This window comes from Ovis canadensis, chromosome X (assembly GCF_042477335.2).
Source record: "Ovis canadensis isolate MfBH-ARS-UI-01 breed Bighorn chromosome X, ARS-UI_OviCan_v2, whole genome shotgun sequence".
In the NCBI taxonomy this organism is placed as follows: Eukaryota; Metazoa; Chordata; class Mammalia; order Artiodactyla; family Bovidae; genus Ovis; species Ovis canadensis.
This window is the reverse complement of record NC_091727.1, coordinates 65,344,271-65,488,449: the sequence shown is the minus strand read 5'-3', so window position 1 is coordinate 65,488,449 and position 144,179 is coordinate 65,344,271. Positions and strand designations below refer to the sequence as shown.

The window sequence follows — 144,179 nt, the reverse complement described above, 5'->3', positions numbered from 1 at the left end:
TGCTCAACAGTACTACCCACAAGAGAAATGAAAATCCAAATAACAATGAGATACTACTTCACGTCCACTAGGAAGGCTATTATATATATATAAATTTATATATTTATTTATATATATGAAACTAACAAGCATGGTTGAAAATGTGGAGAAATTAGAACCCTCATGCATTGCTGGTGGGAATGCAAAATTGTCCAGCTGCTATGGAAAACAGTTTGGCAGTTCCTCGAAAAGTTAAACATAGAATTACCATATGATCCAGAAATTCCATACCTAGGTATACACTCAAATGAATTGGAAACAGGGACTGAAACAGATACTTGTACACAAGTATTATTCACAGCATTATTCACAATAGCCAAAAGGTGGAAACAAACCAAGTGTCCATCAACAGAAGAATGGTTAGTAAGTAATATGTGATATATACATACAATGGAATATTTTTCAACCACAAAAAAAGAATGAAGTTCTGATACATGCTACAATATGGATGAATCTTGAAGACATTATGCCAAGTGAGAAGCCAGTCAAAACTGGAAAAATACTGTATGATTCCATTCATATGAAATACTTAGAGTAGTTAAATTCATAGAGTCAAAAAGTAGAATAGCGGTAACTAGGGGCTAGGGACAAGAGGAAATAGGGAGTTATTGCTGACTGGGTACAAAGTTTCTGTTTGGGTGATAAAGGGTATCAGAAATAGTAGTGATGGAAGCAAAACATTGTGAATGTAGTTAATGCTAGTCAACTATACATTTTAAATGGTTAAAACAGCAAATTTTATGTATATTTACCATGATTTAAAATACACACACACACAGCACAGCACATCATAATCACATTGTTTACAACTGGTGATAAAGAAAAAATCTTAAAAGCAGCCAGAGAAAAAAGATATGTACAGAGAAATAAAGATAAAAATGACAACAGGTTTCTTGTGAGAAATATAAACTAGATGTAAACCAGAATTCAGCAGAGCAACATCTTTAAAGTACTGAAAGAAAAAAAAATGTTGCTAACTTAAAGTTCTATGCTCAGGGGCATAGCTGAGCTCATGGGGTAGCATGAGGGCTTCCCTGGTGGCTCAGTGGTAAAGAATCTGCCTGCCAATGGAGGAGACACAGGTTCGATCCCTGATCTAGGAAGATCCCACATGCAGCGGAGCAACTTAAGTCTGAGCGCCACAACTACTGAGCCTGTGCTCTATAGCCCAGGAGTGGCAACCACTGAAGTCCAACCATCCTAGAGTTCTTGCTCCGCAACAAGAGAAGCCACAGCAATGAGAAGCCAACTCACTGCAACAATAGAGTAGCCCCTGATTACCACAACTAAAGGAAAGCCCTCAAGCAAGGAAGACCCAGCACAGCCAAAAAAAAAAAGGTGGGGGGGAGGGTAGCATGAGCCGTCCTGAGCTGGAACTGCTCTATATTTTCAAAGTGGTCGTAGTGGCACAAAACTACATGCATGAGTGGGGTAAGGAGAGGGTGGGACAAACTGAGAGAATAGCATTGACATATACACTACCACATGTAAAACAGGTAGTGGGAAATTGCTGTATAACACAGGGATCTCAGCCCTGTGCTCTGCAAGGACATAGAGGGGCTGGATGGGGGAGTGGGGAGGAAGGTTCAGAACGGAGGAGAATATATGTATACTTATGGGTGATTCACATTGTTGTACAGCAGAAACTAACACAATACTGTTAAGCAATTATACTCCAATTAAAAGATAAATTAAAAAAAGAAAGCATTGGTTTACATTTGTTAATCCCAAACTAGCAGATGCAAACTAGTTTATACAGGATGGATAAACAGCAAGTCTGTCTGTATAACACAGGGAACTATATTCAGTACCCTGCAATAAACCATAATGGAAAATAATATAAAAAAGAACATATTATGTGTATATCTGAATCACTTTGCTGTACAGCAGACATGAACAGAACATTGTAAATCAAGTATACTTCAATAAAATAAAAACAGATTGGTAACTGTAAAACACATGTGATAAAACTGCATAGAACTAAACACGCATACAAACACAAGCCCAGATGAGCATACAGAAAGCTGGTGCAGTATGATAAGGTTTATGGATCTATGTCAGTTTCCTGGTTGTGCAGTACACCATAGTTATGCAACATGTTACCACTGGGAGAAACTGCGTGAAGGGTGTTGGGATCTCTGTATTACTTTTTTTTTTTATCAACTGTCTGTGAATCTATACTTACCTAAAATTAAGAAGTTAAAAGAAAACCATATATTTATTTAAAAACAAAGAAAGGGGAAAAAATTAAGTTAAAAAAAAAAAGAAAAAAATCCCTAAATCGTACATTTACCCTCTCACCATTTCTTATGGGTCAGGAAACTGGGCACTGCTTACGTAAGTTCTACAGCTCAGGATCTCTCACAAGGCTTTGATCAAAGTGTCAGCCAGGACGGTCTTCATCTCAAGATCTACTTCACATTCACTCTGTGGTTGTTAGCAGGATTCAGTTCCTTGTTGGCTGTTGGACTGAGGGTCTCAGTTACTTGCCATTTTGGCCTCTCTGCTGGGAAGGTCACAACATGGCAGCTGGCTTCCTCAAAGTAAGCAAGCAAGACAGTGCCAGCAAGATGCAAGTCATGCCTTTTGTGTTTTAGTCCTGGAAGCAACATCCCATCACCTTTGCTGTATTCTGTTAAGTCACAAGGTCCAGGCCACACTCAAGAGGAGGGGATTATACAAACGCATGAATACCAGGAGGAGAGGATCATTGGAAGCCATCAGTGCTCCACAGTAGCCAAAGAAAATAATTTGAAGGATGGATAATAAGGTCATTTGACCCCTCAGATATAATTAAGTGCATAGTAATTGAAAGTTTTATGGTGGTCTGAAAATAAACAAGAAGATTAAACAGAATGGAATAGAGTCCAGGAGACTCAAGCAAAAAATTGGAAAATTAAATGCCTATCAATAGGTTGTTAAAAAATAATGAGGAAAACTGGAGAAATCTGAAAAAGATTAGTGGGTTGTATTACTGTCAATATCCTGGTTGTGATATCATACTAGTTTGGCAACCTATACAAGAGATCACTGTTATTTTTTACATTTACCTCAATGAAAACTTAAATTAAAAAAGAATAGCTGTGTGGCACAGCCAAAAAAAAAAAAAAGAAAAAGAATGAGGGGTGTGTATGTGTGTGGAGAGAGAGAGAGTGAGATACATTCACAATATATTAAGTGTAAAAAGAAAGTATACCTGTCAGACTTGCCAGTGGTTAGGAATCCACCCACCACTGCAGGGGACACAGGCTTGATCCCTGGTCTGGGAAGATTCCACATGCCAGGGGGCAACTAAGCCTGGGCACCACAACTACTGAAGCATGGGCTCCAGCCACAAGAGAAGCCAACACAATGAGAAGCCTGCACACTACAACTAGAGAGTAGCCCCTGCTTGCCACCCATGAATAGCAACAAAGACTCAGAGAAGCCAAAATTCAATGTATTTTTTAAAAAGTATACCTCTCATCTAACACACACACATGCACACACACAAAACTTCTAGATCCTCACATTCCCCTTGAGATATTATCTCCTTTCTCTCTTCCCCTTAATAGGAAAACTCAAGTGTCTATTACTCACTGTTGCCACTTCTCACCATCCATTCTCTCTTAAACCAACTTTAACTAGGCTTTCACTACCACTGCTGCATGGAAACGGTTCTTGTCAATAATACAGTTACCTTCATTTATTCAAATCCATTTTGCCTCAGTTCTCAGACAGCATCTTACTGGACCTCTGAGCAGCATTTTATGTAGTTGATCATGACAGTACGTCTTTGTTGTTTATCTATTTTATATATTGTATGTGGTTAGGAATCTGCTAATCTGTATCTGCTAATCTCAAACTCCTAATTTATCCCTTGCCCTCTTTCCCTTTTGGTAACTATAAATCTGCTTTCTCTGTCCGTGAGTCTATTTCTGTTTTGTGAGTAAGTTTGTTTGCATCATTTTTTTAGATTCCACATATAAGTGATATCATATGATATTCATTTTTCTCTGTCTGACCTGCATTATGTATTATGATAATCTCTAGATGACTTCCTTTTTAAAATTCTTTTCACTTGGCTTCTAGAAATTGTACTCCCACCTCCTAGTTTTCTTTTTACTTCACAGTCTGTTCCTTCTTGACTTCCTTTAATGAGTCCTCTGCATCTTCCTGGACTCTCTATTATCAGAGGACCTCAAGATTCAGTCCTTCAACCACTTCTCTTCTCTGCATTCAATTCTCAGGCATCAATCTCTCCTAACCCTATGGCTTTAAATACCATCTACATAGTGATGATTCCCAGATGCATATCTCTAGCCCCAACCACTCTCCTCAACCCCAGACTCATAGAGCCAATTTCTTATTCATCATCTCCACTCGGGTGTCTAAATGGCATCTCACTGGGGAGGGAGGCTCAAGAGGGGTGGGACTATACATGCTGTTGCTAAGTCACTTCAGTCGTATCTGATGCTGTGCAACCCCATAGACGGCAGCCCACCAGGCTCACCCATCCCTGGGATTCTCCAGGCAAGAACACTGGAGTGGGCTGCCATTTCCTTCTCCAATGCATGAAAGTGAAGTCGCTCAGTCATGTCTGACTCTTCGTGACCCCATGGACTGCAGCCTACCAGGCTCCTCCGTCCATGGGATTTTCCAGGCAAGAGTACTGGAGTGGGTTGCCATTGCCTTCTCTGGGATATATATATATATATATATAATTATGACTAAAGCACATTTTTGTATGGCAGAAAGCAACACAACACTGTAAGGCAATTATTCCCTAATGAAAAAAAGAAATAAATACAGAAGTTAGATTTAAAAATTAATGGCATCTCAACGTAATATGTCAAAGGGTATTAGTTGCTCAGTTGTGTCTGACCCCATGGATTGGGGCCCAGTAGGCTCCTCCATCCATGGGATTTTCCAGGCAAGAATACTGGAATGGGTAGCCATTCCCTTCTCCAGGGGATATTCCTGACTCAGGGATCAAACCCAGGTCTCCCTCATTGCAGGCAGACTCTTTACCATCTGAGCCACTAGAGAAGACTAATATGTCAAAAATGGAACTCTATTTTCCTCTCCAAACCTTCTTTTACTTCAGTGTTCTCCATCTCACTAAATAGGATCTCCAGCCTTCCAGTCTCTTAGGCCTGGGAGTCACTCCTGACTTCTTTCTTTCATACCTCACATCCAATCCATTAGCAAATCCTGTTGGTTCTACCTTCAGAACACATCCCTACTCTAATCCTTTCTCACCATCTCCATTACTACCAACCTCATCCAAGCTACCATCATCCCTTGCCTGGATTACTACAACTGCCTACTAACTAGTCTCCCTGCTTCTGCCATTGTCCCCTAATATTTACCACAAAGCTTAAAGTGAAAGTGAAAGTTGCTCAGTCGGGTTCGACTCTTTGCAACCCCATGGACTATACAGTCCATGGAATTCTCCAGGCCAGAATACTGGAGTGGGTAGCCTTTCCATTCTCCAGAAATCCAGGATTCCTTTCCAACCTAGGAATTGAACTGGGGTCTCCTGCACTGCAGGCAGATTCACCAACTGAGCTATCAGGGAAGCCCAAAGCCTGAGAGATCCCTTTAAAAAAATAAAATAAAAATCATGTCACTCCATGCCTAAAACCTTCTAACAGCTTCCCATGCCACATGAACTTACATAATCTGGCACCTGGAAACCTCTCTGACTTCATCCCCTTCCTCTCTCTCCCCATGTTTACACTACAGCAGACATGATGGCCTCCTTGCTGTTCTTTTAACACGCCAAGCACCTCAACTATCTCAGTGTCCTTGTACTTGCTGTTCTCTCTGCCTGGGATGATCTTCTCCCAGATATCCACATGATTTATCTTTTCAGTTCATTAAGTTCTCTGCTCAAATATCACCCTCTCAGAAAGGCCTTCCCTGAACACTCTGTCTAAAATAGCAACTCACTCCCCTCCACACACACACTCTCTCTACACCCTTACCTGACTTCAGTTTTTTCATAGTACTTATCACCACCCTCCGTATACAGTCATCCCTCGGTATTCTGGGGGAGGGGATTGATTCCAGGACACCCTCCCCAACACCAAAATCCCTGGATGCCTGAGTCTTTTAATTGCATATAACCTATGCACATCCCTCCATATATTTTAAGTCATCTCTAGGTGATTTGTAATACCTGTGTGTGTGCTCAGTCACTTCAGTCATGTCCGACTCTTTGCAACCCTTATGAACTGTAGCCTGCCAGGTTCCTCTGTCCATGGGATTCTCCAGGCAAGAATACTGGAGTGGGTTGCCATTTCTTCCTCCAGGGGAATCTTCCCAACCCAGGGATCGAGCCCACCTCTCCTTTGGCTCCTGCGTTGCAGGCAGATTCTTTACCTGCTGAGCCACCTGGGAAGCCCATTTGTAATACCTGGTACAATGAAATGCTATGTAAATAGTTGCCAGCATGTACCAAGTTCACGTATTGCTTTTGGAAACTCTAAAGTTTTCCCCTCAAATATTTTCAAGCCATGGTTGGTTAAACTGTGGATTTAACACCCGCAGATGTGGAGGGCCAAGAGTATTTGTTTACTGTCTCTCTCCCCTCAGGAAAAAGGGGATTTTATTTTATTCTGTGCTATATTCCCAGCACTGAGATTACAGCCTGGCAGAGTATTCACTCAATAAATATTTGTTGAATGAATAAATAAATTAATGATTTCTAGACTGAGTGATTTCACTTTCACTTTCATGCATTGGAGAAGAAAATGGCAAACCACTCCAGTGTTCTTGCCTGGAGAATCCCAGGGATGGGGGGAGCCTGGTGGGCTGCCGTCTATGGGGTCGCACAGGGTCGGACATGACTGAAGTAACTTAGCAGCAGCAGCAGCTCTTAGAATAGGAAGTAACTACATAATTGAATAAATGTATCTCTATACCCCAGGGCCCAGCTTAGATGGTATCAACAAACTTTTGTTGAATCAATGAAAAAAGTCTATAAACATGCTATAAGTATTTTAAAAAATCTGATGATGATCCCATTTCTCCCTCTAGTTATTACTATTATTCTCCTTCCCTTCACAGCCTTCCAATTATCATTTCTTAGCCTAAAACTTTTTAAAAATAGGTATTTTTATTTATTTGGCTGTGCCAGATTTCAGCTGCAGCACATGAGATCTTCAATCTTTTTTTCTTTTTCCACCATGTTGAGTTTATTATTCCAATGGCACTAATACAGCTGGAGGTGCTCAGTGACACTGTGCGGGTGGGGTTTCCTGCCTTCTAGCTTCTGTCCAAAGAGAACATCTACCCGCTTGTTTCTTGCCCCCTTCTGGAGGAAAATCCACTAGGGGCCATTTACCCGAATAAACCTCTTACTGCGTTTATTTTTAACTTTTTTTGACATTAAGTTTCCCTCTCAACAAAAAAGTATTGGTTGTCCCATCCCCTCACCCATCCCCACCGGCCAGATAAGTCCCTGCTCCGAGGGCACTTGTTGCCCCTGAAATCTGGGAATAAATATCGAAAGAAACAGCATCAAGTCTTATCTTTATTTTAGCATGTGGGATCTTTTTTTTTTTTTTTTTTTTTTAAGTAGCAGCATGTGGGATCTAGTTCCCTGATCAGGGATGGAAACCCAGCTTCCTGCTTTGGGAGTGTGGAGTCTTAGCCACTGGACTACCAGGGAAGTCCCAGCTTAAAATTTTTTGAAACATATCACAAATACAAAACAATATATACTCATATGATTTAATTATTTAAATCATATATATGAAGAATAATAAAATCATATATGTATGTGATTTAAAGAATAATAAAATGAATACCCATGTAACCCACCAATCAGCTTGAGAAACAGAACATTGACAGAGATTTTAAAGCCCTCTGTATGCCCTTCTGCATTGCATTCTTCTCCTTCCCTGCAAGACAGAACTGCCCTGCATGAATTTCGTTTTTCTTGATTGCTTTCTCACCTATGGTTTGGAGTTTTACATACATGGAATCATTCTGTATGAATTTTTTTGAACCTGACTTTTCTGTAGGATGTGTTTGTGGGATTTATCCATGTTGATACTGTAGCTGTAGTAGGTATTCATTTTCACCAATGTGTAGTTTTCCATTTTATGATTACACTGCAATTTATGAAGCCAAATGTCCTGCTGAGGGACATTTGAGCTGTTTCCAGCTTTTTGCTATTAAGATCACTGCTGCCATGAACACTCTTGAACTCTTGTACATGCTTTCCTGAACTTCAATGCAAGACTTTTTCTAGTGCTCATGGCCAGGAGTAGAGTTGCTGAGTCAGAAAGCATGATCATTTCAGATTTACTCAATGTCAAAATATATCCAAAGTGATTGTATTAATTTACCCTTCTGCTAGCAGGATTTTCATTGCACAACCTCCTTGACTACGGTGATATTATCAGACTTTTTAAATATTTGTCAGTCTGATGGGTATAAAATGAATCTCTTTGTGGTTAAATTTTGCATTTCGCTGATTACTGATGAACTAGTTCATCTTTTCATTGTTTGTCATTCCTTATTTTTCTGTGAAATGCTTATTCATGTCTTTTGGTCAGTTTTCTATTGTGTGGCTTGTCTTTTTCTTACTGATATATGGTAAATATACATTTCATACATCCTATATATATATACATTTTATATATTCTTTATATATATATATATTCAGAATAGTTATCCTTGAAGTTATCAATTAAGTTAGAATACTCTGTCACACCATACACAAAAATAAACTCAAAATGGCTTAGAAATTTAAATATAAGACATGACACAGACTTCCCCAGTGGTCCAGTGATTAAGACTCTGCCTTCCAAAGCAGGGGGCGTGAGTTTGATCCCTGGTTGAGGAACTAAGATCCCACATGCTGTGGGGTGCAGCCAAAAAAAAAACATGCCACCATAAAACTCCTAGAAGAGACCATAGACAAAATATTCTCTGACATAAGTCATACCAATGTTTTCTTAGATCGGTCTCCCAAGACAATAGAAATAAAAGCAAAAATACACAAATGGGACCTAATCAAACTTAAAAGCTTTTGCAGAGCAAAGGAAACCATCTACATAAAAAGATAATTCATGGAATGGGAGAAAATATTCTGCAAATGATGCAACCAACAAGGGCTTAATTTTCAAAATATACAAATAGCTCATACAACTCAATAACAACAACAACAAAATTCAATCCAAAAATGGGCAGAGGACCTAAATTGACATTTCTTCAAAGATGACATTTCTCCAACAGGCACATGAAAAGATGCTCAACATCACTAGTTATTAAGAAATGTAAGTCAAAACTACCTTGAGGTATCACCTCACACCTGTCAGAGTGGCCGTCATCAAAAAGTCTACAAATAAAATTCTGGAGAGGGTGTGGAGAAAAAGGAACCCTCTTACAATGTTGATGGGAATGTAAATTGGTGCAGTCACTATGGAAAACAATATGGAGGTTCCTTAAAAAACTAAAAATAGAGTTACCATATGATCCAGCAATCATACTCATGGGCAAATATCTGGAGAAAAGTCTAATTTGGAAAGACACCTGCACCCCAATGTTCAGAGCAGCAGTATTTACAATAGCCAAGACATGGAAGCAACCTAGATTTCCATCAACAGATAAATGAATAAAGATGCAGCATATATATATATATATGTGTGTGTATGTGTGTATGTGTGTATACACATATACACACCCAATGGAATATTACTCAGTGATTAAAAAAGAATGAAATGAAATAATGCCATTCACAGCAACATGGATGGGCCTAGAGATTATTATACTTTATGTACTAAGTCAGACAAATATCATACGATACCACATATATGTGGAATTGAAAAAAAAAAGTTTCAAATGAACTTTTTTACAAACCGGAAACAGACTGACAGACATATGGTTACCAAAGGGGAAAAGGGGCGGGGGCGAGAATAAGTTAAGATTTTGGGATTAACAGATACAAACTACTGTATATAAAATAGATAAACAACAAGGTCCTACTGTAGAGCACAGGGAACTGTGCTATATATCTTGTAATAAAGTATAATGGAAAAGAATCTAAAAAAGTACATATATATCCATTTATACATATATATTGTTATATATATATATATCCAGTTATATACATATTCAGTTATATAGAAATATTCAGTTATATATAAACTGAATCACTTTGCTGTACACCAGAAATTGAAACATTATAAACCAACTATACTTTGATTTTTAAAATAATTATGTCTTTTGATGAACAGAAGTTTGTCTTTAAAAAAAAAACAATGTTAAATATATCAAACTTTTCTTTCATGGTTTGTGCTTCCTATGTTTTGTTTAAGAAATACTTCCTCATACCAAGGTTACAGAAATATTCTCTTATATTTTCTTGTAAAAAGTTGCAAAATTTTGCCTTGTACATCTAGGTCCTTAATCCATCTAGAATTGTTTTTTGCTTGAGGTATGAGGTAGTGATATCATTTCATTTTCTTTTTCCTATATAGATAAGCAACTGTTCCAAAGCTGTTCATTGAACAGTCCATCCTTTCCCTGCTGATCTGCAATGCCACTTCTATCTTCTAGGCTCTCTTTTCTGTTCTATTGTCACATTGCTGATTCCTGTGTCAATTTCAAAATCTCTTAATTATTGCTTTATAATACATTTTGATATATGAAAGTTCAGATTTCCTCACCTTCTTTGTCTTTTTGGCTATTTTCAGTCTATTCCTCTTCCATACAAAGTTTAGAATTATTTTGTCAAGTTCTATGAAAAACCCTTATAGAATTTTGATGGAAACTGGAATCCATAAATCAATTTAGGACATCTTTACACATTTACAATATTGAATCTTCTTCTTCATGAATCTGGTGTCTATTTATTTAAGTCTTTAATATCTTTTAGTAAAATTTCATTATTTTCTTCATAAAGGTCTTAGAAACCTTTTATTTAAAATTATTCCTGGGCATCTTATTATTTTTGTTATTTTAAGTGGTATAAATATATTTTAAAATTATATTTCTGTCCAATAATTCTTTGAGTCAGTGAAAATCTAGTACTTCCTACTCGTACCACTCCAAACTGGCACTCTAACTGCCAAATTCAATGGGTGCTTTTTAGTTCTTACTTGACTTCTTTTACACATTTGCTCACTGTTTTTTGGCAATCACCTTGCTGACTCCCCTACCTTTCCTCACGCATTAAATATTGGCTCTTTTCCCCAGAGTTCTGCCTTTGGCCCTGATCTCATTTCCATCATTTCAACTGCCATCCGTAGGCTAATGGAATGTGAGGGAATTGAAACTTTCCCTTTCCTATATCAAGATGCATTATAAAGCAATAATTAAGAGATTTTGAAATTGGCACAGGAATAGGCACATGTGACGAAAGAACAGAAAAGAGAGCTGCAATTCTGGATGCATTAAGGACTTAGATGTGCAAGGCAAAATTTTCAACTTTTTACAAGAAAATATAAGAGACCATTTCTATAACCTTAGTATTGGAAAGGATTTCTTAGACAAAACATAGGAAGCACAAACCATAGAAGAAAAGTTTGACATATTTAACATTGTTAAAAGACAAACTTCTGTTCATCAAAAGACATCATTTTTAAAAATCAAAGTATAGTTGGTTTGCAATGTTGTTTTAGTTTCTGGTGTACAGCAGTGATTCAGTTATACATATAACTGAATATATATATAAACAATATATATATATATAACTGAATATATATGCATAACTGAATATATATATACTCAGATCTTTTACATTATAGTTTATTACAAGATTTTTAAAAATTAAGGTATATAGTTGTATTTCTTTTGTATTTCTTTCCAGAGTCTTTCTATACTTATTTTTTTAACAACAAAAAAAATGGTCATACTTAATTTTGTATACTGCTTGTCTCACTTGACATTGTAGCACAAATATTTTCCCACTTCCCCTGTCCATCTTGTGGCTGTATCTTAATTTAATTCGTTATTGTTGAACACTCATGGTTTCCTTTTTTTTTTTTTTACCATGCTGTGTAGCTTGTGAAATCTCAGTTTATCTCGGTTCCCCGAGCAGGGACTGAACCCAGGCCACAGCAGTAAAAGCCCAGAATCTTAACCACTAGGCCACCAGTTTTTAATATTAAAAATAGAATGCTCCAATTTTTAATATTAAAAATAGAATTTTTGAATATGCTATCTAGGTTGGTCATAACTTTTCTTCCAAGGAGTAAACGTCTTTTAATTTCATGGCTGCAGTCACCATCTGCAGTGATTTTGGAGCCCCCCAAAATAAAGTCTGACACTGTTTCCCCATCTTAAGATAATGTTTTTAAACTGGAGTTACTCGGTGCAAAGGGATGAAAATTCTTAAGGCTCATGGTGCAGTGTCAAATGGCTTTCAGCCAAATTGTACTAAGTTATACTCCCACACACAGTGTGTCAGGGCCTGCTTTATCATATCTTCATTATAACATTTTCTTTAAAGCAGTATTGTGTTCAAAAACATGGGTTTCAAAAACAGATAGTCCTGTATCCAAATCCTGGCTCTACCATTTATAAATATGTGACTTCAGAAGGTCACCTAATTATTCTGATCTTCAGTTTTCTCATCTGTAAAAATGGGTTTACTATCACCAACCCTGAGGGTTATTGTGAGGATTAAAGAAGATAATGTATTAGGTTGAAACATATTAAATCACCAACATTCAATCCTTTTGACCTACAAAAATGTTTTTTATATAGTTCAGTCTAATACATAAAATATGCCATCTGGCATATTATGTGATCAATAAATGATAGTTATTGAAGTTATTATTATGGAAATAGGATAACAAAAATGAATGGCATCCTTACTGAGCATTGCCCACCCCCTCTACCTCCCCACCCTCCCACCCCCCACACCCCGGCCTTAGAAGAAATAAGCAGAGATAAACTCCTAAAGAAAAACTTCTGGCCTTTTTGCAAAAACAACAGAGGCTCCAAGAACAAAAGGGACAATGGGAAAAAGAGGCTAAAACTAGAGGGAAAGAGTGGGGAGACCACCTACCCTTTCCCAACTGGAAATATTTCTCGTCATTTACATTCAAATGTCCTTACTTTGTGAAAGATGGGAAAATACAAATTTCCTAAATTTGAAAAAGGGAAATGAGGAAACAAACTATATAAAACAAGGAAGCTATAAACATAAAGAATACGTTTTGAGTCGATGTTTAGCTATTGCAAAACAGGGAGAAGGGAGAAATGGTGTAAGTCAATGTTTCTCAAACTTGGTCTCATAATAAGAATCACGTGGGACGCTTTAAAGCTCATTTCCAAGCCCACATCCTAGTCAAACTGAACCATACTGTGGAGGAGGGGCTGGGAAACTTGTTAAACAAGTACCCCAGGGCATTATGATAATCAGACAAGTCTAGGAAACTGCTGTACAAATACCTGTAGCTTTCAAGAAGGCAATAACAAATTCATAATTAACTCCTGGGTGAAGAATAAGGAAGTGGTTGGTGGATAGTGTAGGTAATAGGTAATACTGGTAGTAATAACACAATTAAGAGGAGTTGAAATGTAAGGAGTCTGGCAGAATTGCCTGTAGTTCTATAGCAGTTATCTCAAATTGCAATTCTCTGCTATTCCTGAATGAATCCATTTTTCTGGTAAAATAACTGGCTGTTTTATTTTTAAGGTCAGCACCTTCAGTGGACTTTCATACAAAGCAGCCTTTCCCAACTTTCCTTTTTTTTGAAAAGTAATATTCCTCTCCTTGGTCTCTGGTTTGCTATAGTTTGCATGTCCTTAATTACCATTCCTCTGCCACTCCTAAATAAACTCATATTTCTGATAAAAAAGAAAAAAGTAAGAAATCTATCACAGGTTCACAACTTCCTTGTTATTTCTCCTCCTAGGAGGTGGAACTTAATTTCCCGTCACCTTGAGTGTGAACTAGACTTAGTAACTTGCTTCTAAGGAGCAGTATGTGGGAAAGAACTAGTAATTTTATAGTGCAGAAACCTGGCAGACAGTTCTTTAACCAAGTGATTGAGGTTTTACATCACTAGTGATAAGTTATCTTGATATTCTGTGCACCACCTGGTGTGATGTGACGAGAAATGAGAAATGCACGTCACTGCTGTGGCTTTCTTCCTCCACATGCATAACAGCAGGATAATGAGAAAAATATCAGACTAACCCAAATTGAAGGCCATTTTACAAAATACTGGACCAGTACTTTTCCAAAGCATCAAGATCATAAAAGACAAGAAAAGATCAAGCAACTTTTATAGACTGAAGGAAACTAAAGAGACATAATGATTAACTGCAATGTGGTATCCTGGATTGGATCCTAGGAAAGAAAAAGGGCGTAAGTGAAAAAGCTAGTAAAATTTGAGTGGAGTCACTAGTTTGGTTAATAGAACTGTACCTATGCTAATTTCTTAGTTTTAATAAATGTACCATGCTGCTGCTGCTAAGTCGCTTCAGTCGTGTCCGACTCTGTGCGACCCCATAGATGGCAGCCCACCAGGCTTCCCCGTCCCTGGGATTCTCTAGGCAAGAATACTGGAGTGGGTTGCCATTTCCTTCTCCAATGCATGAAAGTGAAAAGTGAAAGTGAAGTCGCTCAGTCGTGTCCAACTCTTCATGACCCCATGGACTGTAGCCCACCAGGCTCCTTTGTCCATGGGATTTTCTAGGCAAGAGTACTGGAGTGGGGTGCCATCGCCTTCTCCGAAATGTACCATGGTAAGATGTTAACATTAGAAGAAATCAGGTAACGATACGGGGGGAATTCTCTTTACTATATTTGAAACTGTACTGTTAATCTAGTTATTTCAACTTAAAACTGTTGAAGAAAAAATATAATTTGTTATGTGGTACATGCTCAGTCGCTCAGCCATGTCCAACTCTTTGTGACCCCATGGACTGTAGCCCTCCAGGCTCTTCTGTCCATGGAATTTTCCAGGCAAAAATACTGGAGTAGGTTGCTATTTCCTTCTCCAGGGGATTATCCCCACCCAGGGATCAAACCCATGTCTCCTGCATTGCGGGCAGATTCTTTACCACTGAGCCACCAGGGAAACCCTTCTTACATGGTTGGTACACATTTAATGGTTTTACTATTCTTTATATCTAATATATCCATTATATTCTTTTTTTAAGTATAGTCGATTTACAATGTTGTGTTAATTTCTGCTTTACAGCAAAGTTATTCAGCTATAGAGACATATACATTCTTTTTAATATTCTTTCCCATTATGGTTTATCACGGGATACTGAATATAGTTCCCTGTGCTATAAGTAGGACCTTTTTCATCCATTCTCTGTATAATAGTTTGCACCTGCTAATCCCAAACTCTCAATCCATCTCTCCCCTACTCTCCATTATATTTTTATACATATGAACTATTTCATAATTTAAAAACCAATAAAGGAACAATGTAAGGGGTCTAAAATAAGCCATCTGTGGAAGGGATATATGAAAAATTTTTAAATAATTTTATTTGGCTGTGCTGGGTCTTCTGGATCTTTGTCGCTGTGCGGGCTTTTCTGTAGTTGCAGTGAGCAGGGGGCTACTCTAATTGCAGCATGCATGCTTCTCACTGCAGCGGCTTCTCTTGTTGCAAAGCACAGGCTTCAGCAGTTGCCTCACTGCTCAGTATCTGTGGTTCCCAGGCTCTAGAGCAACAGGCTCAGTAGTTGTGGTGCACAGGCTTAGTTGCTCCACAGCACATGGGATCTTCCCAGATCAGGGATTTAATCTGTCTCCTGCATTGGCAGGTGGATTCTCTTCTTTTCTTTCTTTCTTTTCTTTTTTCTTCTTCTTCTTCTTTTTTTTTTTTTACTACAGAGCCAGCAGGGAAGTCCAGCATATAAAAAATTTTTAATACTCCAGATTCAATAAAGTTGATTTGGGATAAGCACAGGATGGACTGTTTCTGTAGGTAAGAACCTTTTATTTTAGCAAATATACTGAGCTCCATCTGATGAAATGAGATACTAACAGAATAAAGATAGTCTGCAAGTCACCAGGTAAGACAGTCCAAGGTAGAGGCCAAAGTCATCAATACTCTCCAGCACTGTGTAGGGGGATGTTCTGGTATCAAATCCATTCCTATACAGAAGGTGTATACATGAGGTTATCACAGCTTGATCCCAGTCACTCAGATCAGCCCATGTAACAACCAGATTTGTTACCAGATTGCTTCCTGATGTGATGCAATAGGAAGCACACACCATCACTTACGAAACATCTTGTTTCTCCCTCTCCCTCGAAAATAAAAGTATTTTGAACATGAATAATTAAAGCTCCTGGTCTAACTGCCCAGGATATATTTACAGGATATACAGGGAATAGGAGATTGTTGGGGATGCAATCAGCCACACTGGAAGAAAGTGAGAGTGACTGGTTTTCTAAACAAACAAATGCCATTTTTTTTTTTAAAAAAAAAGAGGTGGAACTGTTAACATTTAGAAACAACTTAAAAGCCATGGGTTTTCCTGGTGGCTCAGTGGTAAAGAATTCGCCTGCCAATCCAGGAGACATGGCTTCAATCCCTGATCTAGGAAGATTCCACATGCCATAGAACAACTAAGCTTGTGCCCAGGGATGGCAACTACTGAAGCACACATGGCCCAGAGCCCAGGCTCCACAATAAGAGAAGCCCCTGTGATGAGAAGCCTGAGCACTGCAACAAAGAGTAACCCCAACTCATGGCAACTAGAGAAAAGCCCGTGCAGCACAGAAGACCCACAAATAAATACATTTATACATAAAAAAAGGCATGTGAGCCAAATACAAAAGAATACTGACTTCAACAAGCCAAATGTATACCTTTTTTTGGCGGCAAATGGGGACATTTGAACATAGGTGGGGTATTAGATAGTTTGGGGGGATTATTGTTATTTTTGATATATGATAAAGGTAGGGGAGTTCTTAAAGTTTTTATCCATAAGAGATGCATATTGGAAAATTTTCTGGCAAAATACAATATCTGGGATATGTTTTAAAATACTGCAGCACCTCTCCAGGGCTCCCTTGGTGGCTCAGACAGGAACAATCTGCCTGCAATACAGGAGACCTGGGTTTGATCCCTTGGTTGGGAAGATCCCCTGGAGAAGGAAATGGCAACACACTCCAGTATTCTTGCCTGGAAAATCCCATGGACAGAGGAGACTGGTGGGCTACAGTCTATGGGGTCGCAAAGAGTTGGACACGACTCAACAACTAACACAAACACACACTAAGCACCTCTCCAAGAAAAGGAGGAGGATTAAATGAAAGAAGACTGGCAAAATGTTGATAATTGTTAAAGCTAGAGGAAGGGTTCATGAGGGTTCATTATACTCCTCTTTCTACTTTTAGGTATATTAGAAAATTTCCATAGTAAAAATTTAAAGGTAAAATCCAACTTACTGCCCTGGTTCCGATTGTCTCCTCACTGAGCAATATTCTTAATACAGTATCTTCTGATGTAGACTCGTCAACTAGTAGAGAATGTACTAATTAGCAAATATGAGTACTTGCCTATTTGTTAAATTTCTCATTGCTGGTTGATAAATTAATAAATGTTTACGTATTAGTTGGATTTAAGGTTTAGACACAGCTTCTGATTGGTGAGGCAGAGACCATGGGCTGGAATGAATGCTACCAGTGGTCAGCTCACTGGGTAGCCAATTGGCCTTCCTTGAGTGGACATATTACCTCCCAACAGTTCTACATTCACTTTTTTACCAACATGTCTTGCTTTCCTACTTAAACTGAAACACTGGTAGATGGTGATTTAGGAATTGATGAACTGTAGAATTAGAACAAGGGAAGGTCCACCTCTCTTCTCCTACTCATCATTATTATTTATAATAATAAAATAAGAGTAAAGAGTTAACATATACTGAGTGTTTACTATGTGCCAGACATTATTCAAAGCACTTCACAATGTAGTTTTCATTTAATCTTTAGGATTATCCTTCTATCCTGCATTTACAAATGAGGAAACTAAGGCCCAGGCCCATTGCCTAAAGAGCCCTATGAGTTTGACTTAAGAGCACTAGAACAGGTTATCTTCATCTGAAAACAATGCTGAAGTCATCTGGTTTACTTTGCAAATCACATCCAGGAATGTCTATTATCTCAAGGCTCTGAAGCAGCATATCACAGAGACTCAGAAAGTAAGTATCTCCCTGGCAAAATGCACAAGGGTAGTATATGTTGGAGAACAGAAGAGTGAATGGAAATTCAGTTATTATTTTGTAATGAGTACTGAGGGAAGGGGACAGGGCAGTATAGCCTCAATCTATCTGTATACTGAGAGACTGTCTTTTAAGTCTTGGGCACTATCTGTGGTAGGACATGACACCTAGGGAAAGTGCCAGGCTGTCCTCTTTACACAGCTGCCACTGAATCAAAAGCAGTTTAATTGCTTGAAATTTGAATAATTAGAGGTTTGCATGGAAAAGCTTGGAATTTGTATGTTACAAAATGAAGAGCCCTTGAAACTAGAAATTAATTGACTAAACTGGTATGTAAAATGTGTATAAACTGAGTGGATGTATTACTGTGTAACTTACTTTGAAATAATAATTTAAAAAATCATCATACTTGGAGTTAAAGGGAACAACTTCTCATTTAGTTGCAATTTCTCATCTCAACTTTTTTTATTGTTTGCCTTTTATATTTATTTATTTTTGCACTTTATTGTTCAGTTATACATTTTAATATGAACACAGTCGGTTTTTAGTTTGGGTAAGTTGATCTGGTAGAGTAACCTTCACATTTTTTAAGAATTTATATTTTCTGGCAAATTCTGCCCAGTCTGATATTTACTGCTCACAGTTAGGAGAAGCCATACTTACTTGCTAACCTGAGAGTTAAATATGATAACTTATTGTTTGATTCTAAAGTAAAAAAAAATGAAATCATAAGAGAAAATGAAATGAGAAGCAAAAGTTTTAAAACCCCAAGTTTTGGGAATTCCCTGGTGGTTCAGTGGTTAGGATTCAGTGTTTTCACTGCTGCTGCCCAAGTTCAACCCCTGGCGGGGAAATTAAGATTCTGCAAGCCTCATGGCCCAGAAAAGAAAAACAACTGTAAATTTTTATTCTAAACTTGAATTTCAGAAACACATCCAGAAATTTGGAAGAAAAGCTAAAATAATATTTAAATTACAAAAGATAGTGGTGAATAAATTCTTATGCTTTTTTCATATTTGCAATACTTTGGCTTTATTATAGTACTTGGAGCTGTCTAGAGCAGGGGTCCCCAACCCTGGACCAGTAGTGGTCTGTGACCTGTTAGGAATTGGGCTGCACAGCAGGAGGTGAATGGCAGACAAGCAAGAAGAGCTTCATCTGTATTTATAGCTGCTCCCTATCGCTGACATTACTGCCTGAGCTCCGCCTCCTGTTAGATCAATGACATTAGATTCTCACAGAAGCATGAACCCTACAGTGAACTGTGCATGTGAGGGATCTAGGTTGCGTACTCCTTATAAGAATCATCCTGAAACCATCCCCCCACCCTGCCCTATTCCGTGGAAAATTTTTCTTCCATGAAACTGGTCCCTATTGCCAAAAAGGTTGGAGACCCCTAGTCTAGAGCCATCAGGTATTTGTTTTACTTTAAATATATTTATTTACTTGGCTGTGCTGGGTCTTAGTGACACATGTGGAATCTCAGTTTCCTGACCAGAGGTTGAATCCATGCCCCCTGCATTGGGAGCATGGAGTCTTAGCCACTGAACCACCAGGGAAGTCCCTTGTATTTTACTTTTATTTGACTGCGTCATTAAGAGTTGTTTATTTGAAATAAAGGAGAGTCAAGTAAACTGAAATGTTGTTTTCTGACCCTGCCAGAAAGAGAGATGAAGTCATTTCATGGTTCCGAAGCTTTCCCCTCTGTCGGTGTATATTCTCATCTAACAGTGACTCACCAAGGCACTGATTTTCAGCCAAGGGGATAATAAAACTGTAGGTGTGAGTGAAAGTAACTCTCCATGTGGGGGGAGAAGACTAACAGGGAATGGGAGTTTGAAAATGCCTCAAGTAATTCTAACAAACCCAACTCTCCAGAGTATTTCTATTTAGTCTGGAATATGACTAACTGGTATTTGCAATTTCACATTAAGATCAAGATTTCACTTTAAGTTGCTAAAATAATTTAAATTGGTCTAAATGTGTGAACTACTGTCTATTCAGAAGAGACAATAACCACAGCTAATACTTATTGGGTGTGAACCATGTGCCAGGCACTGTGCTGAGCACTTCATAAGCACTATCTCATTTAATTCTCACCACAACCTTAGGAAACTGAATGTTACTTAATTGCTAGTAAGCTGTGGAAGCCACAAATGTAAGACTGTATTTCAAACCACTGCAAACACTATTTCTAAGACACTTGGATATGAAATGTGGGATTTTGTTGAATTTTTTTTCCTTTGTAGTCCAGAAATAAATTCTACTGGAATCTGGAGTTACAGCTGGCAATTAGAAAGTTGCAGAATGAAAATGCATTGCCCCAACTTTTCTATTGTAAATTGACTATCCAGCCTATAACTAGCTTATGATTTGCAACTTAGATACTTTTGGAGAGTAAATATCATGAAATCTCAGACTACATCTCTTTTTAGTTTCTTAACCAGGAGTCTAAGAAGCACCTGATATTATATACAAAACTTATGCACACACTGCTATATTTAAAATAACTGACAAGAATCTATAGTACAGCACAATGAACTCTGCTCAATATTCTGTAATAACCTAAATAGGAAAAGAATTTGAAAAAGGATATATATATATATATATATATATGTATAACTGGATCACTATGTTAACACACCTGAAACTAACACAACACTGTTAACATATTCCAATATAAAACTTTAAAAATTCGAGACAGCAAAAGAGACACAGATGTATAGAACAGACTTTTGGACTCTGTGGGAGAGGGAGAGGGTGAGATGATTTGGGAGAATGGCATTGAAACATGTATAATATCATGTAAGAAACGAATCGCCAGTCTAGGTTCGATGCAGGATACAGGATGCTTGGGGCTGGTGCCCTGGGATGACCCAGAGAGATGGTATGGGGAGGGAGGTGGGAGTGGGGATCAGGATTGGGAACTCACGTACACCCATGGCGGATTCACATTGATGTATGGCAAAACCAATACAATATTGTAAAGTAAAATAAAGTAAAAAAAATAAATAAATAAATAAAAATTCTTTAAATAAAAAAAAAAACCTTTATGTGTATTTATATTTTTTGTGGAGGGAAAATTCAGTTTTTACCCTATTTTCAAAATTGTCCATCCTCCAAAAACTGGGTAAGATCCATTGTTTTAACCATTGTTTGATAGAAAACAATGATAAAAGGCTGAAAATTCCTTACTGATAAGAAATCAATTAGTTTTAAGTTTACATATTGAGGCCTAGGAATTTTTGTAATGTATCAGTAATATCGGAAAAGCTTTATCAAATTGTCCAAATCAGGGATTAGAGAAAGATGGGGTGGGGGGTTGGAACAAGTCTCCCTATCACTTGTTTTTTTGATTAAGTTGTGTCCAACTCTTTGTGATCCCATGGACTGTAGCCTGCCAAGCTCCTCTGTCCATAGGATTTTCCAGGCAAGAATACTGGAGTGGGTTGCCATTTCCTTCTCCAGGAGATATTCCTGACCCAGGATCAAACCCATGTCTCCTGCATTGGCAGGCGGATTCTTTACCACTGAGCCACCAGGGAAGCCCAGCTGGGAGGCTTAAAAAAAAAAAAATTCTCCTTCTAGACTGGTGAGCTTCACCACTACATACCTAGGAGTTACCTCATACACCCCTCCCAGAATCTAGAACCTTTGTTTACTAATAAAAGTTTATCTTAGTTCATTTCAGTTCAGTCGCTCAGTTGTGTCTTGACTCTTTTCGACCCCATGAATCACAGCACGCCAGGCCTCCCTGTCTATCACCAACTCCCAGAGTTCATTCAAACTCATGTTCATCAAGTCAGCGATGCCATCCAGCCATCTCATCCTCTGTCATCCCCTTCTCCTGCCCCCAATCCCTCCCAACATCAGGGTCTTTTCCTCTTCGCATGAGGTGGCCAAAGTACTGGAGTTGCAGCTTCAGCATTAGTCCTTCCAATGAACACTTAGGACTGATCGCATTTAGGATGGACTGGTTGGGTCTCCTTGCAGTCCAAGGGACTCTCAAGAGTCTTCTCCAACACCACAGTTCAAAAAACATCAATTCTTCGGCACTCAGCTTTCTTCACATTCCAACTCTCGCATCCATACATGACCACTGGAAAAACCATAGCCTTGACTAGACGGACCTTTGTTGGCAAAGTAATATCTCTGCTTTTCAATATGCTATCTAGGTTGGTCATAACTTTCCTTTGAAGGAGTAAGTGTCTTTTAATTTCATGGTTGCAATCACCATCTGCAGTAATTTTGGAGCCCCCAAAAATAAAGTCTGACACTTTTTCTGCTGTTTCCCTATCTATTTGCCATGAAGTGATGGGACCAGATGCCATGATCTTCGTTTTCTGAATGTTGAGCTTTAAGCCAACTTTTTCACTCTCCTCTTTCACTTTCATCAAGAGGCTCTTTAGTTCCTCTTCACTTTCAGCCAAAGGGTGGTGTCATCTGCATATCTGAGGTTATTGATATTTCTCCCGGAAATCTTGATTCCAGCTTGTGTTTCTTCCAATCCAGCGTTTCTCATGATGTACTCTGCATATAAGTTAAATAAGCAGGGTGACAGTATATAGCCTTGATGTACTCCTTTTCCTATTTGGAACCAGTCTGTTGTTCCATGTCCAGTTCTAACTGTTGCTTCCTGACCTGCATACAGATTTCTCAAGAGGCAGGACAGGTGGTCTGGTATTCCCATCTCTTTCAAAATTTTCCACAGTTTATTGTGATCTACACAGTCAAAGGCTTTGGCATAGTCAATAAAGCAGAAATAGATGTTTTTCTGGAATTCTCATGCCTTTTCTATGATCCAACAGATGTTGGCAATTTGATCTCTGGTTCCTCTGGCTTTTCTAAATCCAGCTTGAACATCAGGAAGTTCATGGTTCACATATTGTCGAAGCCTGGCTTGGAGAATTTTCAGCATTACTTTACGGGTGCATGAGATGAGTGCAACTGTGTGGTAGTTTGAGCATTCTTTGGCATTGCCTTTCTTTGGGATTGGAATGAAAACTGACCTTTTCCAGTCCTGTGGCCACTGCTGAGCTTTCCAAGTTTGCTCGCATATTGAGTGCAGCACTTTCACAGCATCATCTTTTAAGATTTGAAATAGCTTAACTGGAATTTCATCACTTCCACTAGCTTTGTTCACAGACATGCTTCCTAAGGCCCACTTGACTCTACATTCCAGGATGTCTCGCTCTAGATGAGTGATCACACCATTGTCATTATCTGGGTCGTGAAGATCTTTTTTGTTTAGTTCTTCTGTGTATTCTTGCCACCTCTTCTTAATATCTTCTACTTCTGTTAGGTCCATACCATTTCTGTCCTTTATTATGCACATCTTTGCATGAAATGTTCCCTTGGTATCTCCAATTTTCTTGAAGTGATCTCTAGTCTTTCCCATTCTATTGTTTTCCTCTATTTCTTTGAACTGATCACCGAGGAAGGCTTTCTTATCTCTCCATGAGTTCTTGGAACTCTGTGTTCAAATGGGTATATCTTTCCTTCTCTCCTTTGCTTTTTGCTTCTCTTCTTTTCACAGATATTTGTAAGGCCTCCTCAGACAGCCATTTTGCTTTTTTGCATTTCTTTTTCTTGGGGATGGTCTTGATCCCTGTCTCCTCTACAATGTCACGAACATCCATCCATATTTCATCAGGCGCTGTCTATCACATCTAGTCCCTTACATCTATTTGTCACTTCCACTGTATAATTGTAAGGGATTTGATTTAGGTCATACCTGAATGGTCTATTTCCCTACTTTCTTCAATTTAAGTCCGAATTTGGCAATAAGGAATTCATGATCTGAGCCATAGTCAGCTCCTGGTCTTGTTTTTGCTGACTGTATAGAGCTTCTCCATCTTTGGCTGCAAAGAATATAATCAGTCTGATTTCGGTGTTGACCATCTGGTGATGTCCATGTGTAGGGTCTTCTCTTGTGTTGCTGGAAGAGAGTGTTTTGCTGTGACCAGTGTGTTCTCTTGGCAAAACTCTATTAGCCTTTGCTCTGCTTCATTCTGTACTCTAAGGACAAATTTGCCTGTTTCTCCAGGTGTTTCTTGACTTCCTACTGTTGCATTCCAATTCCCTATAATGTAAAGGACATCTTTTTTGGGTATTAATTCTAAAAGGTCTTGTAGGCCCTCATAGAACCGTTCAACTTCAGCTTCTTCAGCAGTACTGGTCAGGGCATTGACTTGGATTACCATGATATTGAATGCTTTGATTTGGAAACAAACAGATCATTTTGTTGTTTTTAAGACTGCATCTAAGTACTGCATTTCCACCTCTTGTTGACTATGATGGCTACTCCATTTCTTCTAAGGGATTCTTGCCCACAGTAGTAGATATAATGGTCATCTGAGTTAAATTCACCCATTCCCATCCATTTTAGTTCGCAGATTCCTAGAATGTTGACGTTCACTCTTGCCATCTCCTGTTTGACCACTTCCAATTTGCCTTGATTCATGGACCTGACATTCCAGGTTCCTATGCAACATTGTTCTTTACAGCATTGGACCTTGATTCCATCACCAGTCACATCCACACCTGGGTGTTGTTTTTGCTTTGGCTCCATCCCTTCATTCTTTCTGGAGTTATTTCTCCACTGATCTCCAGTAACATATTGGGTACCTACCGACCTGGGGAGTTCATCTCTCAGTATCCTATCATTTTGCCTTTTCATACTGTTCATGGGGTTCTCAAGGCAAGAATACTGACGTGGTTTGCCATTCCTTTCTCCAATATCCTGATAATTAAAAATTTGCAATTCTATATTTTTTCTAAAGCACTTATGTTTACCAAAGGATCATTATGAATATTGTTACAAGGACTATGTGTATCAGAATTATAGGTATGCATACTGAAAATGCACATTTCAAGCCCAGGAATTTAAATTTACAATAAGCAACCCCTATTTCCATATTGATGTGATGCTTGTTTTAAAAACAGTTGATACAGAGGATAGCATTAATTTGGGAATGTTGCTGCTTATTTAACTTATATGCAGAGTACATCATGCAAAATGCTGGGCTGGATGAATCACTAGCTGGAATGAAGACTGCCCGGAGAAATATCAACAACCTCAGATATGCAGACGACATCACTCTAATGGCAGAAAGTGAAGAAGAACTAAAGAGCCTCTTGATAAAGGTAAAAGAGGAAAGTGAAAAAGCTGGCTTAAAACTGAACATTCAGAAAACTAAGATCATGGCATTTGGTCCCATCAGTTCATGGCAAATAGAATATGGGAATAAAGTGGAAACAGTGGCAGATTTTATTTTCTTGGGATCCAAAATCACTGAGGATGGTGACTGGAGCCACAAAATTGAAAGACACTTGCTCCTTGGAAGAAAAGCTATGACAAACCTAGCAACGTATTAAAAAGCAGAGACTTCACTTTGCTGACAAAGGTCCATCTAGTCAAAGGTATGGCTTCTCCAGCTGTAATGTATGGATGGGAGAGTTGGACCATAAAGAAAGCTGAGCACTGAAGAACTGATGCTTTTAAACTGTGGTGTTGGAGAAGACTCTTGAAAGTTTATCCCCTGGATTGCAAGGAGATAAAATCAGTCAGTCCTAAAGGAAATCAGTCCTGAATATTCATTGGAAGGATTGATACTGAAGCTGAAGCTCCAATACTTTGGCCACCTGATGCAAAGAGCTGACTTACGGAAAAGACCCTGATACTGGGAAAGATTGAAGGCAAGAGAAGGGGGTGACACAGGGTATGAGATGGTTGGATGGCATCTCCAACTCAATGAACATGAGTTTGAGCAAACTCTGGGAGATAGTGAAGGACAGGGAACCCTGGCATGCTACAGTCCAGGGGGTCACAAAAAGTCGTACATGACTTAGTGACTCAATGACAGGGAACTAAGATCTCTCAAGCCACATGGTGTGGGGGAAAAATCACTTGGAAAGAAAAGAATCACTTGGGGTATCTGTAAAATATACAGACCACCAATTTTCCCTAGGCATTGTGACTCACGAAGGTTGAACTGGGGCCTAGGAATCAGTGTTCTTGAAGCACACCAGTGATTTATCTTCAAAGCCACGGGAGAATATTAGATTATTATATTCAGCAAATATTCGCAACATAATTCCTAAAACCCTGCAGTTGCCAAAGAAGCTTAACTAAACTACCAACAGGAAAAGACTGGCTATTTTTACACTGATACAGAACTCATGTTTTGGAAACACAATCCTGAGGTCACCTTTTCAAGCTCAATTCTACTCCCACTGAAAAATTTCCCACTACTTTCAGGATATAGACAAAACTTCTTATCAGGGTCTACAAATGCCAAGAGGTATGGTTTCCTTCTTACTGCTTCTCTATCCAATACTCATCTTTCTGGTCTTAAAGGTGACCCTTCTCCAGTCCAGTTTCCCCATTAGTAAAACAGGAATAGTAACACCTATCTCAGATGGTTCAGGATCAAATGAGATCAGATAAGAACTCTCTGTACGGAAGCTGGCAAAGTGAATGGCAGCTATTATTTAATCAAATCAAGCTCTGTTTCTACTTCTTCACATTGAGTTCTTCAACCCACCTGCCATCTGGTTTTTGTACCCACCATTACAAGGAAACTATTTTCACAAGGCTCACCAACTGCCAAGTCCAAATGACAAATTTCAGTCTTTATCTGATTGACCTTTCTGCAAGTAAGGGGGAGACAGAGGATGAGACGGTTGAATGACATTACTGACTCAATGGACATGAGTTTGAGAAAACTCTGGGAGATAGCGAAGGACAGGAAGCCTGGTGTGCTGCAGTCCATTAGGTCACAAAGAGTTGGACACACCTTAGCAACTGAACAACAAAAAATGTGTATCCTGGTTTCCTCATACTTCTGGCCAGTCTTTCAAAGTAACTTTCTTGGTTCTTTCATTGCTTCCTTTTTCAGACTTTTATGTTTTATCACAACAACACATGCTTATTTATACACCAATGACAGCTACTCAGCAAGGTCTTCCTTGACCATTAAATTAGAACCTTCACCCCAAACCCTCTCATATCACTTTGTCTTCAGAGTACTTCTCTCACTCTCATTCACTTATCTGTCTTCCTCTCCCATGTTTTATTCACTGCTATAGTCAGAGCACCAACAATAATGCCTGGTACTCACTAGGCTCAATCAATGTTTCTTCACTAATTAAGTGAAATCTCCCTCACATTTAATCATTTGTAGATTCTACCTCCCCTCAATTCTCTCAAATCTTTGCCTATTCTTGCATAAGAACAACTGACTCATACTTTGCTTAAATGACTCACAATCATATCCAGTCCTGTTCTATAGTCCATAGCCCAAACTGCTGCTAAAATTATCCAAATCCTTCAATAGATTCTTACTATCTTTAGGATTAAGTCCAGATTCTTTCGCATAGAGAGCTCTCTGTGACCTTCGTGTGTGCTCAGTGGCTCAGTCGTGCCAAATTCTTTGCAACCCATGGACTGTAGCCTGCCAGGCTCCTCTGTCCACGGGATTCTCCAGGCAAGAATACTGGAGTGGATTGCCATGTCCTCCTCCTGGGGATCTTCCTGACTCAGGGATCAAACCTGTGGGTTTCTTATGTCTCCTGCATTGACAGGCAGGTTCTTTATATCACTAGCGCCACCTGGAAAGCCTGGTGGCTCAATAAATGCTGAATGAATGAATGAATCCCATGTACCCATCCAATCTCCTAAACCAAAATTCTGGAAGTCACCTTCCATTTTCCTTCTCCACTCCCAAATGCCAATTGGTCATCAAGTCCTGTTGACCTGTCCCCTAAATATCTTTCAAATTTACCCTCTTCCTCCCTATCCGAATGCCACAGTCCTAGTTCAACTATATTTGCCACCTTCCAAACCATTCTCCACACTACCACTGGAATTATTTTTTTGTAATTTTTATTACAAAAATAATATGTTCTTATAAAAATTCAAATACAGAAATAAAAGTACAATGCCCCACCCCATATACAAATAAACATATAGCCCCTTCCCCTCCAATTTCATTGCCCAGAGGTTAGCACTGTCAACCACTTTGTGTAAATCCTTTCAGACTTTTTCCTTTGCATATACAAGTATATATAAACACATATAAATATATACATGTGGTTTTATCATTTATAAAAATGGGATCACACTTGTTACACATGACTCTTCAATTTATTTCATTCAATATACTGAGAATTTCTAAAACACAAATCATATTTTATCACTCCACTAGCACATTTCATTCTCCACTAGCACATTCTCATTAATATAAAATTCACATTCATTAGCATCAAATTCAAAGCTCTTGATGATATGCTTCCTGTCCATCTTTCAGTCTCACCTAGAGCCATTCCAGCATGGAGGGACTGGAACATAAACCACCTTAAATCCTTTCTGGAACAAGGCAGGTACAAACAAACAAACAAACAAACAAGGAACACACTCTGCTATTTGCCATTTCTGGAGTTTGGCCTTTTCATTTCATGTGACACTCTGCCTGGACTTTTCCATCTGGCAAGCTCCTACTAATTCTTCAACAGTCAGCTTAAAAATTATCTCTAAGAAGACTTCCCTGACTTTTTCAGACATGACTGTTCCTCTATTTTCTCCTATGTTTTATATCTAGCTTAATTGCACTTATCTTACAGTACTGTAATGATTTATTAACATGTTTTGAATTTCACTCTCCCTCCCCCAATTTAATGGTGAGATCTTTCAATAAAAGGAATGTGTCTTATTTAATTTTGCATCCCAAGGAGCTGATAGAATGCTTATCATGGAGCAGATGCTTAACAAATCTGTTGAGGATTTTATGATTCTAGGAACATTTACTGAGTACCTATTCTGCACAGAACCATATCCTAAGCATGAAAAGAAACAGAAGACACAGTCTTTGCCCTAAAGAACTTACCATTTCCCTACCATTTCCCCTGGAGGGGGAGGGACGGAACACATTTACATGGCGACATATCATTTCTGACATATATGCTGTTTCAAAGATTTATCATTTATTTGCCTCCAATCCACTTAGGAACAAGGCATTGTATAATCAAATAAATAATAAATAAAGGGCAGTTCAGTTTGTCCAATAGGTTTATGGTTTTAGTGTGGTACAGAGTCCACCAGAACACAATTCTCTGTCCCAACAGGGGGCTGTCAATGGTTACAGCCTGCAAATTAGAAAACTGAGATGATATCATGCTTGGCAATTTTCTAATACATCAAGAGGACATAAAATTATTAGATATTTCATAATTTCTCTTCCTTCCCCAGGAACAAAATGATACCAAGAGCAATTAATAGAGTTAAGGAGAGCATTGCAGAAGGAGGAGAGTGCTCTCTTTTTGTTAGTGGTGGGGGAAGGGGGTTGCCTGGTTTTAAAACAAAGGGTGGCACTGCCCCAGGAAAATCAAAAGAGTTAATTTATTATCATTTACTTATTATTTTTTAAAAAGCTACAGTATTAATTAATTTGGTAGTTTCAGGATCAGACACTGTAACAAATAAATATAAACAAATGGGGGAAAGGTGAGCCACCTAGGCTGGAGAACAGGGAAGGCGGACCAAGGAGGCCGAAAGGAAGCCTCATTCATCAGAGTCCAAGTCACTGTCCCCAGCAATGGAGTGGAAATCCTCACTGTCCTCCTCGTCCTCTGACAGCTGGACCTGGCTTAGTACGCTCGGCCCAGAGCGTTGCTCTTCCTCCTCATCTTCTTCCTCCTCTGATACCTCATACCCACCGATGCTGCTGAAGCTTGTGTCTTGGGTGTTCGACTTGGGATCAGGCTCCTCATAGCTCCCATAACTGAGAAAAGAAACATGTCATCTCTCAAGCTCGGACACCATCCTCTAGCTGACCAGTCCCGTTCTCAGTGCCACCAAGGGATCAGCCCATCTCACCTCCCCTGGCCACTAAAATGATGGCTCTGGACTGTTCTATGGGTACCTGAGAAAAAAATGATCCTATTCTAAAACATCAACTTGCCAACTTCATATATGCAAGAATCTGAATGAAACTCCCCTACACCTGAACAACACACTGCTAGCTTACGTGACCATAAATGCTCTGATAAGCCTCGTAGGTTTGTTGACCACTTATAGCCTCACTCACCTACATATCCAATTAGTCAACAGTCCTAAAGATTCTACCTCTTCAATATATCTCACCTTTATCCCCATCTTTCCAGCCCTATTCTGCCTGCTTTGGCTTCATTCTTTGAGATCTCTGGCCTGCACCACTGTAAACAGTCTTCTTCCAGTCTTGCTCTCCCCAATTAATTTCTTCACATTTCTGCCAGAGTGCTCTTTATTTTTGTTTGTTTGTTTATTCTTAATTTTACTTTAAAAAAAATCACACAAGTAATGAACGTTTACTGGTTTTAAAAAAATTAGAATATACACCAGAAAAAAAAGAAAAAAATCACCAATAACTCTACTACCCAGAGATAATCTTTCAGTATATGACCTTCCAAATTTTTTCTATGCAGTTTACTTTGATGCTTAAACATTTTTTTTTTAATTTACAAAATTGGAATGCTCTATATACTCTTCAGGAATCTGCTTTTTCACTAACGTTTATAATGAACATCTTTCCATGTCAATAAACATACATCAATAGCATCATTTTAACAGCTGTGTGGTATTCCACTGTGTGGCTGTAACATGATTTATTTCAGTCTCTCACTAGAACATTTAACCTGTCTTCAATTATTCCACTATTAGAAACAATGCTGTGATAAACATCCTTGTACAAACATCTTGATGAAGGTTATTTTATTATTCCCATGGAATAACTCCCTAGATATGGAATTGAGAGGCCAAAAAGGATATGCATTTTTTAAGTTTCTGATTTGTAAGATAAATTGCTATACCTCTCTCACCTACCCCATTTTTTCAATTTCTATTACCAACCAGTGGTTTCTGAATGTCCTTTTACTCACATCTTTTCCAACACTGGGCATTATTATTCATTTTAATCTTTGCCCATCTGATAGGTAAAAAATTACATTCGGTTGTTTTATTGCATTTCTTTGATTCTTAGGGAAGCTAAGTTTTCATAATTTATTGGCCATTTGCATTTCTTCTGTGAATTAATTCATGGCTTCTGCCCATCTTTCTTCTGGGGTACAGAGCAATCTTTTTAAAATACAGATTTGATCATACTACTCTCATTCAATGTCTGCTCAAAATTATCAGGCCCTTCATGATTTGGTCCTTATCTACCTCTTTAAACTGTCTCTATTACACGGATCATGATGAAAAGCACCAACCACACTGAGCTACTTGTATTCTTGAGAAGTGTTTCATGTCTCTGTGTGTTCATACATGCTCTTCTTGGTCTCTGGAATGCCCTTCCCTTTCTTCTTCATTTAGCTAATTCCTACTCTGATTCAGCTTAGTTTCTCTAACCAGCTCCCCTACTCCACTCCTACCCGAGCCCCAGAAAAATCCTGTGGTTTCCTATCACAGCACTTTTCATGTTACACTGTGATCATCATCTGTTTGCCTGTTTTAGACTTCCCACTAAACTGAACTCCTTGAAGGAAGGGATAACATCCTAGTTGCTTTTGTACTTGTGACAAATATTTGCTCGATGAATTAAGACTCTTAACTGCTTGCCGGATGTGTGCTTAGTCGCTCAGTCATGTCTGACTCTGTAACTCCATGAACTGTAGGCCGCCAGGCTCCTCTGTCCATGGGGATTCTCCAGGCAAGAATACTGGAGTGGGTTGCCATGCCCTCCTCCAGGGGCTCTTCCCAACCCAGGGATTGAATCCCGGGTCTCCCTCATTGCTGGTGGACTCTTTATCGTCTGTGCCACCAGGGAAGCTTGCTGGATACCTTTGGCTTAGATGTATCATATGTATCTTAACATATCCAAAGACAAATTCATTTTTTGCCTCCTTTCCCACTCCATCTAATACCTGTATTCCCTCTTTCTTATGTCAATGACATTCGCATTCATTATGTATCTAATCTCCTTACCTCTTAAATCCAAATGATCTATCCTCTAAACAGCTCTTAAATATGTCCCTTCCCTTTCCTCCACTCCTAACAGATCCTAGTTGAATTTCTTATTATTGCCCTGAAAGTGAAAGTGAAGGCTGCTCAGTCATGTCTGACTCTTTGTGACCCCATGGAGTCCATGGCATTCTTTAGGCCAGAATACTGGAGTGGTTAGCCTTTCCCTTCTCCAGGGGATCGTTCCAACCCAGGGATCGAACCCAGGTCTCCCACATTGCAGGAGGATTCTTTACCAACTGAGCCACAAGGGAAGCCCAAGAATACTGGAATGGGTAGCCTATCCCTTCTCCAGCAGATCTTCCCAACCCAGGAATTGAACCAGGGTCTCCTGAATTGCAGGTGAATTCTTTACCAACTGAGCTATCAGGGAAGCCCAATCATTGCCCTAGAGTTATTTAACACATAAACTTGATGTTACTTTCTTTTCCTTAAAGTGATGATTCTCATTAACCACAATCCACATGTCTTAGCACACCAGTTAAGGTTCTCTAACGACATAATCCCTTGCTGCTTCTAGAGTCACAACTCCCAACAACTTCCCTTTGGTCTGAAATTTCTTTGCTATATTTCTGTGCCTTTGAACATACTGTTTCACCTCTAAGGATCTCCTCACCTGCTGCCACTTATATACTTAGTAGACTTCTATTCATCCTGTAAGGCCCAGTTCAAATGTCCCCTCATTTGTGACACTCCCTGATTACTCCAAGCAGAGTGAGACACTTCCTCCTCCTCAGTGTGACTTGGCACTTTGTACTAAACTTATGCTATATAGCTCTTCTCACACTGTATTGCAATGATTCTGTATCAGTCTCTACCACTAGACTGTGAGCTCCTCAAGGGCAGGATATGTCTTGCTCCTTTGTGTATCCCCAAGGGCCTAGCATAGTGCCTGGCCCTAGTAGGTGCTCAAGCAATGTTTGATGGATGAAAGTAATATGATGCTGGGCCCTCTGACATCACAGCTGAGCACTGATGCCACAGCCCCCGTAGCATGTTGCTATCGATTACCTGATATAGCTATCCTCCAAACCATGAGAAGCCTCCCCACCGTCTCCCTCATAGGACATCATGCTTTCTTCATTTTCCATGCCCATCCTTGTGTTTTCTTGAAGCATGCGGGGCTGTTTGGGTCTTATCCCACCAGATCCTACATCCGAGTCACTTCCACTTTCACTCAGCTGGATAGCTATGAAAAGAGAGAAATCCTGAGATAAGCTTGACAGAATTAACATCTTTGGCTTAGTCTTCCAGAACTAGTTAATCCCATACATCTACACAGGTATCTTGCCCGGACTCTTCACCTCAGAGGACTGCCTAGGGTCAACACTGACAAGATTTATAGTTCTGAAAATGAATTAAAAAACCATTTCAGTCCAATCTGTTTTTTTCCCCTATCATCTCCTTCTATATTCTTCCCCTACTATGGCAATTAATTCACAAAACATCTCTTTTTCTTAATTTTCTTTCCCTATTGCCACATATAACACATCTTTCTCATTTTTATCAAGTATTCAATCAAACTTGCTGCTTTGGCATTGCTTTTCTGACTATCATCTTTTTCCACCTATGCTGTATTTTTTCACCTCTTCTAAGACCAATGAATTTAATCATCCTATGAGTGAATGCTCAGCACCCTGAGGTCTATTAATGGGACTTCAATAAAAGAATAGCTTTTGGTAACAGCATATGTGGCCCAGAGCTTCCTCTGAGCCCTGAGTGTGCTATGGTGAGCTATGTACCAGAGAAAGGATTATCTCCTTCTTCATCACTCCCAGCATCTTCCTCATCATCTTCTCCTTCAGACATAAGCAAATCCTCATACAGGACACTGGCTTGAGGCTGTTGCACAGTTCCTTCCTCTTCATCTGCAAGATCACCATCTGCATCTTCACCTTCCTAAATGAAACCAGTTGAGACCATTAACTGACCAAGTAAGAGACCAGAAGCCACCACCAGCCGCCCCCTTGCTGCCTTATAAGATATAATTTTGGTGGATAGATTTGGTCAGCTGGTTCCAAGGATTAAAGTCATACTGGGCCTCACTATAGAGACCCTATGGTGTCGCCTGGGGACTTGGCCTGTCCTGTACTTCTGGGGCACCTACCATATAAAGGTATAATGAAACCATAAGCTTTCTGTAAGCATACTCACTGGGGCTGGTGTCTTAGGTTTCCCATCCTCCTCCTCATCATCATACCCTTCAATATCTACATCAGAGTCTTCCTCGCCCAGCCTACCTCGGCCCTGGTGCATCTGAGTAAGGAACACAAATAGTACATCATTGAGGGACACGCCGGTAGGAGGAGTTAACCAGGGGCTCTCACCCAGGACAGATGCTCCTCCCTGATATCCCGGCCAACCCCACAGCTAGTGGGGGCTGTTACACAGCTCAAAGCATGTGCATTTTCCCCCATTCATTCTTTGGAAATCACAGGTAGGGTAAAAATTAAACCCAAAGAATAGGAAGGTCCTTGGTCTGTTATTAGTATAGCATCACAAGGAGACTTCCTTTCTAAACAAGCTTTCCCTAGCTTGTGTTGGACTCTTTGGGACAGAAAAACCCTCCTGGATTTTGCACTCGCCAGTGGAACCTTGACCGAGATCAGCTGATAAGATTTCTGGCTTCAGATCAGGAGTATCTGCTGATACCTCTAGAAAAGGCCAATTTAAAAAACTTAATTTTAAGAACAACTTTGATAACAGATGTACAGTAAAGTAGCAGGGCAATTATTTTGAACTATGTCTCTGAATGCAGCTGGTCTTTCCAGTCAGGCTACTCTGATGCCTCACACACTTTTCACACTTGTGTCTTAAGTTCTGCTGTGCCTGACTCTGCCCAAGATGACAGAAGACAAGCCAGTCACGTGACCTGCCACCATCCCACATTGGAATCACATTTCCAGGCTTTCACTCCCAGGGCCAAGGGGTCTGATCATCATCCTTGACACATGTCATATATCACCACCATCACTCATCCATCCCCTACCCCTAAGCATACTACCAATCTCACTAAGAGAAAAAGACTATCCTACCTGTGTCACCTGCTTTTCTGGAGTGGCAGTGGGAATATCCAGGACAGACATATTGCTCTCATCTTGAAATACAGAGGCATCTCGAGACATACTGAGGGATGTGTTGGTATCATACAAATCAGGAGGCTGTGGCACAAATCATACAACTTAGCTTCTATTTAGTAAAGGGAGTAAAAAATTTCAGAGAACTCCCCTTTAGTGCATTCACTGAAGAAAATGTCATGCAGAACAATCCATTTAAGGAAAAAAAAACCATAGTTTTGACACAGCGTTATGGGCAAGTTTTGGGGTATCTCACAAATCTTGTTCATTCTATCAAAGAGGCATCCGATGTATATGATCAGAAGCCTGAAGTAGAAAAGCATCCAAGCTATGGGACAATTCTATGTCCTAATAGCCTCTCTGGTCAATAACCTAATTTCTTCTAAGTGTGGTCTTATTGCTTTTAGGCCCAGGGCTCCACACCACTGCTATTCTGACTGTTTTGGTGTAGAGACATCTAAAATGGGATAAAGAAATGTCAATTCCAACCAGAACATGGAAAGGGGTAATAGCTTCTGAGCTCACTAGAGGATAATACGAGGCAAAATAGCATGGTGAAAAACCACGGACTTTGGAGTAAACTGCCCTAGGTTTGAGTCCTGGCTCCACCATTTGCTAGCTGACTAACTTAAACAAATAACTTAATGTCTCTAAATCTTAGTTTCAACTTTAAAACATGGATGGTAATATCCACCTCACATAGTTGTTGGGAAAATTAAGAGATGTGTATATATGCTCCTTACCCCATGCCTGGCAGTCAAAAAATTATAGCTCCCTTCCCTCTTCCCTCTCCTAAAGTGAAGAGGGATTTAGCAAATGGACTATTTAGTGAAAGGAGGGTGTGCGAAGTAGCTTCAGTCATGTCTGAGTCTTTGAGATCCTACTCTGTCCATAGGGATTCTCCAGGCAAGAATACTGGAGTTGGTTGCCATGCCCTCCTCCAGGGGATCTTCCTGATACAGGGATTGAACCCGAGTCTCTTATGTCTCCTACATTGACAGGTGGGTTCTTTACCACTAGCACCACCTGGGAAAGGAGGGCAAGAGGGACTAAAAATTAACAGGCTAGCAAAGCCTGCTCATTTAGGAAAGGGCTCTCTAAAAAGTTGGCTGAGGGTAGAAATATCACACAGTTATTAAAAATGTCTTCAAAGACCATTTAATGAAATAAAATGCTCATAATATAATGTGAAGTGAAAACAAGACACAAAATAATAATGACCAATTTCACATTATAAATGCACACACACGCACATTACAGATTTGAAGAAGCACACCAAAATGTTCACAGTGGTTTGGTTCTTTCTCAGCGGTGGACTTATTTTTAAGTAATTTATTTATTCTGTATGTTTCCCAATTTGTCACAATGAACATGTTACTATTATCAACAAAGAACCCACATATGTGTTACTTTGCTGTTGGTTTTGTTTTTAAAGCAAACAAGGCTGAACGGGAACAGGGTTCTGGAGAAAGGAAAAACTGAATTCAAAAGGATTACAAGTGCAGATAAAGTAGTTGTGGAACAAAAGAAGAGAAAATTAGGGAATGAAACACTATGTGGAAAAATATACAGCAAGCAATTTTAGATAACATGTCAAGCTGAATGTATAGTGCAATATAAGCTGGGTAGAAAGAGCTGAGTGAAAATACATTGATTACCACCCATTTAGAGGTGGCAGTAAAGTATGATTACTGTCATATTTCTACACAACAAAATTGTATTAAAAAGGCAAAGGCAAAGCACTCGCTCAGTCATGTCCGACTCTTTGCGACCCCATGGACTGTAGCCTATCAGGCTCCTCCGTCCGTGGGATTCTCCAGGCAAGAGTACTGGAGTGGGTTGCCATTTCCTTCTCCAGGAAATTTTCCCAACCCAGGGATCGAACCCGGGTCTCCCACATTGCAGGCAGACGCTTTACTGTCTGAGCCACCAGGGAAACTTACACACATTTTAATATTTAATAGCATTTGGGTTTGAGAGTAATATTAAGTAAGGACAATCACTCACATGCATCTTCCTCAGGTTCAGAGGTAATGAACTGGGCTTACTAAATGTGTATATATGAGTGAAGGCAATGATAAGAGAGTGAACTGGAATAATGAAGAGGCAATACCTATACCCTACTCTTACCAGGAGATCCTTTAACTGCACCAAACAGCTACTGCTCAGGAGGGAGCACAGTTGCCAGGTTTTCCTCAGCTATTTTTGAGACAGTATGGGAGGGGAAGGACTCACCACAGGGCTAGACTGATGCTGTCACAGACCAGAGCAAACCATATGCCGCTCTCCTGAGGAATGATGGCTAAAACCCAGGCTTTAACTTACCAGAAAGGGTCTGTGGAAGCTGCTGGGCCTATTAGCAAATAGGACCTTCCTGGGGAACATCACTCACCCAAGCCCCCTTGACCCAATCTGCCCACATACTCCTAGAGCTTTTCCTTGTTCTGGGCCTGGAGGAAGTATCTTAGGGCTCTTTGTATTTGGCCCCTCAGTGACCTAGGTTTTAGGGTGAAAGAGAGAGTAAAAGATAGATAGGGAGACTGTATGAATGAGATATAGACAGCAATTATCCAACAAAGATCACACAGGCTGCATTTATTAGTTCAGAGTGAAACCTGAGCAGAATGAAAAAGTTTTCCAGTGGGAATTGGGAGAAACTTGCATTAGAATATTTGTAAATTTGAAAGAACCTCTGAGAACCCTGTAGATCACTTTCATACACATAAGGAAATAAACATTTACTGAATGTCTACTGTGTGCTAGGCAAATGGCCTCATTTAATGTTTACAACAATCTTGAAAAGTACATTTTAGAGAAATGGAAACTGGATTAGAGGGGTCAACTTCCCAAAGTTCACAAAGCTAGATAGCAGCAGAGCTAAGACTGAAAGCCAGGACTGTTTTATACCAAACTTCATGTATTTTCCACTTTACCACAGTGCCTCCAACACAGTTATAGTCTGGTTAAGTCCTAGTCTTCAAATATGCTGGCCCTCTAAGAGTACAGTATAGATGAAATACTCTTAGCATATTCAAGGGTCAGATCAGAAAGACTAAAAATTTCTTATTAATCTTGTTCTCTAGTCTTTGACATGGAAATTTAAGAACATTATAAACATTACCTTCTTCATTTACAGGGAGAGAAAGTCAATCCAGGAAAATGGGTGATGTCTGAGCTACACTAAGACAATTCAGAGGGAATAATGTGGCCCATGTCTATACTCTTGGGATGTCACAGAACCCTAATGGGTGCTTCCCAGGTGGTGCTAGTGGTAAAGAACCCGCCTGCCAACACAGCAGATGTAGAGATGTGAGTTCGATACCTGGGTCAGGAAGATCCCCTGGAGGAGGAAATGGCCACCCACTCCAGTATTCCTGCCTGGAGAATCCCACAGACAGTAGAGCCTGGCGGGTTACAGTCCAAAGGGTCGCAAAGAGTTGGACACGACTAAAGCGACTTAGCACAGCATACACAGAACCCCAATGCTGGGGGCAAAGGAACTCCAGGGATTCAAGAGGATGCCTTTGGCCATGGTAGTCAGGAGTCTGGTACTCCTAAATACTGCCTAAATGACTAAGACCCCACCCCATTCATACATCCCACACCTGTCTCTTTTGGATCCAACAAGGCTACCAAGACCCATGGCCCTCACTCACCTTAGCCTTTGAGAAGACAAGAAAGCACACGAAAGGCATATGAAGAGGAAGGACAGAGAAGAAGGGTATCTCAGTAAATACATCTGTTAACATGCTCCCAATTTCCAAAATCAATAAGAAAACTATAAGAGGAAGTTTCTAGTCCTCAGACTTACCTGAGGTGTGTAAGGCCCTGGGGTCATTGGGTCCAAGCTTTCTAATTCTGCTTCCTCCAAAGCTGCTTCTTTAGCTGTACAAATATCCTTCTCAAGTTGAGTCAAATGCTCATCATACTGAGAAAGAAAAGTAGAGAATTCATTCAACATGTGTTTTAGACATTGAGCAGCAAACAAAAATCCCTGTCTTCATGGGAGGGAGGTTCAAGAGGGAGGGGACCATGTACATCTATGGCTAATTCATGTTGATGTATGGCAGAAATCAAACCAATGTTATAAAGTAATCATCAGTCAATTAAAGATAAATATAATTTAAAAAGTTAAAGATGAGCACAGAAAAATAAGTTTATAAAAACCACTTTCTGATGAACTTACTAAAGTGATGTCAGCCTGTGAAAAAAATCCCTGTCTTCATGAAGCTTCTATTCTCGTGGCAGGATACAACGATACATATGGTAATAAAGTAAATAATTATACACTTATTAAAAACATTTAGTGCTGGGTAAGAAAATAAAGCAGAGAAGGAATACAGACTGTGGGTTGAGGGTTGAGGTGGGATATTACATATTAAAAAAGGATAGGTAGAGAAGGCCTCCCTCAGCCCTAGGGAACAAAAGGGTTCCAAAAAGTTAGATCCTACAGGGACCTCCTCTTTTTCACTTACCTCAGTCAGTGTCTGGTAACAGATGTTCACAATCTCCTGAGCAGTCTTAGTATACTGACTTTCAGGCCCTATAAATGAAAAAAGAGAATGCCATTACTTTAGCTCCAGAAATGCACTTTCTGTCACCAGCAGTGGTATCCTCTTGTCCTGCTGCTGCTGCTGCTAAGTCGCTTCATTCGTGTCCGACTCTGTGCGACCCCACAGATGGCAGCCCATCAGGCTCCACTGTCCCTGGGATTCTCCAGGCAAGAACACTGGAGTGGGTTGCCATTTCCTTCTCCAGTGCATGAAAGTGAAAAGTGAAAGTGAAGTTGCTCAGTTGTGTCCGACTCTTAGCCTAGGTCCAAAAAATCATGCTTCAGCTTTAACTTGGGCTCTTGCTCTAATTTTGGAGGTGGAAAATTTCAAACACACACAAAACCAGAGACACTAACATAATGAACTCCCATGTACCTCTTACCCATCTTCAACGATTATCTATAAATGGTCAATCCTGTTTCATTTTACACACCAACTTTCACACTCTCCCCATATTCTGAAGCAAATTCTAGCATTTCATCCATAAATTGTTCACTATGTGTCTTAAAGGACTCTTTAAAAGAAATGAACATGGACAATTCTATAATGGTAGATACATGTCATTATACATCTGTCAAACCCATAAAATGTACAATATCCAGAGTGAACTCTAATGCAAACTATGGACTTTGGGTGCTAATGATGTAGATTCATCAGTTGCAACAAATGTATCCCTCTAGTGGGGGATGTGGATAACAGGGGAGGCTGTGCATGTGTAGGGGCACAGGGTACATGGGAATACTCTGTACCTTCTGTTCAATTTTGCTCTAACTGCTCTAAAAAATAAAATACAGTAACAACTATTGAAAAAACAATGACTGAGGATTTCCCTGGTGGTCCAGCGCCTAAGACTCCATGCTCCCAAAGCATGGGGCCTGGGTTTGATCTCTGGCTGGGGAACTGGACCCCATGTGCTGCAACAAAGAGCCTGCATGCCACAACTAAGACCCAGTGTAGCCAAATAAATAAATAAATGTTTTTTTTTAAATTAAAAAAAAACTATATTATACCTAAGGTAGCTAACAATAATTCTTTAACATTATTAAATGGCCAGTCAACATTCACATTTCCCCAATTGTTTTATAAATGCTCTTTTACATTTTTTTTTGGAATTATAATCCAAATAAGGTCCACACACTGCATTGGACAGATGTGTCTCTTTAAGTTAACCTACTGGGTGATTCTTAACCTAACTACACAGTTCCCCATACAGATTTTGTTATAAGTTGTAAATTGGTGACTTGCAGGTCTATCAGTTTTATTTGGCTCACAAAAAATCAGTTCAGGTGGTGATCAGTTTGTGATGTGAAGAAATATCAAATTATTGTATTATATACCTGGAACTAATATATTGTTGTAGGTCAATTATACTTCAATTTAAAAATCACTTCAGTCTGTGAAAACGGATTGAGCTGTGTATTCATACACTTCTGTATGTAAATTACACCTCAATTAAAAGCTTAAAAAGAGCTTAATTAGTTGGCAACATTTAACAATCAAGAGATTTCATATAAAAACCCAAATGTCTGGCTTCTCTCAAAAAATTAAAAGGTGGCAACACACGGTCAGCATTCTCATGCAGCACCAGTGGGCTGATCTGAGGAGCAGCTGCCTCTCTTAGATAAGGCATGTGTTTCACACAGTCCCTACCAGCTCTGCTTGTTTATGCCTGGAGCCTGAAAGCATCTGAGTTGTTATTCCCTGTCTTAAGTGCTTTATAATATTCTTTAATATACTATTTACTCACCTCCTCATTTGTAAAACAAATTTTTGAGTACCTCTAGGTGCCAGGCATAATACACAGACATGACTAAGATACAGACTATATCCTCAAGAAGCTTATGGTCTAGCACAGTGTGCATGTTAGTCACTCAGTTGTGTCCAACACTTTGCAACCCCATGGACTGTCGCCCTGCCACGCTCCTCTATCCATGGAATTCTCCAGGAGATCTTCCCAAGCCAGGGATCAAACCCAGGTCTCCTGAAATGAAGACAGAGTCTTTACTGTCTGAGCTGCCAGGGAGCCCAGTGAGACAGACTATAAACAAATGAGGTGATACAATGCAGTGAAAAAATACATAAGAGGGTTTAGTAGAGGCATACAGGAGGAAGTGACCAATGCTGGGATGGAAGAGGTAAAGAAGAATTAGGAAAGGCTTCATAGAGGAGGTGATCCTTGACTTAAACCTACTATTTATCAGGATGTAAAGTATAAAAAATATATCCCATGTGACATCTTCGTGCCATAACTACATAACTACTCTGAGTATTGTTATTAAGCTATTCTTCCCTGGTGGCTCAGCTGGTAAAGAATATTTCTGCAATGAGGAAGACCCAGGTTCGATCCCTAGATTGGGAAGATCCCCTGGAGAATGAAATGGCAACCCACTCCAGTATTCTTGCCTGGAGAATCCCATGGACAGAAGTGCATGGTGGGCTACAGTCCACAGAGTTGCAAAGAGCTGGACATGAGTGAGCGACTAACACTTTATATTTTTTATACAAACAAGTTGACTTAAGATTAAATTTCTCACAAGCATAGGTCCATCTATTCTTCACAAAAGATGTAAAATAAAGTTGTATCCTCACACAAGCTGCCTGTGCCAAACCAGAAGGAAAACTTAAGTCAACTAAAAGATATTCAGGACATAAAGACAGCCAGAGCTGGCTCACAGTCAGGAATAGTTTTGAGAGATAGGAGTCCACAGCTCAAGTTTCTGAGTTCTAATCTCCTAAAGCCACCAGTAGGTTGGTCCTCAAAGTACTGATGGAGACAGACTGCAAAAGTTATCATACAAGCTTTCATGCTGATTAGAAATGCATGATGCTAGAGAAAATAGGCTGCATACAAGTCACAGGCTTCCTTTACTGAGCAAGTACATCAGCAGCTTATGGCAGTATCCTGGCTCATACACCTACAAGAACCTGACTCATCGCTAAAATTCCAGCCTACAGATTAATTCAGCTCTTCAGTTCTGACACTGAAACATAAACCAACCCTTTCAATATCTCAATCTTCTCATTTATAATGCAGGGAAAAATTAATTTTATACATTTGCAAAGTCTTCTCCCTTAAACCACTTTAAAGATGTGACCTCTTCACTCCCCATTTTCTTTGCAACACATAACTCTAAAGAAATATCCACTAATAATACTCCAGAATATAAAAAATATACTTATTTATATAGTTAATACACTTCTCTATGTGTTTTAATTACTAGCTGTGTCTGTTCTCAGTTTTTGACAATCCACACTCTTAGGAGTTACAAGCGTTTCAGCTACTTAACTCTACATATATGAAAAGTAACACTGAAGTATTTTTTAATGTTTTTTTTTGGTATCCTTTTATTGTAACCTTTTATTTTGTATTGATGTATAGCCAATTAGCAATATTGTGATAGTCTCAGGTGAACACTGAAGGGATCCAGTCATACATATACATGTATCCATTCTCCCCCAAACTTCCCTCCCATCCAGGCTGCCAGGTAATATTGAGCAGAGCTCCACAGCACTGAAGTATTTTTGATGAAAGATAGAGGCAGAGTTGGCAAACCACTGTTACCACCACCGAAAAAGGATAAAAATACCCAGATATCTATACTTATACCAGAAATTCTTGAATGGGGTGGTAATGAGAGATCCATGAACCCCCTGAAACTGCAAACAGAATTTTGTATGTAATATGTATTTTTTTGAGTAGAAGATCCACGCTTTTCCATCAGATTCTCAAAGGGGTCCATAACCACCTCCATAAAGCTAAAAATTGTGCTCTATATTCTGCAGTAATCAGGTGCTTACTAAAAGTAGGATGATCAGCTTTAGGTTTCACAGCTAAGGAAGAAAAGAGTCATCCAGTGAAAAGACATACACAGACAACAAGGCCTCTGTGGGAACAATAAAGATGCTGGGGCTATTGTGGGGGAGAAGAGAGTAAATAGAAACTGAGTTTCAATTTCCCAGTCCCTAAAGAATTACTATACAGAAAATCAGAATTTAGCAAGAATAACTTCCAGAATGAAACAAAAATGAATATGAAAGATAAGGCTGTCTATGAATTACCACTGTGTCTTATAAGAGAACAAGTGACCCATTTGCAAAAAAGAAATGTTTCTGTTTGTAAAAAAGAAAAGTTTTGTTTTTCTTCTCTCTCCTTATTTAGTAAATCATGGCAAAGCAGCTGCAAATGTAAAAACATATATTTATATTTATACTTTGCCTCATTCATAAGGACTGGCAGTGGCCTACAGAATCATATGTAATTCAAATTCAATGTCCCTAAATAGTGATAATTCCAGTGACAGCTTTGGAAAGTTGATACTTTACTAAAATCAAAGACAATTCCTTTTGTCATTTCTAACTTAATTTCACTCTTTAGTAATGTCAGGAGAAGAAAGCTACAAGCTTTGTAGTTCTAGTAGTGAGATAGCAAACAAATATTACTGCTATCTAAAAGGTTTCAGAGAAAAAATACCATTAAAGTTAAAAAATAAAATCTCAGTAGCAGTAGAAAGCTTTAAAATCAGTGCCAGATTTAATATATATATATAAACACTCACATATTTTTTATTGAGGCATAGTTAAGTTACAACATAGTAATTCAAAATTTTTATACATTATATTCCCTTTAGTTATAAAATACTGGCTAATATTCCCTGTGCTATACAATATATCCTTGTACCTTTTTTATACATAGTAGAAGCCACAGTATTTTTTTAATTGAAGTATAGTTGATTTATAACATTGTGATAGTTTTAGGTAACAGCAAGTGATTCATTTATTTATATACATTCTTTTACAGGTTCTTTTTCATTATTGGTTTTTATAAGATATTGAATATATTAATAGTTTCCGATATTTAGCTATTTTACATATAGCAATGTGTATCTATTAATTTCAAACACCTAATTTATCCCTTCTTCCACCTTTCCCCTTTGGTAATTGTAAGTTTGTTTTCTTTTTTTAATGTTTTATTTATTTATTGACTGTGCTGAGTCTTTGCTGCTGCAAGAGGCTTTCTCTATTCATGGTGCATGGGCTTCTCGTTGTGGTAGGTTCTTTATTGCAGAGCACAGGGTCCAGAGCATGCAGCCTTGGTAGTTGTGGCACACAGGCTTAGTTGCCCCATGGCATGTAGGATCTTCCTGGACCAGGGACTGAACTCGTGTGCCCTGCATTGGCAGGCTGATTCTTAACCACTGGGCTACCAGGGAAGCCCTGTAAGTTTGTTTTCTATGTCTGTGAGTCTATTTCTATTTTGTAAATAAGTTCTTTTGTATCACTTTAGATTTCACATATAAGTAGTATCATATGATTCTTTTTTATGGTTGAGTGATATTCCATTGTGCGTGTCTGTGTAAATTCTTTTTTTATTCATTCATCTGTTGATGGACATTTAAGTTGATTCCATATCTTGGCTGTTGTAAACAGTGCTACTATAAACACTGGGGTGCATATATCTTTTTGAATTAGAGTTTTCATCTTTTCCAGACAAATGCCTAGGAGTACAACTGCTGGATCATATGTAACTCTATTCTCATTTATTCTTTTTTTAAAAAAAAATTTTATTGGAGTATAGCTGCTTTACAGTGTTGTGTTAGTTTCTGCTGTACAACAAAATGAATCAGCTATATGTATACATATATGTCCTCTTTTTTGGATTTCCTTCCCATTTAAGGTCACCACTGAACATTGAGTAGAATTTCCTGTGCTATACAGGTTCTCATTAGTTATTTTATACATAGTATCAATACTGTATATATGTCAATTCCAATCTCCCAATTCATCCTACCTTGCCCTTCCCCCCATTCCCCTCTGGTATCCATATGTTTGTTCTCTAAGTCTGTGTTTCTATTTCTGCTTTGCAAACTAGTTTATTTTTAGTTTTTAAGGAATCTCCATACTGTTATCCATAATCAGCAGCCACAGCAGTTTTAAAAGCAAAGTAGAAATTCAATTTTTTTTCTGAAGCATTCATAATGCTATACAGTTCATTCTTTTGCCTTTTTGAGTCATATAGAAACAGAATTTACTTAAACAATATCACATACTTAGATGAATGAAAAATTGTCCACAACAATGTCAAGTGAAAATTGTACAACCAAATATATGCTTTCATTTGTTTAAAAAAAAAAAAAAGGAAAGAAAGAAAGAAAAAAAATATGGTATGTATAAAAAAGGCCCAGATGCTTCACACCAAACCCAACGGTACTCTGGAGAACAGGATGGGGAAAGGGGAAGGACAGGGAGATTTTTCCTTTTCACTTTATACAATTTTATATGGTTTTATTTTTTTAAACTTTTTAGCATGGGAAATTTCAGTTTAAGTTATATACTTGAATTTTACAGACATAATTTGGCAAAGACTTTAAAATACTGATAATCCCAGAGCTGGAGAGGTTGTAGGGAAACAGACATTCTCCTTCACTGTCATTTTTATTATAAACAGGCGCAACCCTTTTAGAACACAATTTTAGAACATCTATCAAAATTTCCTACAAATGTACAAGGATATCAATTATGATACAAATATACATGCTATGGAATACATTAAAAAGAATGATAGAGATTTCTATGTACCAACAATAAGATAGGATCAGTAAAGACGTTAATTCTCTCTAAATTGATCTATAGGTTTAACTCAATTCCTATTAAAATTCCAGCAAGACTTTTTTTGTAGATATAGACAAAATACTTCTAAAATTTATGTGGAAAGGGAGAATAAGAACACAATTTATAATAAGAATAAAGTGAGAGGAATCACTCTACCTGATGATAACATTTACAGTAGCTTAGCTACAGTAATCACGGCAGTGTGCAGAGGGATAGGTCAGTGGAACAAAATAAACCCAGAAACAGACCCATGCATTTAGCTGATTTTTCACAAAGGTGCTCAGAGCAATTTACTGAAGTAAGAATAGTCTTCTCAACAAACAGTAATGGAACAGTAGAACATCCACTGGCAAAAAGAAAATGAACCTCAATCTAAATCTCATATTGTATATAAATTCAAAATGGATCATGGATTTAAATGTACAACACTAAAACTATAAACTTTTAGAAAAGAAAATATAAGAGGGCTTCCCTGGTGGCTCAGAGGTAAAGAATCCACCTGCCAATGCAGGAGACACGGGTTTGATCCCCAATCTGGGAAGATCCCACATGCTGCAGAGCAGCTAAGCCCATGACTGCAACTACTGAGTCTGTGCTCTCAAGTCTGGGAACCCCAACTACAGAGCCCATGCGCTGCAACTACTGAAGCCCAAGAGCCCCAGAGCCTCTGCTCTGCAACAAGAGAAGCCACCACAATGAGAAGCCTGCACACTGCAACTAGAGAGCTGCCCCCACTAGCCACAACTAGAGAAAAGCCTGCACAGCAACGAAGACCTCGCAGAGCCAGGAATAAATAAGTAAATAAATAATAAAACTTTTTTTAAAAAGAAGATATAAGAGAAAACCTTTGTGATCCTGGGTAAAGCAACAACTCCTTAGAGACGTACCAGGAGCACAATGCAAAAAGAAAGAACTGATAAATTGGATTTCATCAAAATTAAGCATTTCTGTTCTTCCAAAAATACTGTCCAAAGACTGAAAAGATACAGACTAGAAAAATTCTTTGTAAATCATATATCTAATAAAGGAAGTGTACCTAGAATACATAAAGAAACCTTAAAACTCATTAATCATAAGAAAACAATGCAATTAAAACTGGGACAGGACTTCTCTCGTGGCTCAGTGGTAAAGAATCCGCCTGCCAATGCAGGAGACATGTGTTTGATCCCAAGTCCCAGAAGATCCCATATGCAGTGGAGCAACTAAGCCAATACACCATAACTACTGAGCCCACGTGCTGAAACTACAGAAGCCCACACACTCCAGAGCCTGTGCTCCACAACAAGAGAAGCCACCACAATGACAAGCTTGCACACCACAACTAGACAGTGGACCCCACTCGCCATAACTGGAGAAAAGCCCGAGCAGCAACAAAGACCCAGCACAGCCAAAAAAAAAAACCACACACACACACACCTGGGGCAAAGAAACAGATACTTCACCAAAGAAAATACATGGGTGGTAAATATGCACATGAAAAGATATTTAATATCAATAGCCATTAGGGTAATGCAAAGTAAAAACACAATGAGAAAGATGAACAGATACAATTTATTTAAATAGTGGTAATACTAAATACTGCAGAGAAACTGTATGATTCCTTCATTGCTGGAAGAAATGCAAAATGGTATAGGCATTCTGGAAAAGAGTATAGCAGTTTCTCACAAGACTACACATATATCTACCATCTCATTCTTGGGCGTTTATCTCAGAGAAAGGAAAATTTACATTCATACAAAATCTTGTACACGAATGTTCATACCAGCTTTATTCACAATGGCAAAATACTGGAGAACTGAATATCTTTCAATGACTGAATGGCTGAACAAACTTCTGGTATGATGAACACTACTCAACAACTTAAAACATGAACTACTGACACATACAATAATTTGAATGGATCTCAAGAATTATGCTTAGTGAAAAGGTCAATCTCAAAAATATTGTACTATTCTTTATATAAGATGCTCAAGTATCAAGAGTATAGAGATGGAAAACAGCTAGGTGGTTGCCAGGGAACAAGGAGAAAGGTGCGTGCACGTGGAGGGACAGGAATACAAAGAGGTTATCATCAGGGAGTTCTTTTGTGATGACAGACCAGTTCTAAACCTTGATTGTGGTGGTTAGGTGATGGCATAAAACTGCATAAAAAATACACATGCACAGATGAATATAGATTTTTTTTCAAGGTGCAAACTGAATAAGGTCTGTAATCTAGTTAATGATGATGCATCAATTTCCTGATTTTGATATTGAGCCACAGTTATCTAAGATGTTGCCACTGGAGGAAGGTATATAAAGGGTATACAGGTCTCTATAGACTATTTTTGTAATTTCTTGAGTCTAAAATTATTTCAAAATAGAAGCTTAAAAAAAGAGGATCGGGATATATTCATGAACAAAGAGAGCAAATTACAGAATAATTATCTATAAAAATGTTCATTGTTGCCAAAAGAAAAAAAAAGACAAAAGTTAAACTAATGTGTAATTATTTACCATGTTTTGAGTCAAGTACAGAAAACAGAATAAAAGGATATACACCAAACTGTTACCTCTAGGGAATAAAACCACAGAAATAGGAATGTGCAGGTAGGAAGAAGCTTTTCTCTTCTTTTTCAGGAGAAGGAAAAGATTTATTACTTGCAGCAAGTAAGAACACTGGGGATCTTTCCCAAAGCAGTGTCTCCAGAAGTTTTAATATTTAATTCTATTTCTGTATCATTTGACCTTTTTTATAAGAAGTATGAATTATTAAAGAGGTCTGTTGTTTAGTCGCTCAGCTATTCCAGCTCTTCATGACCCCATGGACCATCATGGGATTTTCCAGGCAAGAATACTGGAGTGGGTTGCCATTTCCCTCTCCAATTAAAGAGGTCTATTTGACAAAAATGCAAATGACAGGTTAGAAAGAGGTAAGTCTAGAAGTCTAGGCTGGGATATTGGCTAGGTGACTATTTATTGTAATAATTTAGGCAAAATATAATGAGGGGTTTAGTGATATGCTAGAAGTCAGGGATTTATTCAACAGGAAGAATCAAAAATAACTCTGAGGTTTCCAGCTGCGACTCAGTGATGCTCAGTTCAGTTCAGTTCAGTCGCTCAGTCGTGTCTGACTTTGCAACCCCATGGACTGCAGCACACCACGCTTCCCTGTGATCACCAACTCCCGGAGTTCACCCAAACTCACGTCCATCAAGTTGGTGATACCATCCAGCCATTTCATCCTCTGTCGTCCCCTTCTCCTCCTGCCCCCAATCCCTCCCAGTATCAGAGTCTTTTCCAATGAGTCAACTCTTCGCATGAGGTGGCCAAAGTATTGGAGTTTCAGCTTTAGCGTCAGTCCTTCCAATGGACACCCAGGACTGATCTCCTTTAGGATGGACTGGCTGGATCTCCTTGCTGTCCAAGGGACTCTTAAGAGTCTTCTCCAACACCACAGTTCAAAAGCATCAATTCTTCGGCGGTCAGCTTTCTTTATAGTTCAACTCTCGCATCCATACATGACCACTGGAAAAACCACAGCCTTGACTAGATGGACCTTTGTTGGCAAAGTAATCTCTCTGCTTTTTAATATGCTGTCTAGGTTGGTCATAACTTTACTTCCAAGGAGCAAGGGTCTTTTAATTTCATGGCTGCAGTCACCATCTGCAGTGATTTTGGAGTCCAGGAAAATAAAGTCAGCCAATTTTTCCACTGTTTCCCCATCTATTTCCCATGAAGTGATGGGACCAGATGCCATGACCTTAGTTTTCTGAATGTTGAGCTTTAAGCCAACTTTTTCACTCTCCTCTTTCACTTTCATCAAGAGGCTTTTTAGTTCCTCTTCACTTTCTGCCATAAGGGTGGTGTCATCTGCATATCTGAGGTTATTGATATTTCTCCCGGCATGATGCTAGTAACTCATTAAATCCAGACTGGAAACAGTAAAGGAGTGAGTCAAGTAAAGGACAGAGGGAGAAAGTTGGAATAGAGAAGGATAGTAAAATATTCAGTTTGAAGCATGTTTCAAGTTCCACTGGGACATCCAAGAGGAAATGTTCAGCAGGTGGTTGGGATATATATAGATCTTTGCCCAGAATAGAGTTGAGAGTCATCAGAAAGAGGTGGTGGTTAAACTTGTAGTAACAGGCAGAATAACATTCAGTAAAGGAGACTGAAAAGTAATGGTCTAAGAGGTAAGAGGAAAGTAAGAGCTGAAAGTTGTCATGAAGCCAGTCATACTATAATTTCAAGGAAGAAATGCTCAATGATGTCTAAGAGTGGGGTGAGGTAAAGATAAGGACTGGAAAGTGCCCACTATACCTGGCAATTATGTGATCCTGTTCACTTGGTATGCTTGGCAGGGTAGAAACTAGATTAAAGCTGAGTGAGACATGAATGGCAGGTAAAGAATAGGAGAGACACATTACATGTTCATTAAAAAAGAAAAAAAAAAGAAATTCTGATCCATGCTACAACATGGATGGTTGAACCTTGGAAGCATTATGCAAAGTGAAATAAAAGCCAGATACAAAAGGACAAATATTCTATTTATTGTATGAGTCTACTCATATGAGGTACCTAGAAGAGGCAAATTCACTGAAAGAAAGTAGAATAGAGTTTACCAAGAACTGGGGGAATGGGAGAATGGGGATACTGAGTTTCTGTTTGGGATAAAGAAATGGTTCTGGGAACCGATAGTGGTGATGGTTGCACAACATTATGAATGTACTTAATGCCAGCAAATTGTAAACTTAAAAATGGTTGAAAAGGTAAATTTTCATGTCATGTATATTTTACCACAATAAAAACAAACAAAAAGTCAGCTATGAAAAGAATGGATGGCAGCAAGTGGCTGAAGCAATATCAAAAGAGATTTTATTCTCTTTAATTATGTGAGACTTAACCTCTATGTAGGAATACTTATACCTTGGCCCCAAGCTAAGGAAAGTTGTTGACAGAAAAAAAGAACCTTAATATTTATTAATGGCCAAACTTACAGACTTAGAAACTAGTATACAAAAATACTTTAAGCATTATATTAACCTGTTAACAATACTATTTTTCAAACTGATTGAAACCTTTAGATTTAATAACCACTTTGCAGGAGGGGAGCACATGTACAATAGTGCAAAACTTTTAAATTAGCCAGGAATAAACTCAACAACAAAAAAAGTAGATGCTCAATAGCAATAAAAACTATAAAATATATAGAAATAAACAAAAGATGCCTAGAAATTATACAACATAACCTAAAAGTCTTTACTGACAAAGGTAAAAGAACATGTGAATAAATGAAGAAACATGAGCTTCTAGATGGAGAAACATATTACAAAGATATACATTCTCTTCAAATTAATCCATAAATTAAAATAAGATTTCAAAATTATCTGTCTGTCACTGACAAGTTAGAATTTAACAAAATGATCCTAGAGTTTATTTAGGCTAATTGGGGAAAGATAGTCACATCAGAGGAATTTAAAATTATACAGTCTGAATGATAATCAGAGACACTATCTGGTGATAATAGTGTAGATTAGATAAACAAATAAATAAAACAGAATGCTCCAAAATAGGTTAAAGAATATATAAGAATCTACTACATGATAAAGGTAGCATTTTGTACTAATGTACAAACGGACAGACCATTCCGTAAGTACAACTTGGACACTTTGGCTAATTCTTTGGAAGAGAAAATAAGTTAGATATTTACCTTATGTCTTAGATTCTATTTTTAAAAATCAGTAAATGTTTAAATACTATACATATTAGAAGAAAATATAGTTGGTTATCTCAGAGTAGGGAAGGTCTTTTAAACAATTATACAGAAATCTAAACAGCAAAGACTGATAAATGTAACTACATAAAAATGAAATTTCTATGTCAGAAAATACAATACACCTAAAGACCTTCTTGGGCACAACAGAGTAATTGCTATTGAATTAGTCTTCCCACTGTAACCAGAAAACTGCAAAAAAAAAACAAATGAAATAACTGTTTCTGACCAGGAAGTATAGGACTGTCATTTTGGAGAGAAAGGAAATAAAGGAAGTGAGCCCTACAATTGTCCTTGGCTTTCTGCTGAATCCAAGAAAAGCACAGCAGTCTGACTAAGCCATAGAAACAGATACTGGAGTTTGAGGAGGCTAGAACAGTTAGAAATTGCAGGACAGAACTGGAGAGGCGGGAACTCCACAGACAATCTAAGATCTGCAGAAAAGCTCTTAAATCTTTGGCTGAATGCTAAGCTGCACGTGTGTATATGATGAGCTCTACAAAAGAGTCCTATACACAGAACTATTAGAGATCACACAGGGTTGGGAGTTACTCAAACAAAAGTGTAGAAAAAAACTTCCCTGGAGATTTTTTGGGTAAATTTATTGTTTTATCTAATCTAGATTGTAGGGTCCTGCTGAACATTCTAAAACTTCAGGCACTGAGATTTTATGATATGTGATCTACTTATCATAGGTATGATGGTTTCTTATTAATTTTTGGTTTGAAGAACACTGGAGGAAGAACTTGTTAGGAAATTCTTTGGGAAAAGGGGTTTCATCACGAATAGTTTGGCATCATCTATTTGTACAGACTATGCGGGCATGCGTGAGTGCTCAGTCATGTCCAACTCTCTGCAACCCCATTGACTGTAGTCCGCCAGGCTCCTCTGTCCATGGGATTCTCCAGGCAAGGATATTGGAGTGGGTTGCCATGCATTCCTCCAGGGGATCTTCCCGACCCAAGGATCAAACTTGTGTCTCCTGTCTCCTGCATTGGCAGGTGGATTCTTTACCACTGAGCCACCTGGGAAGCCCACAGACTATGCAGTTTATCTTAAATTTAATCAAACATTAAGTACTAAGGCCTCTGCCAACTACTTTACGGTTTTGCTAAGACTGGTATAAAGTTTGGGTTGTGTTTTTCAGACAGGATTTCTTTATCTGTATCATTCTCACTGACATGGAATGTTATGTGACTTTTAAGACTATTGTGAATAGTTCTAATCCCAAGTTTTGGGTTTCTCTGATTATGAATGTTCCTTCAAATGTAATCTGAACATGAACAGAGGCTCTGCGATTGATTCAGCACCTATGTGGTAGCTGAACAGACCCCCTAGAGGCTTGAACACTAGTGCGCAGTCTATCACCACCACCTCGAGTACAAGACCTGAGTCCTCCAACTGCATACTTGTAGGTGAAGTATCACTTGTTGCTTGATGATCCTAACCTTAGTGCTAAGCATTCTAGCTATGTACAACTTAGCTCATATGTTATACACATGATAATGAAAGTATGTAAAATGCTATAGAAATATGCCATATGCAATGTGGTATGTGTGAAGAATTTGAATGGAAAGGGTCAAAATAATGTTAACCAGAGATACCATTCTACTAACTTTGCTAGAAAATTTTTTGAAATCAAAATGTTAAAGCAGGGAATAGATTCCACATGGACTTTATTACTATTAATTAGAAATAGAGGCAGGTTCATATCTGGCCAAACCAACACAGTTTTAAATAAAAGCATTATTTTGTATATAGTACCTGATGGTAGGAAACATCTCATTATCTGCCTTCAACTCCATTATGGATATCCTTTTAGCATACAAAAAAGATCACATTTCTTATCTCATACTCTCACCCACTGGTTAAGGATAAGGGGAAGACAGCCTTCTAGACTGTCTACTGCTGCTACCAAATTATCATTTACTTCCCCTTGGGGAAAAAAAAAATTCCTCCTACTTTGAGGCTTGTTCTCTACCATGCCAGAGGTTGAAAACGAGTTGCCTTGGAGCTAGATTTGGCCGGTAGATAGATGTTTTTATTTGGCTTTCAGAGTTAAAAATTTTTTCTAAACTATTTGCAAATATGTAAAAATGGGAAATGTCACAGGTACACAAAATCCAGATTTTTAGCTTCTCCTGAAAAATTAAGATACCAAGTGACATGGATACTCATTTCCTTAGGAAACAATCAGATGCAGTAAAGTACAAGCTTCTTTAGATGGAATATACATACTCTTCCAGTTTACCTCAATCCACACTTGGCCCACTGCAACTCATTTACATTACTAGCCTGGCTCCTATAGGCCACTTGAGTTTGAGATCTCTGCTCTTCACCTTTACTCACCATCATTAACCAACTCACATTCACCAAGGACTTATACACCTGGCACAATCTTCTTGGCGCCAAATCCCTCTCCACTATGATGGGTTACTCTACCTATCCAAAATCCTTGTAAATCTTCATGCCAATGGTTTGCACCTCCATTCCAGCCAAACATATCCATGGCTATATCTAGAATGCTGTCTTTACTGTTTAACCTCTGAAAGTTTCAATTCCAATATCCTACATTTCCTTATCACAGCCTTGTATCTGTCCAGTCTCTTCATTCTCTCTCTCATCCAAAGGAAACTTGCATCCCCATTAAATCCTGTCTCTATCAGGCCTCTCCTAACTTTAGCTCAAAAACTAAGGCAATGTACAGCAGTATACAAAAGTAAGCTATAGGACTGTTGTTATTTATCTTTCTTCACCAGGAGGTGGGGGTGGGGGGATTTAAAATAACTTGGTAAGAAATTTGAAACATGTTAAACTATAACAGATTTTCCCTAATACAAAATTTGTATTAATTCAAACCTTTATCTACATTTCTCTTCAAATTCTCTCTCCCACCACCTCACTCATTCTTAGCAAAAGACCGTTTGCTATTTTGCAGAGAAAATGAGACACTACTGGGCAGAAACATTCTCAATGTATATATTCCCATTCTCACAGGGATCTTATCTCATATTCTTTATTTTCTTCTCTTTCATCTATACAAAGATCCCCTCTGTCCAACTGACTTGTCCCTTCTAACACATTGATTACAGTCTTCCTTCTTCCCTTCTTAGGCAAATTTCACCCTCCACTTTTTAAATTCTCATTCACTCATATCCTCTGTAGTCTGGCTTTTGATTCTACCACTGCACTGAACTAGCTCTTCTAATGACCATTCTCTTTGGTCTTCTCTGTAGCACTTGATCTGTTGGCCATTTTCCTATTCTCTAGGTTTCTAGAGCATTACTCTCTTCTGGTTTTCATTTTTTTTTCATCCTGGTCACTCCCCAGTATTCTCCACCCTATCCCTTAAATGCTGGTTTGGTATCTGTCAAATATACTCTCATCCTACATTCTCTCTTAACGGTGGTTCTTAACCTTTTTGGGTCACATATAACTTTTGAAAATCTGATAAAGCTATGGTCTTTCTACCCAGAAAGACATACAAGTGTATTTCAGCTACAGCATCAGGGGGTTCAAGGAATGTACCTGACTCCCTATTTGAACTCATCCACTTATATTTTTATATGCTGATGATTTGAAAAAATATCCATATATACAAACAGTACAGACTTCTCTTCTGAGCTCTGGACCTCTATTATCTACTCAAAGTCTTTACTTGGATATCCTACCTCAATACAACACAGCCCAAATTGAACTCTACCACTTTTCCTCCAAAACTACTCCTCCTTTATTTCCTATTATAGTCAGCCCTCTGTAACCATGGGTTCCACAATGATGGAATCATTGGGCAAAAACATTTGTGAAAAAAATTTCAGAAAGTTCCAAATTGCAAAACTTGATTTTTCTGCACACTGGAAACTATTTACATTGTATTTATAACTATTTACATAGCATTTACATTGTATAGGTATTGTAAGTAATCTAGAGATGATTTAAAGTATATGGGAGAATGTGTGACAGTTAGATGCAGATACTATGCCAATTTATAAGTGACTTGAGCATCTACAGATTTTGGTATCCCTGGGAGTCTGGACATCGAGGGACGACTATATTAGTCAATGATACCACCAGTTTGCCCAAGTCAGAATTCTGAATGTCATCTGACTTATTCACCCTTCCAAAAACCAGATTTTTTAAATTAACAGAAGTACTTCATTCTCAATTAAAAAAAATTCAAACACCTAAGTACAAAAAAGCATAAAGTGAAGATTATCCTCCACCTCTCCCTTTAGTAATTCTGCCTTATGACAACAATTGAACTAAACAGTGACTGAGCCCTTTAGATGGGCTTTTCAGTTCATCATTACTACTGAGCCCATTTCACTCATTTATGTTACCTGTCTGGCCTCCATAGGATCTAAATTTACAAATCCTTCTGTATATACTGTTGAGTGATCTAGTTTACATCAATACATATCTTGGATATATTTGGGTATCAGCATATACAAGATACAGCTTTATTTGTTAGCTAATCTACTATTCTGATGGCTAAACAGTATGTACCACAGTTTAACTATTAATAATTTCTTATTGTTGGATATTTTAGAATGCTGTTTTCTTAATTACAAAGTTGCAGTTACAACCATATGTACATTTGCACATATGTCTTTGCAAACTTGTATGAATATTCCTTTGAGATGAACTTGCTTAGTCAAAGGGAATATACATTTATTGTCCTCTAAAAAGTTTATACCAATTTATGTTTTCACCAAGAAAACAGGAGTACTTGGCATCATTTTTAATTCTCCCTGTCCTTTACCTTGGAGAAGGCAATGGCAACCTACTCCAGTACTCTTGCCTGGAAAATCCCATGGATGGAGGAGCCTGGTAGAGTGCAGTCTATGGGGTCGTGAAGAGTCGGACACGACTGAGCAACTTCACTTTCACGCATTGGAGAAGGAAATGGCAACCCACTCCAGTGTTCTTGCCTGGAGAATCCCAGGGACGGGAGAGCCTGGTGGGCTGCCGTCTACGGGGTCGCACACGACTGAAGTGACTTAGCAGCAGTCCTTTACCTATACCCTCAATTTCCAACCATTTATGAAGGTTATCAATTCTATTTCCTCAGTATCCTTACCATCTGTCCCCATCTTTCCATTTTTATTGCTTCATAACTTATTTCAAGCTCTCAGTGCTTTAACTTGGATGGTTGTCAATAGTTTCTTTATTGGTGATTTGTCCTTTTAAAGGCTTAGTGAGTCATACTAGGCACCTTTCATGATTTGGCCCCACCTAACTTCATTGGAAGGACTGATGCTAAAGCTGAAACTCCAATACTTTGGCCACCTCATGCGAAGAGTTGACTCACTGGAAAAGAGTCTGATGCTGGGAGGGATTGGGGGCAGGAGGAGAAGGGGACGACAGAGGATGAGATGGCTGGATGGCATCACTGACTCGATGGACGTCAGTCTAAGTGAACTCCGGGAGTTGGTGATGGGCAGGGGGGCCTGGTGTGCTGTGATTCATGGGGTCGCAAAGAGTTGGACACGACTGAGTGACTGAACTGAACTGAACTTTAAAAACACCTTTATTAACACCCAAACTAGCTCCCACTCTGCACCATACCCAAACTCAACTTTTTGCACTTCCCTGTCCAAGGTGCTCTCATCTTTCTAGCATTTGCACTCTCTATCTGGAAGTTCTTCCCTACCTTTCTCCACTTGACTATCTGCTCAGCACAGCAGGTGCTCAATAAAGAATTAGCTGCAATAATCATCATCCTTTAAATTTTACTCAAAAACTATCTCCTCTCAAAAGAGTTTCCCGCTTTCCATACCAGTAGAAAACTTGGAAAACTACAAAAGATGAACATGAAGATAATCCTAACCTTACATCTCAGAAATAACCACTATTATCATCACTTTTTTTAAAATGTATGTATCTTTTCATAAAAAGCATAACTGAGATGAAATTAAAGTGATGTGTTTTACTTTTCTCACTTAACATTCTAAGCACTTTTGTCATTAGTTTTTTAGAATAAGCTTTCAATCTTTACACAATAATCTATCATGCAGGTGGCACACTAACTAGTCATTCCCTTTACATTAACCGTTCAAGTTATTTCTCATTAATATAAATGACATTATTGTGAATAGCTTTTTCTGTATCTCTGATTAGGACAGATTATCTTACTACATGCTAAGCACTTATAATCATTATTTCCTGTAATCCTCACTGTAGCCCTCTGAGGAGGGTATTATTATTTCCCCCATTTTACAGATGAGAAAGCAGAGTCTAAGTTGCTTGTCCAAAGTCATACTGCTATGAAGTTGGGGCGGGGGGCAATATTCAAATTCAAGTCTACCTGACTATAAGATCTGTTCACTTAACTATTTTTAAGTCTCAGTGCTGTCAAAGAGCTTTCTAGAAATGTCTCATAATTTTATACTGCATATGTAAGAGTACCTACCTCACTAGCATTTTGAATACTTCCATTAAAAAAGAAACCAATCTCATCTAATAGGCAAAAAAAAAAAGATAGTTTATCTGCTTCTATTTTCATTTCTTTGATTACCAGATACAACTGAATATTTATTCATTTTTATTTTGCATTTAATTTTTATCTTGTGATTTGTCTACTGCCCTCTGCTCATTCCAATTAGCATCTTCTGGGTTTTTCTTCTTATTGCCTTACCTAAGCTCCTCATAAACCTGCCCTCTATCTTAAGGCAGCTATCCCCAGGCCAAGCATCGTCTCTGTAACATTCCTGCTTGCTTATTACTTGTTATATTCATTTTAAGACACCTGTGAGGCTGCTAACTTCTATTGCCAGAATTTGGGCTGATTAGCTTTTGGTATTTTCAGGAAACAATAATGGAAAGATAAATGACCTGTGTTTCCACTTTACAATCAGCAATAAGAAGGGTACAAGGGACAAAGTAGATTCTTTTAACCCAACCTAGATGGAATAAACTAGAAGGCTCATCTCCTACCACTTCTCTTAATGAAATATATAGGTTCTAGCCAAGTTCACTTCCCTGAACTTGCCCTGTTCTTTCATTCCTCCATGATATTCTATCCTCTATACCCATAATACCCATTTTCTCATCTGTCTTTCCGGTTGTCCGCTCCTTCACCTCCTCCTCCTAATTCTCTGTCCCTTCTGATGAACTTAACAGCCACACTACTTGGGCTGCTGAATACTGAGGAGAAAAGTCATATAGACATGCAGATTTTTTAGTTGAGACCTCAGTATGCTAGGCAATGCTCTTAAATTCCCTTAGCTCCCTCTTCTTTTTTGCTTCACAAGCTACATGGGATTGTCATTTTGCTGCTTAATTCTTTCAGTGTTCTTCCATTAGGATAAAGTAAAGGAAATCAGTTCTGAATATTCATTGGAAGGACTGATGCTGAAGCTGAAGCTCCAATACTTTAGCCATCTGATGCCAAGAAGCTGACTCACTGGAAAAGACCCTGATGCTGGGCAAGACTGAAGGCAGGAGGAGAAGGGGACAACAGATGGTGAGATGGTTGGATGGCATCACCGACTCAATGGACATGAGTTTGAGAAGCTCTGCGAGTTGGTGATGGACAGGGAAGCCTGGCGTGCTGCAGTCCATGGGGTCGCAAATAGTCAGACATGACTGAGTGACTGAACCGAAAAACTCTTAAGTATGATATATGGCATACACTAGGTCCTCTTATGATTTGACATCTACTTCTCTACACATAACCAGTCATTCACTACATTTAACTCTACACTTAATTGCAACCCCAATAACTCATTTCTTAAACTCAAGATGTATAATCAGGCTTCTGTGCCTTCACATATTGCTATTCTCTCTGCCTATAATGCTGTCTCCTCCACATCCTTTGCTCAGTAAACTCCACTGATCCTTTAGAACTCAGCTTAAGAAAATTCTATTATAGGAAGCTTCCTCTCATCCCACTCTGATTAAGATATTTTGTTTCTGTTTTACTTTGGCATTCTGTGCATGCATCTAGCATTACAACAAGTTCTGTGATTTTTCTTTTGTTTTCCCAACTAACCTATAACCAATTTGGGGGCAGAGAACATATGATTTTATATTTGTAATATCTATCAGTGCCAGCACATACTAAGTGCTCAATAGATGTTTATTTAACAAATGAGCTGTTCAAAATTGAACTTTATTAACTTGTTTACAAAGCCTTCCTAACCCCTAGGTGAAGGTGCTCCTTCCTCTCCTCTAGAGCACTTTGTACATCCTTCTAATATAGCCCCTGATAAGCTGCATTTTAACTGTTTCTCTTCACTGACTGGACTGTGAATTACATGAGGACAGTGATGTCTTTCCCATCAGTAGATGGGAGTAGCTAGCACAGAATCTGACACATGTCATTCAATCAGTTCATATACTGAGCAGGAATTCCATGCTCTAAGGAAGCACACCATGGTCTATGTTATGTTAACACATTTCCCTAAGTTCCATCAAAGGGCCTGGGGAATAGGTAAGCTTTCACAACTCATGGAAAGTAGTGATGGCCCAAAGTGACATCCACATGATTTTTATTCTCATTTCATTTGTCTGTGCTTTTTAAGTTTAGAAAATAAATGTACATTGCTTTGTCATCATTAAACATTATTAGCAAACTTTACAGAACACACTAAAATATGTCTTTTTTTAAAAATGCAGAGTTAAGTCACTTGATTGACTCTGCTGACTATCAAAGCTCAAGCCTGCTTTATGCACTTAACTTTTAATAATGCTAACTAATGTTGGGTGGATATACTGATGGAAAGAGAAAAAAAGTGGAAATACTCACCATTGTATTTAACACTGTTGGCCAGAATAAGGTTGACATCGTCTAGAAAGCTCTCCCGACTCTGATATTTGTGCTTGGAGATATTCTGTGATTAAAAGAAATCAAGGGACTCAGATACACATATAAAGTTACTTGCTTCCAAAAAGATATTTTAGACCAAATCACTCACTTTACGTATGGTCTCTAAATCCATTGGACTGACAATTACTTTGTAATAATCTGGAACAAACTTCTTATTAACTGGGTGATGAAACGGCCAAGACTAGTTAAAAAAAAGCATGAGAAATTAAATGGAAACCATTCTTTATACCAGAGCTTCTCAACCTTCACTGGGTCATAATGTTAAGACCCTGACAAAAGCTATGAACCCTTTTCCCAGAAAGACACATTATCATACAAAACTTTGCATATAATTTAAGAGGTTCATGGATTCTTTTAAGGATTCATGTGCCCTGACAGGGTAAGGATCCCTGCTCTATATTCACAATTAAAATCTCGCATCCCCTAGTCCCATAGCAAAGGGTTCACAGCATTACTGCATACACAATATATGCCTATAACACAAAAGGAAACTCAGTTCAGAATTCCCTAGGGAAGATCACTATAACAAAATGATACAGAGACCCAACATGGTAGCCCTGTCATAAAGTTGCAAAAGGGAAAAACTGAAACAGAAGACAACAAATGCTGGGTAATTATCAAACTCTCGTTTGTTAAGAAGCACCTCTAAATCCAAAGCCTCCCATATTACCTGGCATCCTTAGTTCTCTCCCAAGCTGCTCAGAAGCATTAAATACTAAATGTCAACAACAGGAATAAAGAACCTCTCCATATCACAGATTCCTGGCATCTGATTTCAATGATAATGCACTCATACAGCAAAAAGGTTTCTTTTTAAAATTATATACCAGTTTGAAAAAAAGAAAAAAATTACATACCAGTTTGAATTGACAAACACCACACTCCAGACTCCCCAGTGATACACACACATACAGACACTCTTTTGTCCTTTCCTTTGTACTATCTTCACAATATTCAACATACAGACCACTTACATCTGGAACTGCCATCATTTTCTGGGTGACAATGTTGTCCAGAATAAAAGAAAATGCCACTTGGTCATCATCATCCAGCAAGGGGTTGATTGCTTTCTCTAAACGAGCCAATTTATCTTCTTTCTGACATGAAACAAAGCAAAGGAAACATAAAGGCTTCCCTGAGGTATAATCATCATAGAGTATTAAGGCCAATTAATATTTCTCTTGTCCCAAAAAGTCTAATTTTGAATTGTAAACTCATCTGTTCCAGACAAAAATTCAGCTAAGAAATAATACTCCAGTAAAAGGATCAAAAGAGATGTGTCAACCATTCTTACAGGTATTCTATCTTCTATTCTTGTAGATCATCAAAAATATACACCCTTGGGTAACAACAGCTTAGTTCCCACAACAGAAACATCTTCACCAAATTAAGTTTTAATATCACACTCTTTTTGCTGTAAAATTATTACTGAAAACACTGAACACATTATTGTTGATTAGTAACTTTTCTACAAGGGAATCTAACCCAATAAATTTTATTATTTATACAAGGGAATCTAACCCAATAAATTCATTCTAGACTGACTATACTACAAAAAAGTCTGTGTATCAATTGCTCCATGTCTTAACCCACTAAAACTCAAATCTTCTTAAAAATTATCATGGGCTTCTCCTGTTGTAGAGCACGGGCTCTAGAGCTTGGGCTCAGCAGCTGTGGTACACAGGCTTAGTTGCCCTGTGGCATGTGGAATCTTCCCCCACTAGGAATCAAACCTGTGTCCCCTGCATTGACAGTTGGATTCTTAACCACTGGACCACCAGGGAAGACCATGTCTTTTGTTTAAGTTTTTTTTCTTTTTTAGCCTTTCTAAGTGGGTATGAAGTATTAACTGGTTTAACTGGTTTGAATTTTTATTTCCACAGTGATCAACCAAACTTATAATCTTTTCATGTTTATTGGCCATTTGGCAATCTTCTTTTACGAAATTTCTACTTCAATATTAACATAATCACATTTATATTTTTTAGGCCTGCACAGCTGCCATACTTTGTTGTTGTTAAGAAGATAAAATACAGATCATCTTCTAAAAATTAAAATTTATCCCTGCCAAAACAGTCTCTTAGCTTCAGCTGGCTTTCCAGGAAGTCAATTTCCTTAGCCCTTTCTAAAGTGTTATGTGGATTTTAGATTTTAATCCTAGCTCTACTATTTAACAGCCACGATGCCCAAGACAAGTTAGTTTCTCCTATGGACCTCAGTTTTTCCATCAACAAAAGGGAGGGAACTAGACTATATGATTTCTAAGGTTCCCTCCAAACTCTAATGTATGAAAGACCTGCTTCTCCCTCATTTCTCTAATCTTCTGTTACATTTCCTACTTCCTCAATTCTGGTACCTGTCAGCTTCAAATTCTACTGCCTTTCTCTCATTTTAAATGTCTTACCTCTTTAAGTTTTTCATCACAGAGATCCAGCATTGATTGAGAGATCTGGGTCAGTGAGTGCTTTGGCCCTAGATTACAGAGAAACAAACAGGAAGAGATGAGACCACGGACATGGGAAGCAAGAGTACCAACACCTCTCCAGACTTGCACCAACCTAGCTGCTGAGTCAGAGAGATGTATCAGTCTTACCTCCATTTTTCAGTGCCTAACACATACCAGATGCATAATATGGATGAATAAACTAATTTTAATTCTCTCCCTTAGTTGTGTATATCCACACACAGCAGTACAACCTTTGATACTGCTGGCTTTAATACCTTGAAAATAATACTATGGCTAGGGAAATGACAATTTATTTAAGGATGACTAAGGAGATCATCTTTAGCATTCAAAATTTGTGACTGCAATTTTCGTTTGCAGAACTCATGGTCTGTGATGTCCGCCCAGCATATGGCTAATCCAAAGCCTTTGGCAAAAAACAATCTCCATCCTAGCTCAGACTACTACTTTAGTTTCCCTGAAGTCCCTAACAAGAGTTTCACAAAATCCTCCAACTATCACCTACATTCCCTGCTTATGGCTACCCTAGTTTAAGCTCATCATAGGGATAGTTAAAACATTTTCTTCTAAATAGTAATTCTGACTATTTCCTTGCAGTATCCTTTATTTATCTTCCTGTTAATTCTTTCAAAGTAAGTGCTCCCCAGAGCCTAAACCTCAGCTCTATTCTCAACTACTTATTAATTAATTAGCTGGCATTTATTTGTTCACTCAGCAATTTTTTTACAATGTAACTTGCTTTATTTTTTTAATTTAAATTTATTTTAATTGGAGGCTAATTACTTTATAATATTGTATTGGTTTTGCCATGTAACTGTGATATGTTCAATGATGAGATTAAAGGGAAAATAAGACACAAGTCCTACCTTAGAGAATTCTTGGTTTAGTCAAAGAAAATGACATGAAAATAAATTGCTATATGACAAGGTATAAGTGCTTGAAGTATCTATGAGTGAAATGATATGATATCTGGAAATATAAATAATGAACAAGACTGGCCATATGCTGGTAAGTGCTGAACTGGGTGAATAGGTGTACTGAAGTTTATTTACTTTCTCTCTACTTCTGTATATGCCTAACAATTTCCATAATAAAAGTTTTTAAAAAGTGAGTATAAGTGCAAATAGAGGAATATACTGATTACTATGAACTGTGGAGGGTTTGCAATAGTTTCAAAACAATTAAATCTGAGTACCAGGAAGGAACAGGAAAGGCTTGTTGTGACTGACACTTGAGCAGTGTCACTAATGAAGAGAAGTCCACCAGGTAGATAGTATTGTAGAAAAACATTCCAGAGGGAGGAAAAAGTATGCAAAAACATTTAAGTAAGCAAATTCATGGAAACATGAAGTAACACATTTCACAACAGGAATCACAAGTAGTTCTGTACAACTGGAATACAGGTATGTGTGAGGAAGAAAAACCGGAAACGGAACTTGGAAAGGCTGGATGGGACATATTACAATGGTCTCATAGGAGATACAAAGGTACTGAAGATTTTAAGCTAGAGAGTAATTTTTCAAACTTGTATATCAGAAAAAAATACAGTCAACAGTATGAAGAATTAAGGCAAGCAGCAGAGAGAAAGTCTGGAAGCAACTGCAAGAGGTCAAAGAAGAGATGACAAGGGCTTCAACTAAGATAGTAGCAATGGAGACCAAAAGGAAGGGAATTTGTTCTAGCAAAATTTAGAAGGTACAATTTATGGAACTTAGTGATCTATGAGTGCAGGAGAAGGAGAGTGAATCAACGATGAGTAATATTTCTAGGTCGTATAACTGGAAGGATAGTAATACCACTGATGGTGGTACTATTACTATTACCATCATTTGGGTATAAGGAAGAAAGAAGATTGAGCTAGAGGGGGATGTAAGGAGAAAATCATTTCCAAATTTTTACTAACATTGCCCCTAAATGACCCACAGGTACCTCAAGCTCTGCATTTTCAATGTCAGCTCTTACCTTGCCATTCCCCTTCCAAGAGGATTTTTTTTTTATGCATTTATGCTTGCCAACTTGAATGATAGTTGGAGCTAACAAATTTATTCTTTCTTTGTATGTGTCAGGTACTCTGCTAGGCCCTTGGAATAGAAAGATGAATAGTCTCTCTAGGAGGTCACAAAGTGGTAGGAAAATCAAATATATAATCAATTATATGTAATACAAAAGAGCTATAAAAGTTGACTTAATTGTGCTAAGGGGCACAGATGATTGAAAAATGGGTACTGTGGGCAATGTGATACATCTTCATGAAGCGAGGATATGAGCTGGTCTGGAAATATGAATGGAAAGAGAATAAAGGGCATTCCTTACAAGGGGCAAAGACTGTGCAAAGGAATGAAGACATGGGATAGGATATTTAGTGAAATACAATGCTGAGTGTGGCAGGAATCATATCTATAGTAGGTATGGGAGCCAGTCACTGGAAATGAGACTAGATAAATGGGTCAGGCCTGCTTGTGAAAGGTATTAAAATCTAGGTACAACTATTGTCCCATGTGTACAGGTGAGAAAACAGAACCGGTTATAAGATGCTAAATAAGTCATCTAAGGTAATTCAATTAAGTGCCATGGTTAATCTGTATCCTTAATCTCTATATTTATAGACGAATCTGTGCTCAAGGATACAACTGGAAATCAGAAAATTTTATCCTTTACCTGCAGAAGCTGTATGTACTATATCTTAAACCCTTTAATACTCAGAAAACAGATTTCTTCCTCCTTGTCTTTTCAGTTTTTGAGCAAAGGGGACATATAACAGCCTCTATAACATATTTGTAGATCAAATCAAAGACAAATACAGTCACAAGCACATACTCTGTGCGAACGCCACAGAGCGAACGCCTCTTCTGTTTACCTAGGCTTACTTCATCCTCCCATACACCCCATGCAATTGTTTCATTTCAACAGATACTTAAAATTCTCCAGAGGATACATTAAAAAGTGGGAATAAAAAGCAGCAATATCTATTAAATGATTAAAAACATACGTTACCTGATTTTCATAACCCTCAAATTCACTAATACATTGTAGGTCCTTTCCATCTGTCCAATCTAGTCTGAATTTAGGACTAGTAAGGAATTAGGTAAGGATCTGAAAGGTGACCTTTGCAGTCAAAGACAGGTGATTCTTACCATTGTAGGTTGCACTATTTTTCACAATTAGCTCCAAATGCTCCCTGAACTCTTCCCGAGATGGGTAGAGGCGTTTACGCACATTTTCACGGAGTGTTTGTAAGTCCATTGGCCGGGTGATGATCTTGTAGTAGTCCTTTACGACCTTTGCATTGACTGGAGTGTGGAAAGGGTATGTCTGTGCAAACAAGAGCGAGCACCATCCATGAGCAAAGAACATTTGCCATAACCAATTCCTCAAGACTCTCTCACATCTTACCTGTCTCTACCTGGCCATCAACTCTCAAAGGAATCTCTCTAGATGGAGCAGGTCTGACTGTTTCCTCTACTAACTGTTAAAAAATAAATAAAAACTATATCCCAAAGAATAAGGAGTTTGAGATTCTTAGGACTATACTGCCCTCTATCTGAAATCAGACAGAACAAAGGGCCTTGCCATCCATACTGTAGACCTGAATGCAGTGAACTCACATTCGGAAGATCTCTCATGTCATTGATGATAGACTCCAAAATGGATGACAATGTCACCATGGGGTCTGTCCGGCGCCGGTGAATGGACTTATGAGGTCTCTAAGGAGAAACAAAATATCAGAATGCTTCTTTAAATTAAAAAAAAAAAATTTGGAAACCTTGTAATGAGCAGTACACGTAATTCTCAGGGCAACGCCACAGGGAGAATCTAAGGCTGTATCAGGGCCACGGCTTAGAGGACTGGGGGAATTAATGAGAATCCCATCTGGTCAGAAAGCAGCAATGCAGATACTCACATTCAAATAGTCACAGTGAACAGTAGTTCCAACTCGCCGTTTCTTCTTGGGAGGAAGTTGCTGCTTAGGGAACTTGAGAACCAAAGATTTTCTGCGAACCTCATCTGCACTGTAATAATCATAACATTTTCATAGCATGCAGTCCCTATTTCTAGCCCCCAGAAAAAAATCAACCACAAAGAAAAAGCCCAAAGTACCTGAGCATGAGCCTGGGGAGTAAAAAGCCAAACTAAATGCCAGACATCCACATCCTAAGGCTCAGATCAAGCAAGACCTCATAGTATCTCCAAATTAATAAAGAACTAGGCAAGCCACAAGTTCACCTCAGTTTCCTACTTGGAAGATAAAGGAACTAGGCTAAAGGAATTTCAAGAATCTTTCTATCTTGAACATTCTATCTCAGGATAAAAGGACTAGGAAATTTAACTTATTCAGAATAGAAACAAGGAAGAAATTAAAGCTTGTTTGAAAAGAAAAACTAGGGACTTCCTTAATGGTCCAGTGGTTAGGACTCCATGCTTTCACTGCAGGAGGCATGGGTTCAATCTTTGGTTGGGGAACTAGGATTCCGGATACCACATGGAGTGGCCAAAGAGAAAAAACTAGTTTGAGTTTCCCACAATCGTTAAAAGCCCAACTACCTACTTCCCATTAATCATAAGATATCAAGATATTATTATTTTCTTTTTTAATGTGCTGCAAAATGTGACTACTATAGATGTTGATAAATTAACAAGGATAGGAAAAAAACTCTCAAATCTAAACAGAATAAATGAATATAACTACATATTAAATTAAAAATTACATACTCAAAAAAATATATATTTTGAATGTAATACCCTGATTGTAGAACGTCAGTGGCATATAATCCAAGGACAACAAATTACAGAAAATATCTTGAATCTACTTTACATGTCTGTTGTTGGTGGTAGTATGTGTGCTCAGTTGCTCAGTTGTGTCTGACTCTTTGCGACCCCATGAACCGTAGCCCGCCAGGCTCCTCTGTGCATGGGATTTTCTAAGCAAGAATACTGAAGTAGGTTGCCATTTCCTTCTCCAAATTCTCAAACTATCTTGCACATATCACAGCATGGGCAAATGTATAAATACACTGATGCTGGGAACCAAAGAGGATATAAATATCAGCAGAAAAAGAATAAAACTTAATGATGTACAAATAGAGGTGATACAATGCTTAATTAAATCAAGAACCTAAAAAGTGTGAGCTAAAAATAAAATGCAAACTATAGCTAAAAAACACAAAAAGACAAAGAATCTATAGATATAATTTGTATTGGAAGTATTGAATGAGGTTGTGACTTACAATATTTGTGTATTTCCTAGTTCTACCTACTAAGAACCTAGAAGCAGCAACATCTCAGTGGCAATGAGCACACCTAACACCTAGATATTGGTTCCAAAATACTATTCCCCAATAAAAGGAACCAGGACTCCCTGAGAAAGGGCTGATTCTGGGTCTGGGACAGAGAAATTTCAAGGAAAGCCTGACATCTAGTGCCAGAAAGCAAAGAAGTTTGCAAAATTTATAGGTTCATTTCAAAAGGACACAGGTTCTGGCTTGAAGGGATCAAATCTGGGACAATCTGGGCATTCAAATTAATAATGATGTTAACAGATAATATATTATAGTTTACAAAAGGAAGAATTTCAGAATCCATAGTAATATTCAAAAAAAGAGGGAGAAGTCCTGCTTTACAGAATGTTAGTTAGTATAAAGAATGATAGAATTAGAAAAACAATTAAGTAACCCCCCATGTAATAACTGAGTTAGGTAATGATCATCAATGGATGTTAAAACTATTGAGAGAAATATTGTAAGAGAACAAGATATTCACCCACAAATTAATTACAGTGGGAAAAAACTATCTTTATTACAGAGGAATCTGAGTATTACCACTTTAATAAGATGATCAAAATACTGAGGAAACCTGACATTATATGCTTTCTCATGTGGTGCAGTAAATGCATAATATTACTTCTGCTGCAATCTTGCCAAAGATAAATATAATCAATACAAAAACAGACATATGTAGAATGTGGAATATTTTATGAGACCATTGACCTGGACTCTTCAAAAAATTCAATGTCATGAAAAACAAGGTGGGGAAAACAGTTCTACATTAAGAGAGATTCTAAATACTTAATGTTTGAACTGGAATTGGATCCTGAATGGAAGTAGGGTGTAGGCAATAAAGAATATTGAGACAACTAGGGAAATTTGAATAAGGACTGAATATTAGATACTACTAAATTAATGTTAAATTTCTTAGGTGTAGTAATAGTATCATGTTTGTACATGCTAGGTCACTTCAGTCATGTCCGACTCTTCGTGACCCCATGGACTACAGCCTGCCAGGCTCTACTATCTATGGGATTTTCCAGGCAAGAATATTGGAATGGGTTGTCATTTCCTTCTCCAAGTATCATGTTTGTTATGTCCTTATTCTTTGGATATGTGTGCTAAAGAATTTGAGAGAAATGTCACGATAACTTTCAAATGTTTCAGCAAAAAAGAAAATGTTTTAGACATATAAAGATGAAACAAATGTGAAAAATGTTAACGTTTGGTGAATTTAGAGAAAAAACATATTATTCCTTCAGCTTTTCTGTAGGTTTGCAATTTTCAAACTAAAAAGTTGGATTTTTTTTTAATTTAAAAACTTTTCTCATTGTACAGCAGAAACCAATACAACATTGTAAAAAATGAATTAAAAAAAATAAAAACTTTTCTACTTGATTATCAAATTCTCTGAGGACAACGGCTAGGTAAGTATAAGCATAGTCTGTCTCCTCAATCTTTTTGGCTGGTCCATTATCAGAACATCTGAGATCCAGGACCTTACAAATATTACAAGCGCCTGGAATTAGAACAGGAAGAACATCTAGTATATACCAGGTACTGTACTACTTGCTTTATATAGTCTCCTTCATTTTATCTTTTTTAAAAATATATAAATTTATTTATTTACTTTTAATTTATTTTTTTAATATAAATTTATTTATTTTAATTGGAGGTTAAGTACTTTACAATATTGTATTGGTTTTGCCATACATCAACAGTTTCCCTTGAAAGGGTGATTTTATTTTGTAAATAAGGAAACTAAGACTCAGAAAAGTTGAGTAGCATGCCCAAGGGCAAGTAGGTGGTGGAGCCTAATGAGTGCTTTACAAGACTGTAATTTCCATTACTGGCAATAATTACCGAGGAAAGTCCATTAAAGTTCCTATGTCTTCAGTTCCACTTCAGAGAACACATCACATCCACCCCTGGCCCCCACCAGTATCGCCAACCTCCAACAGATCTCTCCCACCGCTCTTACCTCTCAATTAGCTGTTTCCCTAGGACAATCTTGGTCCCTTCAACCTTGATAAGTTCCTCATTATCATTATGAATGACTGTCTTTTCCAACTCCTCCTCCTGCTCCTCTGTCATGGCAACAGGGTTGGAAGGGGGAGCATTTGTTTGATAATAAAGAGGGCAGAATTTGTTTGTTCTCATGTGCCCAATGGCACCACAAGCCCCACATTTCAGCTGTAAAAGGAAAAGTATCAACATGTCAGAGATAAGCAGGCTTCTTCATGTTAGCTGTAACAAATACACAGAAGGCAGAAGAGAAACAAAGGCAGGCCCAGAACTTTTATTCTCATAGACTCGTTACACACCTTTCAACCAGAAGCCACTGAACAAAAGTACATGTATGGAAATGACACATTAAAAACAAAATGAAATCCAGAGACTGAACATTACTTTAAAAATTAAGTGAGGAAGAAAAGGCAGAGGATTTCTAACCCAACTTAAAACTATGAAAACATTAAAAATGCAGAAGAAAAACTACTGGAAGCCCAAGGTTGCATTCAGCAGCACAGGTAGCCAGAATGAGTATATTCCCTGTCTCAAGGAAAAGGCTTAATAATACTAAGTCTCTTGAAATTCCCTAGCAGTCAGTGGTTAGGACTCTGTGTTCTCACTGCAGAGGACCTGGGTTCAATCCCTGGTCAGGGAACTAAGATCACACAGGCAGTGAGTGCAGTGCAGTAAAAAAAACAAAAACAACAACAACAAAAAACCACTCCACACACAAAAAAGCCAAAACAACAACAAAATAAGTCTCCATCTTAGTTGTGCAATTGCCCTCACTGTCATCTGTGAAATGGGATCAATACTGTATCATATAATATCACATACAAGAAACATTAGAATACTTAATGAGCTCAGTACATGTTAACAGCTCACATTTGTTGAGAATTTTACCAGGTATAAAGTGCTTCCCATGTATTACATTCCTTAATACAATACCACTGTGATATAGGTATCATCTTAAAGAAGAAAAAACAGGTTGGAGAGGTTATGGTCACAGTTACTAAATGGCAGAACAAGAACCTGAACCCAGATCTTCTGTTTCCAAGTCCACGGCTCTTTCTACTGTACCACAGTTGCCTCATTTTGTGCTGCACATTATACTGTACAGTGATACCTACACTATGCAAAGCAACCTGTATTGTATGTTTTCTCAGTCAATGCTTTTAATACATGCAATTTAAAAACAAGATGTGTCTACATACGTACATAAATATACATGTCAAAAACATCCACCACACCTGTCTCCACTCACAGAAAATATTTTCAATGGATGAAGCATAAAATGATACCCAATGACACCAGATTAAACCTGGTATTGTCAGTTCCAGTTGTACTAGCGTTTGTAACACCCCGGCCACATCAGTTCAAACTAGCTTTCCATAGTACTGCCTTCATTCCCAGTAAGGGAGGATGCTAAAAGCTAAGGGAAAAGGTATGCTTTCTTTCTCTGCTTTGTTAGTTATGATCATATTACACTATACCTACTTTTAGGTCAGGACGCTCCTTCATTTTTTTGGGCTTCTTCTCAGGAGGACCCTTTAGCTTCTCCTTTTCTTGGTTTCGCTTAAGTCGCCTCAGTTGCTCTTGAATCCTCCGCCGTTCTTTTCGCATCTCTTCTCGATGTTGTTCATCAAAAAGGGCAAATTTTCGACTATATAAAGGGGAAAAAAATTCACGGATCCATAAGCAAACTTAAGAAGACTGTCCTGATAACAAACATCTCAGAACTAAAGTAATATTGAAACAAAAGGGGCTACATGGTACTCCTACTTACCCTGCTCATCAGTCTTCCATGTGCAGAGGGGTACCTCTCAGAATGAGGAGCCCTGAGGAGTCCCTAAGATTTTTGCCAACCAACCAACAAAAACACAAAGGACCCAAAGAGAACTTAAAACATGCCTTTATTTTACAGCAAACTGGGGATTCTCCCTGTGATCTGGCTCTGTTCAAACCCAAAGTTCTAAAGGCAAGATGGTTCTCAATTAACACAGATTTCCAGGGACAACTGTGCAGAATCTTGTTACTAAAATTCAAGTATCCGTCCTCACCCCCTTCCCCATCATTATCATTCTCTTTATCACACTGGCAAGTGGGGAGTCAAACTCACATAAATTCCTCGTCTTTTGTGGTCCGTATGCGCACATAGGCATCAATGACAGCTGGCTTTCGGACCGTCTCACAGCGAACATATTCTTTCCCCTCCTCATCTCGAAATGTGCGATAAATCTTGAGACAACGGCCAGTGGCAGAAGAATTAAGGCTTGTCACAGAAGCGGTGTCATCGTCTCTGTGATTGTTTCCTGATGCTGCTGAGCCTGCTGCTGCAAGGAGAAAAAGACACAGTCCCCCTACCACCTAAATGGCTATTTTCTTGGGGTTGAGTAGAGACACCAAAACTCAACATGCCACAGAACTATTGTTCTATAGAAAGCATCAAAGTCACCACCAGCCCCAAGGATACACTAGTTGTCCTTTCCTGACTTCATTTTATCACTGTCAATGTTCCCATTTTTATAAGTACAGAAAGTTCCGAGAGGATCTCAAAGAAACACGTTTGTCATATGGAGGACAGCAGAGCAGTAGCTGTATTCTGATTTCTTTGAACCAATGCACAAAAGGAAAGTCCAAGCAGGAAGTACTTGATGATCACACCATAGAAAAGCACCCAAGCACTGGGGATGGCGGGGGTGGGGGCTAGGGCGCGGCAGGCAGAAATGACATCACAGAAAAACTCCAGTGTTAAGGCCTAGAGTATGCTTCTCAAACTTTAATATGAATGAACAGGAATCATCTGAGGATCGTGTTAAAATACAGATTCTAATTCAGTAGGTTTGGAGTGAAACCTGAGACTGCATTTCTAACAAGCTTCTACATGATGTAGACATTGCTGGTCCAAGACCACATTCGAGGAAAGGCTTTATCACATCTTTACAAAGTACTCAGAACAACCGAATCACACAAAGCTTTTACAAAGGGAAAACAAAGGAAAGACTACTGTGAGTGTAGTCATTTAAAGTGTTCATCTTCAGCCTTTATCCTCTCTCAGTATCTACATCCAAGTTCTCAATTGCCTGTTTGACATCTATACTGGGGAGTGTCATAAGGACCTTGAAATCCACATATTATACCTTTCCTTCTTAAACCTGCTTTTTTTTTCCTGAAATGTACTACCCTAATCAATGGTACCACCATCTTTACAGCAAGCCAGAGTGAAACCTTAACATCACTTTGACCTCTCCTTTTTTCATTCCCAATGACCACATCTCAAACCAGTTCAGGTCTTCATCATCCCCACCCTCAATTTATGCAATTTAGGGTTGGTGAGTTTAAACTCTTTTTAGAATCCAAGACTCCTCTGAGAATCTTCCAAAAGCCATGGCTCTTTCTCCTCAGAAAAAGTACACCTCTACAGACTTCCCCCAAATTCATCCACGGATTTTGTATTAAAAACTCTTACCCTCTAGGATGAATGCCCAGAAAGCTCAAGTGATGTAGAGCACTGACAGTCCTGGTTTGGCCAGGCCTGATACAAACAAAGGCAGTAGCAGACTGGCAGCATCTCTTCAATTTGTGCCCCACAGACATACCTAGAGTCCAGTTTGCAGAAGCTCTCTAATTCATCTATGGGCTTTTCTATACTCATCTCACACTTCTCCTGCCTCCATCTTTACCTTAGTTATTAGTGAGCAGTTATTTACAATTTTTCGATCTTTCTTTTTTTGTCTGTCTATCTGTAAAGTCACTACCCTCACCCAGTATCATCCTCTGTAGTTCCTTCCGTTCCTGCTCCTCCCGTTCACGTGACAGCTGAGAGCTGGTTTTCTTATTCTGCAACATGTTCTCTATGTTTTTTCCCATTTCCTCAAAGTCACTGTCTTCAGCTGAGCTGCTGTCTGTGTCAGTTGATAAGATTTCAGTTGATGATAAAACCCTAAAAAGGCAAAATATAAATTAAAAAGGAGGGGAAACCTAAGTTTTAAAAAAAGCTGAAGAAACAATTTTAGTTTAGGCAAGAGTAGGAAATTGAGAAATCAACCTTAAAAGAGAAATATTCAAAAATCCACTAAGACATGGAACCCTGAACAGAAAAGCTCTACAAGTTTTCCTAGAAATTAAGTCAACGAGGCAAGTTCAAAATATGAAATAGTATAGCAACTCTTTCAGAATTCTTGGAAAAAGCCTGAGAAACAACAAATCAGCATAGTAGTCATTTTCAATAGGGCATTATCATCCTCTAAACACTAAGCCTCCAAAAAACCCCCACGATCCCCTATCACCACTGTAATGGCTGCCAGGCTCAAGTAGGCCACAAGATTTGCCATGGAACCTAGCACTTCTTGCCACTGAAAACCTCTGGCAGGCCTGGATGGGAGTAGAGTTTGGGGAAGAATGGATACATGTATATGTATGGCTGAGTCCTTTTGCTGTTCACCTGAAACTATCACAACATTGTTAATTAGCTATATCCCAATACAAAATTTTAAAAAGCACAACAAACAAAAAAAAACAAAAACTTTGCCTATTGTTTTGAAGGGAGTGGGTACCAGAGCACTATCATGAATAGATACCACCTGAAATCTCAGATACCTGACCACCTAGTCACATTTTTAGGTGACCTTCTCTCCCCTATAAAATAATGTCTGAGACCCCCTCCCCTTTCCAGCTTAGATCTTCTGCAGTACTAAAACAACACACTTGTTCTGCAGGTCAAAGATGCGCTGACATTCCTCTTTGTAACGCTCTTGATGCTCAGCCACAGAAAACCTTGATCCACGGGCAAATTTACTCATGGGTCCCTCTCCAGAGCGGGCTTGTTCTGTTGACATTGTGCGTACTACATCGATCACTTCCCAGCGGGACAACTTCTTAATCTACGAGAGACACACACACAAATCATTTGGAGATTTCAAAGGAAAAAACCAGTGCACATGGTTAGAAAGCCTCTAGATCAAAAAAAAAAAAAAAAATCACCCAAAGCAGGTTAGACAGAAAGCTTTGAGAAAGCGAACTCTTGAAGAAGTCTCTAAGATTCAGTCTACCACAACATAAACGACAAAATTCTCCAGATAGTTCTTAATATCTGCCTCCCAGCTTTCCCCTCTCTACAAAGAGCCCCAGGGAGCCTCTAAGTTTTTCTCTTCCATGCCCACCTCTTCCTCAGGCACACCAAATTTACGTAGAAGTTGCTTGGCATTTTTCAGTGAAAGGCGACGGAGGTCTGCGTCTGTTCCTGTCACTGTCTTCTTCACTGGCTGAGGCTCCTTATCATCCTACCTCAGAAACAAAACAAGAAAGAATCCTAGCAAGCTGAACTCTTTATAGTAGGCATCTAAGATATACTGTTAACATTTCCATGGCTTCCCAGATCCCCATCCATTCATCTCCATTCCTTAACCTCTATTTCTTCCTCCCCTGATTTTTCACCTTCCAGATATTCAGACAGTCTCACCTTCTGCTGTGTTGGTTTGTTTGGAATCTTCACATAGGAGAATCCTTCACCACATCCTGTGGGATCTGCCACCCCAGTCACCTCCAGGAGACACTTGCCCTTCATGGCAGCAATGAAAGCCCGTGTGGTGTTCCAAGGAGCAGTGCGAACCTGAAGTATAAAAAAGATTCAGGGGGTGGTGAAAAACATTTGCTCTATATCTAGCCACACTTAGACGGTGGGGATAATAACAATAATGTACAATCTGATGCTTTCTTAAACTGTTCACAGAGATCAATAGCTACATAAAGCTGCCCAGGACACAGTCTGTTCTTTTCTATGGTACTTAAATCATGATAATAAGTAAGAGGCCAAAGTCTCAGTCAGTATAAGCAGGAATATGTGGAAAAGTGGTACCCCCTTCTTCAGCTCCATATCACTTGGGTTTGACTGAGAGTTCTCAAAGACAGTGTTGTCCCCACCCTCATGATTTTCAAAGAGTTAAGTTAGACTGATGACCACATTTGATTGTCTAATCGCTCAAACACCTTCTTTAGAATAACCCATATACATACTCTCCCAATTAGACGATAAACATGCTCTACAAAGTACTGGCCCCAGTCTCAGTAGCAATAAACCAAAGCGTATTCCACCTCTGCCACAGGTTTGGTCAAAAAGACCTGTCCTCTCCTAGAACCCTAAATGGTATTTATTGACCACATAAAATAAGCAGGCAATTAAGACAAGGGGAATGTGCTTGTCTAAACAGACTAGAAAAGGTATATGTAACTAGCTTAGCTATAAAGTGGCCAATTCTCTATTCGAGATTCAATCTTGAAGGCCGTCAAAAGAATCTTTCATTTTGGAAATTCTGACATCCACTCATTGTTCACTCCAACCTCAAAAGTACAATACATACAACAATGTTCTTTACTCACTCTGCCTGACCTCACTGACAAGCATTCACTCATTTAGCAAATATTTATTGAATATCTACACGTTAAGCACTACTTTCTCAAGGGCCTAATGTCAGTGAGGGAGAGACAAATAAACCAACCAAATTCAATACTGCATGATCAGTGCCATGAGAGGAAAGTAAAAAGTGCCATATGTATACAAAGAAGGAAAGGATGGTAATCCAATCTGAATGAAGGGTGGGAGTGAAGGCAAGAGTCAGGGAAAGCTTCCAAAAGAATATAACTTGCAGATGAAGGTCAGATGATAGAGGAGGGGAGAGGAAATATTCTAGGCAGAGGGAATAACATTTGCAAAATCCTAGAAAGCAGCAGAAATAAATTTAGAGAACTGAATGAACTTTAGTATGTTTGGAGCTTAAGAGTATAAGATGGTCAGTGACAGATGAGAGGAGATGAGAGCTATATTACAAGACCAAAATCACACAGAGCCTTGTGAATCATGTTACGGATTACTTCCTAAAACAAATGAGGACCCAAAGGAAGTCCTAGAGCAAGAGTGATATGATCAAACTTTTGTTTTAAAAGACCAATTAATTTTTTGACAAACGGTACTAGAATAACTGGACATTCATATGCAAAAAGATGAACCTTAATCTAAACACCCTGCATCCTAAACAAAAATTAACTCAAAATGGATCTAAACCTAAAATCTAAAACAATAAAACCTTTAGAAGAAAATAAGAATAAATCTTTGCAACTTTGAATTAGATAAAATTTTTGACCTGACACAAAATTCGTAAGCAACAAAGGAGAAGATTTACAAGTTAGACTTCTGCTCTTCATAAGACACTGCTAAGATAATTAAAAGACAAGCCTTAGATTGGGAGAAAATCTTTGTAAATCATATACCTGATAAAGGACTAGGACCCAGAATACATAAAGAACTCTCAAAATTCAAGAAGAAAACAAGTAACTAATTAAAAATAAGAATGGGTTACCCATTTAAAAATGGGTTACCATTTTAAAAAATTTAAAAAAATTAAAAAAAAATAAGAATGGGCAAGAGATAAATAGATCCTCAACCAAAGAAGATTACTGGATGATAAGCACATAGAAAGATGCTCAACATCTTTAGCTATTTGGGGAATGCAAATTAAAACTGCAATAACACACCCACTATAGTTGGGCAATAATATAATAAATGGAAAATAACAAGTGTCGACAAGGATGTGGAAAAACTGGAATGCTCATACACTGCTAGTAGGAATGTAAATGGTATAGCCACTGTGGAAAAGTCTGGCAGTTCCTCCCAGGTAAAACAGAGCTACCATACAATCCAGCAATTCCACTTCTAAATATTTACCCAAGGAAAAAAAAAAAAGAAACATATGTCCTTATAAAGATTTATACATGGATACTCATAGCAGTTTTATTCACAATAGCCAAAATCTGGGAACAACCAAAATGTCCTTTGACAGGTGATTAAACAAACGGTGGTACATCCATACTATGGAATATTATACAGCAATAAGAGTAACAAACTATTAATACACACAACCACCTGGATGAATCTCAGCACAATTAGAGTGAAGAACACAGACAAGAAAGAATGTATACTTTTAACAAATGGTACTGGGAAAACAGAATACTCACATACAAAATAATAAAGATGGACCTTTACTTTACACCATATACAAAAATTAATTCAAAATGAGTCAAAGACTGAAACGTAAGAACTAAAAATGTAAAACTCTTAGAAGAAAAAAAACAGAGAAAAAGCTTCCTGACACTGGATTTGGCAGTGATTTCTGAGATGTGGAACCAAGAGCATAGGGACAAAAGTAAAATTAGGTAAAGAGGACTAGCCTACATCAAAATGTAAAATTTCTCTGCATCAAAGGACACAAAAAAGTGAAAGGCAACCTACACAATGAGAGAAAATATTTGTATAACATACACCTGAAAAGATGTTAACATCTAGAATATGTAACTCCTACAACTAACTCAATTACAAAAAAACAAACAACCCAATTCAAAAATTAGCCAAGGACTTGAATACACGTTTCTCAAAATAAGACATACAAACAGCCAACAAGCACATGAAAAGATTCTATCCGGGAAATGCAAATTGAAACACCACCGAGATACCACTTCACACCCATTAAGATGACTACTTTTCAAAAAAAAAAACCCAATAAATAACAAATGCTGGTTAAAGTGTGAGGAAACTGGAACCCTTATACATCACTGATAACATGTAAAACAATGCAGATGCTTTGGAAAACATTATGGAGGCTCCTCGAAACACTGAAAATAGAACCACCATATGATCCAGTAATTCCATTTCTGGGTAGATATGCAAAAGAATTGAAAGCAGGGTCTTGAAGAGATATTTGCATGCCCTTGTTCACAGCAGCACTATTCACAACAGCCAAGATGTAGAAATAATACAAATGTCCATCAATGGACAAATGGATAACCAAAACAATATTCCATGGTTTGTGTGTGTGTACATATATACCACAGAATATTACTCAGTGTAAAAGAGGAAAGAAATTCTGACATATGCTACAACATGAATGAGTATTAAGAATATTATGCCAAATGAAATAAATCAGTGACATAAAAACAAATACTGTATGATTCCACTTAGGCGAAGTACCTAGAGTAGTAAAATTCATAGGGACAGAAAGTAGAATGGTGGTTGCAGGGGGTTGGGGGAGGGAAAAAGGAGGAATTACTATTTAATGAGTAATCAAGTTTCAGTTTTGCAAGATGAAAAGAGTTCTGGAAATTGGCTGAACAGTGTGAATGTACTTTAACACTATTGACTACACACACAAAGGTTTAAGATGATAAATTTTACGTTACGTGTATTTTACCACAATTTAAAAAAAGAGTACATAATATAACTGTATGATTCCATTTATCTAAAATGCTAAAAAATACAAACTAATCTGTGACAGAAAGCAGATCAGTGGGTGTCAGGGGACAGGGAGAGTTAGAGAGAAAGGAGGAGAGGGGAGAAAGGGATTTTAAAGAGGCACAAACTTGTGGAGGTTACAGGTATACTCATTATCTTGTCATGACAATTTCACAGGTATAAACATGCATCAAAACACACCAAATAGTACACTTTAAACATGTGCCATTTACTGTATGTCAATCATCTCAATAAGCCTGTTTTTAAGGATAAATGGGATATACTAATAAAGATTAAAATCTCACCTCATCATCAATCTTCATCTGGAAATCTTCCTCATTTTCCTCTTCTGGAGCAAAAAAGGACTTCTCACCATAGCCAGCATCCTGGAAGAGGACAAATCCGTGTGTAAGTCAATCGATAAATTGGAAAATGCAAAGCACAAGTTTCACCAAATACCAAGTACAGAACACCAATGCACAGTTTTGCATAGAGAATGGAGTCTGTAAAGTCTTAGGCATACCTATCACCACTCTACACCCTTAAGCTAACATATGTGGATAGTTAAGGCCCATGAGGAAGCTGAATAGAGATGCTCATTAACTCAGTGGGACACAACTGTGCTGTCCCACCCCAGCTAGATCTTTCCTATTTTGGCCTAATAAGGATATTATGCTTCTCCAAACCACATGTCCAGCACCATCAGCATCTCTGCCCACCTGGAAGGCTGTGGAAAACAACTAAGAAGCACTTTCCTTGCTTATACACCTGTTTTACAAAGAATAGAGATTAAAGCCATCACCCAAATGAATGAGCAGCCATTTTCAAGGCAAAACAATATTCCCTAAGTCCTTCACTAAGCCTTCCCACTGGTATTTCTCTACAATGTAGTTTACCCCAGAACTGGTATACATGGAGTACCTTATACAGTTTGACTTTTAAAATAATTAGTAATAATCTAGTATGCATCATTCCTAAGCTAGTGAGAAAAGTTCTTCACCCTCATTTCTCTGAAAAACACCCACAGGCATAGGTAGTGCCTAAAAGGAAAGTGTTCACCTTCAGTCGCTGCTCTGCAGCTATCATGCTGTAATAAGCACAGCACTGCTCTGGAGACACCATAGCCCTGATCTCCTCTTCAGTTGGTAAACGAAAATCAGACTTCAGCACCCACCAGTTTGAATCCATGCCTAGAACAGATAAAAGAAAATGAGACCATTCAGAATTCCAAAGGCCCTTTCATTGCCATTAACAGGAACAGCAAACCAAGACTGAACCAGGCAATGTCCCAGAAGGCATCAGGCTTAGCCAGTCTGAATGTCTGGCCAAGAAAAGCCCTGCTGCTAGGTTTCCTACATCTAAGACATCAACAATCACACTGAATTTCCTGACTGGCAAAATTAAATTAGCAATCAGAGCCTCCATAATTAGAAGATTTGCTACCTCCTTTTGATGACTTCAATTTTTTTTCTATTTTATTGGTTGTATGCTTATCCTTTAACTGGAAGCCTTAATCCTTTCTTGGAAAGAGGCAGAGAGAACATATAATCAGTCACAACTGATGACCTGTGCGTTTGAAGTCAGCGCAGAGCTTTAGCCTCTTCCGGATGCTGCTTTCTGAATGAGAAGGAAAGGCTTTTTTTATATCTTCCATTCGGATCCGTCGTGGGCGATCTTTACTCTTCCAGAATAGGCGGTAAATAAAAACCTGCTCAACATACCAAATTTTTTTTTATTTGGCAAAATAAGGATAAAATTCCTCACCATGGCTCCTTCCCCTGCTAAGCCCATAATATGTTTTATCTTCCCTGATATGCCCCCAAATCCAAATATCCTTTTATGTACATCCAGACCCCCTCCCTATCCTCTCGTTCTTACCTGGAGAAAGTCTCGAATATGAGTATTGGCCCTTTTCGAGTTGGGCCCAGGAACTTCAAACAAAGGGCACTGCTGGCCAACCACAAAAATATCCACTAATTCCCGAATATAGTAACCTTGTCTTGTGCGAATGATAAGGAAGTCAGTTTCTGGCATCTTATGAAGATAAATTGGAGCACGAAAAAGGTTGTTCTCAAACGCCTAACAAAAATAAAAACACAAAAGTAATATAAAGAGAAGCCTTGGAAATTTAGTAAACTCATGAGAATGGAAAATCAAGCTTGTTGGCTCTCCATCCCCATTATGCCATCTAAGGTCTATTGAGTAACATAAATTAAAATATGGAATATCAAATGGGATTAGACAAATAATATAAATTAAAATATGGAATATCAAATGGGATTAGACAGATAATTTTTTACCCATTGGTCACCTTTAAGAGTCAGTAGTGGGGAAACTATAGGATTTGACACTATAAATGACACTGGCTGTGCTAGCTCACTGTATGATGTCAGATAAGTTACTTAATATCTATGAGCTCAATTTTCCTCATCTACAAAATGGAGATACTTAAAACTCCTATACTCACAGGATTACTATGAAGATTACATCTGAAAATCACTTTATAATCTAAAAAGTACCACACTGCTTATCCTAGACCCCAGCAGAGCCCCTGACATAATATGTGAAATCAAAACATTTGTTAAGTAAACTAATTAAAAAAACAACTAATGAATTAGAAACTATGCTTAAAAAAGACAAACTAAAGATGCAGGACAGAAACATTTGAGCTTGTTTAAGTGGCAGCCAGATGAGGATCAAACTGTCATTAAGAATCTGTCGTTAAGATTCCAAGGAAAGACTTCTCAAAAAAATCAGAGAAGTAGACAGAAAGAGGGAGGATCTTCAATACATAGGTGTGGAAAGAAAATTCTAAATGTGGAAAAAGAGTCACAGGGGAAGATGAAAAAGGATATCTGAGAGACTACAAAAGTAGCCACAAAAGTGTAGGAACTGGTAGAAAACTTCAACAGAAAGTTATAGGGACAGGAACTCTAGGAACAGTATGAAGGTGATACTCAAAATCTGGTGGAAATGGACTATAGATGCAAAGGATTAAAAAAATGTGCTTTGTAGATGCTTTAAGAGAATAAGCAATAGAAACAATGGGATAAACTAGGTATAAGAACAGTTAAATTGGTCAAGATTGCCAAGGGAAATAAACTGGGGAGGGGGTCAGGGGGAAACAAGGTAGTAGAGTGCTAAAGATTTCCTCACAGCATTCGTGGACCTCTATACCTTCCCTTAACAAAGTATGTAAAAGCTAGGTTACCAGGAGGCATTTCTATACCCATCAGAACAGACAGGGGAAAAACCATTTCACTATAGCTGGGGTGTGGTTCAATACTCAAAATATACCAATCTTACACATACAAATTAAACATTCATAAATTAACTACAGTAAATTATTAATCCAGTTGACTTCCCTATGCTACCCAGATGTTTTTGGACTTCTTACCACTATGTATTTCCAAAAGACTATTTAAAATTAACTTATAGAATAACATAATAAGGAGCCAGTTTTAATAAAAAGATGCAAAAACAAATTTTTGGATTATAATAATTTTTAGCTTATATTGTTCTTTCCCATACTTTAGTTAAACAGTATCTCAATCAAACAGAATTGGTTCTTTCTGGGCTGACTAGCTCATCTGTCAATTTCCTTAGGAAAAAGTTATAGTAGGAAATAATTCCTCACCTGCAGCAATTGTCCAGGATGGAGTGAGCCTAGAAAAGGAGATGTATGGCAGTAAACAGTTTCTCCATATTTACAATCTGGGGCTCCAGGATCTTTTCCGGGTTTCTATAAAGAATGCAACAGACCCAGTTACTATCCCAGAACATAATCAATAAGCCTAAATAAAACATTCCATGAGCATAGCATTCTACTAATATTACTAACTGCAAAACAGATACCATTCCTTTCTTCCACTAAATTTCTAGTATTAAAAATATATATATATGTTCACATATGGTAGCTGAATATTTAACTACAATTATTAACAACAAAGATTTTTCTGAGAAGACTCACTCGCTTATAGTAGTTTTTTATCTTGGTTGCCATGCCAACTTGCATCATTAATGGTCCGTTTTCCTCACTATATTCTGCAAGAATAAGATCTCCATCTTTGCCTGTGAGGTCCTGAGGTGTGCGCATGAAAAACATCTCTCCACCACCTGAAGCTTGCCTCTCTTGTTCTCTCATCTGCATAGAACAAGGAGAATACAGTACAGCTACTGACAGGACAATAATTACACACAGTGATACTGTTCATTGAAACATCAAAAACTTTATTTGCTTTTTTTCCTATCTTATTGCAAAAATGTTTAGGCATAAAGTCAAAACTATGAACACTTATTATGCTACCACTTATATATTACTTTATATTTTACCGTATTTGTTTTAGCTATAACTATCAATAGCTTTTGCTGAAACCTTTTTCCTTTTTTTCTTTTTGGCTAAGCTGGGTCTTGGTTGCTGTGCACAGGCTTTCTCTAGCTACAGTGAGTGGGGACTACTCCTTCACTGTGGTGTGTGGGCTTCTCATTGTGGGTGACTTCTCTTGTTGCAGAATACTGGCCCTAGAACATGCAGGCTTCAGTAGTTGTGCACAGGCTTAGCAGCTCTGTGGGATATGGTATCTTTCCAGACCAGGGATTGAACCCATGTCCCCTGCATTGGCAGGTGGATTCTTAACTACTGGACCATCAGGGTAGGCCATGAACCAGTTTTTAAAGTTGAAGTTATCATGACACTTTACTGTATTTTCACATGCATCTCCCAAGAATACGGACATTCTCCTAAATAACCACAATAATATTTTATCACTTCTAAGGAAATAGACAATTTCCTAAAAGCATCTAATATCCAGTCCATCTCCCCCATTTGTATTCCAATGCCTTTTACAGCTTTTTTTTTTTTCTAACCAAGATTCAATCATACCTTTGCCTTCTTTTTGATGTGCTTTAGCAAGGGCTGGACTGAGTGGGGACCTGGTTGAGATAGTGCCCCAAAAGAGTACTTCTTCAGAGGTGGGCGATGGAACTGCCGGAGTTTGATGGGCCCCATGTGGGTAGGAAAGAAGGGCTGCCGTAACTCCACAGCAGGAATTGAATGCTAAGATAGAAATATAAGGGTTCAAATTGAACTCCAGTCAAAGAAAGATTTACTCATGTCTACACCAAAACAAAGCAGTGGTTTGCATTCACCACAGGAAAAAAAAAAAAACAAAACGCTACTTTTACCTGAATAATATTTCCTCCAAAGGTGCCTCGAAGACCTTGTTGCTTAGGGTAGTAATATTCATCATTGGAGAGATTCCATGGATCTTTCACTTCTGGTTGAGACATGTTCTAATGAACAGGTTATCAAATAAACCTTAGTCAGACTACCCTTCTTCATTACCTTTCTTTGTTCTTCTAAACACCAAATCCCTTTTCCCTTCACAGACCTGCTGTGGTTCCTCCTTGATGACTCCTGTTTTCCCTAACAGAATTCGACTCTTCTTCAGAGATGATTCTTTCTTACTCTCCTTGGAGGGAGAGTTAGAAGTAGCCTCTTCCTTCTCATCTGGAATTTCTAAGGAGGAAACAAGTCACCCTGGAGTTGTTATCCCTGAGGATTCACCTGTCCTACTGACACCTTTGCAATTTCTAAACAGATTTTCATTTCCCCCAAGACCACTTCTAGTCCAACCAAACTACACTCCTAACATCTCCAAGGTACTATCCAACATTTCTACATTATGAGTTTTTCCTAAAACAATACACAATATTAGAAACTGACAGCCACAACTTTGCTGTCTCAAACTGCTATCTAGAAGCATCCAGTCTTGACCTTCCCAACCCTTCTGATTTCCTCTTGCCTGCTGACAGCAAGCTATCAGTTATGGAGAAGGAACACTGACCCAGCCAGTACCATACCCAAAATGAGGTTCTCATCATTGGGATCAAGTGTCAAAATAGGAGGCTCCAAGAACCGGGGCATGGCCTGAGCATCCCAAATGATATTGTCCTCCCAGCGTCCATATACCAGTTCCTCATTGTCAATGGGAAAAATGGAGTACCAAGGCTTGTCATCATCCAGTGTTGCTGCAAAACCTAGTCAAAACATGAGGAAAGAATAAACAAAACATTTCATGCTCCCTTCAATTCTAGCAAAGGGAAAAGGAGTCTCCGCTAGTAGTTACTCATGTAGCTACTGAAAAAGAAATTATTGGAAACAATGTATTTCTCACTTTTAAAAAATATTGCAGACAAAAATGTTCACTGCAGTATTTTTTATAATAGTCAAAATTTAAACCACCAAATATTTAACATCGGACTGATTAAACAAATTATGGTAATAAATAATACAGTAAGATATGCTAACAATAAATGTAATAAAGTATACTTAAAATACAATAATAACTAAAAATATGAAGATATCCATATATGACTACTATGTAACCAATAGTGTTTATAGATAGAATGGAAGGAAAAAAGAAAAAAATTATTTCTTATATTTAAAAAATAAGACATTTTTGGTTTTCCACTGAATTACAAAAGAAATCCAGATTAACGTAAGAAAATTTGGAAAAGACAGTAAATTTCCTGTTTATATAGTGTGCACATCTGGGCTTTTTTTCCCATTTAAAATGAGTTTCCCATGTCGTTAAAAATGTCTATGAAGAATTTTAAATGATAAAAAATAACATTAAGTAAAAAGCACAACACGTAAAACTGTACCTCTAGGAATAAGCTCAGCTACATACACATACAGGATAGAACACTGAAAGCCTAATACACCAAAAAGGTAGAGCTGATAGTCTCTAGAATTACCAGTTATTTTTGACACTGCATTGTATTTTCAAAGTTTTCTACATTAAGCATAGCATACCATTTGTGTGTGTGCATGTGTACTTAAGGAGGGAAAAAGCAAATTCTAGAATGATAAAGGGGCCTTTGGAAATAAAAGTAGACTATAAAGATAAAAGCATTATTATATCTCAGAAATATTTTTAACTTCAAAGTACTTTTCACATTTTTTAATGAGAAATCAGAGTCTATCCTAGCTCATTAATAGTGTAAAAAAAAATTACAGACTAGAATCAGGGCTCAGATCTAAAACATTTCACTGTCCCTCAGCAGCAAAGATCACAGCTAAGCTTACTTAGGATGACTGAGGTGAAGGACAGTGTGCTGGACACAGTGGGCACAGATGCAAACCTTGTTGAACATTGTAAGCCATAGCATTCCTAGTCATGCTGGAAGGAAGCCAGCCTGCCAGGCTAGCACGCTGTGGTTTTGTCCCTTTGTGTTTGACATCCTCCCCATCCCAGATGATATCATCCTCCCAATGCAGCTGTGTCACCATCAGGAAGTTTTCATCAGCCAGAAGATCGGTGCCACTGCTTTCCTCTGGTATCCTGTATTCCTACCGAAGTAGGGGAAGAACAACAAATCCCTGAATGGTCACTGGTCAGAGTTCGCACTTCAAATCCCACAGCAGATAAATCAGATACATCAAATGTGGTCCTGACTTGAGAGACACACACCTGATAATGAAGGAATACCTGCCTCCTCCCACTCCTAGTCTGGCACAACACTCATTTCACAAACAAGAATCCTTGCAATAGGGCCAAGTTGCCAGGGCAATATACCACACCAAACAAAAGGTTCAGACACCTCAATTTCCCACCAAAGAAACCCTACTCAGTGTCTCCCCAACTGAAAAGTAAAGTAATACTGATAGGACTCTGGGCACAGTGATTCCTTTCTTACATACCGTGTTGCTTACGTCCGTCATTCTACATTTCATCACAGGTTCCTGTTCCATCTTTCTTAGTTTGAAGCCATAGTCAAACCCACTGCCATCTTCAGGGACACCTAGCATATCATACCACAGTCGAGCAGGCCCATAACGCCACTCAGCCACTCTTGGTTTGGTGTCTGTCACTTTATCTGTATCTCCAGTTGACTGAGAAAACTTGGATTCCACAGGTGCCATCATTGTGATCTGTAACAGAACAAAGTAGAAGAGGAGGTAGACATCCTGATCCCAGATGCCCTAAGGCTATAGGGAGTTAATGGGCAGGAGGGGGAACTTAGAGAAGCCATAAGGATGATTCTTGAACAGGACTGGGGTTAAAATGCAAACAATGGAGGTGTATCATGGCACACTCTGCCTATCATTCAACTTTCCTATTCACCAGTATATCACCATCTGCCTGCCCAAAATACTTCTCTATTACAACAGGGAAGGGATAGCTACTGGGACTGAAATCATGATTACTTAATGATAATAGGCACAGGACACTAAGGTGTTGCTTTCAATTTAGACATAAGCTAGGAAGAACTCATTTGTTGCCCTCCTGGGTCTTAATTCCAGATCTCTATTTTGCCTACTTCATCATCAGAGAGGCACTGCTCTGGAGGTGGTGGTGGGGCATAGTCATAGTTCCACAAAGATTTCTGGTTGACTTCTGAGTCTACTGAGCACTCCGTCTCCTGGATCTGCTCTTCCTGTATCAGTTCACGGTGTTTCTTCTTCCTCTTTCTCCGAGCACTGCGCCAAACAGATGGGACATTCTTTCCTGGTCCAAAAAGACGTAGGAAGCGCAACACCTAGAACACAAAACATGTTTCTATGTAAGACACCCAATGTCAGATAGGAAGACAGTAGCTCTGAGCTAGAACTCCTTTGAGAAGTCTACTCAACTGTGAGGGAGGGATCAAGAAATGCCAAACTCAGATTTACAACACCAACCAAGAAATTAAAGTATTCTTTAATAATTTGGACTAGTTCTTTTAAGATGGAAAGGACAATTCCTAATGAGAACTATATAAATCACATGTATTAATATGACCAAGGCATAAAACTTAAAAAAAGACCCAATACAGTATCACTGAATAAGAAAACCTTTACTTTCTGCTCATTCTATATTCAATATCTCAACAACACAACTCAATATTTACAAGAGGGCAGTGGTTTGGAATGAAGGCATTCTCTACCAAAAGTACCTTCCCAGGACGAAATTCTGGGAAAAGTTCTGTGACACTCGGCAACAGCTTGGTGGCATCGTGCTGCATAATCCCAGCCAATGGTAGGGTCAGCTTTCCATCCTCAGATTCTGTCTGTGCTGCTTCCTGAGGTCCCATCTCAGATTCTGAGTCAGAGGAACTACTGAAGTCCACTTTCTCTGAGGCCAAAGAGGAAGGGGCAATGATGGAGGGCAAGATGATGCCTTCTCCATCTTCAGACACTGCAACAAGGAAGAGAAACCCCTTTGGCATGTAACTGTGAGCATATTTCCTCAAATTCAGCCAACACCCACTCTAGGCTTAAGCATGGCTCAATGGCAGGGGATACAGTTCTAAGCACCCAGATTACTAGGTATGCAACCCAGAAAACTCATTCCAACTCATTATCTCCCACCATCCACAACTCACCTTGTACCTGGTACCCTGGGGTTGTGATGAGAGAAAACAAACACTATTACTACATTTACTACTTTCTATATTAGGTTAAAGAAATGTAACCAATAGAAAAATTACATAACACTTATATACCAATCAGGCCTTTTCCTGCCCAATTCAGGGACCCATAAACTGGAAACATTTAAGCCCACAGGGTAACCATGAAATTATTTAGCGTAAAACAAAATCTAAGACACAAAGTTACCAAATGCTATTTAGCCTGCAGACTGAAAAGGAAAGGGCTTAAAACTCTCCTAGGAGACATTTAGGTTGACATAAGCCTCAAAACACTGGAGATCAAAGACACTGCTCTTCCCCAACCTTCTAGCCTAGAACAGGATTACTTACCACAGTTGCAGACATAGGAAGAGGTGAGATAAGTCCCTGCCTTTGAAATCTCTGAATCTGACAACTGGCTGTAAATGATTTATACCCATTCTAGGTACCTTCTCATTTAATCATTTTTTAAAGAGAATCATCAGACAGGTCATTTCCAAATACCAGTACAGATCAGCTGCATCAGAAATGACTTGAGGAAATTCTATGAAATCCCTGGGCTCTACCCCAGATCTTCTGGATCAGATTCTCCAGGGGTGAGACCCAGAAACCTGCAATTTTTTGAAGACTTGAGGTAACTATGATGGGCAGTCAGATTTGAGAACCACATCAACCTAAACTACTTTTTCTTGAGCCCATGTTAAAATACTATTGTCAAATGTTTTAAATTTTACCTTTAATACTGAAATTTGAAAATTGTATGAATCTCTTATAGAAGTTGTATCATTTGCTAGTGGCTTAATCTGAATAGCCCCCTATGAACATGCCAAAAATCTGGACCAGAAATAGAACTTGCTCCTTAGATAAAAGTAAGTAAGTCTCTACTTACCACCAGCAATTGCATCCTGGTCCTTATCCTTTTTCACTGGTCCTGGAGGTGGAGGTGGAGGAGGCATCAACTTGCAATCAATGTCTTCACAATCAGCATCATAGTCATCCTCATCATAATCTAATAATACCAAGAAAGTAAGTTCAATATCCAGAATGTCACACAACAACCTTGAGCTCCCTCGTCACTCAATATTTTAAAGCATCATATGAAAAACTATGCAGATTCCTTGAGAATACACAAGGGGCACAGCTTCTGCCTTCAGAAAGAGATGACACCATATTGCCAAATGCTGTAACACTACGTATATCTCATACAGGAATTTAGGGAGCCCCCAAGAACTGTTTATTAATAAAACCTCTGCTCTTTCTCCTGGTCAAACACTGTTTCTTTTCAACCTGCTCAACCTCATAATTAAATTTAATAATCTTCTTTCTCTGTCAGTTTAAAACTGGACTTTTTTCTCACCTCCCAAGTCTTTGACACTTTTTCTGTCTGACTTCTGTAGCCTGCTATTCCTTCCACTAACCTTCAACCACTGGCATCACTCAATACTTTGTCCTGAACACTCTGCTTTTATTCCTCTATAAAATTCTTCCATTCCCTTTCTCAAGAATTGCCTTTATCTAGACTAAATCCAAATCTGTATGTCTTGCCCTGACTTAGCCCCTCTACAATTGTACTGCATGTTCTGCTGCCTAAAGAGCTTTTCCATTCAGCTATTCAACAATTATACTTCACTATCACACTGAAATATCCTTCAACTCTTTTTAATTCCCTTTTGTTACTATCAATACCACCTCCATCCTCATTTTCCCAGCTTACGATTTTAGCCTCCTGTCTCCTTCAACAATCTCTTACACACAACACATTTTTTCCAGTAAATCATTAATAGCAGTCATTAGGCAACTTCTAGGCTCCAGGTATTATGTGCCAGGTATTTTTAGTTATTTTATCTATAATCCTCCCAGTAATGCTACAAAGCAGAAATTATTCTGAGCTACAGAAGTTAAGTGACTTCCTTAGGGTCATATAATTTTAAGCAACAAAGTCAGAATTTAAGCCTGGTTTAACAACAGTGTCTTTGTGTCTTTCCAACACACTTCCTCACTTACCAAGTCCTACTGATGTTTTATCAGCAACTATAAAGTCTGACTCTGCCTATCATTTTCCACAACTGTCACCCTACTCCAGACCTTGGTAACTTTTGGTAACTTTACATCTAGCTCACAAAAACAGTCTCTCAGTTAGTTGGCCTCTTTATCCTTTTCCTTTATTATTTTCCGCTGCACTGAGTCTTTGATGCTTTGTGTGGGCCTTCTCTAGTTGCAGCACACGGGCTTATCATTGTGGTGACTTTTTTCATCCTGAAGCAGGCTCTAGGCATGCAGGCTCCAGAAAAAGAGGGTTTCAATAGCTGTGGCATGTGGGCTTACTTCCCTGACTAGGGATCAAACCCATGTTCCCTGCATTGGCAGGTGGATTCTTCATTGCTGAACCACCAGGGAAGTCCCCCTTTACCCTTTTCCTAATCAAAATCCCAAAGCAACAAGTATCCCTTTTCATTTGCATTTAGGAAGGGAAGACAAGCAACATTTAAGGAGCTCCTACCATGACACTGTTCTATGTAGGTGATTTCATACCATGTGATAATGAACTTAAATTCCCACCAAAGTCTTATTAATGAGGTAACTATTAACACACATAAGCAGACAAGAAAATTGAGGGATTATTACAAATGAGAAATACAAGCCTCAGGGACTAAGCAACTTTCCCAGGGTCAAACTAAATATGGAGTTGGGATTTGAACCTATGACATTCTGACTCCAAAGTTCATCTTCTTTTCATTATACTACCCTCCCTCTTATTCAACAATCTATATCAGATTACAATTCTTTACAGCATGAAACTCCAAGTAATGTGTACAGAAAGGTGCTGTCAAACTGCTCTATGGGTGACTTCCCTGGTGGTACAGTGCTTAAGAAACCTGCCTTCCTAGATCAGAAGAATCAACATAGTGAAAATGAGTATACTACCCAAAGCAATCTATAGATTCAATGCAATCCCTATCAAGCTACCAATGGTATTTTTCACAGAACTAGAACAAATAATTTCACAATTTGTATGGAAATACAAAAAGCCTCAAATAGCCAAAGCAATCTTGAGAAAGAAGAATGGAACTGGAGGAATCAACCTGCCTGACTTCAGTATACTACAAACCTACAGTCATCAAGACAGTATGGGACTGGCACAAAGACAGAAATATAGATCAATGGAACAAAATAGAAAGCCCAGAGATAAATCCATGCACCTATGGACACCTTATCTTTGACAAAGGAGGCAAGAATATACAATGGAGAAAAGACAATCTCTTTAACAAGTGGTGCTGGGAAAACTGGTCAACCACTTGTAAAAGAATGAAACTAGAACACTTTCTAACACCATACACAAAAATAAACTCAAAATGGATTAAAGATCTAAACGTAAGACCAAAAACTATAAAACTCCTAGAGGAAAACATAGGCAAAGCACTCTCTGACATAAATCACAGCAGGATCCTCTATGATCCACCTCCCAGAGTAATGGAAATAAAAACAAAAAATAAACAAATGGGACCTAATTAAACTTAAAAGCTTTTGTACAACAAAGGAAACTATAAGCAAGGTGAAAAGACAGACTTCAGAATGGGAGAAAATAATAGCAAATGAAGCAACCAACAAAGAATTAATCTCAAAAATATACAAGCAGCTCCTGCAGCTCAATTACAGAAAAATAAAAGACCCAATCAAAAAATGGGCCAAAGAACTAAAGAGACATTTCTCCAAAGAAGACATACAGATGGCTGATGTTGATGCTCAACAAAACTCATTATCAGAGAAATGCAAATCAAAACCACAATGAGGTACCATTTCAGGCCAGTCAGAATGGCTGCTACCCAAACGTCTACAAGCAATAAATGCTGGAGAGGGTGTGGAGAAAAGGGAACCCTTTTACACTGTTGGTGGGAATGCAAACTAATACAGCCACTATGGAGAACAGTGTGGAGATTCCTTAAAAAACTGGAAATAGAACTGCCATATGACCCAGCAATCCCGCTGCTGGGCATACACACCGAGGAAACCAGAATTGAAAGAGACACGTGTACCCCAATGTTCATCACAGCACTGTTTATAATAGCCAGGACATGGAAGCAACCTAGATGTCCACTGGCAGATGAATGGATAAGAAAGCTGTGGTACATATACACAATGGAATATTACTCGGCCATTAAAAAGAATGTATTTGAATCAGTTCTCATGAGATGGATGAAAACAGAGTGAAGTAAGCCAGAAAGAAAAACACCAATACAGTATATTAACACATATATGTGGAATTGAGAATGATGGTAACAATGACCCTATATGTGAGACAGCAAGAGACACAGATGTAAAGAACAGTCTTTTGGACTCTGTGGGAGAAGGCGAGGGTGGGATGATTTGAGATAATAGCACTGAAACATGTATATTATCATATGTGAAAGGGATTGCCAGTCCAGGTTCGATGCATGAGACAGGGTGCTCAGGGATGGTGCACTGGGATGGACCTGAGGGATGGGATGGGGATGGAGGTGGGAGGGGGGTTCAGGATGGGGAACACATGTACACCCATGGCTGATTCATGTCAATGTATGGCAAAAACCACTACAATGTTGTAAAGTAATTAGCCTCCAATTAAAATTTAAAAAAAAAAAAAGAAAAGAAATCTGCCTTCCAGAATCAATATTGTCAAAATGACTATACTACCCAAGGCAATCTAGAGATTCAATGCAATCCCTATCCAATAACCAATGACATTTTCCACAGAACTAGAACAAAAACAAATCTCAAAATTTGTATGGAGACATTAAAGACCCTGAATAGCTAAAGGAATCTTGAAAAAGAAAAAGGAAGCTGGAGAAATCAGACTCCCTGACTTCAGACTATACTACAGAGCTAGTCATCAATATAGTATGGTACTGGCACAAAAATAAAAACATAGATCAATGGATCAGGACAGAAAATCCAGAAATAAGCCCATGCACCATAGAATCCACCTTCCAATGCAGGGAAGTGGGTTCAAGCCCTGGTCAGGGAACTAAGATCCCACATGCCACAGAGCAACTAAGCCTATGCACCACAACTAAGACCTGATACAGCTAAAAATATATTAATTAATTAAATACCAAAAAAGAAAGAAAGAAAGAAAGAAAATCTGCTGGCCAATTACCTTCACACTACTTATTTCTATCTCCAAACCTTTACAAAGCCATGTTACCAAACCAAAATGTCCTGCTGCTCCTCTCCATCAAACCTTATCCTTCAAAATTCACCTCCATGAAGACTCTAGAATGACTGATACATACTTCTAATTATTCCAAAGAAACACCCTTGTAAATCAAGCCGTGTGAAGGGGCCAATGCCAGGGAAGGAGGAAGCTAAGGGCATAGATGAAGGTACCCTCAGAAGACAAGATAACTTGGAAATGAGCTTCCAGAGTACCAACACTATCAAATATAGCATCCTCCTTTTCCAGGAAGTCAACTCATACAACCCAAAAGAACCCCCTATCTAGCCTCTTCCTTACTATCCCTAGCCATGACAACAAATCCAAATCTGAAAATTATAACATTCTCTGAAAACCAGAGCTCCTACCACCTTCCCCTCAGTCTATCAGGATGCTAAAACTAATAGCTATGCTCTGACTTAGCTAGTTTGGCAGCCTTTCAGAACTAAATAAAGCATTCTATACAGAAATATGAGCTGGCAACTGGTTTATGTCTTCTTATTATGAATAATTACATTTAGCATTCGTTTATTTTGCCTTTCCCAAATGATGACAATATTCCTGAAAGTAAAGCTTGTATTTTCTATTTTTCTAAGTTACTTCTTGTATATACAGTGTAGTTAATCTCTTTATATAAGAAGCACCCAGGGACTTCCCTGGTGGTCCAGTGGCGAAGAATCTGCACTCCTAATTTAGGAGGCCCAGGTTCGATCCCTGGTTAGGGAACTAGATCCTACATGCTGCAACTAAATATCAACTAAAAATCTTGCATGCTTCAACAAAGACTGAAGATCCCAAGTGCTGCAACTAAGATCTGGCAGTCAAATAGGTAAACAAAAATAAATATATTTAAAAAAAGAAGCACTCAAATCCATTAACTGGCTCTGAAGAAACTTAAGTTCAGCTATTTACCAAGGTTTGACCTATATTTCTCCACAAGTTGAAATCTAATTCAAAGAAATGGATAATGAATAAACAATGAATAACTTCATACAAAAGTCCCAAGATGGTATAGGGCAGTGGAAAGAATGAACTATGACCAGAACTGAACTCCTCAAAAATCAGAAAATGGATTTTATTATCTTTGTACAATACTATTACAGTTTATAGCATATAATGGGTGCTCAATGTTTAATAAAATGAAATGTTTAATTAGTCAAGGCCTGCCACTAGCTAATTATAGAACTTTTAATAAAGTTCCACATTTTTCTAAAGTTCTCTGAAGTTCAAGTCTATCTATGATGAGGTTAAGAATAATCACTAAAATCCCTTCGAGCTCTAACATTCTGATTCTATAATGTAGCAACTTATACCAAGAAGGAAAACCAATATTGTGAGCAAGCATTAAGTGCACTGTGTTGGCATACAGGTAGTGAGCGACCAACAGAAGCTGAACCAATAAATACATGTGCTCATTTATATATGAACTGGATACTTAATCTTTCTTGAACTACCAATTCCTTGAGGGCAAAGACTGAGTTCAAACAGCATCTAAATTAGTACTGTGAACCGCACAGGAACTCAAATACCAGATGATAAGGAGGAAAGCATTATCATTCTTATTTGGCATTCACCAAGAATTTGGGACTAACCAGTATGAGGAATAAAAGCCTAAGTATAATAATGCTGCCCCAGAACATAAAAAGGATAGCAGCTACTTGGAACTGAGCTGACAAACGGAGAGAGGCAAAGACATAAAAAGCAGGAACAATGACAGAAAGCTTGGATAAAAACAAACTGAACTACACAGCAAGAAAATGTACTAGGGGCTTCCTTGGTAGCCCAGTGGTTAAGAATCCGTCTGCCAATGCAGGGGACTCGAGTTGAATCCCTGATCTGGGAAGATTCCATATGCCTCAGAGCAACTAAGCCTGTGTGCCACAACTACTGAGCCCTTGCTCTAGAGCCCGTGAGCTGCAATTATTGAGCCCATGCACCACAACTACTGAAGCCTGTGACTAGAGCCTGTGTTCTGCAACAGGAGAAGCCACCGCACCATAACTAAGAGTAGCCACTGTTTACCACAACCAAAGAAAGCTGGTATGCAGCAACGAAGATCCAGCACAGGCAAAACATTATAAATAAATAAACCTTTTTTTTTTTTTTAAGTACTAGAATGTTCTTATTGATGGCACTGAAGAATCACCTGCATGGCAAAGAGGCTGCAAGCTCCCCATTGTCTGCTGATATCTTCGGCTTTCATCTTCTGCTACCTCATTGATGTCTGAATAGTCTACAGCATCTTCTGTACTCCTGACCCATCCTATAAATAGAAGTGGGGGGGGGGTAGATCTAAACAAAGTGCCAGTAACTCTCACTCCCTTAGATAATTCCCACTGAAAAGTACATGTACAGTAAGTGGCTAGCTTCCTCCCCCACCATACTCCCCATGACCCAGACTTCACCTTCATCATTTACCAGGGCAGCATCAGTACCAGTCAATTCTTCATTTGCTGTGAGTTCAGTTATCAGGCTGCCCAGCCCCAAAGCCCCCAAGCCTGCCAAGTGCTTCTTACACTCCTGAAAAAGGGACAGCACCAGAGTCAAAGACAATAACTAAACCTAAGTTTCCCACACCACAAGGTTTATTTCCAGATCCACAACAAAGTTATAAACCCATATAAATGACTCCACAGCATGCTAAAAGAAGCATCACATTTGAGAACTGTGAAGTACATCTTCCACGTCCACACTGATCAGATATAACACATCATATTCAATTTTATTACCATACTTTAAAGTTACATAAGGAAAAATTATTCAAGGAACCACCGCCAAGACTAAATAAATTAAATAGCAGATCCGTGAATAAAGTCTAAGAAAACAGGTAATTCCGACTAGAGAAAACAAATCAAGAACTTTATTGTTATCTTTACTGTATGTTGCAGCGAAGGAAGAATACTGGTCAGTACTTTCTCCTTGAGAATATGAACTTAAATGAAGATAGGTCTAAGAGTCGACTGGGCACAGGAAACAATTTCATTGTTCAATGTCAGTGAATGGTGGAAAAACTATGTAAGCAAGTGTGCACTGGGACCAGAAGGGGCCTGCAATGGATGGTCTGAACATTGGCTGTTCTAAGAACTGGGGCCTGAACCACAGGATTTGGTGCCGGTCTGTCCTCTAGCTCTAGAGCCATCTCTATCTAGTCAGTGATGTCACAAATGCAGACAGTTTCAAGAATCTCCAAGAAGGTTCTCATAGTAACCATTTGAAAGTAATCTCAGTAGCTTAGGCTATCTTTCCTCCAAAGCCACCCACATCAGCGCCGCTTGGCCTACCATTCACCTCTTGTCCCCACCCTCGCCCAGAACTGAGCCCCCCCGCTCTGTTGCTAGTAGATTGTTACTACACAACCTACTAGCAAGGCAACCGCTTCTCTCTTCGCATACGTTAAGTGCGCCCTCTCACTAACGGAGGGCCACATCGTCCTCTCTTCTAGTTTCCTAAGCACTCTCAACTCTCCAAGCACCCTAAACTCTCCTCACGCCTTTTCCTCAGCCGGTACACCCTCTAGCTCTATGCCACGCCCATCCCCTCACATCGTCCAAGACGCTTTCTCCCTCCAGCTGCCCGGCTCCATTGATGTTGCCAAAAAGGAAACCAGTTAAAGAAAATGGGCCGCCTCCAGCGGAATCTTCATCGCTATCCGTGTCTGACATGATGGCGGCGGCGGCGGCGCTGCCTCAACGGCTACAGGCGGCTACAAGGCACTGTCTTGTCCCATAGCCCGGAAATAAAAACCATTCGCCCAGAAGTAATTCACTGAGTTCCTGGATACGACCCGCTCCCACCGGAAGCGGAATAAAGAACCGGAAGGACCGCCCGTCCTATGAGAAAGGGAGAATTGGTGACACTACGTTACTAGGGGCTTTTGATTGGACAATACGCGATCGGGAGGCTGGATCTGTGAAAAACCGTTGGTCGAAGAGAATGTTTGGTCTCTCCCGCCTCTGCTAATCTGCGCAGGCGCTGTCTCAGTACCTTGGGGAAGAGTGACGGATCTTCCTCCAATCAGAAGGTGATCTGTGGGTCACGTGACCCACTTCCTCGTTGCCACGGAAATGAGAATTAGAACCGTTTCTTCGGTTTTGTGGGCTTCTGGGATGGCTCAAGTGGTAAAGAATGTTCTGTCTGCAATGCAGAGACACAGGAAACGTGGGTTCGATCCCCGGGTTGGGAAGATTCCCTGGAGGAGGCAATGGTAACCCGCTTCTGTATACTTACCTGGAATGAACAGAAGAGCCTGGCAGGATACAGCCCATAGAATTTGCAGAGTCGGACACGACTGAGCACGCACGTTCCCGTCTGCGCTGTCGGCGCCTTTATTGCACCGTCCCAAAGAAACTGGCCGTGTATCGCACTGTGCCGAAGGCACTAGTGCAAGTTGGTTGTTTTGAATTGACATTCCCTTATAAAAATAGATTTCCTTCCCTCCTTTTTTGGAAAATATGAAAGTAAGAGATGAGAAAAATGAACACCTGACCCTTCACCTAGATTCATGATTTTAACATTTTGCTAGTTTTTCAAATCCTGAACCATTTGAATGTGGGTTACAGATACTGTGATTCTTCACCCTTAAAAATAGTCTTCCCTAGTGGCTCAGACGGTAAAGAGTCTGCCTGAAATGCAGAAGACCCGGTTTTGATCCCTGGGTCGGGGAGGTTCCCCTGGAGAAAGGAACGGTAACCCACTCCAGTATTCTTGCCTGGAAAATGTCATAGATGGAGAAGCCTGGTGGGTCCCAATCCATGGGCTTGCAGAGAGTCAGACTTGACTGAGTGACTAACACTTTTCTACATAGTTCAGTTCAGTTCAGTCGCTCAGTTGTGTCTGACTCTTTGCGACCCCATGAATCACAGCACGCCAGGCCTCCCTGTCCATCACCAACTCCCGGAGGTCACTCAAATTCATGTCCATCGAGTTGGTGATGCCATCCAGCCATCTCATCCTCTGTCGTTAACCATAATACTATTCGGAGAAGGCAATGGCACCCCACTCCAGTACTCTTGCCTGGAAAATCCTATGAATGGAGGAGCCTGGTGGGCTGCAGTCCATGAGGTCGCTAAGAGTCGGACACGACCGAGCGACTTCACTTTCACTTTTCACTTTCCTGAATAGGAGAAGGAAATGGCAACCCACTCCAGTGTTCTTGCCTGGAGAATCCCAGGGACAGAGGAGCCTGGTAGGAGGCCGTCTATGGGGTCGCACAGAGTCGGACACAACTGAAGCGATTAGCACATCTTTAAAACTTAACGTTAAGTCAATATCATTTAACATACAATCCTCATTTAAATTTCCTCAGTTGTCTTAATTGGAGCATTTTACATTTCAATTCGAGATCAACTCAAGGTTCATGCATTTATCTTTCTTTAGCCTCTGAATTCAGAATCCACCAGCATTTTTCTTTGTACTGCATGACACTACCTATTTGAAAGAATCCAGGGAAATTGTCTTGAAAATATTTTATACTATGAATTCGTGTAGCCTTTTCTTCAAAGTGATTCTGGTTAAATATCTTACTGGCCATCAGAAGGCACAATGTCAGGTTGTCCCAATGTTGATAATGCTAAATTTGAGCACTTCAAGAAAGTGGTGCCCAACAGATCTCTCCATTGCAATGGCACATTTTTCCTTTTGTAATTAGTAAATAATCTATGGGGGTGATACTTTGAAATTGTATGAACATTCTGTTCCCCATTGTCCTTACACCCAAAGGTTGTAGCATCTGTCCATGATCCTTTCCTGAATCAATTATATTAGGAGAGGGTTCAGGCAGTTGGAACACAGTTGGAAGAGAATTTCCAGACAGAGCATTTATGAATGGAGTGAGTTTATTAAGAACAAAAAGAGATAAAAGTGGGCACTATGAGTGAAGCAGGCCGACCTCCTGACAGACCAAGGAGAGTTGATGGTGTTTGTGGGTTAATAACCAATTTATATAGCCTTAAGACAAAATTCTGGCTGGAAGGTTGACGTTAGGTGATTGGCTGGGATGCTATAGGGTATTTACTGGAGTGGGCATCTTTGCTTAACTGAGAGTGAGGAAGCTTGTTACTGATGATCAGGGGGCTCTTGGCAAGGTTACAAAGGAGCTCAGTCAGCTTCAGAGGTGACTTTGGTTCTGGGCTCTGCTTCTGAGGCCTTGGTGCAATGCCTCATACCTATGGCCTGGGGCAGGATTCAACATTCCCCCCACCCCTCTTCTTACTAATGGGCCAAATCTTTGGCCCCTGAACACCCTGCTCATGTCTAACTACCTGCCTATCTCCACGGGACATGGGGACACAGGTCATTGGGGAAAGGGGCAGAGACTGCTCTGGCTTCTTCCTGCTGGACAGGGGCATCATGGGGTCTGGGTCCCGATGCCCACTCTCTGTCAGGGTGCACATATGGAGGAAGATGAGAGTCCATGGAATGACAAGACCACTTGTCCCAACATAATCCATATGTCAGCCAGCTGATGTCCTTGTAGTACCATTTGGAGATTTATTTACCATATTTCAGAAGAAACAAACTTAACAGGAAGTTAGAGATACATAGCCCCAAGATGAATAGAAGTAGAAATGCTGCTAAGGGGCCTAGAAGAGGTGCTAGCCAGGAGAACCAGGGCTAGATGTTGACCTTTGATGTTGGTATTTCTCTAGGTATGAGAAGATGCAAGAATTTGGGCTCATGAAAATCTTTTCTTGAAAATATATAACAATCTGAGGCCTGTCCTGCCAGTTTTCCCCAGAGCACAGAATGTCTCATTCATGATTTCTACCCTGAACTCTTTTCAGAGGGTGTTGAAAGTCAGCAACTGGAGTGGCTCCTGATTTACTCTTTGTACAGGCAGATGGCAAGTGCCAGTTTTCAGTCGGCAGGGCCCCTTCATTGCCTTAAATTTGACCATGGTTTAGGGGCATTTTATGATCATTTTGTCCCACATTGCTAGGAATGCTCATTCCCAAGTCTAGTGAAGATATTTTGATTGGCCACTCAATGTGCTGTTACTGGACTAGGCCATGAAAGTAGCAAAAGTCCTGGACCTTATCTGTGTTACTAATAGTCTCTTACAGTCCAGGAAAATATTCCCTCTTGTTACTTCTTCCCGTCTAGAGTTACATTATTACAATCATTGATTTCATATGGAACTATGTATCATCATTTTATTAGAGGCTCAGTCACACATTTGGTAATGTAAGAGAATAGTCTTATAAAACTGGCAATATGGAAAATAATATAGTTTGCAGTAATAGTAAGTTCACAAGTAAAAATTTAAGAACTTTTTTTAGGTGTAGTCCAGTATATACCATGTTGTCTGACTTAGTTTGTTGAATGACTATAGTCTGATGTTAATCTCCTGGTTGTAGATCATGAAGCATCTGATTCTTATCTTGTAACGTTATAACATAACAGCAAGGGACTAAATGAGAAGTGAATCTTCAGTAAACACAGACCTTAACTAAAAAAACTAGAATTTAGTATTCAGTAAAATATTTTTTTTTCTGAAATTATTCCCATTTTTTAAAAACACAGCCAAGACTAATTTGTTTTTAAAATAAGTTCGGTCCATTGACTACAGATGCCACAGGCCTGTCATCAGTTTTTGTTGAGATGGAGTTTTTCTTCTAGAGGTCCCCACTATACTTTGAGATGTCTGTATATGTCAGGAGACAATCTTTTTATTTACCTGATAAATCTATTCAGAACTCAAGTGTCTCCAATTTCTAGAGGGACAAGGCAGAAAGAAAAGAAAAATGTTTTAATTTAACCCACAAGTGTAGATTACCAAATTTGTTTTAAACCATAAGTAGCTTGAGGAGAAAAGCTTCTTGATGTCTGAAAACAAAGATCAGAAGCTAGTAATATGTCAGACAAAAAGTCATGAGAATTGTAATCATATTTAGCAGTTTGTTTAATCCCATGTAATTAGTTTTTCTTCTGTTGTCCTTACCTAATGATTGAGGTTGATAGTGACAGTGATAGTTTTAAGAAGTTTGAAAAGTTTTTGTTAATGATGGTATGATTTGTCCAGTGAAGTGTGTGCCTTGGTCACTGGAGATTATAGAAAGTATACCCAAAGTGCAAAGCACATTTTAACCATTTTTTCCTCTGTTGTGAGAGCATTAACCCTGAAGTTAGGAAAGACTTTATCCCATCAAATAAAATTGAGGTTTGTCAAGGAGCCAGGAAAAGCCAAGCGGCTATCTTGGATTTCCCATAACCCTGATTTATGGCCATTGTTTATCCATTTTAAATTCCCTAATTTAGGAGTAAATGAGGAATTAATTTTTGTAGAAGTGGAATGAGCTTTGTCTATATTGTCATAGTCTTCATAGATCATTGTGAAATAATAGTTTACCAAAGTAACAAAAGATTTTAAAAACAAATATAAATCACTTAAAGGCAAAGGAATTTACATAGTCTGTTATCAAAAAGCTGCATTCTAAGAAAACTTTGTTCATTTAACAAGGAGAGAAAACCAAATTCCAGTTTGGTACCAGCTTATATTCACTGTGAAACAATAGTTATTCACTTAGGCACAGTAAAAATAAAAGATTTCAAAGGCAGTTTAATGTCTTAAGAAACTTGTACCATGCACAAAACTCTCTTCTCGGGGTCCACTTCTCACAAAACTTTCTTCCACTTTCTGTATTCATCACTTTATTTGCCCGTTCAGAGAACAGCCACCAGTAAGTTCAGACTTACTTCATTTTCCCTTCAGTCAGTTCAGTTCAGTCGCTCAGTCGTGTCCGACTCTTTGCAACACCACGGACTGCACCATGCCAGGCTTCCCTGTCCATCACCAATTCCCAGAGTTTACTCAAACTCATGTCCATTGAGTCAGTGATGCCATCCAACCATCTCATCCTCTGTCATCCCCTTCTCCCACCTTCAGTCTTTCCCAACATCAGGGTCTTTTCAAATGAGTCAGTTTTCAGCATCAGTCCTTCCAATGAATATTCAGGACTGATTTCCTTTAGGATGGACTGGGTGGATCTCCTTGCTGTCCAAGGGACTCTCAGGAGTCTTCTCCAACACAACAGTTCAAAACCATCAATTCTTCAGCACTCAGCTTTCTTTATAGTCCAACTCTCGCAACCATACATGACTACTGGATAAACCATAGCTTTGACTAGATGGACCTTTCTTGGCAAAGTAATGTCTCTGCTTTTTAATATGCTATCTAGGTTAGTCAGGCTTCCCTGGTGGCTCAGAGGGTAAAGCATCTGCCCGCAACGTGGGAGACCTCTGTTTGATCCCTGGGTCGGGAAGATCCCGTGGAGAAGGAAATGGCAACCCACTCCAGTATTCTTGCCTGGAGAATCCCACGGACGGAGTAGCCTGGTAGGTAGTCTACAGGGTCGCAAAGAGTTGGACGCGACTGAGCAAGTTCACTTCACTTCACTTCTAGGTTAGTCATAACTTTTCTTCCAGGGAGCAAGTGTCTTTTAATTTCATGGCTGCTGTCACCACCTGCAGTGAGTTTGAAGCCCCCCAAAATAAAGTCTGTCACTGTTTCCATTGTTTCCCCATCTATTTGCCATGAAGTGATGGGACCAGATCCCACAATCTTCGTTTTCTGAATGTTGAGCTTTAAGCCAACGTTTTCACTCTCCTCTTTCACTTTCATCAAGAGGCTCTTTAGTTCTTCGCTTTCTGCCATAAGTGTGGTGTCATCTGCATATCTGAGGTTATTGATATTTCTCCCACCAATCTTGATTCCAGCTTGTGCTTCATCCAGTCCAGCATTTCTCATGATGTACTCTGCATATAAGTTAAATAAGCAGGGTGACAATATACAGCCTTGACGTTTTCCTTTCCTGATTTGGAACAAGTCTGTTGTTCCATGTCCAGTTCTAACTGTTGCTTCCTGACCTGCATACAGGTTTCTCAGGAAGCAGGTCAGGTGGTCTGGTATTTCCATCTCTTTCAGAATTTTCCACAGTTTGTTGTGATCCACACAGTCAAAGGCTTTGGTGTAGTCAATAAAGCAGAAGTAGATATTTGTCTGGAACTCTGTTGCTTTTTCTATGATCCAACAGATATTGGCAATTTGATCTCTGGTTCCTCTGCCTTTTCTAAATCCAGCTTGAACATCTGGAAGTTCACGGTTCACGTTCTGTTGAAGCCTGACTTGGAGAATTTTGAGCATTACTTTGCTAGCATGTGGGATGAATGCAATCGTGCGGTAGTTTGAGCATTCTTTGGCATTACCCTTCTTTGGGATTGGAATGAAAACTGACCTTTTGCAGTCCTGTGGCCACTTCTGAGTTTTCCAAATTTGCTGGCATGTTGAGTGCATCACTTTCACAGCATCATCTTTTAGGACTTGAAATAGCTCAACTGGAATTCCATCACCTCCACTAAATTTGTTTGTAGTGATGCTTCCAAAGGCCCACTTGACTTTGCATTCTAGGATGTCTGGCTCTAGATGACTGATCACACCATCTTGATTATCTGGGTCGTGATGATCTTTTTTTTATAGTTCTCTTGTGTATTCTTGCCACCTCCTAATATCTTCTGCTTCTGTTAGGTCCATACCATTTCTGTCTTTTATTGTGCCCATCTTTGCATGAAATGTTCCCTTGGTATCTCTAATTTTTTTGAAGAGATCTCTAGTCTTTCCCATTCTATTGTCTTCCTCTATTTCTTTGCATCGATCATGGAGGAAGGCTTTCTTATCTCTCCTTGCTATTCTTTGGAACTCTGCATTCAAATGGGTATATCTTTCCTTTTCTCCTTTGTCTTTAGCTTCTCTTTTCTCAACTATTTGTAAGGCCTCCTCAGACAAGCATTTTGCCTTTGCATTTCTTTTACTTGGGGATGGTCTTGCTCCCTGCCTCCTGTACAATGTCACAAACCTCTGTCCATAGTTCTTCAGGCACTCTGTCATATCTAATTCCTTGAATCTATTTGTCACTTCCACTGTATAATTGTAAGGGATTTGATTTAGGTCATACCTGAATGGTCTAGTGGTTTTCCCTACTTTCTTAAATTTAAGTCTGAATTTGGCAATAAAGAGTTCATGATCTGAGCCATAGTCAGCTCCTGGTCTTGTTTTTGCTGACTATATAGAGCTTCTCCATCTTTGGCTGCAAAAAATATAATCAATCTGATTTCAGTATTGACCATCTGGTGATGTCCATGTGTCGAGTCTTCTCTTGTGTTGTTGGAAGAGGGTATTTGCTATGACTAGTGCATTCTCTTGGCAAAACTCTTATTAGCTTTTGCCCTGCTTGATTTTCCCTTAATAGAATGAAATTCCATTCCTCATACCTTTTTATTAAAAACACACATCCTACTTTCCTTCAGCAACCATGAACTGTCCTTTATATCATCATTTTGTAGATTGGTAAATATAAATCACCCAAAGCTCTTACGTTATTTGCATTTTCTTTCCTTAAAAGTTTCTTCACAGTGAATTCTTAAGATTCATCTGTATTAATCACATTAACAAATGTTAATACCAGGTATTAATTTAATAGTGGATATTTCCCAGTTCACATGTACCTGAAATTCATTTAGTTTTTTAATTTTAATTTTTCTTGAATTTAGAATTATTTTATTTATAAGCACTTACTTGTCTTTAGGCCAATTAAATAGAGCTCATTGGCAAAATAACTTCAGCAGTATTATTCAAAGATAAAGACACACACTGAGACATACATAAATCTGGACCGAGATCTCAGTTTTCACTTCAGATTTAAAATGTCTCTTTACTCTTTTTTCCCCTTGGCTTGAAGTTCTACTAATTTGCTCACAGCTGGAGTCTCAGGCAGAGTGGGCTCTGTATCTCAAGGACATGATAGGCGTTAACCTCAGGGTTTTTTTCCTAGGCATGTTCTGTTTTCTCATGTAGGGTCAAAGCTCTAAAAAAAAAAAAAAAGTATTTTAATAAGCCAGCTTTTTCCTAATTAATTGCACATACAAAAAGAACCAGTTTTATAATTTCAAAAATATTTCATTTTAACCAGTTTTTTCCCCCGGGTCTGAAGAATATCATGGCCATCCAGTGTCAAAAATGTCATCTCTCCTTTTTGTAGTCATAGTTTCATAGCTAAATTTAAATTAGAGTTCTCAAATTGGCTCTGATGACAGGGGCAGACTGACTGATAAGATGGTGTCCCCACAGGGACTTTTTTTCTGGGGAGATGGGATCTTAATTTGATCAGAAGAATCTGAAGGAGTAAGAGAACTTGAAGCATTAGGGGAAGCTTGGTTCTTTTTCCACTTTCTTCTCCCCCATCCACGCCCACTCCTAGAGACAGGAGGAGTTAGAAGGGGATTCTTTAGAATGTTAGGAGAGTTTTTTCCTGGCTTTTGATTATAGGAGAAAGTCCTGAGCTAGGAGATCTGATGGAGAGGGAGAGACAGAGGGGGAATGAGGGGATAGGGCAGCAACAGAAAGACATGTGGCATGAATCCCTTATGTCCAGATTCTGACTGTCATAAAGGTTTGAGCGTAAGGAACAGCAAAAGAGGTCAAGGTGGAGATTATGTTATAATTTAAGCATGCCATTCAGAGGTCATTTTTCTTGCTTCCCCAATTTGTACTGGCTCCATGTTTTGTTGCAAAAGAATGTGAGTCTTTTCTTTTTTAGGATTTTCAGGGTCAAATTTTTTCTAGGTCCTGAGAATACAACCCAGAGGTGAGTCTGAAGGTGGTTTTTGAGACATACCTGAGCCCATTCTTGGAATGGGGGTACCAAGAGTTCACCAGCCACAGAAAGAGTCCTCCATGTCCCAATGAACCCTCTGCGTGCAACAAGGCACCGTGTGGCTAATGGCCAACTGTCCTAACAATTGCATCCAATAGTTAGAGGTGACCCCTGAACATGTGACAGAGAGTGGCACAAAACCCTGTGGCTAGGAACAAGCCTAGGCACAGTGTGAAAATGCATGTGGTGACTAGGGCCAGAAAGGACAGAAAAGAGTTTCCCAGAACCAACAGTGACTCACCTTTTAGCAATTCCCTGAAACATGGAAGGCACTCTCTAGGATGATTCAGAGGTTGCTCCTAGGTTCCTGTAAATTAATCCGGACAGAGAGAGGAAAAGTGAGAGACAGAGAAGACAGGCTGAGGAATCCACCTTGTAGTCCTGCCAGGAAGCCGGTGGCCTGGGGAATGGGCTGTGTTTTGCTTGAATATGTGCCTAACATGGTGCACAGAAGTTGTCTTGCTGAGGGCAAATGCTCTGGTAGCCTGGTCTGTTCTGTGACCCCCCTTATCCTGCCATGGGAGTCTTTTCTAGTGGCTTTTAAGTGCCTGACCTGTGCCTGCACAGTTTTATTGGCCTGGTCCTCAGCTCAAGGGAGAAGGAGGAAAAAGGAAAAGAGAGCCCTCATCTACTTGGGTGGTAGCTACTGGGGTACTATGGGCAGTGGAGCCTTTGGAACACACCAGAGAGTAACTCTGGCAGAGTTCTTTAATTGCTTCCACAGCCACTTGCCTGTTGGCAGAGGGCTCAAGGTAAAAGAAAAGAAAGAGGAAAGGAGAGAGGGGGCTTTCTCACAGGGAGAGTAGTACAGGCCACCAAATGTTGAGACAGTCCAAGCGAGGGTTGGAAAAGAATTTCCGGACACAGAGCATTTCAGAAGGGAGTGAATGTATTAAGAACAAAGAACAGAGATAAAGTGGGCACTGCAAGTGAAGCAGGCAGACCTCCTGACAGACCAGGGAGAGTTTTGTTTTTTTTTTGTAGGTTAATAGCCAATTTGTACAGATAGCCTCAAGACAAAATTCCTGCTAGAAGGTTGACGTTAGGTGATTGATTGGGACACTATAGAGTATTTACTGGAGTGGGCATCTTTGCTTAACTGGGAGTCAGGAAGCTTGTTAGTGATGATCAGAGGGCTCTTGGCAAGGTTACAAAGGGGTTCAGTCAGCTTTGGAGGTGACCTTGGTTCTGGGCTCTGCTGAGGCTTTGGTGGCCTCACATCTGTGGCCTGGGGCAGGACTCAACAGAGAGTGCGAGTGCCAAAGGGTGATTTTTCTAATTCTTAATTTCTTCTACATTTATTAATCGGACTTACTCAGTAAAGAAGAACTTTCCCTTTACTTACCTCCTTTCTTGAATTTTTATTTTAATGTGTTACAGTCTAACACCATCATTTTCCTTTTTTGATCCTCAAACTGTTCCAAATTTGTCACTCTGGCCCCTGTGTCCTTTTGACATGACTCCATTAGTCTTTGAGCACTTCCTTGCTTTTTGACACAAGATGTTCCAGGCTCACTCTGCATTCCCTGTCCTGGACCTGGTATACGTTATTTGTCCAAGGAGCCCTGGTTCCTTTTAGTGGGGAATGGTGTTTAGAAACTGGGAAATCATCGCTTTTAGGCCCTTTCAGTGGAGAGAACTAAAAAAAAAAAAAAAAAAAAAAAAGACTTTATAATAATAGCTTCAATTCAAATCTAACACCACAGAGTCCTCCCTTGTCTTTCCCCATTTCATATTCATATCTTGCTTCTCTTACAATGAAAACTCTGGTCCCCAACACCAAGATATATGTACTCTTCAGAATTATAAGACCAATACCACTACCAACAATTAGCCTAAGTAAAGTTCAGAAGTTCTTTGCAGTCTTCTATCCTTAGACTATATCCTATTAAGGATATACAGTGTACTATGTTTAAAAATTACGTGAATCAGGGCCTTCTCTGGCAGTCCAGTGGTTAAGACTCCATGCTTCCACTGCAGGGGGCACAGGTGCAATCCCTGGTCAGGGAACTAAGATCCCACATGCCTTGCATCCTGGCCAGAAATAAGAAAGAAATTTTTTTTTAATTACATGAATCATTTTTTTTTCCTCTGTGGAGTTTTTTCCATTTATATTCAAGTTTAGGATTTGCTTTTATCATCCTTTTTAGTAAAAATGATACATTATTTTTAAAATACATAAACTTTCATGTGGCTCAAAGTCAAAACTATATAAAAAGCTATTTCCAGACAAGTCTTGCTTCCATGCCCTGTGCCCCATTGCCACCGACTCCCTCTAAGTACCCATTTTCATTAATTTCTGGGTATCCTTCCTGTGTTTACTTTTTTTTCAGTTGAAGTATAATTGACACACATTAGTTTCAGGTGTACAGCATAATTCACTATTTATACTTCCTGTGTTTCTTTGGCAAATATATGCAAATGAGTGTATATATTCTTTTTTTTTGGTTAAACACAAAAGATAGCATACTATATATATTCTTTTCACCTTGCTTTTTTTTCCACTTACTAATATAGTCTGGAAACCACACCATACCACTTAATAGCATTCTTCCTCGTTTTTTTTTATGTCTACGTATTACTTCATTGTATGAATAGTCCGTGGAATTTTTCTTTTTCAGAGACAAATGTTGGTCTGGTTCAGAACAAGAGAGGAAAACAGAAAACAAACCCAGGAGGAGACTGGAATATTTTGATAGTAGTTGCATTTCTAGACCAGATGACAAGTCTGCCAAAACCTGCATGTAGCTGAAATGCATTTTGGTAATGAAAAGTTAATAGAATGCTATTGCCTAACTAATGGAGAAGGCAATGGCAACCCACTCCGTACTCTTGTCTGGAAAATCCCATGGATGGAGGGGCCTGGTGGGCTACAGTCCATGGGGTCGCTAGGAGTCGGACACAACTGAGCGACTTCACTTTCACCTTTCACTTTCATGCATTGGAGAAGGAAGTGGCAACCCACTCCAGTGTTCTTGCCTGGAGAATCCCAGGGACAGGGGAGCCTAGTGGGCTGCCGTCTATGGGGTCGCACAGAGTCAAACACGACTGAAGCGACTTAGCAGCAGCAGCAGCCTAACTAATAAGACAAAAAAGCAAAGTAGAATGCTTTTTAATCTATCTTATATAGTCTCTTGAATCTTGTGCTTATGGAAAAGCAGGTTCAACGAGGTAGAGACTTGTAGAATGTGGAAGGGGATTTCAGTTACTATAAATATTAAAGATGCCATTCTTGACTCAAAATGTGGTTTTGCATTAATTTACTATATGACTTTATTTTTCTGGGCTCCAAAATCACTGCAGATGGTGATTGCATCCATGAAATTAAGATGCTTGCTCCTTGGAAGGAAAGTTATGACCAACCTAGACAGCGTATTAAAAAGCAGAGACATTACTTTGCCAACAAAGGTCCATCTAGTCAAGGCTATGGTTTTTCCAGTGTTCATGTATGGATGTGAGAGTTGGACTATAAAGAAGGCTGAGCGCCAAAGAATTGATGCTTTTGAACTGTGATGTTGGAGAAGACTCTTGAGAGTCTCTTGGACTGCAAGGAGATCCAACCAGTCCATCATAAAGGAGATCAGTCCTGGGTGTTCATTGGAGGGACTGATGTTGAAGCTGAATTCCAATACTTTGGCCATCTCATGCGAAGAATTGACTCATTGGAAAAGACTCTGATGCTGGGAGGGATTGGGGGCAGGAGGAGAAGGGGAATGACAGAGGATGAGATGGTTGGATGGCATTACCGACTCAATGGACATGGGTTTGGGTGGACTCCGGGAGTTGATGATGGACAGGGAGGCCTGGCATGCTGCGGTTCATGGGGTTGCACAGAGTCAAACACGACTGAGCAACTGAACTGAACTGAACTACATGACCCAGCAATTCTACTCCCAGGTATATACCCGAGACAGTGGAAAACATACCCACACAAAACCTATATGAAGGTTCACAGCAACATTATTTGTAACAGCCAAAGTGTAGAAACAATCCAAAAGTCCCTCAACTATGAGTAGATAAAATATGGTGTACCCCATACAGTAGAATATTATTCAGTAATAAAAAGAAATGACTACCCATATTTGCTACAAAATGGATGAACCTTGAGAAGATTTTGCTAAATGAAAGAAGAGTTCCAAGTGGCCACATATTTGATTCCATTTATATGAAGGGCTGGGGATGGGAACAGGGGATTAACCACATGAGGGATCTCTTTGCAGTGATGGAAATGTTGTCAAACTGAATTTTGGTAATGGTTGCATGACTCAGTAAATTTACTCAAAATTGTTACATTGTACACTTAAAATGGGTGAATTGTACAATATGTAAATTATACCTCAATAAAGTGGTTTTTAAAAACAAAAAACATGGTTTTGCTCTTCCTTGTGCACTTACTAGTATACCAGCATTATTTACAGTTGCCAGCCAAGATTAGGTATTTTGGGGGGAGGAGGGAGGATCGAACCTGTGCCTTCAGTAGTGAAAGCACAGTCTTAACCACTGGACCACCAGGGAATTTCTTAGTTCATTTTTAAAACAAACAGGAGGAGATTTTCCTGAACTAAGTGGAAGAGGCAAAAGATATTAAACGCAGAATCTTTCCTAGCCCCTGGCACAGTCAAGCCTGTAACACAATAAGAGCTTGATAACTGTTTACTGAATGTAGTGTAATAAGTGAGAAAAATCACCAACAGGGAACTAACTAATCCGTCATTATTGAAAACCAGGATATGAAGCTAAATCCTGGAGATGAATAGGTGAGGGGTGGGCAGGAACTAGAGAATCAGTGTTAGCAGGACAGACAATTCCTTACGCTGATTATGTGATATAGAAAAATAAGTACAGTTACACATAGGTGCCATGTGCAATATGACAGTATAGTTATTTCATCCTTTGCAAGCTGAAAAGCATTTAGAAACCATTCACTTTCCCTGGTGGCTCAGACGGTAAAGAATCCACCTGCCAAGGCAGGAGACCCGGGTTCAATCCCTGGGTTGGGAAGATCCCCTGGAGAAGGGCATGGCAACCCATTCCAGTATTATTGTCTGGAGAATTCCATGGACAGAGGAGCCTGATGGGCTACAGTCTCTGAAGTTGCAGAGTTGGACAAGATAGAGCAATTAACACACACACAAGACAAAGGGGTGGTGGTGAGGAACTGCTTGGATTTTTAGAAAGCAACAGACGCAGTAAAATCAGAAAAGTTTATTAGCATTCCTTATGAAAAATTTAAAAGTGATATTAGCAGTTAGTCTTCATATAAATTAAATATAAAAACCAAGATGTCAGTGTATACTTAAGACTATTAAATCAGAGCAATACAAAACCACTCACTCAGACTTGTGGATCACAGCACCATTTATTAGAGAATACAAGTTTGCCCAAACCAAACCCAGGCTTACATTTGTGAATTTGACAGGCAAAAGAGGAGCAGGAGGCACTATTAAAAGCTAATTTAAAAGATTTCAGTAGCTAAATAGAAAGTTCCCAGAGACCTAGATGACAGCCATGTTTCTAGCCCCTTTCAACCATGAAGTCCTGTGAGCACCCAAGGTGGCATCCATCAGAACATCGTGAGACTGGAATACACTTCCATTTGACTGTCTTTGGAAAAACCCAGTGACTTTACACAAGGCCAGTGGGCCCAGTGCCCAGAAGCCAGTTGACTTCCACAGTGGCCACATTACGGTAATAGCCCCACTTTCCAAAGTGCTATTGAGCCTTAGTTGAGGAGGGCCACACTCACCCTCTTCCAGTTAACACAATGCTCATATGGAATCCCTGCCAGCCTCAGGAGACCCTGAGTTGCACACTGGAAAATAGATACAGTACTTTGGAACTGAGAAGGCAAGTGCTGGACAATAGTATTCATCCTGGATTCTCCACAGCTTCAGACAATTAACATTGTAGACATACACACCAATGGAATATTGCGTGAAGTGGCGAGTACAGTGATGAAGGAAAAAGAAAAAGCACTTTAGTCCACTGTGAGGGAAAAGGGAAACCAGAAGAAAAGGAGGAAGAACAGAGTATTTATATAACCTTTTATCTTCTATCAATACTTGATATTTGCTTGACCTCCAGGTTCCAGATTCTCAAAGAGTAGAGTTAACAGACTTAGCAAATAAAAATACAGGATGCCTCATTAACTCTGAATCTCAGACAAACAGAAAATAATTTTTTAGTGTTAAGCATGTCCCAGATATTGCAAGGTACACACTTACTTACACTAAAAAATTGGTTTAAAAAATTATTTTATCTGGCAACCCTATCTAGGAGGTTCAGTCAGCTTGAGGTTACTATGATCTTATCCTGTCAAAGGGCAACAGCAAGACAATCACAGAGCAAAGCACAGGTACTTCACCCACCCCAAGGGGAGGTATGAGATCCTTTTAGCTCCATTTCCTAAACTCTCAAAAATCCCATGCTATTCTGGCAGGATAAGAGGACATGTGCATGATGGAGATGCTGACCACTATCTGTCAGGTAGAGAAGTTTTCCTTCCATATCAAATGAAGAAAGTAAAAATATATAGCTGGGGGAAGAATCAGCAGGTCCATGGGGATACAGAAGTCAACTTATCTCACCCCAGAGCAGACTGAGGAAAGCCAACAAAACTGCCACAAGGGTGAGAACAGCCTCTTCAGCCTGGAAACCCAACATACTCCAACACTCTTGGAGCAAACTCAAAAGGCACACAGGGATGAACACACACAAACAGGGAGACATACAGAGGAGGGAGGAACAGGAAGAGAGCAGAGTAGCCTTTATAATGACTCAGAGGAATGACAGCAGAAGAGACGTCTCAGAGGGAATCACAGAACCCCTTGAGAGTGACTGGCAGGACATCTTACTTGTTTGGTTGTTTCATTGGTTTCACTTAGAGGGTTTATCTTCAGTGGTCTTTCCTTACAGTGGAAGGGTAATGTGAGAAGAAAGGGCCACACAGAAGCCTCAGAGACACAGTTTTTCACTTCACAGGGCCCAGAATGCTAGCAGAATCAGAGAGCAAATCTGAACATCTGATCCCACAGACAATGTACTGTTATGACTAAGTGCCAAACCTACCTCCTGAGGGTTGGAAGAGGAATCAATAACAAGGCCATGGCTGGTAAACATTCCTTTCAAAGGCACAGAGAAGGAAACATCACAAAGAATAGGACCACGTTATGTTTTTTTAAGTCTCCATCATGGGAATACCCAGTCCCCAGTAACCCAGCATCTCTGTAACTGTGTTCCCAGAGATGTTAATAGGTGCTGCATGGGACCAAAAAAACAAAAGTTCAGTGAAATAAGTTTGGGAAATATTGCATACTTATTTAAAGTTATAAAACTTCCTACAGTAAAAAACTATTTGGCATTACTTAAATCAATGATTCTTGCCTTATTTGACCACAGAACCGTTTTTTTGTTTTAGGTAAGAAGCAGACTTATTAAGAGAGAAACACACTCCACAGATGGAGCATGAGCCATCTCAAAAGGCCAGAGGCCCATAGAACCCTTTTAAGAAACATCTGTTACGATCTCACAGAACTCTAGAAACGTCTCATCTCAAGAATGGAAAAAATATGTCAACACTGGGAACACCCAGGAATCATACCTAAAATGGTTTCCAAAAATCAGTATATCAGAAAGCTTCAGGTAATGATTTGAAAACTTGGAGAACCCTGTCCTTCTGTGAGGTACTAGCTCAATGATAAATACATCCAGGAAAGCTGAAATTAGATTTCAAACAGTCAAGCAAAAGCCTACAAAGAACAGTACTAGGCTGATCTGCTTAGTTGTGGCCTGGCCAGTGCTGAAAAGAACATCTGGTGACGTCTCCTCTCATCACTTCGACAGTAGAGACACACACTCTCTCACTCTCAAACTTTCTCTAAAAGGTTCAGACTGAATTTCAAAGCAGCCAAGTAAAAACTAGCCTCTCTTCATTCCTCCAAAGCCAAATAACCTGGAGCCTAGGGTTTCCAGGAGAAGAGATAAGTGGCTCACGCTGGCAATATTAAATGCTATCAAGGGAATTTCCCCTTTTTTCTCCATAGGTGCAGTTCCGAAGCAACATCCCAAAAGCTATAAGAGGACACACTTCTTGGTGTTCTTCTTTGTGGCAGGGTAAAGCACAGCCCGGATGGCTTCCAAAAATACCTCACGGACCCCATCATGCATCAGGGCTGAACATTCCAGATATTTCACAGCCCCCACCTGCTTAGCCAGGGAAGTGCCTTGCTGAGGAGTTGTGGGCACTTGGCTCTGTTCCTTTAGCTTCTTCACTGTCTCAAGGTCACTTCGCAGGTCCCTCTTGGTGCCTACCAGCAAAACAGGTACATTGGGGCAATGATGGGACACCTCGGGGTACCACTTATGCCTCACATTGGCATAAGAAGATGGGTTGCCAATGGAAAAGCAAATGACGAAGATATTGGTCTGGGGGTAGGAGAGTGTTCGCAGTCGGTCATACTCTTCTTGGCCAGCTGTGTCCCAGAGGTTCAGGATGACAATCTGGCCATCCACAGATGTCTGGGCACTATAGTTGTCAAAGACAGTGGGGATATATTCCTCAGGAAAGGCATTTGTTGTGTAACTGATGAGGAGGCAGGTCTTACCTACAGCCCCATCTCCCACAACCACACATTTGATCGTCTGCATTCTTCCTTTGGAGTCCTATGTATAAGAGAGAAGGAAAGAATGTTCATAGACGTTTGGTTAATCTAGGAACCTAAGCTATATAAACATTTCTCTCTGAGAAGAAAGGAGGTAAGGCCCTCCCCACCACCCCCACTACCTGGCCTCCTGACACCAAAGAAGCTGGGAAAGGTTGTATGGGGCAAGAGTTCTTACCATGGAGTCCATGGCCTGCTAGAAGATAGGCTTCAGAAGATTCTAGAAGCCACCTCTGCAGTTATGCACAATATTATGTGTATGTGCATAGGTAAATTTTTCTGGAAAGAAGATCCAAAGCTGTCATCAGACTCAAAAAGGACTGTGAGCCCCACAAGATTAAAAACTATTATATACAAAGGTTACAGTATTGTCATAAGGCCTCACACATACTGTATCAAAGCTACTAAAATATTATAGGTACTAAATAAATGTTAACTAATTTTTTTTAATTGGTGTAGAAAGAAGATTCCGAAGGTTGAAACAAAAGGAAAGACAGCTCTCACTTCGGATCTGTGGCTACAGACTCAGCAAAAATACACTCTCTTCCTGAAAAACTGTTGTTTGTTATTGTTCAGTCGCTCAGTCATGTCTGACTCTTTGTGACCCCATACACTGCAGCACGCCAGGATTCCCTATCCTTCACCATCTCTAGGAGTTTGCTCAAACTCATGTCGATCAATGATATCTAACCATCTCATCCTCTGTTACCTCCTTCTCCTCCCACCTTCAATCTTTCCCAGCACCAGGGTCTTTTCCAATGAGTGGCTCTTCACATCAGGTGGCCAAAGGATTGGAGCTTCAGCTTCAGCATCGGTCCTTCCAATGAAAATTCAGAGGTGATTTCCTTTAGGACTGACGGGTTTGATCTCCTTACAGTCCAAGGGACTCTCAAGAGTCTTCTCCAGCACCACAATTCAAAAGCACTAATTCTTCGGCGCTCAGCCTTCTTTATGGTCCAACTCTCACATCTGTACATGACTACTGCAAAAATCACAGTGGCATCAAAATACTGGGGAGAAAAGTAGGCCAGTCAGATTCAGCCATATAGAGAAGTGGCTAAGAGTGCAGACTCTGAGGTCAGATCGCCTGGCATTGAAAACCAGTCCTCTCTCTTCCTAAGCTATGTGAACTTGGGCAAGTTTTTAACCTGAAGCTTAAATGAAAGAATGCATGCGCTGTACTCATTAGTGCCTGCCACATAGGAAGTACTCATTAAAACGTTAGAAGCTACTATGACTTCACAAAAATTACTATTCTGCTGGGGAAGGTAAAAGTTCTATGATGTTCTACAATGCTAGACAAACCTTCTGTCTCATCCCTTCTGTCCTTATCTGAGTAAAACTACAGCTCATAACACCACTATATTCTTGTCCACTTCTTCATGAATCAAGTATTTGCGAGTTAATGATGAAACACAGATGATCTCCAAGGAACATGTTTACTATGAGCTCCCATGTTCCCAGGTGTTGCTAGTGTTAATGAACCCACCTGCCAATGCAGGAGGTTCGACTCCTGGGTTGGGGATATACCCTGGAGGAGGGCATGGCAAGCCCTCCAGTATTCTTGCCTAGAGAATCTCATGGACAGAAGAGCCTGGCGGGCAACAGTCCGTAGGGTCGCAAAGAGTCAGACATGACTGAAGCGACTTAGCATGCACACATCCATGTTTATACCCCCATATTAATATCCAATCAATGTCCTGCTGTGTCAGTGCCCCCACAGCACTCCATTTTCTTTAGCTTCTTAACTACTGCCCTAAGTTCAGACCTGATCCTCATATCATTAACTTCAAGTATCAGAACATGGAGGAAAGGGGATACATTATCATATGTATTTGATCACAGAAAAAAAAAAAATTGAGAATCAGTTTCTCACCTTGGGAATTCAGAGGAATAGATATATCCTCCATCCTGTGGTCTTATTAGGCCCATATCATAGCCAAACACTAAACCAAACCAAACACTTCATTTTGGGTCAAGGTAAAGAAAACAGCTTCCCAGATGGTTTAGAGGGTAAAGCGTCTGCCTGCAATGCAGGAGACCCAGGTTCGATCCCTCAGTCGGGAAGATCCCCTGGAGAAAGCAATGGCAACCCACTCCAGTACTCTTGCCTGGAAAATCCCATGGATGGAGGAGCCTGGTAGGCTACAGTCCATGGAGTCACAAAGAGTTGGACATGACTGCGTGACTTCACTTTCCTTTAAAGAAAAGTTGGCCCTCTCAGTCTGCTTTGCACAGGCCCACAAGGAATAGCTTTCTGCTCACACAGCCAATTCTGACCAGTGAGGCATTCCCCCTAGAAGTCTTCCTTTCCTTGGCACAGGTCCCACAGCTAAAAGTCCAGAGCCTAGTAGGCAACCATCCCAGAGTATTCACTGACCATTGGCTCTGTCTTTTTCCATCTAGGAACAGACGTGAGGATCAAACATACAAAGTCAATGGAAATAATTTGGCCACCTGATGTGAAGAGCGAACTCATTAGAAAAGGCCCTGATGCTGGGAAAGATTGAAGGCAAAAGAAGGGGACAACAAAAGATGAGATGGTTGGATAGCATCACCAACTCAGTGGACATGAATTTGAGCAAACTCTAGGAGATAGTGGGACAGGGAAGCCTGGCGTGCTGCAGTCCATGGGACTGCAAAGAGTTGGACACTTAGCAACTGAACAACAACAATAGAAATAGGGCAAAGTTACCACCACATTCCTTGAAAATAACCTTCCTTGGCTTTCCCAGTTTGGATTAATTTCTTTTGCATCTGATAGCAATTACTGCCTGTATGACTCACCTTCCCAGCCTCCTCTAGGTACCATTCAGAGTGACTGCTTTAAGGACAATAGTGCATCTGATGTGGGGAGGCGCTACTGAATCAGAGCAAAACTCTCAGGCACAAAGACCACTTTGCACCCTAAGTTTAGCTCCTCATCTCTGTAACTAGGAAAAGTCAACTACACTCTTTTCTACTAGTTTACATCTACTAGTACTCCTGGTATCTATAATAAAATGATCTGCAGATAGGCACTCAAGTCACTAATGGTGGGCCTAGATGATGAAATGTACCTGAACATTGCAGGTCTGAACAAAACAAAACATAATCACCTGGTGCAAACTCTCAATGAAAGGGAGGGGTTCAGCAAAAGGAGGGAGGTGCTTTGTACAGCTGATTCATTTATCCAGCTCACATATTCATTATACGATTTTCTCTACTTGTATGTATATTTGAATTTCTCCATAGTCAACAAGTTTAAAAATAATACTAAAAACTAAAATCCAAGAGAAATGACGATAGGATCTCAAAAAGATAATTTCACATCCATGTTCATTGCATCATTATTCACAATAGTCAAGAGGTGGAAGCAACCTAAATGTCCATCGATGGATAACATATAAAGAAATACATACACACACACACACACACACATCTATAGATAGATGGATCAGCCTTCAAAAGAAAAGGAAATCTTTTCATACACTACAACATGGATGAACCTTGAGGACATTATGCTAAGTGAAATAAGCCAAGTCACAAAAAGCCAAATATTGCATGATTTCACTTATATGAAGTATCTAGAATAGTCAAACTTATAGAAAGTAGAATAGTAGTTGCCAGGGGCTGGGGGAAGGGGAAATGGGGAGGTGTTTAAGGGGCATAGAGTTTCAATTTTTCAGGATGAAAAAATTGTAAAGATCTGTTGCACAAAAATGTGCATATAGTTAATGTACACTTTAAAATGGTCAAAAATACTGAAAATAAAAACAATACTTTTTAAAGGGCTGGGAGCTCTGAGAGAAGGCTAGGAGTTACAAGAGAAAGGCAAATATTCTGTTTATCACTGTTACGAGAAAAGCTTGTTTCTTTAGCTCCAGCATCCAGCACAATGCTTTCTCCTTACAAATGACCCATAGCTTTCCTCTCATCAGCACCACTATCCACCCACATTCCCTGGTACTACTATGCACAATGTACTGCTAGGAGGGACTCAAAAAAGGGTTAAAAACAACAAATGATGATAGAAGCTTATAGTTTTATGGTAAAGGCAGGACTTTTATAAAAAGGTAAACAATAATACACAGTAATGCATGGCCCAGAGCAAATAGTTGCTATGAGGAAGCAAGTGGAAGTTAAAAACTGAGAGCTTGTTATAGGCATTGTGTAAAATACTTTCACATATCTTATTTAAGCTTCATAGTAGCACTATGAAGAGAAGTAGATACCAGCTCAGTTCAGAGATCATTAAGTATGCCTCTAGGATTGGAAACTGAAAGTGGCCTCAATCTGCAGAGACCAACATCTCAGAAGGCACTCACTTTTAACCTTGGAATTATAGTTTCTTCTAAATCTTCCAATCTCATCTGACAAAGCATCCTTCTTCAGATGTATACCGCTCAGCAATCAATTTTCTCCTAGGTTAGACACACAACATAAAAGGCACAGTAAGGACAAGAATACAGATCAAAGTATTACTATTTCTAGCACATTCTCCCCCAAGTCTCACCCTTTCCAGAAGTCTAATGCACTTTAAATCACTCTGCAACTTTCTGAAACAAAACAATTCAGAAGATCCTCATTTTTATTTACTACTTTCTGCAAATTAGTTATCTAAGGCCAGGAAGCTTTTTCACGTTTAAGACTGACTCTTTTGGTTCAAGCCCAGTCAAAGACAACTTCGAGAATCTTGGGGAGGAAGGAAGCCATGTGAACACTCCCCAACTCGGAGCCAGGGGAGACTATCCTGTGCCTGGAAACTTAAACCAGGGAGGCAATTGTAGTGACCCATCCATGGCTACCACAAGCCCACTCGGCACTTCCTTCGCAGCCTTTCCACCAGGGGTACTTGGTTCTGGAATTTCGGTTGGACTCGTGATCCTGGGACAGATAAGTGGCTAACGTCGGCTTCTCAATAAGAAGGGCAGGCTCAATCTCCCCCGAATATATACAATTCATCTCATTCTCAAATCCCTCCCATCCAAGGAAGTGGATCATATACTAAGGCAACCGTCCTGGAGATGGGGAGACTCAATGAGAAAACAGCGAACAAGGGGCCCGCCTAGCAGGGTGGTTCTCCATAAGGATTACCTGGCAAAGCGGTCGTCTTCCAGCGCCGTTCAACCGCAGCTCACATAGCCTCCCAGGTTTCTCATGGCTGAGCGAACAAGGCGGGATCGGGGCTTCATTCCGGCAGCGACCGAGTCCCACCCCTGTTGTCAGACGCAGTCTCCACCCTGTGCCCCGAGACCTCCTGGGAAATGGAGTTCTAGCGCCCGCTGCGCGGTCTGCAAGCCACTGGCTTTTAAACTACACTTTTGGGTAACAAGGATCACTGGGGTGTGGACCCCAATACCAGTTCCTCGGTTCGGAAGTCCCCAAGTTTCACATTTCCTGTGACAAAATAAGACCACTTCCTCCTCCGCAGACCCGTGTTTTCTCAAGACAAATATTAACATAAAGAGGCAATCAGGGAATTGAAAAAGTGTTAGGAAAAATGGAAGCAGTAAAAGAAAACGTGGTAGTGAATTAAGGCAACTGTCACCATATATAAGTTTGTGTCTTCTAGAGTTTTATATAAATGAAATCATAAACTATGGACTTTTTTTAACAGCTTTATTGATATATAAATTCACTCATTTTTTTTGTAGCCATGCATTCCGGGAAACAAACTCACTCAGATGGACAATGCAGATAGTGGAGTGCAATTTATTACACCATGGGGCCCAAGGCAGAGTCTCCTCTTAGCCAAGGACTCCGACCAGTTTTTGTGAAAACCTTATATACCTTAAGTGTATGTGATCAAAGCCACCTCCCCAAACTCCTTGAAACTAGTCTAGACAAGGTAAAAGAGAGATATGGTCAAAGCTAACCCATGATTCATGTGTCATAAGCCTAGATAATTAAACAGTGGACATTTATCGATAGGCCTGTGGTCATACCCCTATAAGCATAATAGGATTTACGACTTTGTTCTGTTACAGAGATAATTAGTATATTCTTTTAGGTGATGGAGCATCTAGGTACAAGTCCTGAGGCTCCTTCATCGGGGGGTCTGGTTTTCCATTGGTATGTCGTTTCCATAGATACTGGGCATATAGCTCAAAGTCCACAGTCCAGCCCAAGATGGAGTCCTGCTTTCAAGATGGAGCCTGTTCTGTTTCCTCCTTCAGTTTAAATTGTACAATTAGATAGTTTTTGATATACTACATTATTAATTTTTTAAAATTGTAGAAAATATATATAACACAAAATTTGCCACTTTAAAGTGTACAATCCAGTGGCATTTGGTACATTCACAATGTGTGCAACCATCAGGATTGTCTATTTCTGAAATTTTTTTGTCACGATGTCAGGGAGTTTGTAATTTCCTCCTTTGTCTCATCGCAACAAAAATTTGAAGCAACGGACAGACCAGCCCTTAGATGGACCAGTGTTATAGCTCTCGGATGGACTAGTGTTGCAGTTCCATGTTACAACTCAGTTTTATTTAGAAAGTAAAGGAAAAATACACCCTCAAGGCATGAGGGCATGCCTACGCAAAAGACTCCAAGAGAAGAGAAGCCCCCGGCCCAGTTTTGGCTCCTCTTTTTATATGTTTTTTCTCCTCCCCCTGGGCCTGCCCTATGTAAATTTGGCTAGCCAGGAGTGCTGTTTGTTTTACTTGAGGTCCTCACGCCAGTCCTTGGACCTTTCTTTGTTCTATTTTCCCAGGCTTTTCCCTTCCTTGTCTTTTAGCCACTAAGCAATAGCTGCTCATTCCCCTCTTTCCACAGCCCCTGTAAGTCATCCTATAATCTACTTTCTCTCTCCATGGATTGAACTTTTCTGGCTGCTATTTATCTACTGATGGACATTTGGGTCATTTCCAAATTTGACTACTGTGAATAATGCTGTGATAAACATTGGCATGCCGAAAGAAGCTGAACAGTTCTATTAAGACCTACAAGATCTTCTAGAACTAACACCATAAAAGATGTCCTTTTCATCATAGGGGACTGGAATGAATAAGTAGGACGTCAAGAGATACCTGGAGTAACAGGCAAGTTTGGCCTTGGAGTATAAAATGAAGCAAGGCAAAGGCTAACAGTTTTGCCAAGAGAATGCACTGGTCTAGTAAACACCCTCTTCCAACAACACAAACAATGACTATACACATGCATGTCACCACATGATCAATACTGAAATCAGATTGATTATATTCATTGCAGCTGAAGATAAAGAAGCTCTATACAGTCAGCAAAAACAAGACTGGTAGCTGACTGTGGCTCACATCATGAACTCCTTATTGCTAAATTCAGACTTAAATTGCAGAAAGTAGGGAAAACCACTAGGCCATTCAGTTCAGTTCAGTTCAGTTCAGTCGCTCAGTCGTGTTTGACTCTTTGCGACCCCATGAATCGCAGCACGCCAGGCCTCCCTGTCCATCACCAACTCCCAAAGTTCACTCAGACTCACACCCATCGAGTCAATGATGCCATCCAGCCATCTCATCCTCTGTCGTCCCCTTCTCCTCCTGCCCCCAATCCCTCCTAGCATCAGAGTCTTTTCCAATGAGTCAACTCTTCACATGAGGTGGCCACAGTACTGGAGTTTCAGCTTTAGCATCATTCCTTCCAAAGAAATCCCAGGGCTGATCTCCTTCAGAATGGACTGGTTGGATCTCCTTGCAGTATGACCTAAATCAAATCCCTTACAATTATATAGTGGAAATGACAAATAGACTCATGGGATTAGATTTGATAGACAGAATGGCTGAAGAACTATGGATGGAGGTCTGTAACATTGTACAGGAGGCAGTGATCAAGCCAGAAAGAAAAACACCAATATAGTATACTAACACATATATATGGAATTTAGAAAGATGGTAATGATAACCCTGTATGTGAGACAGCAGGGGAGACACAGATGTATAGAAGAAATGAATCGCCAGTCTATGTTCGATACAGGATACAGGATGCTTGGGGTTGGTGCACGGGGATGATCCAGAGAGATGATATGGGGTGGGAAGTGGGAGGGGGATTCAGGATTGGGAACTCATGTACACCCGTGGTTGATTCTTGTCAATGTATGGCAAAACCAATACAGTATTGTAAAGCAAAATAAAGTAAAAATAAAAATTAAAAAAAAAATTCTCCATCCCACCCCAAAAGAAAACAAACCATACCCAAGAAAAAAGAAAAAAAAAAGGCAAAATGATTGTCTGAGGAGGTCTTGCAAATAGCTGAGGAAAGAAGAGAAGCAAGAGGCAAAGGAGAAAAGGAAAGATATACCCATCTGAATGCAGAGTTCCAAAGAATAGCAAGGAGAGATAAGAAAGACAAGAAACAGGGGAAAACAATATAATGGGAAAGACTAGAGATCTTGTCAAGAAAATTAGAGATACAAAGGGAATATTTCTTGCAAAGATGGGCACGATAAAGGACAGAAATGGTATAGACCTAACAGAAGCAGAATAAAGAAGAGGTGCCAGGAAGACAGAGAAGAACTATACAAAACAGGTCTTAATGACCCAGATAACCATGATGGTGTGATCACTCACCTAGAGCCAGACATCCTGGAATGTGAAGTCAAGTGGGCCTTAGGAAGCATCACTACAAACAAAGCTAGTGGAGGTGATGGAATGCCAGTTGAGCTATCTCAAATCCTAAAAGATGATGCTGTGAAAGTGCTGCACTCAATATGCCAGCAAATTTGGAAAACCCAGCAATGGCACAAGACTGGAAAAGGTCAGTTTTCATTCCAATTCCAAAGGAGGGCAATGCCAAAGAATGTTCAAACTACCACACAATTGCACTCATTTCCCCTGCTAGGAAAGTAATTCTCAAAATCGTTTAAGCAAGGCTTCAATAGTACATGAACTGAGAACTTCCAGATATACATGTTGGATTTAGAAAAGGCAGAGGAACCAGAGATCAAATTGCCAACATCCCTTGGATAATAGAAAAAGCTAGAGAATTCCAGAAAAACATCTATCTCTGCTTCACTGTCTATGCTAAAGCCTTTGATTGGGTGGATCACAACCAACTGTGGAAAACTCTTCAAGAGATGTGAATACCAGATCACCAGACCTACCTCCTACAAAACCTTTATGCTGTGAGGAAGCAACAGTTAGAACCAGACATGGAACAATGGACTGGTTCCAAATTGGGAAAGGAGTACATCAAGCCTGTATACTGTCACCTTGCTTATTTACCTTCTATGCAGAGTACATCATGCGAAATGCCAGGTTGGATGAAGCACAAGCTAGAATCAAGATTGCCGGGAGAAAATACCAATAACCTCTGATATGCGGATAACAGCACCCTTGTGGCATAAAGCTAAGAAGAACTAAAGAGCCTCTTGATGAAAGTCAAAGAGGAGAGTGAAAATCTTGGCTTAAAACTCAACATTCAAAAAACTAAGACCATGGCATTTGGTCCCATCACTGCATGGCAAATAGATGGGGAAACAATGGAAACAGTGACAGACGTTATTTTTGGGTGGCTCCAAAATCACTGTAGATGGTGACTGCAGCCATGAAATTAGAAGATTGGGAAGAAAAGCCATAAAATTAAAAGACTTGGAAGAAAAGCTATAACCAACCTAGACAGCATATTAAAAAACAGAGACATTACTTTGCTTACAAAGGTCTGTCTAGTCAAACCTATGGTTTTTCCAGTAGTGATGTGTGGATGTGAAAGTTGGACCATAAATAAGGTTGAGTGCCAAAGAATTGATGCTTTTGAACTGTGGTGTTGGAAAAGACTCTTGAGAGTCTGTTGGACTGCAAGGAGTTAAAACCAGTCTATCCTAAAGGAAATCAACCCTGAATATTCACTGGAAAGACTGATGCTGAAGATCTGGTACTTTGGCCACCTGATGCAAGGAGCAAATTCATTGAAAAATACCCTGATGCTGGGAAATAGGGAAGGCAGGAGGAGAAGGGGGCGACTGAGGATGAGATGGTTGGATGGCATCACTGACTCAATGGACATGAGTTTGAGCAAGCCCTGGGAGATGGCAAAGGACAGGGAAGCCTGGTGTGGTGCAGTCCATGGGGTCACAAAGAGTTGGATACGACTGAGCAACAGAACAACAACAAACATTGGCATACAAGAATATGGTTTTGTTGATTTTCTCTATTGTTTTTGATTTCTCTCTCACTGATTTACACTTTGATCTTCATTATTTTTGTTAATTTGAGTTTTATTTGCTCTTCTTTTTACTGAGTTGAAAGATGAAGTTATTGTTTTGAGACTTTCTTCTGTTCTGATATAGGTGTTTAGTGCTTAAAATTCACCCCCTAACTATTGCTTTAGCAGAATGTCATCAGTTCAAAATATGTTCTTACTTTTTTAATTTCTTCTTTCTCCCATGTGTTATCTCAGTTCAGTTCAGTTCATTCGCTCAGTCATGTCCGACTCTTTGTGATGCTATGGACTTAGCATGCCAGGCTTCCCTGTTCATCACCAACTCCCAGAGCTTGCTCAAACTCATCTCCATCGAGTTGGTGATGCCATCCAACCATCTCATCTTCTGTCATCACCTTCTCCTGCCTTCAATCTTCCTCAGCATCTGGGTCTTTTCTAAGGAGTCAGTTCTTCACATCAGGAGGCCAAAGTATTGGAGTTTCAGCTTCAACATCAGTCCTTCCAATGAATATTCAGGACTAATTTCCTTTAGGACTGACTGGTTTGATCTCCTTGCAGTCCAATGGACTCTAAAGACTCTTCTCCAACACCACAGTTCAAAAGAATCAGTTCTTCAGTGCTTCAGCCCTCTTTATGGACCAAGTCTCACATCCATTCATGACTACTGGAAAAACCATAGCCTTGATTAGACAGACCTTTGTTGGCAAAGTGATGTCTCTGCTTTTTAATACGGTGTCTAGGTTGGTCATAGTTTTACTTCCAAGGAGCAAGGGTCTTTTAATTTCATGGCTGCAGTCACCATCTACAGTGATTTTGGAGCCCCCCAAGATAAAGTCTGTCACTGCTTCCATTGTTTCCCCATCTATCTGCCATGCAGTGATGGGACCAAATGCCATGGTCTTAGTTTTTTGAATGTTAAGTTTTAAGCCAAGATTTTCACTCTCCTCTTTGACTTTCATTAAGAGGCTCTTTAGTTCTTCTTAGCTTTATGCCACAAGGGTGCTGTCATCTGCATATCAGAGGTTATTGGTATTTCTCCCGGCAATCTTGATTCTAGCTTGTGCTTCATCCAGCCTGGCATTTCGCATGATGTACTTCGGTATATAAGGTAAATAAGCAGGGTGACACTATATAGCCTTGACATAATCCTTTCCCAGTTTGGAACCAGTCTGTTGTTCCATGTCTGGTTTTAACTGTTGCTTCTTGACCTGCATACAGGTTTCTCAGCAGGCAGGTTAGGTGGTCTGGTATTCCCATCTCTTGAAGAATTTTCCACAGTTTGTTGTGATCCACCCAGTCAGTCTTTGGCATAGTCAATAAAGCAGAAGTAGATGTTTTCCTGGAACTCTCTTGCTTTATCTATGATCCAAGGGATGTTGGCAATTTGATCTTTGGTTCCTCTGCTTTTTAAATCCAACTTGAACATCTGAAAGTTCTCAGTTCACGTACTATTGAAGCCTGACTTGGAGAATTTTGAGCACTACTTTGCTAGCGTGTGAGATGAGCGCATTTGTGTGGTAGTTTGAACATTCTTTGGCATTGCCCTCCTTTGGAATTGGAATGGAAACTGACCTTTTCCAGTCTTGTGCCATTGCTGAGTTTTCCAAATTTGCTGGCATATTGAGTGCAGCACTTTCACAGCATCATCTTTTAGGATTTGAAATAGCTCAACTGGCATTCCATCACCTCCACTAGCTTTGTTTGTAGTGATGCTTCCTAAGGTCCACTTGACTTCACATTCCAGGATGTCTGGCTCTAGGTGAGTGATCACACTATCATGGCTATCTGGGTTATGTAGATCTTTTTTGTACAGTTCTTCTGTGTATTCTTGCCACCTCTTCTTAATATCTTCTGCTTCTGTTATGTCCAATACCATTTCTGTCCTTTATCGTGCCCATCTTTGCAAGAAATATTCCCTTTGTATCTCTAATTTTCTTGAAGAGATCTTGAGTCTTTCCCATTCTCTTGTTTTCCTCTATTTCTTTGTTTTGATTACTGTGTTATCTAGAAGTGGATTGTTTATTTACAAATATTTGAGGATTTTCCAGAAATCTTTCTGTTATTAGTAGGTAATTTAAATTCCATTATTCATATTTTGTGTGACTTGAATCCTTTCAAATTCATTGACACTTGTTTTGTGGACTATAACATAGCCTATCCTGGTAAATACTCTATGTACACTTGAAATACATATTCTATGTTCACTTGTGTGAAGTCACTCAGTCGTGTCCGACTCTTTGCGATCCCATGGACTGTAGCCTGCCAGGATCCTCTATCCATGGGATTCTCCAAGCAAGAATACTGGAGTGGGTTGCCATTTCCTTCTCCAGGGGATCTTTCCAACCCAGGGATCAAACCTGGGTCTCCTGTATTGCAAGCAGATGCTTTATCCTCTGAGCCACCAGGGAAGACTTCACATCCTGGTAAATATTCTATGTACACTTGAAAAGAATGTGTATTTTGTTATTACTTGGTAGAGTGTTCTGTAAATGTCAACCAGGTCAATTTGGTTGATCATGTTGTTTGCTCTACTATATCCTTGTTGATTTTATGCCTACTCACTCTATCAATTATTAAGAGGAGAGTATTGAAATATCTGACTAGAACTGTGGATTTGTCTATTTCTCCTTGCAAGTTTATCAGTTTTTGATTCATGTATTTTGTAGCTCCTATATTAGAGGCACAAACGTTAGAATTATGTCTCTTCATTCATTGATTTTCCAGAGAAGGCAATGGCACCCCACTCCAGTACTCTTCCCTGGAAAATCCCATGGACCAAGGAGCCTGGTAGGCTGCAGTCCATGGGATCGCTAAGAGTTGGACACAACTGAGCAATTTCACTTTCACTTTTCACTTTCATGCATTGGAGAAGGAAATGGCACCTCACCCCAGTGTTCTTGCCTGGAGAATCCCAGGGACAGGGGAGCCTGGTGGGCTGCCGTCTATGGGGTCGCACAGAGTCAGACACGACTGAAGCGACTTAGCAGCAGCAGCAGCATTCATTGATTCCTTTGTCATTACAAAATCACTTTCTTTATTCCTGGTATCTTTGCTCTGAAACTTACTTTGTCCAATGTTAATATAGCTCCTGCAGCTTTCTTTTGACTAGTGTTATCATGATACATCTTTTTTTTACATACTTTTAACCTATTCGTATCTTTGTATTAAGAATATTTCTTGTAGGCAGCATACGATTGGGTCTTGCTTTTTTACCCAGTCTGATCATCTTTACCCTGAAACTGGGGTCTTTAGGTCATGTACATTTAACATGATTAGGTTTGAGTCTGTCATCTTGCTATTTTTTTCCATTCCTCCACTCTTCTTTGTTCTTTTTCCACCTTCTTTTGAATCAATGAATATTATTTTTATTCATTTATCTCCTTTGTTGGCTTCTTGGGCTTCCCTGGTGGCTCAGAGGTTAAAGCGTCTGCCTCCAATGCGGGAGACCCGGGTTCGATCCCTGGGTTGGGAAGATCCCCTGGAGAAGGAAATGGCAACCCACTCCAGTATTCTTGCCTGGAGAATCCCATGGACTGAGGAGCCTGGTGGGCTGCAGTCCACAGGGTCACAAAGAGTCAGACACGACTGAGCTGTACCTCTTTGTTGTGTTATTTTAGTGGTTGCTTAAAGGTTGACAGTGTACATCTATAACTTATCAGTCTACCTTCAAGTGTTATTATACCACTTTACAAAAAGTATAAGAAGCTTAAATTAATATTGATCCATTTCTCTCTTCCTGGACTACTCTTGTTACACATTCTACTTGTATCTCATAAAACATGTTATTATTTTTGTTTAAACAGTTACTTTTTCAAAAAATATTTATTTGGCTTTGTTGGGTCTTTATGGTGGAATGCGGGATCTTTAGTTGTAGCACGTGGGATCTTAGTTCCCTGAACAGGGATCAAACTCTAATCCCTGTCCTCAGCATTGGAAGTGAAGTCGCTCAGTCGTGTCTCTTTGTGACCCAATGGACTGTAGCCTAACAGGTTCCACCATCCATGGGGTTTTCCAGGCAAGGATACTGGAGTGGGTTGCCATTTCCTTCTCCAAGAGATCTTCTGGACCCAGGTTTTGAACCCAGGTCTCCCACATGGGCAGACGCTTTACCATCTGAGCCACCTGGGAAGATCAGCATTGGAAGGAGGATTCTTAATCACTGGACCACCAGGGAAGTCCAAAACATTTACTTTTTAGTACTTCATTTTTTAAGAGCAGTTTCAGGGTCACAGCAAAGTTGAGTGGAAGGTACAGAGTTCCCATGATACATTTGTTACAATCAACATACCTACATTGACACATCAGTATTATCCAAAGTCCATAGATTACATTAGGATTTATTCTTGGAGCTGTACATTTGATGAGTTTTAACATAAGTATTCACCATAATAGTATTATACAGAATAGTTTCACTGCCCTAAAAATCCTCTGTGGCCTGTCTATGCATCCCTCCCTCCCTCCTAACCCTGGCACCCACTGATCTTTTTACTGTCTCTTAGTTTTACCTTTTCTAGAATGCTATATAATTGGAATTATACAGTATGTAGCATTTTCAGATTGGCTTTTTCCACTTAGTAATATACATTTGAGGTTTTTCCATGTCTTTTCATGGCTTGATAGTTCATTCCATTTTGGTGCTGAATAGTATTTCATTGTCTGGATGTATCACTATCCATTCTCCCACTGAAGGACATCTTTGTTGCTTCCAAGATTTGGCAATTATGAACAAAACAATATAAACATCTAAGTGCAAGTTTTTGTGCAGACGTAAGTTTTCAACTCATTTTGATAGATTTCAAGGAGCGTGGTTGCTAGTCAATTATGTTTTAAAACAGCTATATTTAAATATAATTTACATACCATAAATTCACTCATTTTAAGTGTACAATTAAATGAATTTTAGTACATTTAAAACTTTGTGCTATTATCATCACAACTTGATTTTAATATATTTCCATCACCCCAAAATATCTCTCATGCCCAGTAACAGTCACTCCCTGCTCCCAACCCCCAGGCAACAATCACTGATCTACTTGTCTCTAAAGTTGTGTTTCCTGACCATTTCACATAAATGGGATCACACAATATATTATCTTTTTGTCTTTGGCTTCTTCTACTTAGCATAATGTTCTTGAGTGTCATCCACAATGTAGCATGTATTAATACTTCATCCCTTTTTATTGCTAAATTATATTTTTTCTTTTAAAATCAGATTTATACAGGTATAATTTATATGCCATTAAATAAGCTCATTTTATAGTTTGATGACTTTTGACAAATGTATGCACCATGCAATTACTACCACAATCAAGACATACATTTCCATTACCCCCAAATAGTTCCTTTGTATCTCTTTGCAGTCAATCCCAACCACTCCCAGTGGACCACTGTTCTGCTTGCTATCACTAAAGATTAATTATACTTTTCTAGAACCTCATATAAATGGAATCATACAGTATTTACTCTTTTGTATCCACTTCTTTTGCTCAGCATATTTTTTAGATTTATTAATGTGGGGCATAATAGTAGTTTCTTCCTTTTTATTGCTTAGTAGCAAGAATATGCAGTTTGTTTCCAGTTTGGGGCCATTATGGATAAAGCTGCTATGAATATTTGTGTATAAGTCTTACTGACAGAACTAATAAACAATAATAGGAATAGAAAAGAGTTTTATTTGAGCCAAACTGAGAACTGTAGCCCAGAAGACAGCTCTCAGATAACCCTGAGGAACTGCTCCAGATAAGCATGGTTTTCAGCACAATTTTGTATCTTGCCAGAACAAAGAACATCAAAGAAGTCATGGATACATTCTTTTAAGGCTTTCAAAAACAAACCAAAAAAACAGATCAGCATGTACACCCTGAGTCAGTACTGGCCTTAGCACCTGGAAAAGACATCTTATCTTGAAAGGATTATCAGTATCGGCATCTCTAGAAGGGAGGAATTTAATTTTTATTTTTAACATGGACATTTTTTACTTCTGGCCAATGCATCCTTTTCTTTAATAATTAAAGCAGAGTTACAATGTATGCTTGATAGGCCACAAACAGGCTGTGTGTATAAAATTCAAGTTAATTCAGGTATAAGCCAGAATCACTTGCCCCCACACCTCAGTGCTTGAACACTTCTTTCATCAGTCTGTTTTTAAACATATATTTTCATTTCTCTAGAGGGATACCTAAGAGTGGAATTGTTGGGTCATTGGGTAGGTGTATGTTTAACTTTTGAATATTTAACATCTTGAGAAACTATCAAACAGCACACCAAAGTGGTTGTACCATTTAAGATGCTAATGTATGACAGTCTCAGTGACTCCACACCTTCACCATCACTTAGTCTTGTCTTAAGTCTTTATTTATTTATTTGATTGTGCTGGGTCATACTTTCAACACTTGGGATCTTTGTTCTTCATTGCAGCATGTGGGAGCTTCAGTTGCAGTATGTGAACTCTTAGTCGTGGCATTTGGGTTCCAGCTATTGAAACCAGGCCCCTTGCATTGGGAATGTGACATCTTAGCAACTGGACTACCAGGGAAGCTCCTATTGTCTTAAAAAAAAATTTTTTTTTGGAGGGGAGCTATGGTGGGTCTTCCTTGTGCATGTGGATTTTCTCTAATTGCAGCGAGCAGGGGCTACTCATCCTTTTGGTGTCCAGGCCGTTCACTGCAGTGGCTTTTCTTGTTGCAGAGCACAGGCTTTAGGCACATGAACTCAGTAGTTGTGTCTCGCAGGCTCTAGAGCACTGGCTCAGTAGCTGTGGTGCATGGGCCTATTGACTTCACGGCATATAGGATCTTTCCAGACCAGGGATCAAACCAGCATCCCTTGCATTGGCAGGTAGATTCTTAGCCACTGGATTACCAGGGAAGTCCCATATTGTCTTTTTAATTTAGCAGTTCAGGTGGGTATATATAGTGGTATTTCATGGGGGTTTCCACTTGCATTTCCCTAATGCCCAATGATTTGAACAGCATTTCATTCACTTAATTGCTATTGATATAGCTTTCCTGTATAGTACATGTTCAAATCTTTTAGATTCAAGGGATTAAATGTGATAGAGTGCCTGATGAACCATGGACAGAGGTTCATAACATTGTACAAGAAGCAGTGATCAAAACCATCTCCAAGAAAAAGAAATGCAATAAAGCAAAATGGTTGTCTGAGGAGGCCTTAAAAATAGCTGAGAAAAGAAAAGCAAGAGGCAAAGGAGAAAAGGAAAGATATACCCATCTGAATGCAGAACTCCAAACAATAGCAAGGAGAGATAAGAAATGTTCTAAAGTAAATAATACAAAGAAGTAGAGGAAAACAATAGAATGGGAAAGACTAGACATCTTTTCAAGAAAGTCAGATATACCAAGGGAACATTTCATGCAAATGTGGGAATAATAAAGGACAGAAATGGCATGGACTGAACAGAAGCAGAACATATAAAGAGGTAGCAAGAATACACAGAACTTTGCAAAAAAGAGCTTAATGACCCAGATAACCATGATGGTGTAATCACTCACCTATAGCCAGACATCCTGGAGTGTGAAGTCAAGCATCACTATGCTTGATGCTTCTGAAGCGTTAGGAACCATCATTATGAACAAAGCTAGTGGAGGTGATGGAATCCCAGCTGAGCTAATTCAAATTCTGAAAGATGATGATGCTAAACTGCTGCACTCAATATGCCAGCAAATTTGAAAGAGCAGTGGCCACAGGACTGGAAAAGGTCAGTTTTCATTCCAATCCCAAAGAAAAGCAATACAAAGAATGTTCAAACTACCACACAATTGCACTCATTTCACATGCTATCAAGGTCATGCCCAAAATCATCCAAACTAGGCTTCAACAGTACATGAACTGAGAATTTCCAGATATACACGGTAGATTAAGAAAATATAGAGGAACCAGAGATCAAATTGCCAATATCCATTGGATCATAGAAAAAGCCAGGGAATTCCAGAAAATCACTACTTCTGCTTCACTGAATACGCTAAAGCCTTTTACTGTGTGGATCACAACCAACTGTGGAAAATTCTTAAAGAGATGGGAATACCAGACCACTTGACCTGCCTCCTGAGAAGCCTGTATGCAGGTCAAGAAGCAGCACTTAGAACCAGACATGGAACAACAGACTGGTTACAAATGGGGAAAGGAGTAAGTCAAGGCTGTATAGTGTCACCCTGCTTATTTAACTTATATGCAGAGTATATCGTGAGAAATGCTGGGCAGGATGAAGCACAAGCTGGAATCAGGATTGCCAGGAGAAATATCAACAACCTCAGATATGCAGATGACACCACCCTTTTGGCAGAAAGCAAAGAGAAACTAAAGAGCTTCTTGATGAAGGTGAAAGAGGACAGTGACAAAGCTGGCTTAAAATTCAACTTTCAAAAAACAAAGACCTTGGCATCTGGCCCCATCACTTCACGACAAATAGATGAGGAAACAATGGAAACAGTGACAGACTTTATCTTCTAGTGCTCCAAAATCACTATGGATGGTAACTGTAGCCATGAAATGAAAAGCTGCTTGTTCCATGAAAGAAAAGCTATGACCAACCTAGACAGCATATTAAAAAGCAGAGCCACCACTTTGCTGACAAAGGTCCATCTAGTTAAAGCTATGGTTTTTCCAGTAATTATGAATGGATGTGAGAGTTGGACCATAAGGAGTGCTGAGTGCCAAAGAATTGATGCTTTTGAACTGTGGTGTTGGAGAAGACTCTGGAGATCCAACCAGTCAGTCCTAAAGGAAATCAGTCCTGAATACTCATTGGAAGGAGTGATGTTGAAGCTGAAACTCTAATACTTTGGCCATCTGATGCGAAGAACTGACTCATTTAAAAAGACCCTAATGCTGGGAAAGATTGAAGGCAGGAGGAGAAGGGGATGACAGAGGATGAGATGCTTGGATGGTATCAACGACTCAATGGACATGAGTTTGAATAAACTCCGAGAGTTGGTGATGGACAGGGATGGCTGGTGGGCTGCAGTCCATGGGGTCGCAAAGAGTTGGACACGACTGAGTGACTGAACTGACTGACTGATAAGTTTCAAGCAAAGGTGATCATTGAAACAATAATATAGATTAGTTACCTGAAAGAAGGAAAGGTAGAGAAAAAGAGAAGAGAGTTCAACATTGGGCCTCAAGGGTGCAGATAAAAGGAAGTACAGGAGCCAATAAAAAGGATTTAGAACAGAACATGGAGAATAGCTTTAAAAGTTATAAGAAATATACGCAATAGTGTCAAATAGGAAAAAGAGCTTAAGGAAAACAGGGAGCAGCAGTGGCAGAGCTTCCGTTGTTGTTGTTCAGTTGTGTCCTACTCTGTGATCCCATGGACTGCAGCACGCCAGGCTTCTCTGTCCACCATCTCCTGGAGCTTGCTCAAACTCATGTTCATTGAGTCAGTGATGCCATCCAATCATCTCATCCTGTCGCCCTCTTCTCCTCCTGCCTTCAAACTTTACCAGCATCAAGGACTTTTCCAATGAGTTGGCTCTTCCCATCAGGTGGCCAAAGTACTGGAGCTTCAGCTTTAACATCAGTCCCTCCAATGAATATTCAGGATTGATTTCCTTTAGGACTGACTGGTTCGATCTCCTTGTAGTCCAAAGGACTCTCAAGAGTCTTCTCCAACACCACAGTTCAAAGGCATCAATTCTTCAGCTTTCAGCTTTCAGCTTTCTTTATAGTCCAATTCTCACATCCATACATGACCACTGGAAAAACCACAGCCTTGACTAGACAGACCTTTGTTGGCAAAGTAATGTCTCTGCTTTTTAATATGCTGTCTAGGTCATATCTTTTCCTCTAAGGAGTAAGCATCTTTTAATTTCATGATTGCAGTCACCATCTGCAGTGATTGTGGAGCCAAAAAAAAATAAAAATAAAGTCTGCCACTGTTTCCACTGTTTCCCCTTCTATTTGCCATGAAGTGATGGGACCAGATGCCACGATCTTAGTTATCTGAATGTTGAGTTTTAAGCCAACTTTTTCACTCTCCTCTTTCACTTTCATAAAGAGGCTCTTTAGTTCTTCACTTTCTGCCATAAGGGTGGTGTCATCTGCATATCTGAGCTTATTGATATTTCTCCTGGCAATCTTGATTCCAGCTTATGCTTCATTTGCCCAGTGTTTCTCATGACGTACTCTGCATATAAGTTAATTAAGCAGGATGACAATACACAGCCTTGACATACTCCTTTCCCTATTTGGAACCAGTCTGTTGTTCCATGTCCAGTTCTAACTGTTGCTTCCTGACCTGCATACAGATTTCTCAAGAGGCAGGTCAGGTGATCTGGCATTCCCATCTCTTTAGGAGTTTTCCAGTTTATTGTGATCCACAGTCAAAGGCTTTGGCATAGTCAATAAAGCAAAAGTAGATGTTTTTCTGGAACTTTCTTGCTTTTTCGATAATCCAACGGATGTTGGTAATTTGATCTCTGGTTCCTCTGCCTTTTTTAAAACCAGCTTGAACATCTGAAGTTGACGGTTCATGTATTGCTGAAGCCTGGCTTGGAGAATTTTGAGCATTACTTTACTAGCATGTAAGATGAGTGCAATTGGGTGGTAGTTTGAGCATTCTTTGGCATTGCCCTTCTTTGGGATTGAAATGAAAACACCTTTTCCAGTCCTGTGGCCACTGCTGAGTTTTCCAGACTTGCTAGCATATTAAGTGCAGCATATTCAGGTCAAGAAGCAACAGTTAGAGCTGCACATGGAACAACAGATTGGTTCCAAATATGGAAAGGAGCACATCAAGGCTGTATATTGCCACCCGGCTTATTTACCTTATATATAGAGTCCATCATGTGAAATGCCAGGCTGGATGAAGCAGAAGCTGGAATCAAGATTGATGGGAGAAACATCAATAACCTCAGATAGGCAGATGACACCACCCTTATGGCAGAAAATGAGAAGAACCAAAGAGCCTCTGGATGAAAGTGAAACAGGAGAGTGAAAATGTTGGCTTAAAACTCAACATTTGAAAAACTAAGATCATGGCACCTGGTCACATCATTTCATGGCAAATAGATGGGGAAACAATGGAAACAGTGACAGACTTTATTTTGGGGGGGCTCCAAAATCACTGCAGATGGTGACTGCAGTCATGAAATTAAAAGACTCTTGCTCTTTGGAAGGAAAGCTATGACCAACCTAGACAGTGTATTAAAAAGCAGAGACATTACTTTGCCAACAAAGGTCTGTTTTGTCAAAGCTATGCTTTTTCCAGTAGTCATGAATGGATATGAGAGTTGGACTGTAAAGAAAGCTGAATGCTGAAGAACTGATGCTTTTGAACTGTGGTGTTGGAGAAGACTCTTGAGAGTCCCTTGGACTGCAAGATCAAACCAGTCAATCCTAAAGGAAATCAGTCCTGAATATTCATTGGAAGGACTGATGTTGAAGCTGAAGCTCCAATACTTTGGCCACCTGATTCGAAGAACTGACTTGTTTGAAAAGACCCTGATGCTGGGAAAGATTGAAGGTGGGAGGAGAAGGGGATGAGAGAGGATGAGATGGTTGGATGGCATCACCGACTCAATGGACATGAGTTTGAGTAAGCTCTGGGAGTTGGTGATCACAGGGAAGCCTGGTGTGCTGCAGTCCATGGGGTCACAAAGCATCGGACATGACTGAGCAACTGAACTGAACTGAGAAATGACTCAAGTGTCCATCAACAGATGAATGAATAAATAAAATTTGGTATATACATGGAATGGAATATTATTCAGCCATAAAAAGGAATAACATTCTGATATATGTTACAATAAATATGAATCTTGAAAATACACTAAATGAAATAAGACAGAAAATTCAAATATTGTACAGTTACACTCATATAAGTTACCTAAAATAGGCAAATTCATAGAGACAGAAATTAGAATAGAGTTTACCAGGTCTGTTGGAAGGGACAATGCAGAATTATCGTTTAATAGGAACAGAGTTTCTCTTTAGGATGAGAAAGTTCTGGAAATAAGTAGTGGTAAAGGTTATACAATATTGTGAATGTACTTAATGCCAATGAATTGTGCGGTTTAAAATGCTAAATTTTATGTTATATATATATTTGCCATAAAAATGCAAAAAGCAGGGCTTCCCTAGTGGCTCAGTAGTAAAGAATCTACCTGTCAACACAGGAGACATGGGGTTGATCCCTGGTCCGGGAAGATCCCACATGCCATGGAGCAAACAACTGAGTTTGTGCACCACAACTACTGAGCCTGTGTTTTCAAGTCCAGGAGCCACAACTACAGAAGTCCGCATACCCTAGAGTCTGTGATCCACAACAAAAGAATACCATAACTAGAGAGTAGCCCCTGCTCACAGCAACTAGAGAAAGGCCTGCATAGCAATGAAGACCCAGCACAGCCCAAAATAAATAAATAAGCAAAATTTTTTTAAAATGCAAAAAGATCCTTGGTGGTCCAGTGGTTGGAAATCCGCCTGTCAATGCAGGGGATGGGGTTCAATCCCTGGTCCAGGAGAATTCCACATGCTGCAGGGCAACTAAGCCCATGTGTCACAACTACTGAGCCCTCACTCTAGAGCCCATGAGCTGCAACTATTGATGCCTGCATCCCCTAGAGCCTGTGCTCCATAACAAAAGAAGCTACTGCAATGAGAAGCCTGTGCATTGCAACAGAGAAAGCCCATAAGCAGCAATGAAGATCCAGTGCAGCCAAGAAAAAAATTTTAATGGAAAAAGAAAATCAAAAGCCAAAGAAGAGATTCAGAAAGTACATTTCAACCCACATAACAAGAACCTGATTTACTTAGGATACAAAAAGCTTTTACAAAGCAGTAAGAAAAGAGAAATAGAAAACTAGGCAAAGGACATGAGTATTATACCCACACACATGCAGAAAAAAAGGAAATATATGTGAATTTTAAGTACATTAGAAAGCTTAGGGAATTCTGGTGGCCCAGTGGTTAGAACTCCATGCTTCCATGCAGGGGACACAGGTTCAGTCCCTGGTCAGGGAACTAAGATCCCACATGCTGAGCAGCATGGCCAAAACATAAACAAACAAAAAGTTTAACCTTACTCAAGATAAAAAAGACTGTTAAGATACCACTCTTTTCCTATAAAAATGGCAGTAGCAGATAGTTTGATAATATATTATTTGGCAAGGCTGTGGAGAAACACTCATGTTTTGTTGTTGGATTGTAAATCTGTACATCTTTTGTAAGGCAACTTATCAAAAAATTTTAAAATGTGCTCACTTTGGCACACTTTACTACATTACTACAGCACATTACTACAGTTAGAATGATCTAAAGGTTAGCACAGCTCCTGAGCAAGGATGATACACAAATTCACGAAGTGTCCCACATTTTTGAATACATGTATATGTATAGCTGAATCACTTTGCTGTACACCTGAAACTAATACAGCATTGTAAATCAACTATATACCAATAAACACCTTTCTAAAAAAGGAAAAAAATACAGTTTATATGCTTTTTTATTTGTAAGTAACAGAAAACTCAACTCCAATAGTCTTAAACAATAAAGATGATCTATTGGTTCCAGTAATGCAAATTCCAGGGGATGAGTGGGCTTGGAAATTGGTTTGCTTCTGTGGATCAACAATATCACCAAGAACCTAATTTCCTACCATCTGTCAGTTCAGTCATCCCAAGTGTGAGCTCCACTGTTTGACTCCATTCTTGGTAGCAAAGGGGCTGCAGCACTTGAACTCTTCACATCAGCTACAACATACTGTGCAAAAGAAGAGACAAAGCTGGCTTTTATTCTCTCTCACAACAGCAAAGGAAAAAAAAAAAAGAAAATCAACCTTCTTCCTCCCAATACATTAACAAATATCTTCTAACATTTCATTGACTTGGTATCACTGGACCATTCCTGAACTTTCCCTTTGACAGGACAGTATGCATTGATTGGCGAAGGCCTGGCTTGCCTGAACCAATAACCAAGGCATAGGGGATAGACTTACTTTGATCATGTTACACGGTGGTGTACCCACTCTTGAAGCTGGGAGTGAGATCAATTCCACTCTCTTCAAACTTTATGACTGCTGAACAATGGTGAAGACATGGCATGGATACTGGGCTGGGAATGATATCAATCACTATAATACATTGATACAACAATCATACCTCTAGGAATTTTCCCTAAAATATACTAACCCACATGAACAAATAAGTATGTTCAGATGTTTTCATCAGTAAATCAGACAGACAGATATTCAAATCCATGTGCACATATACACCCATTTATTATACTTGTATATACATGGTTTACATACAAGATATCTGGAGGAATAAACAAGAAACTGACAGGGGGCATCTCTGGAAAGGGAACTGAGGGAACAGAGGTTATAATTTCAATTGTATATCCTTTTATATTGTTTGTGTTGTTTTTTGCCATGTACATGTATTTTTAGTAAAAAAAAAAAAAGATTAGTTATAGGTTCCTAACCTATCAGATTGTCAAAGATAAAAATATTTCTTACTAGTTTCTTTATTGGTCAAAATGGCCGAGCAGGAAGACTCTAAGCTCATCTCCTCTCACTGGCACCACCAAAATTGCAACTATTTGATGAGAGCAACTATTGATGAGAAAAGAACAGAATCTAGCAGAAAAGATCTCCTACAACTAAAGTCGTAAAGAAGGAACCACAGTGAGATGAGTAGGAGGGCCAGAGTCACGGTATAGTCGAGACCCACACCCCAGAGTGAGCAACCTATAGATGGGAGCCCCACATCAGGCTCCCCAGTCCAAATGTCCAATATCAGGAAGATGATCCCCAGAATGTTTGGCTTTGAAGGCCAGTGGGGCTTACTTTCAGGGGAGCCAGAGGGTTATGGGAAATAAAGACTCCAGTCTTAAAGGGCATACAAAATCTCACATGCTCCAGGACCCAGGGCTGAAGTGGTAATTTGAAAGAAGCTTAGGTCAGACCCACCTGTTGATCTTGGAGAGCCTTCCAGAGAGGCAAGAGGCAACTGGACATAGACATATGTCTCATCCTGGAGACATAGACACTGGGGCTGGCAAGCACCATTTTGGAATCCTGCTTCTAGTTTATTAGCCTTGGGATGCTGCCCCACTCCTGCCCACCAGCCTGTAGGCACCCATATTGGGATGCTTCAGGCCAAGTAACTAGCCAGGCAGGAACAGCCACACACACCAGCAGGCAGGCAGTCTTAAAACCCTCTGAACCCACAGCTGTCTCTGGACATGGCCCTGTCTGCAGAGGGCCCAGGACCCAGTCCTATACACCAGAGCACAGGCACTAGACCCAGGACTCCCAAAGCCCTGCAACCAGAGACCCCCAGGACTCAGCTCTGTCCACCATTGGGCAGGCACCAGCCTCAGGACACCCTGTGACCTGGACTCACCTACCCATGAGCAAGCTCTAGCCTTGGAACCAGCCTCACCCACCAGTGGGCAGACACCTGCCCAAGGACCACTGTAGCACCACAACCTGCCATGGCAGGACCCAGCCCACCCACTAGCAGGCTGGCACTAGCCCTGGAACCTACTGGGCTATGCCCTCACCCACCAGCAGGCCAACATCAGCTCTGAGACCTCTTGAGCCCCTCAGCCACCAGGATCCATCCTCAATCACCAGTGGGCTGACACAAGCTTGAGGATACCCCAGACCCTGCAGCCATGTCAAGAACTGGTCTCAACCACCAGTGGCCAGACATCAGCTCTGGGACCCCTCAGCCCTGCAGCCAGAGACCCCAGGACCTGGTTCTACCCACAAGTGGATTGGCACTAGTGCCAGGACCCAGCTTCACCCACTGGTGAGTGGGTACCACTGGTGAGATCTCTTGGACTCCAAACCCGCCAACCAATGGATAGACACTGGCCTCAGGATCACCACAGCCCCACAGCCTGCCTTCTCAGGACCCAGTCAAAACATCAGCAGGCAGAGAGCAGCCCAGGGACACCCTAGGCTCCTTAGCCAGCAGCCCTGGGATCCAGCCCCATACACCAGTGAGCTGAAACCACCTTTGGGATGCATAGGGCCCTGAAGCCAGAGATACCAAGACCTGGCTCTGCACACCAATGAGCTGGCATTAATTAGCCTTGGGACCACCTGGGCCCTAGCCACACCTATCAGCAGGCCAATACCATCACTGAGATGCCTTGGACTCCTCAGCCAGCCACCTAGCCCTATTTACCAGTGGGCCAGTACCAGGAATGGAATACCCGGGAACCTGCAGCTAGGCACATCAGGAACCAGCCTCATTCACCAGCCCCATTCAGAAGGCTGACACTAGATGAAGGAAATCCATCCTAGAAACGGATTCTGCCCACCAGTGAGCAAGCACCCAGGACCACCCCCCATCAAACCTACGTCCTTTAGCCAAGATCTTGTGACCTGACCCTGCTGACCAGCAGCTAGTAGCCTCTATACAATGCAGGGTCTGAAAACCAACCAAACCAGGGGTGGGCCACACCTATGAGACCACCCACAGTTGTCAACCCACCATAACAGAAGGAACCATTTCTAGAGCATATAGCTCTGGTGACAACAGGGAAGTGTGCTGCTGGGACACATAAGATGTCTCCTACAAAAGGCTACTTCTCCAAGGTCGAGAAACATAAACAATCTACCAGATACATAGAAATAAAAACAGCAAATTAGGCAGAATGAGGTGACAGAGGAACATGTTCCAAATGAAGGAACAAGGTAAAACTCCAGAAGAACTAGGTGAAGTGAAGATAGACAATCTACCCAATAAAGAGGTCAAAGTAATGATTGTAAACATATCAAAGAACTCAGGATAAGAAGAGATGAATAGACTGAGAAGTTAGAAGTTTTTAACAAAGACTTAGAATATATAAAGAACAACCAAACAGATGAAGAATACAATAAGTGAAATGAAAACTACACTAAAAGGAATTAAAAGTACACTAAATGATACAGAGGAATGGATCAGCAAGCTGGCATACAGAGTAGTGGAAATCACCAAAGTAAAACAGAAAAAAGAATGAAAAGAGGACAGTTTAAGAGACCTCTGAAACAACATCAAGTATACTAACATTCACATTACAGGGGTCCCAGGGGGAGAAGAGAGAGAAACGGACAGAGAACTTTTTGAAGACATAATAACTCAAAACTTCCCTATCCTGGATATCCAGATATCCAGGTCCAGGAAGCACAAAGTCCTAAACAGGATCAATTCAAGGAGGACCATACCAAGATACACTGTAATTAAAAGGGCAAAAATTAAAGATAAAGAGAATATAAAAAGCAGCAAGGGAAAAGCAACACACACCATACAAATGAATTCCCATAAAACTATCACCTAACTTCAGCAGAGACTTTTCAGGTGAGAAGGAAGTGGCACAATACATATAAAGTGAAGTAAAAGAAAAAAAAACAAATATAAGTAAAGGAAAAACCTGCAATCAAGAATGCTCTACCCAGCAAGGCTTTCATTCAGATCTGATGGAGGAATCAAATCAAATCTGTAAAAGTATTACAGACAGGCAAAAAAATGAGTTCAGCACCACCAAGCCAGCTTTATAAGAAATGTTAAAGGGAAGTAAAAAAGAAAAGGCCACAGCTATAAACATGAAAATTACTAAAGGAAAAAGCTTACTGATAAAGGCAAATATACAGTAAAGGTAGTAAATCAACCACGTACAAAGCTAGTAGGAAAGTTTTAAAATAAAAGCACTAAAAATCAATAAGTTGTTAAAGGCTACACAAGATGAAAAGATGTAAAACATGATGTCAAAAACAGTAATCATGGGGTGAGGAAAGTAAAAATGCAGGGCTGTTAAAATGCCTTTGAAATTAAGAGATTAGCAGCTTAATCACATATATGTGTATATACATTGATTTTATACACGCACACACACCTGATAACCACAAAATAAAAATCTATAATAGAAACACACACACAAAAAGAAAGGAATCCAAACTAACACTAAAGACAGTCATCAAATTACAAGAGAATAGAACAAAAGAATAAGAGACGATCAAAAAAATTACAAAAATGACCCCCAAGTAATTAACCAAATGGCAATAGGTATGTATCCATCAATAATGGGTAATACACTAAATGGAAATGCACTAAATGCTCCAATTAAAAGACATGGAGTGAATGAAC

The 144,179-nt window shown here is 39.5% G+C and overlaps 2 protein-coding genes, 2 long non-coding RNA genes and 1 other non-coding gene across 23 annotated transcripts; 1 reads left to right on the top strand and 4 right to left on the bottom strand.

Annotated features, from left to right (window-relative positions):
- Positions 1-28,308: 28,308 nt before the first annotated feature.
- TAF1 (TATA-box binding protein associated factor 1) lies at positions 28,309-98,331 on the bottom strand. 11 transcript variants are annotated; one of them, XM_070291790.1, is made up of 39 exons: positions 98,142-98,331; positions 97,005-97,119; positions 96,746-96,862; positions 90,298-90,417; positions 88,956-89,197; positions 88,341-88,559; positions 87,721-87,951; positions 87,162-87,369; positions 85,878-86,054; positions 85,406-85,533; positions 85,200-85,307; positions 84,898-85,071; positions 83,986-84,159; positions 83,653-83,757; positions 81,894-82,094; positions 81,582-81,723; positions 81,075-81,205; positions 80,321-80,401; positions 76,197-76,346; positions 75,898-76,017; positions 75,443-75,618; positions 74,500-74,678; positions 72,855-73,068; positions 72,233-72,398; positions 70,707-70,918; positions 67,366-67,474; positions 67,070-67,168; positions 66,599-66,776; positions 63,405-63,472; positions 61,975-62,097; positions 61,089-61,181; positions 60,920-61,004; positions 39,729-39,796; positions 39,065-39,181; positions 35,212-35,337; positions 34,331-34,432; positions 33,919-34,075; positions 33,188-33,365; positions 28,309-29,960 (listed from the first exon to the last, which is right to left on the bottom strand). In XM_070291790.1, exons 1-39 carry the CDS (start codon positions 98,259-98,261, stop codon positions 29,741-29,743), a joined length of 5,733 nt encoding a protein of 1,910 aa, XP_070147891.1. In that variant the 5' UTR covers positions 98,262-98,331; the 3' UTR covers positions 28,309-29,740. The 11 variants fall into 11 exon arrangements, with proteins under 11 accessions (XP_070147891.1, XP_070147892.1, XP_070147893.1 ...); XM_070291791.1 differs by having other exon boundaries at positions 72,855-73,065; XM_070291792.1 differs by having other exon boundaries at positions 88,956-89,134.
- A 6,997-nt stretch (positions 98,332-105,328) lies between these two features.
- Positions 105,329-109,340, bottom strand: LOC138930321 (uncharacterized). Of its 2 annotated transcripts, XR_011446153.1 has the most exons (4): positions 109,230-109,340; positions 108,652-108,945; positions 107,548-107,613; positions 105,329-106,457 (listed from the first exon to the last, which is right to left on the bottom strand). It is a non-coding gene; the product is annotated as an uncharacterized lncRNA (long non-coding RNA). The 2 variants fall into 2 exon arrangements; XR_011446152.1 differs by lacking the exons at positions 108,652-108,945; positions 109,230-109,340 and having other exon boundaries at positions 107,548-107,638.
- A 3,306-nt stretch (positions 109,341-112,646) lies between these two features.
- Positions 112,647-121,329, bottom strand: LOC138930320 (rho-related GTP-binding protein RhoG-like). Of its 8 annotated transcripts, none has more exons than XM_070290336.1 (5): positions 121,043-121,278; positions 120,274-120,369; positions 116,692-116,948; positions 116,145-116,245; positions 112,647-115,967 (listed from the first exon to the last, which is right to left on the bottom strand). In XM_070290336.1, exons 4-5 carry the CDS (start codon positions 116,154-116,156, stop codon positions 115,377-115,379), a joined length of 603 nt encoding a protein of 200 aa, XP_070146437.1. In that variant the 5' UTR covers positions 116,157-116,245; positions 116,692-116,948; positions 120,274-120,369; positions 121,043-121,278; the 3' UTR covers positions 112,647-115,376. The 8 variants fall into 8 exon arrangements, with proteins under 8 accessions (XP_070146437.1, XP_070146439.1, XP_070146438.1 ...); XM_070290338.1 differs by having other exon boundaries at positions 116,692-116,945; positions 121,043-121,194; XM_070290337.1 differs by having other exon boundaries at positions 116,676-116,948; positions 121,043-121,149.
- Positions 121,330-139,317: 17,988 nt separating this feature from the next.
- Positions 139,318-139,420, top strand: LOC138931253 (U6 spliceosomal RNA). The gene has a single exon (XR_011446499.1). It is a non-coding gene; the product is annotated as a U6 spliceosomal RNA (small nuclear RNA).
- A 108-nt stretch (positions 139,421-139,528) lies between these two features.
- On the bottom strand, positions 139,529-144,098 carry LOC138931070 (uncharacterized). The gene is made up of 2 exons (XR_011446350.1): positions 140,039-144,098; positions 139,529-139,803 (listed from the first exon to the last, which is right to left on the bottom strand). It is a non-coding gene; the product is annotated as an uncharacterized lncRNA (long non-coding RNA).
- Between the last annotated feature and the right edge of the window lie 81 nt (positions 144,099-144,179).

What these genes read in the sequence shown, in the direction of transcription:
- TAF1 (XM_070291790.1), bottom strand. Translation starts at nt 98,261, where the DNA reads ATGTCAGACACGGATAGCGATGAAGATTCCGCTGGAGGCGGCCCATTT. An exon ending in TGCCCTGGTAAATGATGAAG is followed by an intron (nt 96,863 to 97,004) that starts GTGAAGTCTGGG and finishes TTCTATTTATAG; the next exon opens with GATGGGTCAGGAGTACAGAA. An exon ending in AGATGAAGATTGATGATGAG is followed by an intron (nt 76,347 to 80,320) that starts GTGAGATTTTAA and finishes TTTATACTTCAG; the next exon opens with GTTCGCACTGCTCCTTGGAA.
- LOC138930320 (XM_070290334.1), bottom strand. Translation starts at nt 120,330, where the DNA reads ATGCTTTGTCAGATGAGATTGGAAGATTTAGAAGAAACTATAATTCCA. An exon ending in CTATAATTCCAAGGTTAAAA is followed by an intron (nt 115,968 to 120,273) that starts GTGAGTGCCTTC and finishes TCTTATACATAG; the next exon opens with GACTCCAAAGGAAGAATGCA.